Source organism: Xylocopa sonorina, chromosome 4 (genome assembly GCF_050948175.1).
Source record: "Xylocopa sonorina isolate GNS202 chromosome 4, iyXylSono1_principal, whole genome shotgun sequence".
Classification (NCBI taxonomy): Eukaryota; Metazoa; Arthropoda; class Insecta; order Hymenoptera; family Apidae; genus Xylocopa; species Xylocopa sonorina.
The window spans coordinates 10,277,117-10,421,295 of NC_135196.1; the positions used below are offsets into that span (position 1 = coordinate 10,277,117).

The following is a 144,179-nucleotide window of genomic DNA, read 5'->3' on the forward strand; positions in this document are numbered from 1 at the left end:
AAGCCGCGAGCAGTTTGTCAGACCGAAATGAGATTGAAGGATGGATGTACAGGATGCACTTTGACTCGTGAGAAAAAATGTATTGCTGCTCACTTGGAATAACGTCGAACAATTCGAGACAACTGAACACTGTGCAAAAATGTCACGATGGGACTAAAGTCAATTTTCACATCACATTATCGCACCGTGGCCATCTATATTTAGCTTTTAATAATATCTTGATGCATCTAATTTGCGAGGTTTACCTGTAGTTTTGTCAAGGTTGCTCTCGTTTCGTGGTCATGGACACTGACTACGGTTGATGGCAGCTTCTCCCTCTGTCACGTTACACGAATTTGTTGGCTGGACACGTAGTGAACTCATTGAAGAATATTGAAGTACAGATTACTATCTTTTGTTAGTTTCCATATGTAATATTGTTTAACTCGTGCATATTTTTGCATATACATCTGTCGTTCGTAAAAATAAATTTGATTAACCGCACGATCAACTGCAGACACAACCGATAAGTACAACCGAAAATAAGCTTCCTCTTGCGCCACTTTTTCAGATCGCCAAACACGCAGACGTATCTTCGCGAGCACAACTCATTACAGCTTAATGAGTATCATTAAGACGTCATCTCCAACCCGATCTACCACAGCGGCAGAAACGAATCACTTGGTACAGGTTTTTAATTAAATTTTTAATGCGGATATTAGTCTTCCGCCACGATGGATGACGCTTGGATCCACAAGGCGCAGAAGAGAAGGAGGCTGGCCAAATGAAAATGGCGATAAAACGAATGGAACAATGCGGTGATTTAGTTTCATTTCTTCCACTCCCTTTTATTAAATTTTCAAATCAGCGACCGCGAAATATCGTAATTAGCTTAGCCAAATCCACCATTTATCTGCGTTCATCTCTCGACTCGTCGTCTATATGTACGTTACTAGTTTAGCGTTAAAAGTGGACGACGAACAAAATGAAATAGCGATATTTATATCCATAATCAGTTTTCTGCGGCCACGACCAGTGATTCTGTCGGACACCGTTGCTGCGATTTAATTTAATCGACATAATTTGATATCAAGCAGTGTGTATCAAACTTGTAACAATTCCGAGTGAACGTCGCGCGATCCTGAAGCTAAATTCGTTACCTCTATTCTTCGTATCTGAAACCCGACCGCGGGCTTCACGTCTGACACCGCAATTAATGCAATTTATTAATTCCAGGCATTTAACAAGAAAACTTGGGGCTTTCAATTAGCGTGGAACGCAAGGATCCAACGGAACTCCGTGGCGCGCGCCTAAAATATGGTAAAAGCATATACGTGTAATATTTCGAACTCGTGAAACCACTTCCTGGCCCGTGTATATGGCGCGAAATAACGATTGCCGCGAAAAGGAAAGTTCCACGGAGTTCCAGCGACTAATCGTGAAAATCGTTCCCTGGAAAGGAAAACACACGTCCGCCGTCCCTGGCGTGAGCGAGCTGAATTTACGAGGCCCCAAAACGTTAGGGCGTCTGTCATAAATTTTGGAACAAGCACGAAAGAGCCGGCCCGCTATATCAGCGTCTCGGTTCCCGACGAAAATACTGTCTCGAGGCGATGATACGCCTATAGGTTATAGTTGGCTGGGTTACTCGCCCAGATCCGGTAATATTCCGCCGGAGGAAACTGTTCACCGTAACCAAAATGGTGGGTAGCGTCCTTTGGATGAAAAGAACGAATAGAAAATCGATGTAAAAGATAATAACATCATAAGTGATTAAATTTTTATTTTAAAATCCTGTAAAAATACATCAGTTTCGCACAGTATTGAGTTCCTCAATCGTTCAGTTCGTGTTCATACTAATTGTAAATGTCCGACTTCTTTATTACGTTACTTAAACTTTTACTTTTTTGCTACATGTGTTGATGATAGTTCGTAACTGAAGTTACCAGTTATTATACTTTAGTTTCGAAAAAGTAGCGAGACCTTTGAACTAGATTTTATGGGTGGCGAAGAATTTAACATTTACGAAGAATTTTATTGGCTAACGGGAATACCTCTATTGATCGAGAGTTAACATTCCATCGGATGAAATTCTTCGGCTTGGCGCATTGTTTAAAGCAACGCAAGTATCGAAGATAATTTAACGCGAATTATTCTTTAGAAGTTGAGGTATAAACAACGCGCGATCATGATTTTTAATATAATTTAGAAGCTAAGAGGAGAGAAAATTGGAGACAATTATTTTTCTACCAGAAGAGGCACGAACGAAGTGAACAAAATGAAGGGGAATAATGACAAACATCCTCGAGGGGAAACGTAGACTGTGCCGATTCTACGCACGACTACATCGCTGTAAAATTATTGTGTATCCACTGTTTTATGAAATTAATTAATACCATCCCCTTTACGTAAACAGTGCTCTTCCACTGCACTTGAAACGTCAACAAAACTTTTAATTACAACGCTGAATGAGTTTGTAATAAAGTTTTCGCAACAGTCTGAATTGATAACATCTCGGATCAAACAATGAAGTTGCTAAATAACATTCCAGTTCCGTTGATCACTGCTTGACTTCGTAAAATGGAGGTTTGCAGGTGTATTAAAAGTTTTAAAGAAGTTACGTTTCTTCATTCAAGCACATCTGAATAATAATGATATTCAAGAAACAAAATGGTATTCCATATTTGACTACTTTCCTCCAATAATTACCTCTTCGATATTATCATAATCAGAAAACTCCCGGAAGAATTTCAGGACACGGGAAAAGAAAAAGCTTCTACCGGATGTTACCATCAATATTAAACATAAAACCCGCCTTGCTAATCCGCGCTTGTGAGATTAATGGTAGAAATGTGTTTTGAATTCTGAACGAACAAACGAGTTAAGTAAAAGTAAAACGGAAGATTAAAACTAATCCGCTGTAACTCCTATCCCTCTCTCATATTGTAATTATGAAAGTTTTCATTCATTACACTTCGAACTGGCTGGAAAATATTTTACAACCCCTCTAGACGTTACACCTGTAAATTGATACTTCAATTTCTAAGTTGTAATCGTTGCAATTACGATAAATTTCATCTTTAATTACCTCAAACGCGGCGTAACGGCGGAAAACTACCCCTACGACGAACGAACCGGCAAATTCAGCGCGCCGACTTCCACTCGACGAAGAGAATAGATCGCTGGTAGTTTATTTCCACCGTTGGTCGAAACGAGATTCACTGTACGAACGTTGTTCCAACGACATGATTTATCGTCGGCCATCACCTTCTGGGTCTCTGCTGGAACGTCAAACCGCGTGCAGACTGAAATCTGGCCGACGCGGTGGGTGCATACGCGTCGCCGCTGTCCGTTGAACGCACTGCACACACAGACGGCCACATCCATCGCACAGAAATCTGTAGATCCGCGGCGAGGGATAAGCGGCTTACTGAAATATCTATCGGTCCGGCAAATCGCCGTCGATGCGTCCAGAATCAGTCAACAACGCCCCGAAACGTCGAAGAGTTAATGGAAGAGAAACAGTCCCCTGTCAAGCGGTGGCTGCAATTGAAATTTATGTAAAGTCCTGTTTACAGTGATCACCCGGAGGACTTCAGTGTCTTTGGCGTTAAGAGGCTTACGGACAGGATTTTAAATATTGCCCCTCGAGACGTGTTCTTTTTCAAGGGTAGTTTAACAATATATCGGTATTTTACACAAGATTTTGCCGACGATACTCGAGCTTCGTTTAGATAGGAAATTAGGAGTATGATGAAGTTAAATGATCAGTTATATATAGGGGTGTTCGAAAATTCAGCTGCGTTTCTTCGAGCACGAACGCGAGAACTCAAATGTTGACGCAACTGTATGTTGGAATTTCGCGGCGATCGATATGGAAGGTTGGCATCGTTCGCCGTGAAACATTCAAAATGATAAGGAAGGCTAGTAATAATACTTGAACTGGTTTCGAAATGTTCTAGAATCGATTGAAAATCGATCGACAAATCGTCTCAAATGATGTGAGATGTCACTAATTCCTCAAATGCTATTTTGACAAATCGTCTAATCTTATGGGATTATCTCGCGATGACTGTGAATGTATATTGTCGAAAGAAAGAGCACATCTCCAATTGGATGTTTCATCGTGATACGTAACGCGAAAGCACACGTCGCCTTCGTCGCGCAGCATTTTTGGAGCAGAAACAACACGACAGCTGCTCCTTATCCATCACCCTCGCCCGACTTAGTTTCACGCGACTTCTTTCTCCTTCGTGGGATGAAAATCAAGCCGAAACGGCGAAAATTTCGCACAACAGAGGCGGCTGAAGCTGCATCGCGGCTGTGCTAAACGTATCCGGTGAAATGGAGTACCGGGATGCATTTCATTTGTGGCAGAAACGTTGGGATCGGTACGTTCGCTTCCAAGAGAACCGCGAAGGTAACAGCGGTGAATAAGATGCAATTTTATTTATTCATGAATTTCACGAACTTTTCGGTAGCGCCTCATATACTTTTACATGAATACGATTTGGCAGGGGGATAATCGAAAACCTGAAAAAGGGAAACTACTTTTTTAAATTGTAATAAGGGACATGCGTTTGCGTACAGTGTTTCTCTTCTTTTTTTTTCCATTCAACGCATATTTTAGTACTCGTCAGAAATATAAACTTCGCCAATCGTGGAATTGCTAAATTTCTGGGGAAAAGAAGATATCAAACCGTACAGACGCTATTACTCACCTATATTCCATCGTCGCGCACCTAAGGAACCAGCAAATTTCGTTCCAAGTTATTAAACAACGAAGTTTATTATCCATATATACAAACGTTTACATGCTCGTTAAAAGGTTCGATCGATCGATCGAACAAGCGTCTACGCGGCCGTAAACGAGACGCGGTCATCCTCTCACAGTTACACCAAGTATTCCGACGAAACAATGTTCAACACGAAACCACAGTACCGACGATGTGATCGGGAGTACAGGAAGCTTCCGGCTGGGAGACGAACATTCAAGGAAGGACATTTATTGTCTATGTACAATTGCCACGGCGACCGTGAACGCTCCGCATCGTCCCTATCCATCCCTTTTCACATTCATATTTACGATTAATTATAGTCTAGGTGAAAAATAAGAGCAAGACTTCGACTGTTAGGGCAGGAATCTTAACGATACTTATTGTCTATTTACAAACGTCATTTATCATATTCCGACGCTTTTGGCATGAATCGACAGTAGTTTCGCGATGGCACGCTAAACCGAGGCGCATCCATCCGTTAACACCGTTACTGGAACGGAGAACCAACAAGATCTCATCCAACAGTTCGCATTGTACTCTTCGAAATCTCAGACACATCATGATCACCTCCCGAATCGTTACCAAACGCATCGAAAACGATTCGAGAAGCTAGCTGAACAATCAGGATCCAACAAACAACCACCAACCGACCATCATCCAATCGGCGTTAAATCTAACACGTTCGCGCGACCAGTTCCGATGAACGAGTAGCCGAGGATCGACTTTAACCAAGGTGAATCGCCGTAGCACTGGTCGCCAGGGGACCACCACGAGCGTCTATATACAGCTTTCTTGGACGCGCGAACTTCTCGTGTAAATATCGTGGCTACGGTGGACCGGAAGCGTGCTAGGTCTTAGCGGGCTCAGGCTTTTCTCCACCTTCTCGACGTAGCCGTTCGGATAGATCCACGAGTCCTTTGTGTGCAGCTTCGGAGACGGTGACGGATAATCGAGTTCCTCGAGATGACTGAGATCCTTCGTCCTCTCGGACTTGACGGTCTCGTATTTCGGCTCGAAGATATCCGGCCTGTTCTCCATCTTGCTTGGGATCACGTCCGGGTCGTCGTCCGCCGTATCGTTCGCCATTTGTCCCTTGATCTCGGCCCTCGACTCTTTGTTCAACGGCGCTATCGCCACTCTGTCGTCTTTGTTCCCGTACTGGACCACTTTCGTGTGCGCCTTCAACGGTTGCATCGGATGGCTGCGACGGTAGAGGGTCACCGTTATCCCGAATATCAGAATGCAGACGGCCGTGACGCTGCCGGCGAAACAGGCGACCAGCAGGCTGTAGTCCATGCCGTCGTCGGACGTACCGCGATCTAAGGACAAAAGGAAACGTGACCGACGCGAAGACAATCGTTACCGGGATCTCGACGGTCCGAGGTTTTCCCCCGTTCGAGGGGCCACGTGCTGGCACTCGTTATCAGCGGCTCGGTTCTAACGAGCCTTTTAAAATTGCTGACGGCCGTTAACGTGCGCCGCGTGGAACCGACGGGGCTGTCCCCGGTGTCCCCGTTTTCGCTGCCCGATCGCTGGCCCCGCGTATAACCGTGGCTTTTAAGTTCGCGCGGTAATTGAATTTTCGTTATTGAACAGTCGCGAAATTTCATCGCGACGTGCCGCGGCTACGCTCGCGCAATTAGAAACGTAATTAAGACTCGTTTCACCGGCCCCCGGTGAATTTTGTAATGGAACCACGATGATTTAATTAACCGTGGAGCTCGTCCGAAGGGCTCGTCGATTCGAATTGAAACGATACGAGGATTGTCTTTATTTTTTTTTTTTTCTTTTTTTCGATGATAGTTTGTAGCGATAGAAGAAAGTATATTGCAAATGGATACGAAATTTATTGAATAGATCTACGTATTCTAATTGATCTCGTCTCTACTAGTGTGTTATCTGTAATGTTGATAAAATGATATCCATGGAAATAATAGAAATGAACTTGCAACGACAAAGTACACGGAAATCATGCATGCTATTTAATCTGTCGCTGTATTAAGCGCATCGCATACCTTCGCGTCTTTGCGGTAAAAATAGCAACATGCCAATTTGTCTGCGTCTCGGCCAGTCTTGATTCGAGGCGAACATTCGAATCGGGAACGATAACGTCGTCTGGAGGAAGGCGTTCCAGACGTGTCCGGCAAACGAGATCCTCGTCTGCCTCTATTTATTGGATCACGAAGGAAACGTAAAGAACTTCCGGCAGCAAAGATTAAGAACGAAAGGGGCTAGAGCAGACCACTGACGACGATGGCCAAGCTCTTTGGCATTCAGAAAGCGCTTTGGTTCGTTAGCCAACGAACGTTTCGCATGTACACGCCCCGCTCCTTCGGTCTACACCGACGCGGATGGCTACGTATCCATTCCGAGGCAAACATATACCTGGATAATTCGATTCCTCTACAGCTTACGTTTACAGCCAATTTGTAATCAGGGTAAATACTTCCTGATACAACGGACCAACTTTAAACATAATTATGGAAGAAACGGGCGACGTTGGAGGATAAGATCGTTTCTACGTTCCTCCAGAGGAATTGTTTCAGAACGTGTACCCACGCGTACCACGTACAGTTCCTCGCGGGCACAACCTTATCAATGAAAAGCTGAATTTATAAAAATCCTGAAAACCGGACGATTAAATCCAATTTCGACGACGCCTTTCTAATGAAAAAATAAAAGAAAAAGAATTGAAACGAAGTAATGGGATAAATTTAGTTGATCGAAGGCAATCGTTTATAAAATTGTAATCCCACGGTCCTTATAGGGACGCGTTAGCAGGAAATGACAGGGACTCGGAGGAACCGGTTGAAACGGATTCGAAGAGGTTCGCGTAGGTTGGGGTTGGGAGGGTTGGAGGTGGTCCAGGACAGCTCCGCATTATCAGTGGAACGTATACAACCGAGATCCAAGATGAGCCCGTGTTGCGAACGTGCCCGGGACAAGGGCGCGTGTACGTGCACGCGAGCCAGGCGGTGGTGGCGCGCGAACGTTCCCACACAGAGGCGAAATCGTCCACAGACCGGCATGAATAAAGCATGAGGATGGAAATTAAAGGCGATAAATGCGCCCCGAATGAGACAGCAGCGAGGAAAGGGACTCGCTCTTTATGGGATTTTAATTCAGCCTCCGCGGAAAAGGAGGATACGAAGAAACGTGCCCAACCGAAGGAGTAAAGCGGCACGGGGAAAGAGAGCTTGAAATTATCGCGAATACGGGTATAATTGCGTCCATGAACGCGGGCACCAAGGCGCTGTGTCATGGGTCGTTGAACTCGCGATACAATTCCGGGTAATCGAGACGCGTAACGAATGTCGAGAACGCGTTACCCTTTGGCCAAAGGACCTCGATCATGCCCAGCCGCCCCGTTTCCGCCTCGAGTATGACTGTGGCGTCGGTTCTTTGGGGCTTTGCGATCGCTTTAACGACCGAGAGAGAGAGAGAGTATTACTCTCGAATTGACGAGAAACGAAATAATTAGACACCAAACGTTGCTCTATCTGACTAGTTGCGAATTGTAAATTATTAATTAGCGTGCGTCTAAATGTTTCGAAAGGTGTGCTAATTGTATGCAAAGTAAAGCGTGCAACGAACAAGTTCCCATGCTTCAAGAACTCGACGATATCCCCGTCGATAGGTACGAAGTATATTCGTAGAACTCACCGGTGGTATACATAGCGACTGCTTTGAGCGTGACCGGTTCAAGGACGACAGGATCGCTCCGTCCCTTAGCATTGACAGCGTACAAATGGAGCCTGTATTTACGACCCGGCTCCAAACCGGGAACCTCAAAAACCGGGCCGAACGAACTGGATCTCTCTGTGTGGTTCAGGTAGATGGTATTGACGTGATAAACATTCTCCTCGCTATACACCTCGAGTTCGTAATTAGTTAAGGGCAAACCGCCGTCAAATCCTTCGGCGCATCTGACGATCAGCCAGTCCGCGTCCCTCGAGTCGGTGGCTTTAAAGTCCTCGTGACCTGTTTCGTGGCAGAACGCGGGGACAAATTATTGGATGACGCTGTCCATTTCACGGAGGAACGGATGGAATTTCATAGAAAGAGAACGTTCGTGACGAAAGAAAAGAGGGACGAAAATACACGGACAGAGAAACGCTAGAGAACGTAATTTAACGGACAGCAGGTTAACAACGTTCGACGCGCATCGAGCGGGTGAACGGCGAGGAAACAGCGTCGAACATCCCATCTCCGGTGTCGCTTTTCGGTAACGAAAAACCGGGGGCTCCTCGAAGCGTGCGACGATCGATCCCCAAAGGGGTCGCGTAATTTCACGATCGTTTTCACGCACGAGCGAACGCCTTGTCTGCCGCCGAGGGAGGACGCTGGGAAAGAAGCTGTTGAACTCGCCGCGAGGCTGTCGAACGTGATCCGGTATCGTTCGTACGCGACAGCCGATCGTGATGGCGCAGCCGCCGGTATTTAAATGCGAAGGTGGGCGTGCCGATCTCACTTACCCAATCGATACGCGTACGGGCCAGTCGATTGGACGGCCGTGCAGTTCTGCAGGGGATACGGTTTCCCGGCGATGATGATCTGGAAGAGGCACGGCGTCTTCTGGACGCCTATCCGGTTCTTCGCCCAGCAGGCGACCGTCCCGTAGTCCATATCGGTCGCAGGCGTGTAATTCAGCCTGGACCCGTGCCAATGATTGGTGATCAGGCTGAGGGGCTTCACCTGCGTGAATCTGTCAGCAGGCACGTTCATCAGCTCGCCGGAATTGTTGAACGTCCAGTGGAAAGTGATGGGCGGCGGTTTCGATTGTACACCGCAGACCAGCGAGATCGTCTCGTGCTTCAAGGCGCCTACCACTTGGGTGGAGGAGCCGTCCTTGCAGATCGGCGCGTCTGAAAGTGCGACAAGGCACGGCTCGAGCGTCCCATCTAAACGCGACCCCTTTTCTTTTCGATTATGAGTGCGATCTTGCGATTCCGCGAGAGGAATAGGAAATTCTCGTGAAACATTCGAATTTGTCGTTCGCCACGGGTATCAATTCAGTCCTTCCAGCTTTACAACCGAACGCGGTAGGTTAAAAATTGCGTATAATTTTACTCACACATTATATCCAACATTACCGGTCTACTGGTGGATTTCCCCTCGACATTGGCTGCCATGCAAGAATATTCGCCCGCAGAATTTCTGGTCACGCTTCGCAAAACCAGAGATTGCCCGCTTGGGAGAAAAATTCGAGCAGTCGCGTTCTGATGCAGCTCCTTGCCGTCTTTGTACCATACCAGTTTGTACGCCTCCGGATTCGCATGAACGTTGCATTCGAAATAGACGTCGTCGCCCTCGTTTATGTCGTCCGCTTTCAGACTCGAGCCTAGCTTGATGCTCACTATAGGCGCGTCTGCGAATTTTACGTCCGATAAATCAATGCGAGGCTAACCGTGGAAGTAATTTAAGCGAATGCGCCGGAATCGGTATTGCCGCCATTATTGGAGAACGGGGATGGGAACGCCGATAAAATGTAGAAATAATTTAAGCGAATGCAATAGACTCGGTATTACCGCCATTAGAGAGGCAGAGCTACCACCAATATTTGAATAATTTAACTTCCACTCTCCCTCTGATTCATTTCTCTATATATTTTAAAAGATATTTTAAAAGACGCCCGATTCGAAAGCAAGCGAGAAGCGTTTATCACCTAAAATTATCCGTAAACAATTTTGAAGCTTCCAGTTGACGGATAATTTCTTTTTACATTTTGTAAGCAGAATTAACAGGAAAAGAACGTGAAATCTATTCGAAGAAAAATTTCACTTCGCTCACAGTAAATCAGAAGCTGCCATCTGTCCTCCAGAGCGCTATCGCGCACCACTGGGTTCTCCGCCCGGCAGGTCAGACTCTTCCCGTTGTCCTCCATGATCGCCACGTAACTAAGCACGCTTCTTGTGATGTTTGGACTATCTACAAACTACGAAGAACTCAAAATCGAAACTCGCGTTTGCCCACCGCGTGCCAGTCGCGAACGAACGTGACGAGCGTACATTCAAAAATGTTATACTCACATTTCTAGCCATGTGTATGACCTGGTGGCTCCCCTTCCACCAGGTGATCACAGCTTCCGGTCTCGAGCCAGAACTGACGCACTCGATCTCGTACGTCCTTAGCGCCGACAAGTGCGACCGTTTGTTCGTTACGTTCACCACCAACGGTTTCACTGAAACCCGGAGGAAGTCGTTCAATCGATACGGAAACGATGTTTATCACAGTTCAATTTCGGCCGAAGAATATGCTTCTTATTCGATTCCGATGGAATTGCCGTTTCGATAAGCTGTATAGCTTATTTCGAAACAGTCTCGCGAGCAATAAAATGTTACGGCATCGGTGTATTTATCTAAGTATAAACGTGCTACGCTGTAACAGTATTTCTGAATAATTAAATTGTCCTCGTTATTTAAACGAGAGAGGTCACATACACTCGATTCTCCGAAATGAAATAATGTTTACGTATGCGAATATTCATTGCCCCAGCGCCATCGTCTTTTAATCTCACGCTACATAAACTTCGTTGCAACTTTCCTCCCGAAAACTTTACCCAGAATCATCTAACCAAGGACCTTATCTTCGGAAACGATTTTTTCCTCCTCATAAAACAACCGATTCGTTCTCGTTCGAATAAATTTCTCAGCGCATCGTTACGCGACTACCCTAATTCGGAACATCTCACCCGAGCTGTTGGGAAGACCGTCCGCGGCGCTAGCAACCTCGACTTTACCACGCGCGCACCCGATATATTTGTCTTTCCGTATCGCCATGTTTACGTAAACGTGTCAGTTTATTAATGCCCGGTGAAAACGACCAACGGCTTCGCAAAATGAACATATAGTCCTTAACGAGAAGCAAACATTCGGCGCGGCAATTAACAAGTTCGTGAACAGTTTCTTACTTACGATTAACATCCAAAATAATGTCGGAGCCGAGAGGAGGCACAAGATGCGTGTTCTTCGCCCGGCAAATTAGCCTGGCGCGGAGGAACTCCCTGGTGACGTTCGAAATATCGAGACGATTTATCGTGATGTCCCCGTGCTCCAGCGTGTACGTGTCGTCTAACAATTTCCCCTCGAAATGCCACGTGACCCTCGGCGGTGGCGAACCACCGATCACCTCGCATAATAAGGACAACTGGCTGCCCTCGTTGAAAGGCTGCGACACCTTCTCCAAACTCCTGCCGTCGCTGGTGTAAATCACTGGCTTGTTCGGTGGCACTGCCGTAACAGTGGATTCGTACATGTAAATCGTGCAAGGTGGACGCGTTCTTTTTCAAATCTATTCAATAATTTCGCTGACGTGCGTTTACAGATCTCCAATTGTGAATATCTCAATGAACACAGTACGAAATCGAATAAGAATGAGGGAAAGCAATTAATCACCGCAGTTGATCATCGCAGCGAGAAAGAGGAAGAGGAAGAGGAAGAAAACGAAGATACACACACTCACCTATCACCGTGAGGTTAACCTTCTGATTCCTTGTCGGGCTATTCCTGTAATCCACCCTGCACCTGTACACCCCCGCGTCGGCCGCCTCCAAGGGATCGATCACCAATTTCGCGGGTTCCACGTTTATCCTCATAGTCGCCCTTTTCCCGAATACGTACGGATCTGACCAAAGGGACGCCTCGGCTATCGATTTCCCGCGAGCGTCCAGGCTATATATCGGCTCGCCGTCCTTCTCGCCTTTGTACCAAAAAACCATGCTCACCACCTCGCCGGCGTTCGCTGGATCGATGTCGCAAGGTATTTGAGCTTTGAAACCGGCCACCGCCGACACTTTCAGCATCGGGACTGAAAAATGCCGTGAAACAACAGGGTTATCAGCCACCCCACGGAGTGCACATGGAGAATGGCCACTTCAAAGGCCTCGAGCGCCGTCTGAATGTCTGACGGATCCTTTGCGACGGCACCGTCTCAACGCCTCCGCGCTATGACCACGCGTTCAGACCAGCCACGGTTCTTTCTGGTTTACTTTAATCCCTGCCTTGGTACACTATCAGATTTTCGCGACCCTCTTTCATTCATTCCCTTTCCTTCCATCGTTCTCTGTCTGCCGGCAATTTTCTACTTGACACCGCGAGGGGCTTCAACAAGGGATCTTCTCATAATATTGTTCTTACCGAAATTAAAAGACAATTTGACTTTTCTCGTTTATCGTCCGTTACACCAAGAGGGATACGGAAAGGGACGACGTTTCTCGTTACAATTAAAATTCTTTTTACGCTTGGATCATGCGATATCGAGACGTGACGTATCACGACCCACGTAACCCACTTTACCTCCGACGGAGGAAAAACAGACGAGCAATTGAAGCTATCTTCCGGTCGCGTCCGGTGGTAGCGCGCCAGCCATTACCGCTACATAGATTTTCTTCCTAATTCCGGTCCCGAACAGGAGGCGCGGTGTACCTGAGGCCCGGGCCACCGCAACTCGCCCGGATCCCGTATATTTTCTTTCCCGCAACCGCAAATTTCCAGTTTAGTCAGTCACTGGCCGTGGTAGCCGAGTTACTGCAAATTGGCCGAAGCGCAGGGAACAAAAGTTCGTAGCAGCGACGCGTACGATGGCGCAACGGTCCGACGATGGGACGGGCGCAGAAGCAAGGCGGTGGTCAATTAATCGGTCTACTTGCCGATTTATGACCATGGTCCACGGCCAGTAGCCGCGCGGCGTCGCGATTTTATTGGCTTTCATAGCCACCTCATCAATCGTCCTGCCACCTGACCGCCCGTGCCCCCCTCGCGACCAGCCGCACTCTAACCTCGTTATCCTTTTTCTCCTCGACCTTAGATACAACGGCAGCTCGGGAAATTGCCCTTCGCTGCTCGCGCCGGAGATTAATCACGCGCGACCCTATCGATTTGCCGCATGAATGTCCGTCGCTTTTTCTCGTTACTCGTTTACTCCGATTCGCGGAACCGAGCACGATGCGCGACACCCGGGGATAGAGTAAGAAAGCGGACATCGTCGAGTGATACTCGAGGTGGAGTTGAACTTATGGCATAGACGGAGTATACCCTGGATTCGCTGCTGGGAAGAATAGAACGATGAAACGAAGCGAATCTCGCGTGTAAAGACACAGGAGGAGCTTCGACGAATCGAACTGATCGATATACAGCTCGAATTATTCCCGGACTAACTATAAGGAGGTCTATAAAGCTTCACGATCGATTGGAATTCCAATCTCCCCTCGACAAACACCAGGCCATCCCGTATTCCGTTCCCGGGCAAGGATTCCCGCGGGCATAGCGTAAACGATAAAAGTTTCGCAAAAATTCACCGGCCACCGGAATACCGCGTATCGCGGGACGTGCCCCGGAAGTCATCAAATTTACGGACGATGAAACGTTGGAACGCGTACCATGGGAGCCCTCTGGCGAGAATTTAAACGGTAGGCATCGGTTTCGATCAAAAATCGCGTCATAAAGGACCGCGCTACGGGAAACGGGATCGTCTCGTCAACCAAATTGCGATACTACGCGATAGCCTCTTCCTTGACGATATTGTCAGACAGTTATCACTTGTTAAATGGCTTTTAACGCGTAATCAATTACTCGAGTTCGATTAAACTTCCCTCTTGAGGGGCGTAAAAACCGTAGGAAATCGATTGGAATTTGTAAATCTTGTTTAGACCGTTCCACCTTCGATGGGGAAGATATGAATGAACTCTTTTGCTAATTAACTTTCTAGTTTATGTCTTGAAATTAATTTATCACGCGGACAATAAGCATCGCGTCGAAATACTCGAACATTAATCAAACGTCATGCCAATTGTTCCACGAGCCTCTCGAATACCAGCCTTTGAATCAAGCGTCACTATAATGCGCCCCTCTGAATGATTAGAACCGTTTATTACCGGCGAACTGTCACGGCCGCTTATGAATTACAGCTTGTTACATTTATATCTCGAATCGGCCTTTAACAAACTCGGCAAACTAGAATATCATCTGCAGACAACACGGAACGCAAGATATCCAATTATTGGATCCAGTATAATCCTCGCTCGAACAAAACAAACACCTGTTAGCCACGCTACCGCGTAATATTGTCTGCTCGAATATATAACATCGCCGAATGCTAAATAATTCCTAACGCTGTCGACCAATCCAATCGGATCGATAAACTAAATTATCTATGTTCAAAAATAATCATCGTGCCGAGATTGCTTTTTATCAATCAATTTACTCGTAATTCGTTCAAAGAGGGATGAAAAATGTGCGAGGCTTCTTCGAAGAAGTGTAAACTGAAGGATACTCGATGCCAAAAAGGGGTTCGATCACGCAGGAACGTGTAAACCTGTACAAAGTAACATAGAAACTATTTCAACTTTCTTTCTTCCGCGCTAACTTTAGAATAGAGAATTTTCGGAAATTTCAAAACCATTCGTAGATATGTTGTACGTAGACAGTGAAACGACAAGTGTATATCATTCTGAATAACTTAACTAATTCCGCTCAACGTTTCCATGGTTCCAATAAGATTGATTAGCATTTGCATAAGATCCACCCGCATTGACTGTTCGCGTTTTCGCGCATATCTCGCGAGCGACCCGTTCATATCCATACACGTCGGCTTGTTTATGCACGCGTTAATACAGGCACGCAAGGAGGCTGGTAACGCGATGCATTGTCGATCCGCGACGCGAGCTCGCGTTTGCATTGAATAATTTTACCCGGGGAATTACCCGGGGATCGACGCGCGGTCGGATACTGCTCCGCCATCAGGGAACGACTCTGCGCAACCCCCTTAAGTAAACGTTGCTACCCAACCAAATACGCATGACGAATTCGTAAACGCTCGGTCGGCGCGTTTGCCTGCGCTCGTGCGTTTGTCACATCGATAACTCGATCGTCGAGCCGCTGATTTACCAGACATTAACCATTTATTCGAACGGCAGGAGTTCTCCGGAATGGGGGTTGCCGTTGGCGAAAAACCGGTAATTTGACAGGAAGAGAAACTGTCTCCACGGGAGCTTCTAAAAATCGAGATCGCAATAACTGTCACGCTTCGCGTTGCTATATTCGAAGGCGTTCGCGTAATAGGCCACATCGAACGATACCTCAGGAACAAGAGCCCCTCGTATCCAGCTGGTAACGAGCGGTTCTCGCGAGAATTCCCGTAACCACGTTTCCGCGAGCCAAGCCCCGACTCTCCTGTACTCTCGCGATTGTTATCGTTCACCCGACAACACCTATTCCGAGACTTGGTCGCGTAAACAGCGCGATTCGCGCAAAATAGTGACACCCCAATCCCGGGGATACAGCGGAAAACAACGTAGACGCGAGAAACACCGTACCCCCTGGCTGCGGTCGAAACCAGCGGCAGCTACGACGGCGGTTACCCGGTGGTAGACGTTCGAAGAACTCGAAGCGGATTGCTCGTGTTCAGGCTCCTCTCACATGACGAACGCTATTACTTTGGTCACATACAAATTACTTTTAATGCGAATAACGTAGAAACGCCGCGATAATATGGTAATCGCTTATGAATCATTTATACTGTATCGAGGGTATATAAGATGAAACGTAAGATACGGTAGCAGAGCGTGCACGCTGTAAGTAGAGCAAAAGTATAAAGCACGTTCTATACTGCGTATCTCGTCTGTGCTCGAACAGAATCGCTGTAAATAACGTTTTCATCCAGTTGAACGTTAATGTACTTTTACTTCGAAAACAAAGGTTCATCCTTTATTAATATTTCCAAGCAACATTGGTGATGGAACCGTTTTTATGCGAATTTCGACATTACTTTTGATTACGTTTTCCAGCGAATGTTAAGACGCTCCGCGTTTGGTAAATCAGTACTAATCCATAGGTTAGTAAGACATTACTAGAACGTTGACGTCGCTTGTCATACATTATCAGGTTTGTCATCTGCCGGCGAAGTTAGACAGGCATCAAATTCAGCGGATGCGGCGCATGTGGCCATTTGTAGCGCCGCGTTATTTATTCCTCCCCATTTGAACCGCGCGGATTTATTCCTCCTCAGGGTCGTAAATCCTGAGTGCACTATCGTAGTGCGCGATTCTGACGCGAACTTTCCCCGCCAAACTAATCCTGGGCAATGGAAATGACTGAATAGAGGATAGCGGCCACGAACGGTGGACCCTTCCTCCGACCGTCTCGAATTGAACGATAAAATATGTTGTTCCGAACGATGGACGTTCCGCGTGATCCTCTCGAACGCTGGCTTCGATTTGGCGAGGCTCCTGTCGAAACTTCTCGAGGCTACTCCGTGGACAGCACGGATGCGCGCTGATTAGTTCCTGACGAGAAGTTATGTTTATTCGATCATTATATCGATGCACTCTGTTTCAGTCGATAATTAATTAAAAAGCAGCCTTGTCATTGCCGCGATATATAAGCGAAATTTGAACAACCCCTGAGGTTGAAGAGAATTTTAGGGGTTGCAGCGGTGCTCGACTCAAACCTCTCTTGAATTATTATTTCTTAACATTCTGTTTCGAAATTGTTAGTCTTTCTTAGTTTCACGTAGATTAGTATGGAATTTTCTGCTACGCTTCAAAGATTAATTTAACAAGGCAGGGCAAAGTAACTTCGATGATAGATACTGATATCGTTTATGCGTCTGGCTACTATAAGAGGAATTTTAAATAAAAAATTGAATTTTACAGACTTTCTCGCACGAATTTCCTTCGAAGTAGAGTTGCCAGTTATTTTGTACGTAACCTGCATTATATAAATGGATCGCGTTTAAAGCTACAGCTTCATGACATACTTTCTCATAAAACTTGCAATATCGCGTGTGTGATACGAACGAAAATTCAAGCTAAAGGAGAGCCAGGCGTTCTTAGCAGTGCACTCTGAATACGGATCATTAAAAGAAAAGCTATGTCCAGAATATATAAATGGTTCGGTTATTGAGAATCCAAATAAGATTCCACGAGTTCAAAAGATACTTCCACTGTAATATCTCAAGATAACATCTAGAAAATCCCATATCGTATCCTCAAAATTTCTACCACCTCGATACAACGAAAAACACATCTTCGCAAACAACAAGAAATCTTCTTTTTCTCGCCTTTCTGTTCCTTAATTATTACAGTAGATGCAGCGTTCACTCCAGAAACATGTCCCCACCTTCTCACCTTAAAAGCTTCGTTCAGAGTGACGGACTTAACGTGGAATATCGGATAATAATAAAATGGATTCGAAAATTTTAAGAGCGAACCCCGCACCGGAAGCGCAAGAAGAGGCAATGCCTGAAAGTAGGAGCCGTTGCAGCGAAGTGCACGAACGAATAACCACCGTTGGTCAATATCCCTCGATGGCGAAAGCGAACAAATAAATTTCGTAGCTTAATTTTAAGGCATGGGAGACGGTAAAAAAGAAAAGGAGATGGGAGGGTGGGACCTGGTCAGCCCGCGCCCCGAGGTATGAAACATTTTTTTTATCGACGCGTACGTTCCGCGGATAACGCCTGGGCAGCCCGTTCTTCCGGTCCCGGGCGTCGCAATTGGATTTTACGGCGTATCAAGCGCATCGGTTCTTTCTCGCGTTACACGCGGCCGTTATGCGCGTGCCGTGTACACCGTTTCCAACTTTCGGTCGAGGGACTTGCCGTGCGTCTTTATAGGGTATCGCGATACACAATTTCATATTACCCTCTTACCGACCAGGGCAATTTTACCCTCCTCGACTTTCGCCCGTACGTTCCACCTAGCCCGAAGGAAGTATAAACATGCATAAAACGTTGATGGGAGAAAAATACGAAGAACCGTCGTGCTGTTGCCATGTTGTTCCCGGGGATTTTTCAGCAGCGCGTGTTCCGCGCCCGAGTTCGAGTTCGGCTTGTAAAAAATTCCGCGGCTCTTCGTAAAACGTTACGAGAGGAGCTAACGTGGAATAAAACTCAATCGTTCCAGAACGATTCTCGATGCGAGAAATTGTTTATGTATAGGGTAGAACGTAGAAACTGATAATGTATAGTTTGGCGAGAGTCGTAGAGAGGAGGGCTGGATACGTTGATTTAATGTATGATTGAATTCGAAGTAAATTGAATTCCGTTGTAGGGCGTATTTGAAATAGAGTCTATGGTAACGTGCTATGTAAGATAATATTAATTATAACGTCGAATTTTAAGACGTATTTAATTAATTTTATGCGAGTCACGTTTTGGAAACTGTTTGGCAGGAATTAATTGGAATTCCTCCCGTGCAAATAGCGTAGAAGATAGTGCAAGAAACTATAACGCGTTATGTGATATACGAAGATGATTATGAAACTGAATTAAATAGCAGTGGGTGCTTTATTGCTAAAGTTGCAATTATAATAATTTTAAATGAGTAACGTTGTGAAAATCGGAATTTAAATATCAGCGAGAATCGCTAAACATACGCGACAGGACTTTCGAAACGAAACTTATCGAACAAGTAATCGGATAAAAGAGGTTTAGGCGTTACACGTGTAATAAACAACGTTACGACGTAGACTACGAGACAATTGGCTGCTAGGGGAGAAACCGGATAAGGGTGGCGAAGACGACCTGCCTCTTTCAGATCATGATCACTTGGAAATATTATCCCTTGTAGAATCCCACGGGCCCCCAGTCGACCGATCCGCATACGTGTCGAATGAGTGAGCAAGACTGGGACCCTACTTCGAGTCTAAATGTCGCAAACTACCCCATTACGCTCGCCTGTCATGTAGAGCGATACAACTTTATGGGGCAGCGTGAGCCAGCTTCTTCGTGTTTGATCGCGCGTAAAATTAGTCGATTTCTTTGGGGATCGGTTAACGCACACTTGGAAGTGACCTGACTTCATCGTCGAGATGGAATGTTTCCGGCTATTTGCTCTGGGTTCGTTAGGGTTGCGTATTAAACGCTGTCGAGCTGGTCCTGGTCACGGGTTAGAATTAGCCGAGTAAGAAACACGTGAGAAACTTTCCGTTAGTTTGTGAAATGTTCACGAGGCGCCAAAAGAAAGTCGATAACGTGTAGACACGCCACCCTAATGCGACAGACAAATGACGCGTAAACGCAGGACGACCACGTCCCTGCGTGTAAACGCTCCTACTGTGTACCTGGATACGTCTACGATTGGCTGTACTATACAACAGTGTCTACAATCGAGGGAACCCTAAGGGATGAACGCGATGGTGGTTGCTCGGTAAACAACGCGTGACCAAAGACCAAGAGGATAGTGTATAATGTGTAGTGACCAATTCAATTTAGCGGTAAGTGACCACTGCCCGTGAAACAAGCGTGAGAAATATTGTTCACGTGAGTTAGAATAGTACGAACAATACCTACATCGTAAAAAACTGCATTCAATTATATTTCGTTCGAATCCATCGAATCTCCTCGACTCTTAAACTCATCCCACGTTCTACATCGATCAATCAGCTTCTTCTAAACCATTTTTAAGCGTTCGAATTTCTCGATTGCTTTGATATGCGATGCACTCGAATGTCCAGGCACCAAGGACCCCGCCCTCGTTGCGGTCCTGGTGAAATTACGCCTAAGTAAATAACCGGTATCCCCTTTGTCGCGGATAAACGTCGCGTGTTCCCGTGCTAAAGCTACGGGGGATGATATAAGGGGCTCGAATTGTCAATTTGAGCCATACGGTCCCCCTTATTCCGGGACATTACACGTTGCACGTATTTGCGCCCGTTTGTCTAATGCAATAGCCATAGTACTTACGATACGTGAAACCATGTTTGCCCGTGCATACGCTACACCCACTGGCGGGTCGCGCCAATGCTCGGCTATACCACTGGAATATGCGCCAGTTCACGAGACCGGGTAACAAACGCCGGTGGCAGCGTGGCGAACGGGGGATGGGGGATGGGGAATGGGCAACACGTAAGGCAGACGAAACGGAGAGGGTGGTGTTGATGCGCATGGATAGAAGGAACGAACGAGTCGGATCAAAATGGTAAAATGTTACGAATAGGCGGTAAAAAGGAGAATAAAAGAAGGGGAAGAACAGAGATACGCAAAAAAAATGGGAAAATTGAGAGAGAAATTTGTTTAATTCGAGTGAAAGATGAAGGGGTTGTAGAGAACAGCTGGTGGGGAAGAATAAGGGAAAGAAATAAAAAATAATGGCAAATATGAAGAGAAATATGAGATATATATTGTAAGGGGAGAAAGCAAGCGTGAGGGAAAGTGAGAGATTGCGGAGAAAAGTTGAGAAGTAAAAAAGGGATATCGGACGGGGGAAATGAAATAACCGGAGGGAAACAGAGTGGAAGCGAAAGGACAATAAAGGGAAATAAAAGAAGAAAGGAGAAAGCGGTGCGAAGGGAGTGAGGCACGAATAAGAAAAGTGAGAAAATCGCAGGAATAAAAAATGTTTGCCGAAAATGGAAAGAAGTAAAAAGCAAAAGGAAGGGAAGAGAGTGATGAAAAGGAGGAATTATGTGAGCAGCAAGCCGGAGAAAAGCTGATAGGATAGCGGTAAAAATAAGCAATAAACGCGAAACAAAAACGAAATAGGGTTCACGACGTAAACTAGAATAAGGATGTTATATAGGAAGATAAGAAACAGAACAAATAGGTGCTCCATTATGATGGCTACTTAGAACTCTACGTGTTATTCCCGTATTCCCTATCATACTCTACACTTAATTGTAAAAATATATTACAATTTTACAGTTAATTCGAAGAGCAAAATGGACGATGTAAATACGAAACGAGTCACTTTATAGAAAAGACGAATTTAATTTCCGATCATTCATACATCACTCATTCCGACAGTGTAAATCAAATTCATATCCTTTGTGCGCAAAATGAATTAAATCATCTTCAACGCAGTGCTTCCCGTGCGAAACTTTTTCCTGGATGTAAAATTATCGCGTTAATAAATTAAATGATCGCACACTAGAGATATACCACGGAACCGTAGCCATAAGGAAGTTGAAGGTAGAAACCAGAATTTCCCAAAAGGGAAGACGCGCGAAGAAAAAAAGTAATTCCAGATGAAATAACGAATACGTTCGTGGCGATGCAATCCGGTGCCTTTAATATATAATAGAAAAGAAATTTCGCAAGATCGAACGGACTTTACGAATGGCGGCTCCCTTTTCACGGTAGACACCACGACAAAGGGCCACACCGTAGATCATTGTTTCGAAGATCTCACGGGCCCCGTGGTTTGGTCAGCCGTTTCATCGGGGAAAATCACACTCGTTCTTCAGGATTGATGCCGGCCATGTTTCTTCCTGAACGTTCGAGGCCAAGAAGCGTATAAAAGTCCGAACGTTATAGGAAGTCGATGGCTAGCCGTCTGACCAGCAGAATGAATCCGGGTCTAAAGGATAAAACGAAGAAAGAGATTTTCCTCTTCCTTCCAATTTACCATTTCCCCCGCGTCACGCACCCTTCTTGCTTTTATCCTTCATTGTGGCCGATCTTTATTGCATTCGTTACACGAGAGCCACGGGATAAAATGATCACTGTCACGTTCCCGACTTGTAATTAATACAGATTGGAAAAACAGAATTTCCGTTCGCTACGAAACGGTAGATCCTTTGGTCTGAGTTTTATCTACGTTTACTTTTACTGTAAACAAGGGATTTATTAGAGTAAATAATTCTTTTTATTTATTTGCAAGCTGCACAATGCTGTGTTGCGTAAAAACAAAAACAGAAGTGATAACGGAACTACGATTTCACGGAAATCTATTGTGTAAAATTTCAACCAAATGTATTGTCATTCGATCCGTTCCCTTTTCCGGGAAGCAAAGCTTTGGTTCATGAAAATTTAACAGAAATTGCTATTAAATAATTTTTGGTACTCGTCGAAGCTACCTGATAGAAGAATAAACGAATACACCGAAGTATGCGTAATAAGGTCGTCCGTTAAATAGAGTGACAGAAAATAGAAATCGCGAATCGCTCGCAGGGCACGTCGAGGAAATACCAAAAAGCTAATTCCCCCGGAGAACCCCGAGCCAGCCGTTCCGTTCGTCGCGGACAGCGTCAGCGATCGATAGCTCAAAAGTGCACGATCGCAGCGTAATTGTTTCAAGAAGCCCACGGATTCAGCCGGTGAATCGAGTCACGCGATTGATATCGACAGCGCTTTTACCGAGCGTTGACCCCAGGGGAAACGCGCGAAGATCCGGGGCGTCAGATGCGTTCGAATGAATCCGGCTACGAGGGACGGGACGTAGAAAAGAAGCGGTCTTCCACGTCCCCCTGCCCCGTCCGTTCGACATCCACCATCGACGACCGTTCCTTTTTTTTCCAGCTACGTCCTTTTCCCGTCCGCTGCTCCCTTCTTTTTTAAGAAACGCGCTCTTTGACGTCCCTCCCCGGCGAATTTCTTTGCCTGGTCCCTCGGTGCCCCGGAGACAATCGCGGGCCACGAACAATCGCGCAAACCAATCAGTCGCGTATTGAGCTCGGTGGTCCTCCTCGTTCGCCTTGGTTGGAACAGGACGAACGGTCCGATCGTGGCTGCGGATAAGAAGGAGCGCACCTAGCGCAGGGGGGAAAGAAAGAGGGGCAGAAAAACGGGGTGGAACGAGGGCGGCGCAGGACGATCCTCGTGCGGCGACCGAAAATCAGCTTTATCGGGTCACGGCTGACGCGCTCCGGTGGAAATCTGCCCGTTCCGATCGGACGACGGGTCCTGGCCACGGTTTAACCATAAACGGCTTAAGCGAGCAACTGTGCCACGATCGTATATACGGCTAATAAAAAGGGACCGGGATTAAGCGGGGGGATGTATAAATAATGGCCGTGAGAAAGGAGAGTCCTAGATTAGGGGTAGATGGAATTGATGATTAAGGCAAATTGCCGGTGGTACCTGAGTTATGGCGAGTACTTCCGGTGGATCTATCGGAATCTATCGAAATTGTTGAATCGATTCTGGTTATTGTACCTTGGTAACGAAGGTAAAGCTTGCGCTGCGTCGCGGTACCAGGGGGTAGGTAGAGGAGTGTAAAGGGGTGTTTGGCTGTTGTTGCCGTAAACGAAAGGGGATTAGGAACGACGAAACTCGTTGTCATTCTAGAGAGTTAATTTAAAGGGTCCGTTTTTATATGATTTATCAATATTCAGTGAACTATAGCAGCTCGCGCTTGTTTTTTTTCTATTGAGGCAGCCAACGTAATATAATATTAATTTTAGGCGATTCGAATTGGAAAGATCACTTTTCAGTTTAGCTGTTAACTAAATAGAAATTTTCATACTCGCGTTATTCATCAATATCGTATGAAAATATGTATTTAAGCGTTCACTTTTATATCGGTTTTAACGGCAATATTAAATGTTCGAATATATGCAGTCTTCGCTATTTTCTCTTCCAGCCAGCTGAATATTTATCGCATTCTACTCAAACGCACGCAAAGTAGCGACTTGAATCCGACGCGGTCAGTTTATCGTCCCGAACATTATTCGCTTTTAAAATGCCGAATTCCTTTCCCCGAGATACTCCCTCGTATTATTCGCCACAATTACCGCGGAAGAAAGCATGCGATACCTGGAGGAGCTTAACAACCGCTAAACATTATTCAGAAGGCAGAATTTTCACGTGCGACGTCCGGTTGAAACGAGAACAAAACACATTACTGGTCAGAGTCGCGTGGAATGTATAAATAATTAGGGTAATTGTGAGTGTCACTACGGCGATCATTAAGGTTACGGCGTATGCTGCCTAACAAATAGGAAGCACCCCACCCACTTGTTAGGTTGCGGTTTCAGTTTGACGCGTGTCCTGGCAAATCATCCTTCTCGTGAATACGCGTCAACTATTCTTCTGAAAATTGTCGCGTTTATTCCGAACTGCGTTCATTTAAACCGCGGCATTAATATCGCCGCACGCCAACATTTTTCATTCGTACCATTTATCCACGCCAATCACGCCATCGTTGCATTCACGGTATCTCGTTCGCGAACGACTCGTTCGCTGTCCTAATGTCGGCTTAACCGTGGAGGTACTTGAAAACCAGTCGGCGACTCCCGGAAATCCGTCTACCAAACGCGAGAGACAGAATTCGCGGACACTCCAGGCTGTTTTCCATTCGTATATTTGTGTTACCGCTCGGCCACGTTCACCCGCGTATAACGTTCAAATGAAATGTAAATTCCATCGAGCGCTGTTCTCCTTTCGCCGTCGACCACAGATCAAGTTAACGAATTATTTAACGAGGACAAATTACGAATTCCACCGGGGTTGATTTCATCGGCGACGGACCCCACGTTTTCGCGAGTGTCTCACGATGCTCTGCACATGAGCCGAGCTTCGCGAGGCGACGAAAGTCGCTGGCTAATCGAATATTAACGAACCTGGTAACGCGGTGTCATTCTACCCGCCGAAAATTTATTCAAATTGCATTGTCCCTCTGAATTATCAATGATAACTATCAAATTTTCCTCCTGTATTCACAGACATAAATAAACGAGCATCTAACTCTCTTAGCTCATTCCTTAGCTAGTAACAAAAATTATTGACAAACTTTGATCATCTCCAATCTCAATTTTGATGACCTATTCTATTATACACGTTCAGTGACTATCCTTCTTCAAATTTCATTCGCTTAATTCGTCAACTTCAAGTACAGAAGTTATCTGTTAACCGCCAAATGGCTCATACACAGAGATACGTCGCCAGCAATCCTGGCTTTGAACTTTCCTCTCTCTCTCTCTCTCTCTCTCTCTCTCTCTCTCTCTCTCTCTCTCTCTTCCTCTTTGAGGACGTTGTTTCTATTCGCGGTTAGACTTTGAGTCCTGATCACTTTCGTCGGTCACTGAGTATCAGGGCGCTGCGATCCGTGACGCACACGAATTATCCACGGACTTCTCGCAACGGTTCCTATACGAATCGAGGATACCGTCAGATCTCCGCCATTTACGGAGATCGGCCGGGAAATTATTCGCATCTGCAGATACTCCTCGCGATAACCGTCGAACCGGACACGTGAGATTACAGCGAGACCTCTCGCGTGTGTGGCGATCGACACACCGAGACGCTGCGCGCACGTGGCAATCGGCAACCCTCGGAGGAATCTACCCTCGAAATAGCTCCGTGGCTCGCAACTTTCCACTTACACGGGTTTTCATGCCGTAGAAGTGGGACGTTCTCAGGTCGAACCATTAATCTACTCGCACAATAATTGCTAAATCGCCGGTGGTTGTTCTTGCCACGTGCATGATTGCATTTCATTAAAATCGTTCTTTCACTGATACATCGCGGCCACTCGCACGCGACCACGTCCCCTCGATAAGCTCGAGCCCATCAATATGCACATGTATTACGAGTTGACGCCGAAAAGGGAGACGAATAACGATCTGTCAATTGAGTTGATCAGCAAATCATCGTTTGACGTTCGCCGTCTGAGAGCTTGTTCTTTAACTCATAGGATAGAGCGAGGAACGATGGTATCAATGGTCACAAGAATAGACAGCAGTCGAAAGACACGAAAGATTAACGTGCTCGTTGTGTCGAGGATGCGATGCGATCGGTTCATGGCATACGCAAACCATTTACGCGTGTGACGGAATACTCGAAATTATAGCCACCGATAACGCAATGGCGTTAATGTTACTGCCTTTGATGTCGAGATCAGCGAACGTGTGGCGGTGACTGATCGACACGCCGTTAACATACTATCGACACATGGTACATCGGAAACCTCATGTGATACGCCATTAATTAATGTATATTCGTTTAATTGAAATTTACTTAATTCCAGTGGAAGAGCGAGCGAAATTTTTGTGACCGCATCTTCAAAGTCTCATAAAATAAGTTAAACGAGAACACCCATCTCGAATGAGATTGCGCAGTCAGCAAAAGTCGAATCGAGAGAAGAAGGAAAAAAAATAAATCGAAATTACATTAACAGCTCGAAATAGCAGAGGTTCGATCACGATTTTATCGCGCATGGAAACTATTCTGCCGGGCGATTTAACGATGACGAAGCGATAGGAAGCTGAAAGAGAAACACAGTGTGTCAGAGATAGAACAGTCAGAGACCAAAAGCGAACCATGAGGAACGATCTCGATATCTAAGATCGCTTTTCCGATAGTTCGGACACTGAAATATAACTGACCCATAAAAAAAGATAAAGGAAAAACGTGCCGTCCACGAGTCCACTCACGGCGATCGTTTAACAATCCTATCTCCCAGGATTCATCTTCCCAAAAAACTCTGCGGCCAAACTCTAACTGGTTTTAGAAAGCGTTCGGAATTTCTGGAAAATTCAGTCCCGCGATTGAAGAAGTGTCGACACGTAACAAAATTGCTTAGGAAAATAAAAAGAAATAGACGAAGTGCAAGAAAAATTTGTTAATTTGTTGAAATCTACTTGACCAGTTTGCAAAACCAGAAACCTAGAAGAGACACAAAAGTGTAATTGATATACCCATTCACCAAAATACATTCGTGTAAGGACATAAATTTTCAAATTAATTTTTTCCACATTTTGCATCAATGTTGTAAATTACAATTTTAGTAAAATTTCTATGTTTTCAGGGAAAGTTATTTTTATTCGAGTGAAAAGCAGATTTTACAAGACGAATTCATTCTCATATAGAACCCAATTCATTAATATCTGTGCACATTTTATGAACCATTACAGATATTAAGATATGGATGTCGTTATTTTAAAAAATTCATGCATCTTTTTGTAAGTTGTATTTCTACCCACTGTTACTTCGAAACTAATATTCTCTTTGACCAGCTGTACACATACTACACGTAAATCCTATTTCCATAACAGCTTACTTGTTGGAGACAATTTTCGCTGCTTGTATTTTTCAATTTTGCTTTCCACTGTCGCCCTTGTATTTTTTTATGGATTTTACGGGACCACAACGTTATGGTTTATGAATTTTTCTACAAACTTCGCGTGCTCGTAGCGCATCATAAAAGGCTTGACATTTTATACAAGAAAATATTGAAATAACAGAGGATAATAAAAATATTGGATAGAGACGTCGCTCGTAAATTCATGCCGTGTTTTCTCATTTTCGGAATCGACTTCAAAAATCACAAAAGTTAAATGCACGATGCTTTTATAAACCAGTGTCGCTTACACAAGCGTACAACAACAGCGTATGAATTCGAGAGCACCGGTAACAATTTTTGGTGCTGACCATTACGTCGTTCATCCCTTTCAACAAAAGATTCTCTTGCGTTCACCGAAAATTCCGACTATTTACCAGAAGACTCTTAATTCCCAAAAACAGCCGGCACGCTTAATCCACATTCGCGTGGCCAAGACCCTAAATGTGCATTCAAAGAGAACGACCCAGATTCCCGTCAACACTGTTCGTCCTGCAGGCGACGCTCGCCTGCCAAGAGAACAAGAGCGGATGGGGGGTGGGAAAAAGAAACCCCAGAAGAGCGACGCTATAAATGCAAAGCAATAATGACGCTCAGCCGGGACTTTCTGACGGAGCCGAGCATCGGAGGAGGACGTTTACCGGTTGAAGGACTTTCCGCATTCCATCTTCCACCCGTGATTGTCGAGCCGCTCGTCTTGAGCACGGCATTCCTGGCTGCGCGCTATCTTTTACCCTGCGCCGTCCATATTGCATTTTTCCATCCCGTCTACCAGAAACCCGGGTATCCCACGGCTCCTTTTGTCGCGATCCATTTTGCTCGCGCCTCCTCTCGCTCCTGGCGCACGCACAATAGTCGACCGCGTGCGATATTTGGATGCGCGATTTTCCATATTCGCGAGAAACATTCAACGACCTACTTTTCCCCGGTGGTACGGGACGCAGCTTTTACGTACCACGTACAACGTCCCCGTGGTAGTCGCCTCGTCGAGTCTCGCGTCGGTTCCCCGCGCTGGATCCGGGGGATGAAATTTTTCGCCTCCCGCGGCGCGCGCGGACGATAAACACATTTCCGTGCGACGCTTGCGTTTGATGGAAAACTAATTTTGTTATTCAAGGTAATACGGCTGCCAGGGTGCAGCAGCTTTATTCGACGGAAACGGGACAAATTTGCCGCCTCGATTACTACCACCAGCTAATTTGCACTGGTTCAATCCCATGCGATCGACGTTTCATAAGTAATATTCGACGATCGTTACTTAGAGTTCCTATTATCATGCAAGATCTTCTTCGTTATACTTCTTCGTACACGTAATCGACGTGTATTGTAGATTCGTTAGCAGCCCTCCCTCCGGTTTAAATCCTTATTTGGGCATCGGCAAAAACGAATAGCGCGCGACTATTCCCTCTAGCACGGATTATTGAGATTAATAACGGGTTCGAACGCAACGAATGGAAACGGGGAATTAAGCTGGCCGCGGGAAAATAGTACGTGGATCGAGTGCATAACTCGAAATCGGGATTCGGCCGGAAGTTGCGAACGGATACTTTTACCGTGGGGGATGAATCGGATCTCTTGAAACGAAACGAAACGAATTGGTTCCGTGGGATGGGGTGTCGAAGTTAAGTCTGGCTTTCAGCGGGCCTGGCCCGTAAAAGTGGAATAAGCAGAAAGCAGATTAAGAATGAGGAGAACCGTGTTTCACAGTTTGTTGCAGCCACGAGCGAGAGTAAAGGGCGAGCGCGGAACGTTCCTGATACATTCCATTTCTACGGTCTCGTTGCCCTGGCCAATCCCTTTTCAACGAACGTTCATTCAACGGCTATAAATTTTCGTCGATACCAAAAAATCACTCGAGAAAATTGCGCGAGAAAAACCGCCAGACGCTCGCCCTACGAATTACATTCGCTGTCGAGACAATGGATACATTTGATCAAATATATCGTTAACTGGACAGGGAAATGTTATACCTTGTAACGATCCATGTGATTCGAAGGGTGATTTGCGTAGAATTTCAACTTTTTGATAAAAAATTTCTGCGTCGTCCTTCAGCCAACGTAATGGTAATAATCTTGACGGGAATTTTTATTTTTACGTTGCTTTATACGAATACCACTGCTCTTAAATAATATTTCTGCGTGTTAAGAATGTCGCCTTTTTTTCCCTCGCGAAATTTCTATTCTAGCTTCACGGATATTAAAAGCAAGTAAAATGTTACGTTTCGTTTCCTTCTTTTTACCGCGGCGTGCACGAATCGCACATTTTACAGCAACACGGGAACGGCACAGTTGTGTTACAACAAGCGCCCCGAATTAATGAGAATTTGTATTTTCATTCGTTTCTAGCATTTTCTGGTAAATGTTTGCATTTCAGCCTAACAACGTAGCTTATTTTAGTAATATATTTCCGAATTCGATTAGAAGCGCATCCCATCTTTTTCGATACGCATCGAAGACGGGAGAAGCATTAAATTCTACAAATTTTTTCAACATCGGATCCTAGATGGAACAAGATCTTGACCCATTTAGTCGTGCCGTTCCCCGAGCGAATCACTTTTGAACTCGATATCTGGAACTCCATTGAAATCGAAATGTATTCCAATCCTTATAAAAGCAAGATGTAAATCATCGATTTGTTAGCTTACTTTCTGCGCACACAACACGACAAGTATTAAAAGTACTTTTCTCTCATGAATTCTGGTCAGTTTCTCAATCCCTCCTGCGAAAGCTCGCCTTTCGTATCTTTTTACTTGGCGAAAGTTCTGAAACTGTAAACAGAGAGCAGATCGACGTAAATCAGCTAACTCTAAGTAGATTCGACCAGCGTAACAGACTACAATCGTAATGACTGACAGACACGCGTTCAACTGGATCCGGCTCGAAGCCAATCTCGACTTTGAAAGGGGCCGGAAAATTCAAGTGGCGCGATTAATCCGAACGAAGTATTAATCGCGGCGATATCGCGATATGAAATTAAATATCGAGGGCGACACATCGTACGGCGTACAGTGTCCCATCCATTAGCCCCAACGGTTAATAGCCGCGCCCGGAATTGCCATGCGTTTCCACCGTATAATCAAAGCAAATTCCCGATAACCGGTATAACGATGTAAAACGAACACAAGGCGACCGCTTTATTCCATTATCCTTCAAAGCAGGAGTAATGGCTCTCCACTCGCGTGCCATGGTAACGGAGTAAATTGCTTGTTTTATATGCAAATCTCTTTACTCTCTTCGCCGTGGACGGAATTATAGCCACGCGATAAACACACCCCCCCAGTAATCCGTCCGATAATCGGCACCCAGCACCGATCACTGGGCGAGACGAGCGCTGAACGTGTCGCGCCGTTTCGAAAGGGGTGTGCTGCGCGTGTACCCGCGTGTTCTCGATGTTTTTGCAGCAATTCGTCAAAGTTCAATTCTCCGATCATTTTTTGTTTCTCTCCTCCGTAGTATTTTTTCCCAATTGAAGCATTCAAATCTAAGAATTGGATCGAAAGTTGTAGCTCGCCACGACGTGTGTACACGCGTGAAGAGTAATTTGTATAATATGTTCGCACGGTTACAGAGGGCAAAGTGATCAAAGAGTTTAATTAGCCAGCGATCGGTAACGCGCCGCGTCCAAGACAACGTGTGACGACTTTCCGAGGATATGGAGCAGAAAAGATACCGACTTGTTAGGGGGACGTTAAGGGTAAGAGCACGTATAAAGTCTCGACTGACCTCGTGTATGTACACTGTGTCTCCAGAAGGGTGTACACATGTTTACGAAAGACGGGACAGGGAGGAACGGCAAAGGAGCTGGCGATTATCAAAGCGTGTGTACGTTCAGCTGATACGGTTTTTGTTTGAGGTATCTTAAAGCCTGTAAAGGGAGACGCCGTACTTTTGTCGTTGCAGCGGCGGTCAGTTACGCGGATGAAAGTAATTCTGTTGATACGTAAACTAACGCGTTGTCGGATTAAATAAGACTGGATTTAATAGAAAGTTCTCGCTCCGATTAAAAAAAACCTTTGGACTTTATTTGCACGGCGAAACAAATCGTTTTCATTAAAAGTTACCGTACCATCGCCTACAGGTTACGCACGTTTGTTGTACGAATTTTATTTCACCTCCCATGCACCGTGCCAGCCGATATGTTTACGTGAAAACAGTAAAAAAGTTTATTTTAAAACAGTTTATACCTGAAACCGCGTTCGCACTTAATGATGAGGAATAGTGTGAAACAAAATTCTCGAAGATTACCATCGCGCTACCTACGGCGGTAGTTAAACGTAATGGAGTTAATGCTCGCATTACCAACCTAATCACTCGAAACCACGATACATTGCATATAACATTTCTCACGCCACATAAGAGTATAGCGGATTCCCGTTGCGGCTAATGGGCCGCCATTTTTAAAGGTACCACCGCACGAACGCGCTAGCTACCTTTCAGTTCCCATTTTCCATGGGTGCCATTGATAATGAAACTCGAGATGGTTGCTCTGTAGTTCATCTAAATCCATTACTGGTTAGACCAGACCGCCAACAGCTGCAAAGATCGATCCATGGCTACCTGCGCGAATCTACATTTCGTTTGAACCACCGTTTCAGAATAAACGACTGAGCTACGTACACCAGAACCACTCTAAAAGATGATGCACAGGTTGTGGCTGTACGAACGACTTCCTTTACCTCATATATATGTATATATCAAGTACGAATTGTGCGCCATTCGTAGATACACCAAGGGTGGAATACAATCCATGAGGGAGAAATGGTGAAAGACAACTGGGTGATTCTAATAGTGGCGAGGGTAAATTTATGCGAATGTAGTATCGCCACACGCTTCTTTATGTGTCACAGGAGAATTAGAGTCGTCGATCCGTCCTGGATAGCTTTAATTGTTTAATCCAGGCTCGAATCTCATAACCATCTTTTACTAACGATACGTATCAAGACGGTTGACTTGAGAGGCGTCCATTAAGGAAAGAATAGATCGAAGTCGATACGAATAGCAGTATATAGTCGTTTACTTTAACGAGACTGAGTGATACGTATAAATTAGTCTGAACCCGTTAGCTGCACGGGTTAATTATAAATCCGGGTGGAACGGGATTGCTAATCGAGGCGGAAACATCGTTGGGAACGGTCATGGAGTGACGTACGACCGGTGAAAATCCTACGGACCAGCTGAACCGACACATTACTCACAATTCAGCGGCAGTTTGCGGGAAATTTTCAGCCGGTGGTTTACTCGAAAGAGTTCGGCAGCAGCACTTGCCCCGTTCGTTTAAACCGCGCTGAACTTTCGAACTGGCCGAGTTTCGTGTTTTTCTCGCGCCTCTCATCGCTTTCCGGCGAATAGTTTCGCCATTTTTTCGTCGCTTTCTGACCGGTCATACTCGTTTACCCGGATCGCTCTGTTCCTCTTAAACGGATCCCGTACCTTCCCCGCGTTTCCCGTCGTTTCCCGCTTTTATTTTATCCCGTCGCACTTTTTCCCGGTCGCGAGGCCACCGACTATTCCCGTGAAGATGCCCGATAATAAATCCTGCCGAGTGATTTACGAAGCGCACCCCAGAGCCACGCGTTTCCGACACCCCCGCCGCGCACAGCGAATTAATAACGCCGACAACGATGGGTGCTGTTACAAGACTCTTATATCTAGACGATTAGAAAATAAAATACGCTGGACTACGATCACTGATTATCGAGAATGTTGCGACTCTGTTCAACACATTTTCTAAATTCCTGAGAACTGTAATATGACAGTGGACAAATACGAAGGTAAATTTGGAAGATAGTATACGAAACGATCGGGTGAAGACGAATCCCATAAATCACGTAACGACGATCGACCACACCATTCGCGCATCCCCTGAATTTCACGAATCAGATAACCGTGGTAGCTCGAAAAATCAAGCGACGCTAGGCGAAATGTCCCCTTTTGCGCGTATGACTACCGTGCCAAAATTGCAGGCACGTAGCGTGTCCTCGAAATAGATCGTGCGCGATGAATTACTTAAGAGCACCGTTTTCGTATGCATTGGTATTATTTTCTGGGAAAAAAGAACGAGGCTAACGAAGCTTGTGCAGCTTTGAGTGGAGCGACATTGGTATCAGAAAATTAATTTTGTCCAAGACTTTTTTACGAGCTACACTTGTTACGTACTACGCTGGTAAAACGTTAAATATAATTCTTCCGAAATGAAAAAAGCGAAATCAATATCGGCGATGTTTTTCAATGTACAATTTACCGAATAATACCAGCGACGAAAATAAAAATCTTCATTACGATTTTATTAAATTCCTCTTTACGGTCATCCAGAACGTCATTTATTTACAAAACGCAGGAGAGTTTCCATCGAAAATGAGTTTCGTTCGAAAACTTTCCTGTTTTTATTTGAAAATAATGTATCATAGTTCCTGGTTAACTCTCGGCTAAAAATGCATTTTACTATGTTGCACTGACCGATACGATTAATTGTAACGTCCCTCTGGCAACTACCCCTGTCAAATTATTCAAGAGCCATGTACCTCCATACAAATGTTTAATTTTAACATTCTCGTGTCAAAAAGCGTATAAATATGCGTAGAAATGAAATGGTTGAAAGGATCGTAGGACTGTCACCTTCAAAACTGAACTGACGTGTAATGATTTCAGCAAACGTGTCATTATTAAAACGAAATATTCTAATGAGCCGCGTATACGAGGCTCGCGTGCCGAAAATTATTCGATATCGAGGTTCTCAGGGAAAAGAACGGGCCGCGGAATATTTCGTGGAATACGTACACTGACCTTCTCGACTATATCGCGCGATCAAAGTGTATTAACAGCGAATTTTTGCGCGATTATGCCTTATTTACGAAGACCCACGGTGTCGTAATATCGTGGATTTATCGCGATCTTGCGTCCACAGGTAGAAAAGGCAAACAGGAGTCTTAGCCTCACGGGTCTTATGCTGCTACAGGATATAACAGAAGCATATGTATATACTACGAATTATACAGGTTATTTAATGAATCTCCAGTTTCATAAAATTATGCTTTAAAAAAATGCAACAAAATATGCTGAAGGCGTACTAATTACAGACGAGAGGAGGTGAGTTAAAAATTACTTGGCGCTGTGGAACTTAATTCCACTTTATAATATTACCAATAAATCGGATAAAAATAGTTTGAAACTTTGATGCATAATTAAAACTTGTAATACCATCTTTCATACTTAACTCGGTATAAAGGCGGTAATGATATCTATGGAAATGCTGGTCCAGAACGTGTAGTAATTTGATTTATGAACGAAGTATATCCGACAATTGTTTGACTAAATAACAAGCACACGATACGTATTTTACCAGAAACTGTACACGGGAGATTAGTAAATAAGCAATATGTTAGACACAATTACAGGCATGAATTGCCATGTGCATTCAATTATTAACAAGATTATCCACCGCGTAATACATCAATTTACCTACAATTTATGTTGGAATGCTTGCATAATAGTAGGCTCAAAATCCCTCAACGTACGAGGCACTAATTATTACGTTTATCACGTGTGCAGTTTAATGACTGCGTATGCATAACATTAAATAATAATCACTTATGCCGTAAGTGCAATATCTAGTTCACTTGTTATGCGTCTTCATTATCTGGGCTAATTAAACATTTCCGACACGCCGATTAATTTTCGACGAAAATGATGAAACTTTCTCGCGTAATCTTTTTCTTGTACACGATTATCATCGGGTGTTGTCATCGCTCTTACATTATCGAAACGTTTACTAACAGAAGAAACGCAATTGACAGCAATATTTATCTTTTTTACATCATCCACTCATAGATAACCACCTATAGAATGTCGGTAGATCTATAGATAGTAATATCAGTAATATAAGTACCTCAGATATCATACGGAAATACAAACGAAAGTATCAGAAAGCAAAGATAAAGATTTTCTATTATTTTCCCAGTCTTTTATTACATATCACTGTCAACTTTTACAGTCTTATTGTACTTAGTTCCCTTGCTTTCCCATAATATTGAAACCTCTTCGTATCTCAGGAGCCGTAATTATTCTACAGGGCGTACACGCAGGATCATGTATAACGTTGATATTTATCCTCTCATATTCATATCCTTATAATCGCTACTAAATGAAGAATATCGTAAAAAACATTCGTATCGTCAATACTATCGGCGAAGTATCATTTCACGTTCACGTAGGCGTAGGTACGTTCACATTTGCGGCTAGCTGTAGCCACGAAAACATCCTTTGAAATGCATTTCTATGCCAGCCGCCGCATTTGTCATTCGTTTGTTTTCCATTCTCCGTTTCACCTTCACAAACGAAAGTTTCAAAATGCGCGATACTTTCTAGGACACGCCGATATGGAGGGTTCGCGACCGCCTTGACCCGTGCGTGAGGCCTGCTTTTCCCGTCTGCGTTTCCTAGATTTCTTCTCGAAAGATACAAACGATAACGTTAAACAATTTCCCCTCGGCAGCGGCGATTCGACAAGCGAATGGAAACCATCGGAGACTTTATCTAAAAGAAACAATCGCCCCGGGGCGTTGTAACTTACCCACCGCATCCCCATCAAGCGTAATGGCCGCGTGTACTGCCGCTGCGTTTGCGTGTCCTGAGGTACGAACGGGAAGTTCAGTAGCTTTGATTTTGTAGCCGCAGCACGCTATTGCCAATTATTCAACGTACACATTGTCCCATTGAGAATCAGTCGGGAGATGGTGGTCGATTACTGCATCCGAAGTGGAGCCGTTATGTCAATTTGCATAATGCATCGATTAAATAAACGGGTTGCGGTCCCGTCCAATGTCGTAGAGCACGGAAACCGAGGCTGCCGCGGCCGCAAAACAACTATTGACAGCCAAATTCTCCACACTGTCCACGTATATCGTCCAAACACGGGACACGTTGAAATTAATGCGCGGCCGCCCCCCTCCCGTCTTCTTTTCCACCCTTTGCCCATCCGGCCAGGCAACGATTTCTAGGCACGCGCGCCCTCGTCGCGGCCCATAAATGCTTCACAACGATTATGAGCCTGTCGACAGCGTTATTACGGATAACTGACGCGGCGGCCAGTTGTCTTTCGGCATTAATTGGATGCGTAATTGCAACGATCGGTGCGTTCCGCGTAACGTTTTGACGGGCCGCGTTTACCCGTCACGTTCAATGAGAATTCCGGCGGCCACGTTCGCCAACGGGGTGGCGATTACCAGCAAAGTAACCGTGCATTGTTCCCGTTCAACGCCCCGGATGAATTTTAATTCCGTACAGCTGGACCCTCGTCTACCATCGTCGAGACGATTAATGTCGAGTGTACGGGTTTTCGCAGCGATTCCACAGAGCCCACCTAAGGATCCTTGCGAACCGGTGGATACATTGTTTCAGAATGAATAACGCGTGTCACCGGTTTTATATATTCTTTAGCGACCGATGTAACGTTCAACCGTTCGTCGATCCGCGATATCGCGTTCCCCGCGTATATAATAAATCACCACTCTGTCATACCCGGGTAATTCATTATAGAAACGCATTTACTCTTCTGGCAGGAGAGAGTCCTGCGCGGTGATAAAACTTTTACCCGTACATACCAACTTTATACCGCGCGTGAATAATTCACCCGATCGATAATATTTTCTATGACTGCAATTAGTGCGCCTCTACATTATGCATGATTTTATGACCCGTGATCATAAAATATAACAGTAATACAGATAATATTGGAATAGAATAACTAGAGGTGAAATGCAGTCGCGCAAAATGACTTTGTTACGGTATTTAATGTACGTATCGACGTAAATGAGCACGAACCACTTTAGAATTCCTCTCGAAACTGATCGCGATCCCTAAATATATTTGCGTCTTACTGATGTTACCGAATTTTTGCTCTGAAAGCGTGGCAGATGCATGCAACGTGACGTAGACATTCACTTGGAACATTTCCCAAGATACCTTAACGAATACCAGTAGAAACTGGAAAGAGTTCTCAAGCAAAAATCTCGTGGAATTATTTTCGAACGGTGGAGACGAACCAGCCGAGGATGACTGCGGATGGTGCCGTTTAGCGACGCCGTTTAATCGCAAATAGAATTACTCTTACGTCTTAATTGAACGTCTCTGTGAGCGTGGTTGAACGTGGAATCAGAAGTTTCGATCACTTACTCGGCTCGTCAACGTCGCCGAGGAAAACTTCCGCCGTGACAAACCAAGCCATCGTGCTCATCAGCAAAAGCATCCCCTTCATCCTGGGAGTTTGTGCGTCCGAGCGGCTCTCCTCCGGATATCCACCTCCTTAACTCCGGGAGATAGGAAGTTGCCCGAGATAGCTGATAAGTTTCAATGAATCTAGTCCTCTGATGGCTCGGAACTCCGTTTCCGAACCGATTCGCCGCGTCTTCTGGGAATCCAACAGCTATCCGTCGTGGCACGTCGTCGCGCGAACTTCACGGCGCACTCCTTTCTCTGGAACTTCACACCGCGGATTCGTACCCGTTCCAGCGACTCGTCCACGAGAGCACGGCCAAGCAAAGTGTTTACGTTCTCGCTCTAAACGCCACAGCTATTGGAGAACCGATGGCTGATCGGTTTCTTCGGTAATTTCATTCGTGATCCTCGTCGCTGGTTGATAACTCCAACAGGAAGCTAGGAAGCTAACAGAGCGAGAACGAACGCGCTTTCCCTGGCCCTCTTCTGGCCGAACGAGCTATACCTCCACCTCTTTTGGTCCACCTGATTACAAGCTGTAACGTACGACACTGGCGACGGAACTGTTAACAGCTAATCGACTCGATGCCGATTAATTTCGTAAACGAGCGGGTCGTCAATCGGGTTACGGGGTGACCGCGAACGATCGCGTACACACACGCGCGTACACGCGATACGCGTCCGAACGGTACCATAGAACGCGGAGTCCATTCACGAAACGGTCGGGCGAGAATGAGCCGCGGCGAGGGTGCTCGTCCTTTTTTAAAGTAGCTCGGTCATGCCCCCCGCAAGCTATTGCGTGGACTCCCCTATAAAAGCGTCTTCGCGGTTATTAATGGAGCTACTCGATCGGCTAGTATTACGCTTCGCGCACGGTCCATTAAACGGCCGCTTCATACGCGGCTATACACTTCACGCAGCATTCCGTCATCGTTCGTCGATAATGACATAACGGTGCCCGTTTTTAACGCCACTCGTTCAGCGTGGGACGTGGAACTCGGGGGCGATGGAAATAGTCGCCCTCGGCGGCGATGACGATAACACCGAACCGGTGTTATTACGGTCCAGTAGGTCATTAACGGTCATTAGGGTACATCGGATGTTATCGCGTTGAAGGCCGTCGGGTGTTTGTCGTCAGAGTCGTTTCATGACGCGCGGCATATCGGGGCGCAACCGGCGAAAATTGTGATTCGAGCGGCACCTCGATCGACCGCGATCACCAGGACCAATAAACGGAGCACTCGGTTCTGTTCAAACAACCGGTTGAAGTCCCATCTTCGTGCACGATACGATTTGACAGCCACCAGCGTTGGGAACGTCGGTAACTCTTAGGAGGGGTAGGAAATTGGAAGCTTCAGGATCGCTTACTCATTGTCAGAGTCGACGAATTTCAATTGATGGAGACGGTGGGCTTGTCTCCAACGTCTCGAGGACACGTCGCAGAAACGAGGACGAACTTGTAGAAACGTAGACAGCTCCATCCGATTTATTTATGTTTACTTGGCCACTTGTTGTCGTTCGATGCACAGCAACTATCTTCTTGCAAACGCGAACCGTTCGTAACCGCGTCGAGAGCATTCACAAAGTGTCAACGATGGTAGCGGAAACGGTGAGTCACGAGGTCGAAGGCGAAAACTGTCCGCGTTACGATAGGTTCACTCGAGAACACAGAGGGGAATGGTGCGAATGGTGAATATCCTGAGGGAAAGTCGCGTAATCTCCACGCGTGATAGAAGGCGCGCTTACTGCTGCGTTGCGGCAGGCCTACTGACAGGGGCAACCGAGCTTTCAGTTCGGCTCGGTACGATTCGTGCGATTTCGCCACCCTCTGGCGGCAGCTTAAAGCATTCTCCTACCACTTTTCATACCCCCTCCCGCCGCGCTGTGATCACTACAGGCTACTCCCCTTGTTCAACCCCCGTTGGACAGATAAATGTTAGAAAACGGCCCGAGACGAGGTCGAACGTCGTATTTGCTATTCGTTCGTTATCCGACGGATTAACGAGAAACGTTTAAACTCGATTACAGATTATTTAGATGCTGCGCCGATACCCTGCGCGCGCTCGTATTGGCGGATCTGGGTGTAAAAATAACAGTAGGACGGTATGGATGGCGCAGATAACGATACCCGGTTGAATTATTAATTTCGTTCGAACTTCCGATGGTTTTAAATATTAATTTTAATAGCGACGCTATCGTCGATCTTTTAATCCTCGTACAGTTAATAGTGATCGTGATCTAATTAAAATTAGCATCGGAATCTTTAGCAGAGTCCCGGGAATCTTGTTCATTATGCTAATCATTTAATTAGTATATAAAGGGGCTTCTAAAATATATTAAACTACATCGCCTAAGTTACTAAATAACGGCTAATTTTATGATGCCATTTTTCAACTTGATGGTTCATGTGACGGAGAGTTGTAGCGGTAAATTTATGCGCGATATATTAAAGAACATGTTTTGTATTTATATGGAGGGAGAAAAATTTACACGAATGACAGTATTTTACTAGAAATACTTTTATAGATTACGTTACTGACTAATCCTATTTAAAGCAAACGTCTGTCAAAACAGGAAATGAAACTTCGATCACTCCTTGTTACTTATATTTTCTCTCGTTTGGTATACGATTTACTGCAGTGAACATTACTTGTTAATTAATTTATCGATCGAATTAATTAACAGATGTAGCTGGAAAATGTTCGCAGTATCTGAAACGGCCGGAAATGGCTACCCTACTACCCTCCATCGGCATGGCGACGAACTTAAACAGCCACTCGAGGCGCTCGACCGATTTTTACTAAATTTTCATCCCCGTTGGAACGCAAACACGGCCCGCGGAACCTATTAAAGCGCGCTGGAAAGGACAAAAATGGTTTCGTACGTACCGAAAATGTTGCAATATTTCCGTAGGAATAGTCGACCCAGCCGTTGTACGAACAGCGACCGGCTTTTTCCAGGCGATGCGCGGCACCGACGAAACAACTTTCCCCGCTTGCAATTGAAAACCGTTCCATTTGAATGTCGAACTTCCGAGTGTACATTTTCATAAATATATATCGCGGGCTGGTGCCGCCGCGCCCTTTGTCGCTTCCGGAGAACGCGAACCCGACAAACGGGGGCGACGTTCCTTTCCCTTACTTCCCGTTTCTCTTATTTCCTCGCGCTGAAACCGAAGTAAACGGCATGCAGCTCGAGAGGACCGTTAAAACTCGATTACTTAATTACTCAGGCAGGACACTTTATTTCCCGTTTGTCTCGATTAAGAAAATCGATCGTAGCGTCCACTCGCACCTCCACTCGCCACCATCGCGAAAGCGTATGCTGGCGTGAAATGTCGTATCTCGTCGCATGGGAGGGCGATTAATACTTTGAAATATCATTGACAGGAGTTTCAGGTATTGATCCTGACATAATTTTTAAACGAATGATTAATGAAATATGAGACAAGAAGATTGTCTAACTTACTAATTTTGGAAACTGAACACGTCAACATGAATTCTCGTTTAACTGGAAAGCTGTTTCGGTTAAAAGAGTAAGAAAAACCTAGTTCCAGAGCGCATTAATGTTTAGCGAGCCATTAATTCAAACATGAAACGAGCTTTTCGAACGTACCAACCGAGTTAAGAGGTCGAACTGACCGAAGTGTAACGGCTAGCCAACCGCGTAAGAGCTTTTACTTACAATTAGTTAGTTCCACTACGTGTTTAACATTGTTAAATGCCATACTTCAAGTATGATACTACTTTAATAATACAAAGTGGCGTACCAGCTACGACGGTAAACTTCAATTTACGGTACCCAATCTCTCTCCTCGAGCGAATTAAATTATTAGCACACCCCGTGTCCCTAATGTGAAATACGAGAAGGATATGTTAATCGCGCTAATTAAATTAAAACAGATCGGAAACGTTCGATTGGCCAAATACACTCGGCCCCTGCGAAAGCTTTTATCGTTTAGAAAACGCAACCTGAGAACGTATCGCTCGGAAGCTCGAAAAGTGGGAGACACGACTATCGATCGCGAAGGGCTCCTTATCCCCCGATTATGATCTCTCGAGTCGGTTACAAAAGGGTTCGGTGAATGAGATAGGAGGTGGCACGTTCGTCACAATTACGACGGGGTTACTAAAAGCCTGGGAAGGTCGACAATGGGCTGCTCGAGGAGGAAGTTTATTGCTTCCGCAATAAGTTTCTGGGGCGCACCCTAAGAAAGGGGTTAAGTTCAAAATACACAGTGCCAAGACGATGCTTGGAATTCGAAAATGTCTTCGCGATACATGTAATACGGTTATTGCTGCCCTTTCCATCATTTCCTGCGATCTGATCACCGTTCAACGTTAAAACGATTATATTTTCGTTCAATTTGAACGATTGAAACTACCGAACCACGTGAGATTCATTGCTTCAGCTGTTATAGGACACAGTACCGATTGAGGAGTTAAGTACTTGCGTTCTTCCTTACGCGTAATCATACGATTACAGTATATTGTTTACATGTTGCTCATAATGGCATACTACTCGTTAAGTTACTCTTCATGCCATTACAGATGTTTGTAGCATTTCAGTCGCAAAAACAATCATAATTAAATCGTATCGTAGAGGGGTGTACGTTTATTTATACCGTCTCAGTTAATTAAATTAATATTTCAATATAGAACCACGAAGATTTCTCTATAGACGCAATAAGAAATATTTCACGACGTTACCAATTCAGTTCTTAGAACTGTTTCCAAAGCAGTTAAGTGGGGCATCGGATTCGCTGACTTGAAATCCTCGTTCTTGAACTGAACCTCTTCAGATCGAGCGGACTGGACTCAGAGTAAATATTGGGATCACGATGAATCGTGTAGATCCCGTTCCGCTCGTCTAACCTCTTCCTGCCACGATCATTGTTCTTGTAAAAGTACAGCGATTTAAAAGCGATTTAGTCTGAAGTGGTATCGCGCGCCATGGACTTGGCCGATTTATGTGTGGAATAAAAGTAACCTGCTATGATGCTTCACTGCTCCGAGATTAGTTCCTCGAACAGAAACCGACGCGATTGCGACAGGCTTCAGTTTACAAAACTTCATTTACCACTGATTCTGCGTTAAATACTATAACTACGCTAAGTGGATTACTTTTCAACCAAATGGATCAACGTCTTTTAAAGAATAATAAAAGAACGCGTTCGCTTCGCGTTGTTACGTCTTTCGTCTCACTGAAACGAGGGAATAATTTATGTCGTTATACCGGCTAATGATGAATCGACTTAACTTAAGCACCATTATTAAATGCAACGTGCAAACGTATTGTGCAACATTGATTTTCTCTAATTATCCCTTGTTCCTGAAACATCCGTGGATAATCCTCTGTAATAGGCAGAGGGAGAGGGTTATATAATATGCATTGTCATTTAATCCGTGCTTACTGTTGGTTCGCGGATAGAACAAGGAAACGAAAAGGAAAAACCTGAGCTGTTCCACTGAAGAAGATGAGATGAGTATCATGGCTGAGAGTGGAGTTTGTGGAGCAAGTGATAACCGTCCTTGTACGTTGTTGCTGAAGAACGTTAATTGTTTAAATATATTTACAATATTGCATTACGAATACATTAACATCGACTGCATCGACTATCCTGAAATCGATTGACAAGCTGTTCCGCTAGACAATAAGAAATATATTTGATACCGACAAAGTGACAGAAATGGAAAAGGAATCTTCAACGCTAGTACCCTATTTGGGCAAAATACTGGCACGTATAACAAGTAGAAAATATTTCACAGAATTTATTTCAGCCAATTGCACCGGGTTGTAATAAAGTATCATACACGTAATAAAGTAAACAAATCCATAGGACGGCGCGTAGATGTAAGTGCGTAGATGTAATTCTTGATAACATCCGTATCACTACCGTACGACCGACTTTTACGCTCTCTTTATCCATCTAGACTAAAATCTCCGACTTTAAACTTTCTGCACCACTCGCGAACTGTCTGAGTATGAACAGTATGAGCGCGTCACAAATTTCACCGGTACACCCCTCAGCGTGGCTCCTTTTCTTAAAGCAGCGTGATATCACGTGCTGCGAGTGTCCTTTTTGGTTCTGCCTCTTAAATGTCGTACACAAGAAGTAAGAAATACGCTTTGCGAAATGATAAGTACACCGTTGCACAGCTGGGGAATAACTAAACAGCGCAACATCAGAAAGATATACGAGCCTACGTATGTACTTAAAGATCGCTTGCTAACACCAATCATAGAAATTATGAAGATAACTTTCAGCCAGTCAGGGCGTCTGTATCAATCTACTTACGATTACCAGCTCCTGACCGTAACTTCAGAGCATTTTAGGTACTAAAAAGTGGACTTTAAAGAAGAAAAATCACAGAATCTCTCTTCCTCTCACTCTCTCGATAAAAATTTATATATATACATATATCTACAATCTTATAATTGGAAAAACTTCAACGCATATAAATGCTTTTACGCCGCAAGCTTTGTCAACTTCACATATACACCGTGCGAAGGTTGCAACAGAAACAGTGCCTTCTTGTCTATAATATAGTCTTTACAAGTTTTCTCGCACACTTCAACTTTAAAATTGTTCAGGACCTTGATAAGTGCTACCTTCGACTGTATTTTAGCAAATCTGGCACCTAAAGAAGTAATTGAAATATTTAAAAGTCATTTTACAGTGTCTTCTTCTGTAGAAGAATATCTTACCGATACAATTTCTGGGGCCGTCTCCAAATGGTAAAAAGTGCATCGGATGTCTAGTTTTGGCATTATCCTCGTTGAACCTTTCAGGATCGAATACGTCTGGGTTTGGATAAATTTCTGGGTCTCTATGAATGGCGAAAAGTGGACAGAAAACAGGTTGACCCTTTGGGATGCTAACTTTTGTGCCCGGAAATGTGTAATCGGCTAACGCAATTCTGGATAACCACAATAACACTGGATATTTTCTCAATGTTTCTGTATAAAAGTAGAAAACAAATCTAGTTTGTTGTTTTTAGATACTTCAAAGGTGTATATCATATATAATTAGCAAAATTGTAGTCGGTTATAAAGTAATCGTACCGTTGAAACACGCATCCAGATATTTCATTTCTTTTATGCTGTCGTACGTGATCACGCCGTTAGTCTTTTCCAGGACTTCCTTAACATCAGCTCGAGCTTTCTCCTGGATCGATGGATTCAACGCGAACTCGTATAGAGCGTTGCAAATCGTCACCGAGGACGTTTCGAAACCGGCAATAAAGAAAACGAAAGCCTGCGCCGTTAGAAACATATCGTCGACTTCTGCACGCATAAAAAGGAAGTGCCTGTTCTATCCCTATTTTAAACACGTAACTGTTAACAAGAGGAGGAAATGTGATATTACCTAAAGTACCAAGCTTCTCCGGATGTTGCTTCAGGTCGACCAGAACGTCGACAAAATCGTGTCTAGACACATCGTGCTCGATTCTATGATCAATAGTGTCCTTGACGATTCTCCTGAAGTATTCGACGATTTCGTAATCAAGCACGAAGGGTGCAAAAATATTATAGATTCGCGGATAATTCCTTAGCCTGTCTCTGATCACGGTCCTCCAGTTCGTCTCGAGCGCTCGTCTGCTCATCGTGCGGAACTCGCTGTCCTCGGTTCCAAGCGTGTTCATATCGATACCAAAAGCGCAAGAGCCTATCACGTCGGTGGTGTACCGCCCCGCAATGTTGTGGCACTCGATCGGCTCGCCCTTCTCCACCATCTTCCCTAAATACTCCTCGAAACTGTCCGAACACTTCAGCAACAAGTGAAACATATTTTTCAGCTTGCCAGAGGTAAAGACCGGCGTAAGTCTCGACCTCAAGGGCCTCCATCTCTCCGAGTCTAGCCTGAACAGATGCACCGACAACGGCTCGACCTGGAGGAAGTATGCATTCGATACATTAAGGTGTAAACTTGCAAGCGTAATCTCGGTGCGCGAAACAACTTGACATCGCCAGATTGCTACTTGGTTGCACGCGAACTAACGACAGAACCCTTTTCGAGGAGTTACTTCAAGTTGCTCGCGTGTCGCATATTGCACGCGTGGAACCTTTAGTCCCATCCTCCTTCGTCCTCGAATCGAAAGTAAGTTTACGATTCTAGTTTTAATCTATTTTAAGAATTGCTTCAAAATTGTGCTAAATACATTAAAGCAGGCAATGTTTCGTACATCTTCTCTAACGCCAATTTTATAATTTCGGATTGTTTGTCGTTGCTCTAAAGTGGGAAACGCGAGTGCGCATTCGTGTGTCTACTATCATTTGGTAGAATTTATTTTGGCCACGAATAATAAACCGATAGTAAGGTCAGAGTTCATTACGAACAGCGTAATACTCTTGATTGTAAATATAACAAATTGAACAGATATAAGCAATTGAATTTGCGTTCTAAATAACTTTGTAACTAATCTTTCTGAATATTCAGAATCCTTTGTCAGTTGACTATTCTATTACGTTAGAACGGACCAAACAATTGTCTGAACCCACTATCTACAGTTGTACACCTGTTATGTGATGCGTAATAATAATTATAGGACCATGTACCTTTTCTGCAGGAGTAATCGTTCTGTCGGCAAACATGGGGAAATCTTTAATAAAAACGTACTTCAGCAATTCCGGGTCTCTCAAAACCAACAGCGGTAGGTGTCCTTGATATAAACCAACCATTGGCTCATCCTTGTACTCGTAATATACCTTTTCGAGGCAGTTACTAAATGAAACACGTCCCAGAAACATATCCTTGAAATTGCCGAAAAACGGAATTGGTTTCGGAGATTTGACACCTCGTTTCTCCCAGAATTTAAACTTCATCAATGAATATTGATAACATAAAAATAATAGACCGACAACTAGTCCGAATAGTTCTATCACTGACAAATTCATGGCGGTTTGCGAAATTTGATCTTCAAATGAAAAATTCTTCGTTAATTTAGACGAAACCGCGAAATATTCGATAGAGAAAATCTGTCACACTTATCGCTCACAGTCGTAATCCGAATGTTTGCCTACTTGCGCTTGTTACGGCTTCTATCAGTCGATTCAACTCCCTCCTTATATATACGTAAGAATTTATCTTATCTCAGAATGACTCGTAGGAACAAGCTTTTGTATAATTTCAATAAAACGGTATTAAATTGTGGACAGAGGAACTAGATATTTTCGGGGAGACAAGCTATTCCTGCAGCGGGTGCCGCGAATTCAATTTCAACCCCCAGTTGACCCGGACCAGTAATTCTTAATGGGCACTATTTTCGTGTAACCAACGGGATCGAAGACGTATAGTGAAAAGAGAGAATCGAACAATGTGCGATTGAAAATTACTTGAACGTAGAATCTATTTTTTGATAGTTTAATAGCGTTTCTTGGACGTTCGAAAATGTTGCATTGTAATATGAATTTTTGATGAGACATGTAAACTGATCTATTTTTTGCTGTGTATGCGAAATACGCAGTTATAGGTGGAACAGAAGTGCGGGTGCAAGCATAATACACGCATAATCTCGCTCTCAACTTTAATCCAAAGAAGACAGTAACAATAGCCATAACGACAATAGTGATAATGCTGATCAACGGGAGCGGCGCCACGGCTATAATTCTTCCGCTCTACTATTTGACTGCACCGTAGGCTCTAGACGAACTCAAAGCTCTAAACGAACCGACTGAAGATTCTAAACGAACTGACGCGAGGGCGAAAATATCGTTCTTTAAAAATGCGTATAGAAAAGAGTGGAACAGCCAAGGACGATGGATGCGCGGACGAGGAAAGCGAACGTTTCCAGGAAAGCGCAAGGAACGGAAATTGGTCCTAAATGAACTAAAGTTAAGGATACGTCGTATACGACTGCGAAAAGTAAATCGATTCGCTTAGAGATGCAGCTTCGATGAGCACTAGTTTAATTAGCCAGCTTTCATCTAAAAAATAATAATAGAATTATTAAAACGAGGTCGACTCTCATTAAAACGAGGGAATGTCATTACACTGGCTAATGGCGAATCGACTTAACATAAGCACCGTTATTAAATACAACATGCAAACGTGTTGTGCAACATCATTAATTTTCTCTAATTATCCCTTCTTCCTGAAACGTCCGTGGATAATCCTCTGTAATAGGCAGAGGGAGAGGGTTATATAATATGCATTGTCATTTAATCCGTGCTCATTGTTGATACGCGGATAGAACGAGAAAACGAAAGTATCATGGCTGAGAGTGGAGTTTGTGGAGCAAGTAATAACCGCCCTTGTACGTCGTTGCTAAACAACGACAATCGTTTAAATATGTTTACAATATTGCATTATGAATGCATCAACTATTTAGAAATCGATTAACAAGCTGTTCCGCTGGGCAATAAGAAATACATTTGATACCGACAAAATGACAGAAATGGAAAAGGAACTTCATCTTCAACGCTAGTACCCTATTTCGGTAGAATACTGGCACGTATAACAAGTAGAAAATATTTCACAGAATTTATTTCGACCAATTGCGCCCGGTTGTAATAAAGTATCATTTATTGCGCATAAACCGTGCCACTTTGGTAGAGATTATACCCGTTACCCCTGTAAATAATATTTTATCGAATCTTCTGCAATTGCGCGAAATAAATAAATCCGTAGGGCGGCGCGTAGGGATAAAATATATACTCTGCATGTTTAGCGAGTATTTCATATCAACCGTGATATAAATTGGCTTTAAAGCATCATTTACCGTCTATCTTCCTTTCCATAGATTATCAACTGCATGTCATTTTCTGCAATTTATAAGCAATTTAAAATTTTCGACCACCTTTAGACTTTTGAAACTACAATTGTTAACGATTGATAGAGCTTATACCAGTATAATGTAAACTGGAATAAAAAAGGAACAAAGGGGGAATATTCCCAACCGGTGCAGAAATAGATGGAAGAAAATAGCAGAAAAATCGTTTTCCTTCTTGTCCTCATAAAAGGGGAAATTACACTTTTCGGTTAGAATATTCTTCTTCGTGTTTACCATTTTCTGCCTCGTTGTACTTCACGTCGTAGGTCTGTTGCTGCTGGAAGCTCTTTCATCTTTGGTAACATTGTTTCGTTGATTTCGTGCGCTTGCTGATTCATTTTATGTAATCGGACGACTGCACTCGTTGAATATACATTACGTGTAGATATTCACAGTCATAAAAAGCAATTAATGGTCAACAGTTTATCGATTTTCTCCAATAATTGAAATATGAACAGCTGGAAAATAACAAATGAAAAATATCGAATTTTTTTAAGGTCAAAGATACCTCCAGAACAATTCCGGTTATCACTGATTTTTCTTACGTCCACCCGTGTAATCACAATGTATTTTCTAAGAAACGATACGGTTTGGATATCGGATAATTGCCGAAATACAAGATAAAAATCTTGTAATCACACGACACGCGAATAGATACAATGTTAAAGTCATATCTTGAAAATTTCTGCACATTTACAACAGCTTTTAATGTTACTTCGCCAATGTAGTCACGCAATAAGTACAAGAAATGTAAGTATGTATAATTTTGCTGAACAAATATTAAATGCACGCAAATCGGGTAGCTCCTCATAACTTTATCCCATCATTTTGTTTATTCTCAAATAAATTTTTAATGAAGCATTCTGTATACCTTGTAACCAAACTTTGTACATAATTAGTTAAATATACATGATTATGTTTCAAATAAATATGCAATATTTACGAAACAGACGATTTTACCTAGTATTATAAATCTTATTCAAATACTATGTATATTACTCTAAAAATTTTTTTAACATCATCGATACATATTCAACTTGGTATCATAAAATAAGTATTTATATTGCCATAACAATGTCACCCTTCCGCGTTATAAATACTGCATGATAACGTTATTACGAGTGCAGGAAGTGCTCAGACATTCAAATAGCGTAAATTTATTCATATCGCTCCTGGAAATGAGGTGCAGACCGAGATGTGAAGTTGAATGAAAGATTGTTGAATAACCCAAAACCCATTTTACCCGCTATTTGCCAGGTAATATCGAGATCAAATTAAAACTTTACTTATCGTGACCGATTCTGTATTACGCGGTCGAATCGTGCAATAATACGAGCACAGTTTATTCAACGCAACCACTGTTATTTTATTTCATCTTCGATCGTTAACATTTTAGGAGGAACGAAGCAAGGAACGCGCGTGATGAACCCGTTACTTTATGGCTTTTATTTATCTTCTCCCTTTTCTTCCCCATTACCATTTATCACTCTTCGGTCTGTCTAAATATTCTATTTTATAGCCAGCGATAATATCGCAGGGAATAAAGAAAAACATCGTTACGTATTGCCCTATTAAATTTTATTTCACTTTTCTCATGTAGAATGACATCGTGAAATTTATTTTATGCAATTTCTGCGTAGCTCAGAAGGAAGTACATGTACAGGTACAATGATTACGACACGTGATTTACGTAATTGAACGCGTTATACATGTACTTGGCAACTATTCTAAATCTTTGTTATCGAGACAAGTTTAATATACCCTCAGATAGGCGTCAAAGTGCATTATCGTAACATTATCGCATTCGAACTTGACACTTATTAAGTAATGACCACTGGGAAACGTTGTTGGTAAACCTTCTTTGCTATCAAGTACATAATTTTCTCGCTGATAGATACCCTGGAGAAAGAACGCATTAAGTACAAAAACAATAAAAACATTAATTAGCTTTCTTCAAAGCTGTATTCAATGTTTCATACGATTGATATATCTTAACGCGCGTTATGTACAAAACTGCTTACACACCGGTTTCAGAGGACATTCAGCATGATGTATATTGACAGCTCTTGCTATGGGAACTATGATAGAATCTTTATCCTGTAAAACTTGACACAAATATCCATCTGCGTGAAGTCCGAGAGGAACCGTGTATTCGCCCATTCGAGACGTAAATATGTCGCCTGTTAACTGCAAACGAATTTACCGATGAAAATATTCATTTTTAATATCTTTCATTCGATCGATCTAGTATAAAGCATAAAAGCCTAAGTTTTACATTAAAAAATACTTTTCTACGTACCTTCGCATTTTCAGGTATAGTTTTGATGAGCTCCACATACGAATTCAGACTACTCCCATATTCGCTATCGTATTCTACTTCGAAGTCGCATGCTTTTATATATTCCTCGTTAACATCAGAACATATAACATCTTCAAGCACTATATCGTAGTCTGCCTTGTATGAATAACGAACGATTAGAACAATACAAGATTGTTACGCACAATTCATCGAGTGACGTTACGCGAGAAGAACATTTAAATGTTTCTACACTCTTGTAACTCGTACAGAAAAAAATGGTTATTCAATTGCTTTATGCTCACCTGCACCGCACAAAATCGTAACGCAAAAATCGTAAACAACCAGAAGAGCATCCTGACAGGTGCAGCGAGGTGCTCCCTTTCGAATTTCGTAGTAAACCACTATTGAACGTTACTTTTTATTAATTTTTCTATTCTCCCAGAAAAGAAGAATCCTACGTGGTAACGTGGCACCTGCAGGATGTATGATTTTATCAAAACCCATTCTCTCTTATAGTTGGAAAACTTCCGCGTGCAACAATTATCTCGAGCATTTACACGACACGAAATTCGTAATTATTTCTATCACGTTATTGCTTACTATTGCATGCACAGAAATTGATTAACAACTAAAAGAGAAGCGCACCACGAACGTATCGTATTTATTTTCTTGTTTCACAATTATTCACAATTATCACAAATACGCTATAGCAGCGAAGATCGTATCTCTATCGTAACAGGCAACGTTAATGATAGCGGATCTAACATTCGTTGCCTTTATGCAATTTAAATTTATAGCTGGTCCGTCGATGGTATACACGTCCGAAATATTTCGCAGGGCGCGCGTTTAATTCGTAAACAATAATTATTCCCCGCAACGTAAACGTGAACCAAGTGGAACAGGTGTATACTTTGGCGAACGGTAGCGGTCGAACATGGCGTCGCTTCGATAATACCCGCGTGCCGTTGCAACGGTGAAAGCTTTACGAGCTTATTCCAATTCCGACTGGATGGACATACTGCTAAGTGGATTTCGTCAATTCATTTACCACTTGATCTAGCCGCGCATTTCAATTATATGTGTACTCTTTGTCCGTAGGTATCCGGCAGCCGTGGCATCGGTGTGCGCGCACGCGAGCCACACGGACGGCTTCTGATAAAGTCGTGGGAGCGGATGCGGTCCACGATACAATTAAATTAATCTCGATCGAACAACATCGTGCCCCGGGACGAAACAGGAAATAGCGTTGTCGCACGCAAAATCGAGCAAACGCGGCCACGTCGAATCTATTCCCCGTTATTAGCCGTTAGTTGTTTTCCAGAACGTTACCCGCTATTGGGCTCGACCGCGGTTTTTTTCTTTCCAACCTCGTCCGCATCGGTGTATCGTACTTCGTTCGAACAGTTTCGACGCGATCAAATCGCCGAACAGAGTGTAACAGAGACGTAATAAAAAATGTTACGTCTCTATCTAATTTGGTTACTCGACGCTCTCTCACTTGCTTGCTTACTGTTAACTGCTTTATGGTGTACTGCTTACTAATAAGAACGCAAGAACGCAAACATCAACGATGTTTAACGGTTCGATTCTACAAACAGTTACCAACGGTCACAGCTTGACGGTGTATCGAACGAAAAGTAACAAGTGAAAAGTGGATTATTGCATCATTTATTGATTATTTGCGTACACTTACATCGGTGACCACTGAACATTCTTGGAAGAGTAAGTGACCTCGTCTGATTTGTTATATAACGCGTCGATTCATCACGGACAAACAGTAACAAGAATCGTGTCTCATCCGCCAGACTCTAGAGTGAATCGTCCATGTTGAACTGAAGGTTCAAATTGCGTCTTCTCTCTAAATTCATTCGGTCGGAGATTCGTATTAAGTTAGCCTGCTCTTGGCGAAGGGCCTGTCTCAGCTCCTGCAGTTTCCACCCTGCCTCCATTTGCTTCTCCGCTATCTGTTTCTGCAGAGCAGCTATTCGGCTGTTCAAAATATTGTAATCCGTAGTTAAGGGATTCGCTTGCTCATAGACGCGATCGCATGTCACGGCTCTTGTGTCCTGTTGCACCATGTCCGACGTCAACGAACAAATTTTGTCGTGAAGCTCCGCCAACTGCGTCAACGTCAGCGACTGCGAACAAACGCGTTGCTTCGGTTAACAGGGCTTCCGGTGTGTCGCATTTTTACCTGGCTGAAATCGTTGACACGTGAATGATTCGTAGAACGAGTTAAATAATGGTATCTGAGAGAGAACATGTTGATCTGAAATTTGTTTCTCACGAAATCTTTTCTGGTATCGTCGAACTTGAAGAGATAAGAGACGCGCGAAACACTTTGAATAAGGTAAGGTTTCCCCTTAGTAAGAGCCACTAATGGAAGCCGCTCAATACCATCTTCTTTTGACGGGCTTTTGAGGCGCCGTGTGCTACGTCAATATACCGTGTGTGTGCAAACAAACACGCACATCTATTGTATACACCATCCTGTTGTACACTCCAGTCTGGTAGATGACACGTCAGAGCAAACTTCTCAAAAGCATGACAAAAGAAGGTGGCCTTGAGTGGCCTCAACTCGTGTGCCGGTATACTCGCTTCATTTATGTACTTTGCCCCACATCGTACTTCTAATATTAACAGAAGAAAATTGTAACCGTATTTCATGGGAGAGATAAATTTTTGGGGCGGTGAGAATGATAACAATCGATAATAACATTCCACTTGTTAATAGCTGGAGGAAATCATAAATATCGTTTATGTTTCAAGTCCCGTTTTGTTAAAATTTCAACCGAGTTAAAAGACAGATTCAGGTCTGATTTAGCCGAGTAAACGCATTTATTAATTCCCGGAGCATAGAATGATTTATTAGATCTATCAGGCTCGTTCACTTATTAAGCTACATCATTAATCTGCATCAAACATCGCCGTTCATACGGGATAGTCAACGTCCATAATACAATGCATCGATGATACATGAGTGAATAGCGTATCGATAGACATAATAGAAAGCGTTCGTTGAAAGCCAGATATCGAACATCTTCATTTGTTAGCAAAATGTTCCACGTGTTTCGATCAATTTTCTATTGTGCAAATTGTCTGGTGTTAATAAACCGTAAGGTACGGGTAAATTATTGCAGCGATTCGTATCGTTTCTTGGCAAACGAAAACATAGGAAAATAAGGATTATAATACTAACAGCGTAGATGGTTTTATACGTGCGGTTGGTGAATTTAATAAACATTATCTTTGGACTCACGCTTAGCCAAGAGTCAGGATCGAAGATTGGTCCTTTGCCAGAATCCTGTGAATCATATCAAATTTAATATAAGCGACGTACTGATGTAATAAAATCAAAAGTATGTATAAATATCATTTTTTATATCTTGTATTTCGGAGGAATGTGTCTAACGCGTATTATCTATTCGTTCGTGTTACACTTTGTACGTACCGTAGGCTTCTTCAGTAATTCAGCTAGATTTTGTATATCCTTTTCTGTTCGATGAAGATTTTTAGATAAAGCCTGTGATTTCTCAAACAAATCTGCAATATCCTTTCTTAATTCCGGATCAATCTCTGGCTCTTCTATCAACTCGTCCGCCATTTTGGGTTCTTCAGCCTTACCTTCCAAATAGGTGATATAATCTCGAACGCGTTGTACGCCTAAATTAAACAGTTACTATTTTTTTTTTAAATTCTTACTCTTTACTCTTTAAATCGCCCATAAATTCTATTCTCATCGTTAAACTTTTCAACTTTGTTCCCATTCTTAGCCTCCATGGTTGATGTCATCGTTTAATTAGTATAACATTACGTAAAATTAATCAGTATATAGTTACAATCAATCAACAGCACTTGATAAAGGTACGCGGGATAAAATTATTGAACTTTGAACTTTTCACGATCTCGTATATATAATTTACCACGAGGAAGTCTATTTATAAAATACGAGAAGATTTAAATACCACGATAATCAATTCTGTGACACATCAACGTCATTCAGTAACGTTAAACTGATGGAAATTATTCTTATCGTTCGAATCGCCACATATTTTCTTCGTTGGTATTTGCACTACTTGCACTTAGCATCATTGAAATTTTCCAAGACATATTACTAATTAAAAGTTCTGATATTCAGTGTTATTCACAAGCAACATTTACCAATTCTCGGTTAGGAAGGGTAATAAAACGAGCAGGAACTGTTTACGTGTTTTTCCTTCCTTTTACTTTAATTAGAAAAAAAATCTTTACACAATTTTTACCTTCGTTCTGCATTTCAAATCTTTTCCCCAATAATTCGTTCGCCTTAACGAAGTCGTCGCATTCATCCAGAATATCTTTGTCCATTTCCGTCTCCTTTGGCTCCAACCTTCTCACTGCATTCATTTCGTTGACAATGTGTAATTATCATGAAAAGTTATTGTGAAAAGGGAATGGTGCAGTAGCGTTTCAACGAGAGGCCCCGATGATTTAATGCGTGTACGTGAAAAGATCGAGCGAAACAATCTTGTTAATGCAACAATTGTTTTTCAGAACTCGCAGTAATCAGAAAATGTTACATTTTTTCGTGTTTTTCACATTTACTGATATTCAAGAGTAGTCGCATATGTTTTACTAAGAAAATTTTGTAAATTTGAAAATATTAATTCTGAATGAAATAGTATTTCACGGTTTTGCTATTATTTGATCTGATTTAATCTGGCTAATAGAGAACACGCTAGTTTAAATTAAAACGAACAGCACTGCGATATTAAGGCAAATAGTAATGCAGCTTGAAACAAATATTAAGTGCCGTCCATTAGTCGCCCTACTTGAATTTGCAAAGCGACTTCGACAAAGGACGAGGTCATTTACCCTCTCATTTGAATAACCAATTGTTCAAACAATTGAAACGCTACTGTGATAATTAGCAGACCTGTAGCCGCCTTCAATTTGGTATTTTCCATCTTCAAGTTTTCCAATTCCTTGCGCAGCCTTTCGTTCTCCGCCTGGCAATCGTATAATTCGCTTTTCAGCTTGCCGTTCCTATCCTTCAGCTCGCCATTTTCTCTCCTCGCTGTATCCAGCTCCTCTTCTAACGACGCGTCGCGATCTTTCTGTTTATCCTTCTCATCCCTGACTTTGGCCAAGTCGGACATCAAGTCGGAATAATCGTTCTTCAATTTATCCAATTCACCCCTCAACTGATTCGCGTCTTTATTCGCCTTGTTTAAATCATCTTCCAGCTTCGTGTTTTCCGATCTCAGTTTATCCAATTCTGGCCTTAACCTATTCAACTCCTTATTAGCATTTTCCAATTGCTTTCTCAAAGGTTCGAGCTCTTTTACTGCATCCTCAAGACCAGCGATTCTACTCTTCAGATCGTCGCTTTCTTTCATCAAATCGTTCATTCTCTTCTCTGCCTCCATCAGTTTATCCTTCGCTCTAGCTAATTCCTCTTTTAATTCCGAGTTCTCCATTTTCAGATTCGTGTTCTCGTTCTTCAGGCTAGCGTTCTCGATTCTCAATGCCTCCATCTGTTTATTCAAATTCGCCCAGTCTGCCTTCAGCGTCTCGTTCTCCGTCGACAACGTTTCGTTTTCAACGCGAGCCTTCTCCAACGCGGCCCTCAGCGAGGTCAATTTCTTCTTCAGGTCGGCCAGCTCCTCCACAGCCGCATCCTTGGCAGACTTTTGCTTCCCCAGCTCGTTTCTGAGATTGTTCAGCTCCTCGCGAAGGCGATAGAGTTCGTTGACCAACTCCTCTTTCTCAGTCAGCAGATCCGAAAGTTCACCTCCCAGAGACTTCACCTTTGCCTCCGCCGCTGCGAGCGCCTTCTCTAATTCATCGATACGACTTTTCAAACGATCATTCTCAGTTTTCAATTCGTCGAGCTCTCTCTTCATTTCAGTCAATTCCGTCTGCAATCTGTCGCTTTCGGCTTGGCACTTTTCAAGGACTGTCCGCAATTTTTCAGCTGCTGCTCTCTCGGATGCCAAGTCTGACTTAAGTCTGTCAATTTCTACCTTCTGTCCATCACCCTCCCCTCTCAGCTTGCCATACTCTTCTTCAAGCTTCTCCCTGTCTTCTAAGAGGCTTGCGTTCTCTGTTTTTACGGCATCCAACTCAGCCTTCAACTTATCGTATTCATTCTTTACATTTTTTAAGTTGTCCAAGTCGGACTTCAACGCGTTGTTGGCTTCCCTCAACGCAGACACCTCTTCTTTGCATCCATTTAACTCATTCTTCACTGTTGAGAGTTGCCTCCCCAATTCGTCAATTTCGTTCCTGTATTTGCCATTGTCCGCTCTTAGTTTTTCCAATTCCTTCTTCAGTGCTTCGAGTTCCGCATGCAAGCCATCGATTTCTGAGTCACCCTTGTCTTTGGCAGATTTCTCTGCTTCGAGAGCTTTCTTCTGCTGCTCAAGCTCTGATGCCAAGGCGGCTAGCTTTTTATCAAGATCTCCTTTCTCAGCCTGCAAACGGTTCAATTCTGCCTCTTGTGACTTTTTTAGAGCCTGTTGGAATTCAGAAGAATATTTCTTACGTAAGACATTGCATCATTGCATTGTTATTGTGAATTCTTTTACCTGACACTCGTTCAAATCCTCCAATGCCTTCTCCAGATCGCCTTTTAATTTGTCAATCTCAATTTGCAGCTTGCAATTCTCCATTTTCCAATGCTCTATATCCGCCTCGAGTCTGGCTATCTTTGCCTTTAATTCATCGATTGATTTCTTCAACTCGGCTATCTCCGTCTTCTGGTCAGCGCACTCAGCTCTCAAACTCGATAACTCTTGCTCCGTATCTGATAACTTTGCTTTCAGGTCCTGATTTTCCTGCTTCAAGGCATCGTTCTCTGCTCTAACATTGTCCAATTTTTGGCTCAAACCTTGCACCTGATCCTCCAACATTTTCAGGTCGTTCCGCATCCTTTGATTGTCTCCCATCTCTCTACTCATTTCTGCCTTTAAATCGTTTGCCTCTTTTTGCAAAACTCCTACATCATGTTTCAGCTTATCGTTCTCATTTTGCAACTTGTCGTTTTCGCTTTGCAAACGAGCAACCAACGATTCGAATGACCCAATTTTATCCTCAGCTTCGTTAAGCTGAGCACTCAATTTCTCCAATTCGTCGTTCAACGACTGCAATTGTCCCCGTAGTTTTTCAAGATCAGCCCTCAGTTTGTCGTTTTCTTCTTTACACGAATTTATTTCCTCTCTTAATGTCTTAGCTTCAGCTTCCAGTTGATCCTTCTCTCTTCTCAAGTTTTCGTTCTCCGCCTTCATCTCCCCCAGTGCTCTGTTCAAGTGGTCTCTCTCGTTTCTCAAGGTGGAATTTTCGTCCTTCAAATTCCTCACTTCCACAGTCAAACTGTCCCCTTCGCCTTTAATTCCCTGAATATCTGTTTTTAAAGTCTGATTCTCCGATTTCAGATCGTCGTTCTCGGTCCGCAACTTTTCCATCTCGCCCACGCAGTTGTCGAGTGCGTCTCTCAACGAACCCATCTCGGACTTCAATCGATCGATCTCGTTTCTAGCATTTTCCAAATCGCGCCCCAAACGATCCACCTCGGCTAGTAAATCGTCGTTTTGTAACTTCATTTTTTCCAACTCCTTCGTAGCGTCTTGCAGTTTCCGTTCCAATTCCGAATTCCTGGCGTTTAGATCATCGATTTCGTTCGCCAAGCGATCTCTTTCGGACTTCAGATTCTCCAAAACCTGTCCCAGCCGCTGAACCTCGAGTTGTCTGTCTTCGTCCGCTGATTTGAACGCGTCGCCAGCGGCTTTCAGCTCCTCCGCCTGCCTCCTCGATTCCTCAAGGTCGTCCCTTAACGCTCTCACGTCCCGTTTCAACGAATCGTTCTCCAGCTTCGTCGCGTCGAGGCTCCTCTGCAGCTCGTCCTTCTCCGATTTCAGTTTGTCGAGTTGTTCACCGACCTCGTTCAGCTCCGCTCTCAGGCTCTCGTTCTCCGTCAGCGCCCGTTCGAGCTGCTTCTTGACGCCGTTGTTCTCGTTCAACAACTCGTCACGCTCCCGCGCCATCTTATTCAACTGATCCTCCAGCCTGTCGATCTCTGCCTCCAGGCTACCCAACGCTTGTCTCATGTTGTCACAGTCGTCCTTTAACTGTTTATTTAAATTCTCCAGCTCGTCCGCCCTCTCCATCAGACGGCTGTTCTCCTTCCCTAACTGCTCGAGTTGCGCCTTCAACCAGTCGTTCTCCTCGGCCAGTTTCTTCGAAGTCTCCATCGCGTCGCGAAGTTTATCATTCTCCTCCTCGACTGCGTCGATCCGATCCTTCAGATTCAGATTCTCCACCCGCAACTTTTCTATTTCATTCTGGCTGCTCGCCAGCTCTTCCTCCAACGCGGCCCTGGCCACTCTTTCGCTCGCCAATTGTTCGGACAACGCCTCGATCTGTTCCTTCGCCTCGTCCAGCTCCCTCAACAGCCACTCCTTGTCGCCTCTGATCGTGTCCAGCTCCTTCTCGAGACCCGCTATTGTAGCCTCGGCGGACGCGAGCTTCCCTTCCAGGTCGCGCAACTCCATCGAGAGCGCGTCCTTGTCCTGGCAACACTCCTCCAGCTCCGCGTTTCGCCTGTCACGCCGATCCAACTCGTCCTCTAGATTGGCTATTTGCGCCCGCAGCTCGTCAATCTCGCGGTTCAAATCCGCTTCCCGAGCTAACGCCTCGTACAGGTCTCCTTGCAACGCTTCTATCTTGTCCTTGTAGTCTCCCTCCAGCGTACTCTGCTTCTCCAGTATGTCGATTATCTGATCGTTCCTGTCCTTCAGTGCCTCGCGCAGTTTATCCAGCTCGTCCATCAACTCGATCTTCTCCGTTTCGAGGTCACGCAATTGCGGCTTCAGACTTTCCATTTCGGATTTCAGATTGCTTAACCCAAGCAGATCTATTTCCGATTGTCTCAGGCTGTTCAGGAGACCCGTGATCTGTAATGAAGATCAGCGATCGATCCACGGAAATGTAAGGGAAATCTTTACTCGCATTACATTTATCTGCGACAATTACTTTTCCGTTCCTACTCACATTCTATCCTAACAGATCCTCTAAAGAACATTTCGTTATATTATACGAGGGGAAAAGCAATTTGCCAAAATGTTCAGGGATGAAGAAATCGATAGCATTAACCGGATTAAAAAAGTTTCCCAGGGTTAGTTCCGAACGGACTCCCGATACCTTGTCATCTTTTCGTTTAAGTTCCGTTTTCATGGCTTCTATCTGGTCCAGCAGACCTTTCTGGCTGACCATCGCCTCCAGTTCTTTATTCAGCCCGTCGATCATCTTGTCCCTCTCCTCCAGCTGTCTCCTCAGATCGGCCACGACGTCCTCGCAGTCGTTCAACCTTTGCAACAGATCCGAAATGTCCACGTACTCCGGCACCGTCGTTGTCTCGACCGTCTCGACCGTCCTCAATGGCGACACCGGCGTTGTCTCGACCGTCTCGACGGTCCTCAATGGCGACACCGGCGTTGTCTCGACCGTCTCGACCGTCCTCAATGGCGACACCGGCGTTTCCGTTACTTCCCTGCCCTCGAGGTCCGCCAACGCGCGACGCAGCTCAGCCACCTCCGCGAGGAGACGCTCGTTCTCCGAGCGTAGATCCTCGCAGCTTTTCGAGAGGTCCGCCAACGTCTCGATCGATCTCTCCACCACTTTCGCGACCTGCTGCTGCTCCACCGGTTGCCCTTTCATCAGTTCACGCAACTTTGCTCTCAGACGATATATCGCCGGGCAACTGACGTCCTCCTCGACCTGCGCCAGCTTCAGCTTCAAATGCGATATTATATCTCGCAATCTGCGAAAACAGAGACACTTTTATGCGCTCTCCGAAGAGATATGTATGAAATAAGAGATCTCACGTATGAGAATGTCTGATTATTATAGCGATCTCGATAACGGAAATGGTTCGATTGATTCTCCTGAGAGCAGATTTAATCGTGACGCGAGCAATCTATTTTTGAAACATTCTACATCTCTTATTTCTAACTAAATGGTTGTTTCGTTTCCGAAATTATTTCCTGTCTCCTTTTTCAAATGCGTCGAAAGGCGCGAATCGCGAATCTCCCGTCGATGATTCATTCTCGAGGAGAAGAAGCGAAACAATTAAATAGGGTGTAGGTTTACGAGGTAGGAAAAGTAGTGGAATAGTACTCTTTCTTTTCAAGCGCGAAACGCTCTCTGAGATATCTCGTCTTCTCTCTGAGGAAGTGAATCGTGGCACCAGGATCGTCACAGCAATCTCGTTCGGCGAGAGTTTCCTCCAGATCCCTCGCTTTATCTTCAAGCGCCGCGTTTGCATTTTGCAGCCTTTCGATTTCTTCCCGGGAGTGCACTAGCAGCGGATCGGGCCTCAATATCTCATCCGCATTTACACCTACACGAAAACATCTAATCTTTAGAAACATTCGGGGCGGTGCACGCGCGCGATACGGAAGGGTTCAAAGGAAGCGCTGTAAAATTTTAAAGAGAAATCCCTGAAACGAGAACACTCTTGTCAACGTTCGAAAACAGCGTTCACCGTGCGCATTATTATCGCAGAGTTCAGAGAGTATATATATATCATACAAATTTTTCTGTTCACAAATATGTAATTCAATTTCAAATGAATTTTATAATAACATAATCACAGAAGCCATAACGATTGTATTAATCGTACGCAATGCTGCTAACTTCGATCGAACAGCTAATTCGCAAGCAGAGGAGAGCATGAACGATACGGTCATCCGTGCAGAATTCCAATTAATCAATTTCGCGCGAGCCAATTGACAGGAGAGACAGTGAACGCGAGAAAGAGGGGCGGCACGCGAAGGGTGGTGCTACGAAATATCATACATCGATACCGAATGACTGGAGGGCTTGTTTCAGAGACCTATTTTCGCTCTCGAGCTGAAGCCTTTCCATTCGCCACTTCTTCATCTGACACTTCATTACGCTGAGCTTCCTCAGGGCAAACGAGAGGTCGTGGATCTCCGATTCTTTGGAATTGTCGCTGAAGGGATTGTAACTGCAGCAACAGCACGGCTCGTTCGGCGGATTGATCGATTCTCGCGAGGACGATGCATCGCATCCGCATCGGCAAACCTCCATTATCCGAGTAATCTTTTAACGTTTCCTGTAATTAAAAAGCGCTCGCCTCTCTGCGCGAGGCGAGAATTTTAAGGCCGTATTCTACATTTTTACCAAGGAAACGTAGGAGTCGAGCTTTGAGTTCGACGGGGAACGACTTAAGATGTCGAGAGGCTGAATAGCTACGAAATTTTTTAATTGCTAGTGTCCGTGGCATTTGACCTATGCATTTCTTTCTCCACCGATTACTTCTTCCTCATAAACGTAAAATATCAAACTAACTATTTCATCTCGCGTTTCATTTACTCAGTTTAGTTTCTAATAAGAATCCGGCACGTTTCAATTTCCGATAAACACGTAAACGCTTTAGAATCGCGCGTTTCATTATCGAACCACGCCGTGGGCTCCCTGTCGAATTGAAAATGATTGTCCCGCGGCAGGCAACGTTACTTCGATCACCTGAAGCTAAGAGCCAGGCAATGTTAAAAGCCGCGGGGGAAGAAAAACTAAACATTTCAATGAATAAAATACATCATTCATAAAGCCATTCAGAGAAGAATATAACGGCGACCGAGAAAGCTATGAATCCGCATCAGGGCCATTATCATTCTCGAGACTACAAGACTTGCTACTTTCAGGGGAATATCAATGCCACCGATACCATCCGATCGTAGCGTTCGCGATCGACGCCCTTATTCCGTTCCCGAGCCCTCCTCGATGCCTCTCCTCGCTATAAATCGGATCACATTTTACAGGTTATCCGAACGTAATTACTCTCCAGCTATGTATTCTTTCGCCGTCAAATAGCTCCAGTGTCACCGAATCACCGATGTAAGTGAGTTACGCCGCTAAACCGATTACAGACAATTCAGCGCATCTACGCGCGAAACTGCCATCGTGCGCCAGGTAAAACAGAACATTTAACCCCGGATATACGAGGTTAGGATGATGGATTACACCGAGGGCGGTCACAGTTTTACTGTCGCGCGACCGCCGGTCATCGATTGTTTGATTTAACGTCGGAATTGGTATCCGGTCGAGCGAGAGATTCGTATTTCGTTAAGGTGAATACGTAATTTTCTTCTGGATCGTTTTAAAGGGTCTGCGATCCACAGCGTTCCACCTTAGGGGATGATCTCGAAGAATACATCAATTCGAATCCCTCGTATTTGCCAAACGTAATTTCAGACGATCCATTTTTCTTTTTTTTTTTATTACTTCCTGCAAGATCGCATGACGGGGTTGTTGAAACGAATACCAGAAAGTGAGCGCGTCGGTGCTAGAAATGTTACGACCGTAAAACATTGGAATTCGAGTGCACGGTGTCAAAGGAACGACTCGAGTGACTGCCTCGTAATTGATTAATTTTCAGTATAAAACTATTTAATCGGAATTGTTCGCGAAACTGGATCGTCACCGTACTTCCGTTTCGGCGAAATCTAGGCTCGCCTTTGCCCCTAAACGCGACGCTTTCCAGGGGTGCAAGTCGTTCGTGCGCGGTGAAATATCTTTTTAATTAATTCGTGCTGGCCCGCGTAATCAATTTGCGCGGATTGCTTCAGGAATTCCTGCGAATCCTGCGGTAACCGTAGCATTAACGTGGCACACATTTCCGCGGGATCTAATTACAACCGCGTTATTAAAATACGCGTTTGGATGCAGCTCGTCGACGGGGCTCGTCTTTTGAAACACGAAAACTGAACGCGGCTCTGTTGCGCGCGACACAAAGGATCGGAATGCCGGTGTAATTAAAAGGAACAGTGCCGGTGCCTTCTTTCTAAATTAACGAGGAAATTGACTCGTTAAAGCGGATCGTTGGACCGCGCGGCTCTAATCAGCGGAACAAATGTGGGAAGCGTCTTTCCAGTTGATCATTGAATGACAAATTAATTTGAATTACGTTGCTAACGTTCTTACTAACAAGAGAGAGTAATTTCGCAGTTTTTAGCCGGAATTTACTCTCCAATTTGAATGAAACCTTGGTCGGTGTATGCCAGTCGTCGAAACCAGATTCGACACGTTTTCCGTTTCATCAACGACGGTCTGCGCTGAATATACGAAAAATTCATTGAAAGTTATTCGTAAAAGGCTAGGAACTAGGACATTTTTTCTCGACATTTGCGTACACGGTGAAATTTTTTATACAAATATATCAAATTCCTCGATACGCTCTTTTCATCTTCATCGGTTATCCTGATGGGCGCAAGCATATAAACCACCCCCCTATTTTAGAGGTGCTCTTTCAAGGGTTAACTCTCCTTCGTAGTGGTTTTGATTCCTTATTTTCTCCTGCTCATATTGATCCTCTCATCGACCATCTCCTCGAACCTATAAACTTTGACTTCTTAATTAATTTATCGCACTGTATTTCTTCCGACTACTTGGAACTACACTTGCAATCCAATTTGGCAAAAGCTTCCAATTGAGCCAGAACTTTCAATCATACCCCGGCCATAGAATTCTTCCACGCTCGTAATTAAATTACACGTAGCTCGGCCCCGAAGGCTACCACTAGAATTTTGTTATTGAACCCCGATATTAACTTCTACATATTTATTACGAAACTTCCGGGCAAAAACTTCGGCGCTGAACGAAACGTACGATACTGTTTGTCACGATTAGCGTTGCGCGGGCTCTGCATTCTGATCGTGAGCGGAAAATAACTGATTTTTACCGCCGATCCACGCGTGCGGGACAAAATAATTTCTATTTCGAATAGCACGTGAAATCGACTTGTAGTGTGTTAATATTAATTAAAATAATTTAAATATTGCATGAATGCTTTTCGTCATAACGCGTACGAAAATATGAAAATAAATAAGAATTTCCAATGAATAAATTTGTAAAAAAATCTACGTGTTCTTGTTTCGTACATTAATTTCCCTTTTATCGAAAATTAATTTTGTTAAGCGTTCGTTAACGAGTTCTCGGAGAACTATTCGCCAAAATGAACTATGGGCTGTGTTAGATTTTCGTTAAAAGTTAGCCCAAGTACAAAACTTTTGATTCAGGACCCGTTTTAATCAATTGCCATAATTGAATTACGGGCTCTCGTTAGGAACATTTTATCGAGTCCTCCAATTTTAAGAAACTTGTACAGCGATACCGAAATCTTGGAACACTTCAAGAGGACTTCATGCTCGGTTCAGTCGCGCTCGATCACTTATCGAGATCGCATCTTGTCAATTAAATCTTCATGGGAATTGAGTCTGGAAAATTCAGCAACGCGAACCAATAATACTTCAGACAATAATTAAATCTTCCCTTCACTCGACGACGTACCTATTTATCGATGCCTTCGTTTATTTTCCATTTTCACGTCGCGTCTGTAGTAAAAATAATAGTAAAATATAGTGCAAAATGAAAGTTCATCTGTGGTCAAGTTTATTATCTGGAAGGTTAATTTATTCTAAATAAATAACACGCACACAAGTGCAATCGTTTCGATGACAAGCGCAGGAATATCTGTCAAATGAATTACCAATGGCATAACCATAACTAATCACCAACCTAGAAATGTGAGATATGGGTTTCGGAAAAATAGAAATTCTATATTACAGAATGAAATTACAAGTAGAAATTCGTGCAAACATTCTCTTAAAAAGATGAAGAATATACATTGTGCAATTAGAAACGCTAAGGTATTCATAAACATCCAAATATCATTTAAATCCAGCTACAATTCTTAGCACAAAATCTTAGAAATTGAAAGAACACAATTTAAACACATTGAATACACCAATGTAAAAGCCCAGCTAATTAATCCAAAAGTTACTAAAAAAGAAAACAAGGAGCATTTAATTAAATTAATTAAACTATACTCGCGCGATAACTGGAACACACGGCGCATAAATGTGCACGCACATCTGTAACTTCCAGCATCGCCAGTTTTAACCAATTAAAAGCTCAACCGGCAGGAGTAAAGCTCATCCAGCAGTTTTTCCGACCCGGAGGATTCCTGGTAAAACTAACGGAACGTTCGGTCCCGTTTACCCGATCCGTACCAAAAATCTGACAATGGAGAGCGATTACGTCGAGGACTCGCTGTCGATCGAGATGAACGACGGCGACGCGTACAAGGAGAAGACCAGGATAGCGAAAGCGGCGGCCACCACGTTGTGCAGGTTGAACGGTATAATGAGGCAGATGAAGGATTGGCGGGACGATCGCGTGAAATTGCGATCAAACGTTTGGCGGCTGAAACTGGCGCTACGCGTAGCCGCGAGGGAAACGGACGACGCTCTGAACGCTGACCCATTGATCGAGCATCAGAGGGCGGAGGTCGAACGACTGGAGACCAGTAATAAGGAGCTGAAGAAGGAGATGGCCGACATTAAAGCCGCCCTCCTCGACGGGGGTTACGTTACGCGGGTAGTCTCTTGGAAATCCGACGACAAGCTCGAGGAAGTTAAGCGGGAGTACTTGGCGGAGAACGAGCGTTTGAACAACGAAATTCAGTACCTGAAAAGTCGGCTGAGCGAGGCTGAGGATGGCCACGAGCACAGCTCCGAATCGGAACACTTGAAATGCAAGCTGAAACACTTCATGATGGTCGACCACACCGTGGAGATTATATTTACCGATATAGTTAACAAAGTCGCGGAGACAATAGCGAATCTGTCGGAGGAGTTGGTGAACGCGAACGAACGGTTGCACAGGGCGCGAGCGAAGAACGACAGTATGTACGTGGAGATCGATCAGCTGAGAGCCATGCTGCGCTTCAAGAACGGCGACGTTACGGATTACCAGAGGAGGATCGTCGAATTGGAGAACCTGACGAGACGTTTGAACCTGGAGCTGAGCAAGTTGAAGAGTAGCTACGAGTCGCGGGGCGCGGATACGAATTATCAGGGCAATCTCAGTAACGTCGAGCGATTGGCGAACGACTTGAGGGATAAACTGAGGAACGACCACGAGGCGTTGCTCGCAGCGGGTGATCCGTGTCGTTTGAAGTACCTGCGAAAGATCGTCGAGCTTCGTGCAAGTTTGAGACAGCTGCAGGTCGAACTGGGGAGAACCGGTGGTGGCCGTCGTCTCTCGCGTTCGGACAAAATGGCAGCGTCGAGCGTGTACTCGAAGCAGCTGCCGATGTTAGACGGCACGCTGCAGGAGATCGACGCGGAGATTGACAGATTAAGAAACAATCACGCGAAGAGGTACTGCAGAATCGGCGGCATCGAAGGTCTCGAGTACTTGAATAAAATAGAGGAGCTCGGGACGATCGTTGAAGAGGCACGAGCGACGATGAATGGATTGAATTGTCGTACGGGCGGAGATTCGCGCGAGTGGAAGGGCATTGAAAAATTGGAGGGTTTCGTCGGTAAAGTCTGTTACGGGATCAAGCAGTTGGAAGTGATCGTCGCATCCGGCGATCGTTCTGGGACGATCGAGAGAATCGAGCAATTGGAGGAGACGGTCGTCCGATTGAAATCGGAGTCGAACGAGAAGGATGAACGCGCGGACGGGCTTCGCAGGGAATTGCTCGATATGGAAAGTTTGCTTGGGCAGAGGGGCAAGGAGGTGGAAAACGCGCAGAGAAAAATTACCGCGCTAATGGAAGAAAACAGAGATTTGAGAGGAAGGGTTAAGAAGGCGGAGGAGAAGGCGTCGGCGATCCAGCGCGAACAGGAAGGCTCGAGGATCGAGCTGGAGCAACTGCAACAGGTGAAACGGGAGGCAAGTGTAACGAGAAAGAGATTGCAAACTGTTCAGGCCGATAAGGAAGGGTTGTTAAAGGAAACGGGGAAAATTCGCGGCGCGCTTCAAAAGAAGAACGAAGAAATTAAGACCGTCCTTGCCGAGAGGGAGGCAATGGCGAAGGCATTGAACGGGAAGATTACGGACTTGATAAAGAACCTTCAGATTGCCTCGAAGGAGAACGAGAAGCTGCGAAGTAAGGTTAATGAATCTGAACGAGTTAAACGCGAAACGGATGAAACCATAAGTGTCGAAAAAGAAAAGGAGAACGCGAGACGCAAGCGGGAGGAGTCGAAGAGGACGAGCGTCGAGCTTGGGCGACTGAAAACGAAGTTAGCTGCGGCGGAGGACAGTTTAGATAAAGCGAATCGTGAAGTAACCGATCTTGGAGCCCAACTGAAACACTTAGCCGACGACAAGGCGAGGCTCGAAGCGAAAATCCTCCAGTTGGAATCGCAGAAAGAAATGCTCGCGTATCAATTAGACGTCGAGAAGAGCATGGCGGAGGAGAGGTTAAAAGAGCTCGCCAACTTGAAATCGAATCGCGACGAATCGGATACCGAGAAAGCGAGGTTGACGAACGAGAATGAACAGTTAAGGGTAGAATTGACGAATTCGAAATTTGAAAAGGAGCTGCTGGAGAAATCTCTGAAACACACTCACGCAAAGTGCTCCGAGCTTGAAAATGAGACTGATAAGCACAAATCTGAGTTGGAGTGTTTACGCGACCAGATGAGTAACTACAAGATGGCCGAGGAAAATTTGATTAACAGATTGAAGGAAACGCGTACAGAATTGCTTGGTGCTGAGGATAAAGTGAAACAATTGGAATTAGAAAATTCGAGGCTACGCGACGACGTGAACGGATTGGCATCGAAGAATGCCGACTTCGATGGCCGCGTGGGCACGCTGTTGTCCGAAAAGAACGAGCTCGTGAGGCGTATTAACGAACTAGCCGAGAAGAACGTCGCGTTGAGGGATCAGCTGAACAAAATTGAAACGGCGAACGAATATTCCTCTGTCGAGTTGAAGAAATTGAGAACGGAGTGCGACGAAACGAAATCGGAGAACGGCGCTCTGCAGATGGCGCTCGACGAGGCGAGGAAGAGCAATGAGACGCTGAGGGAAGCGAGCGATGAGATGAAGCTGAAGTTGAATGAAATCTACAACGAATACAGGATATTGGAGAACCAGCTGAGAATTTTAGAGATGATGAACGCCACGTTGAAGAAGGAGAAAGAGTTGTTGGAGCAGGAATATGTCAACAGTTTACGATCGAAAGTTACGAAGAAAGGGGAGAAGGAACTGGTAGCGTACGGTGAAGGAAATGTTCAAATTATCGAGAAATCGATGATGAGCGGGACGAAACGGAACGGGAAACCTGGGAAACGCGCGAACGGCAGAATGGAAGCAACGGAGGAGAGGGAAATCCTGAAGAAACTGACAATGGAGAACGAATCGTTGAGATTCGAGGTACTAAACTTGAGGAATCAGAATTTCGATGATAAGATGCAATTGGTACACGTGAAAGACGAGCTTCGGAGACGAGAGAGCGAGTTAACAAAGAGCAAGGAAGGTGAAGTTGCAATTAAACCCATCTCGAACAAGCTAGAGATTATGAGTCTTTATTGCAAGGAGATTAATAACTACTCGGATCCCTGTCGCGATCGATCGAGTGTGCGCCCTTACGTGAATTCGATGGTGGAACAGGGGACTGGATTAGAAATCGAAAGATTACTGGATATCATGAACAAGCTGAAACTGGAGAACATTGCACTGAAGATGGAAATGGACACTCTGAGGTACAACTTGTTCGATAATTTCACGGTAGACGAGAAGTGGAGAAACGAGCTACGAAACGCGACGGAAGAAATTCAAGCACTGAGGATTGAATTGACGAAATTGAGAGACGAGAAGGAATCACTGTGGATCCGATTGGGCACAGCTGGGACGAAGTTGGATCAGTTAGAGTCCGAGAAGGCTGCTTTGAAGGACGAGCTTTCTACATTGAGGAAAGTGAATTCTGATCTGAAACACAAAACGAACGAATTACGGTACAATTATCAAGAGCTGAAGGAGAGGAGCGTAGGTTTCGAAGGGTGTATCGTGAGAGCGATTAGGAAGATGAAAAAATACACCGTAAGTACAGAGAATCGGGACAACATAGGCGACGAGTTAAAGCTGTTTCTAAAGAAATATATTTCGAACGAAGAAGTTTTGCGTTCGATCGAGCAAGAAATAGACGTAGAACTTTGAACTAACACTCACTGAAATTAGTAAGAAACATTGAAATTAATTCAATCAATTCGATTATTTCGACAAAAGACCGAAGCTCGTTTTGAAATATAGTTCCTGATCATCCATCATCCAACAGTGGAAGTGCCATAAGTTTCACCATGATGTAGGGTGCACGTGGGTGGACGGTTTTCGTACCCTTCTCAGGCTTTCTTCCGCCTAAATGTTCACCCGTCGACTTCGTATGTCCAACGGGTTGCCTGCCCCTGGCAGCTATTTATCGTTAATGTAAATTTTAGTTTATAAGAATAATCTGTAGCGACCAAATTATTAAAAAATTTCAATAATTATTCGATCATCGTTAATATCATCAAAAGCTCGAAAATTTTTAATGAAGAAATCATTTTTTTAAAAGGTTTACCGACGATTCTATTTACCTAGCGAACAGATGACTATGTAAAAACTGTAGTAACTCACTTTTTTAAAAGGATTACCGACGATTCGACTTACTATGTGAACAGATGACTATGGAAAAACTATTTCTTATATAATCTAGTATTTTGCTTAAATATCTTCTAATATTAACCAAGCTGCATCGAATCGGTAACATTGCAAGTGATATTAAAATGATACGAGGGTTTTACCCTCTCAGTAGAAGGAGATAAAAATGAATCGAGTGAGTGGTCTATTCTATGTCTTGTCTATGCTTGTACCTCATCTAGAAATATTTCATCTATGATACTCATTTTTCATGGTCTTTCTCTTTACGAACAGGTAAAATAAAAAAAAAGCTAACACTATTCTTATTTTCTTTACATTAATTTGTACTTCTTCATTGTAAAAGTATACGTTTCACAAGTTATTCATTCGTAATGTTGAAGACAAAACTTTTACATAACAATTTGTAGTAGATATTTCGTCGATTCCAAGTCTCTCTTCAAACAGAACAGATAGTTTCCACGAAATTGCTTTTAATTGTTTTCGACAAATCATAAATTTAGATTTAATTACCCGACGATTTATCACAAACTAGACGCTAGATTGTAAAGTTGGCGGTAACTATATAAGAATATTTTAGGAATTTAGGTTGGTAATATCAATTGACGATCAACTCTTGGGAGTGTGCGCTGTAGCTTCATTCGTTCGGCGACAATGGCGGCAGACCTTGATCAGTTTCAACAGCTTTTAAACACACTCCTTAGCACGGATAATAATGCCAGAACGCAAGCAGAGGTGTGTATACATATTCTAATTTTTCCATACATATCTTATGTATAATATTTTATAAAAGAACGCGTACGGTATAAAACGAGACACACCGTTCCCCGAGCACGTTGCCAACGTGTTGTCAGAATTCGCATGTGGGTACCGTTCATTGTTAATTCCTGTACAACCACGGTTTTCATTTTAATTTCGCTATTCAATATTTTTATCTAACGTCGCTACAGGCAATTTCGTGGTAAATATAATTAGTAATTAGAGTGAATACTGACAAGTGTTTAGAACAACCTAATAAAATCCAAAATGGTGTCGCGCGGTAGCACGCACCCCGCCAATCTTTTACTAGTGATCGGTATCACGTTTAATACGTGATAAATGTGCATTCTACTCAAATCTTTCCTACCGTTACTTACACCGTTTACGTAATTCTATTGTTGCACTGAAGACCAAAGTAGTTTAATTTTGTATTAAGTAACGTGTAATATATAGCGTGACTGACTACTTAGCAAGATTGAACGTTTCTGTATTTCGCTTTCCCGCCTACACACAACCTTGTTCAGTAAGGTTTTCGGCATTTCTGAATACCTTCATTCGCGTGGAAGTTTTTAATACTTTATTCTTTAATATTTTAGTATCTTCTCCTTTTATGGCATTAGCATTGTCATTAAAATTGTACATATTCGAGTTATTTACGCATTTCGGTTCTGATACGAGCGTGAAGAAACGCTACGAAAACGTGTGACCATGTGTCATTGCCTGGCACCATGTGGCTTCTTTTTTCTTTTCAGTTCTGCCGTGGCATCGGTTGAAATGTAAGTTATAGGTCACATTTTCTATGATTTCATGTTACTTATTGGCATGTTGCCTTCAGTTTACGAGATTAAGTTTTAAATATATATGTGTAACTGCAATAATTACAGAATAATGAATATTCCTTTTGTTTAAAACAAATAAGTTTGTTCACCATAAATTTTCTCATATAATGCATATCTTAGAACGCATAGTTACAAATTAAACATATATATATATAAAATTTGACATATTTTAGGAGGCATACAACAATCTCCCTGTGGATAGCAGGGTGACATTCCTTTTAACTTCTTTATGCAATGCCACCCTTGCTGAAGAGATGCGAGCTACAGCTGCCGTCTTGCTACGTCGACTTTTCTCTTCCGAGTTCATGGATTTCTATCCTAAAGTAATTATAACTTTATCATATTTATTCCATATATTTCCATAGGTGTAAAAAAGTAAAGAAAAGCTTGAAACATGCAAAATAACAAAAATGAAATTTATATGTTTACATAATAGAGATACCATTCAACTCTTAGTACTAATATGCTCTGCACTTTATGCCAACAACTGTTGCCAATGATTGAACGATCTATTGTAGTTCATGGTCTATAAATCTACATCTATGTCAAATCAGTATTGTGCATATATGCATACTTGTTTTTATGCCAATATATTTTTATGAAAAATCAAAAGAACAATGATAGTTTGACCAAGTTTTGTAATATGCTAATGGTATATTCTAATAGTTCTTGAGATGTATTAGCATGTTATTCATTTATCGAAAGATAACAAAATCATACATAAATTAAATATATATATTAAGTCTACATAATAATCTAGTTTCATTACACACACATATATATATTGAAACTTGAAATGAGATTATTGGATAGAACTTACTGGTAGACCTAATATATAAAATATACTGCTTATAATTATTCAAATAATAAAGTTTGTTTGAACAACATTTTGGCTTGGTTTTATTGTAAATGACGAGAGAATTGGTATACTATTTTTAGCACAAACCATTCTCTATCTGAATATCTGAGGCTTTCTACTATCCATTGGTTATTGTAATATATTTTCAATGTAAGTTATTGAAGTAATACACATTCATCATATGATATAGTTGAAATAATTATTAGTAGTATATTACTATAAAAATAATAGTAAACTAGTTTAGAAATTTTAATAAAAATACATTTGCATCTTTAGATTCCAGCTGAAGCACAAGCTCAACTAAAAGAACAAATTTTATTATCAGTTCAAAATGAACAAACACAGACTATTCGACGTAAGATTTGCGAGGTTGCAGCTGAAGTCGCACGAAATTTAATTGATGAAGATGGTAACAATCAGTGGCCCGAATTTCTGCAGTTCCTATTCCAATGTGCAAATAGTCCTGTACCAGCATTGAAAGAAAGTGCTCTTCAAATGTTCACGTGAGCATCTTTATCTTGATTGTACATATTTTTCACAATACAATACAACACAAATACAAACAATGATACATTTTATTTTGCATATAAATATATAGATCCGTCCCAGGTGTATTTGGAAATCAGCAAGCAAATTATCTTGATCTTATTAAACAAATGTTGCAACAATCTGTCATGGATTCTGCAAATTATGAGGTAATGTAAGATATCTATATACTTTTTATATAGTTAATGTAAAATATTGCAATGTCTTCTTTTATGAATATGCAGTTTATTAGTTAGAGAAATGTTTCATAACATTTGTTTTCAACTAAATAAATCAAATCATAATTAATTACTTTATAATACTTAATCAAGCAACATGTTTGATTGAAAAATGTCCCAGTTGAAAAGTTAATATGGAAGAATGATACACGAGATCCAAATAGTTTTAACTTCTCGTCACAATTTCTTCCTATAATAAAAAAGAACTGCCTTCTGATGACTGTGACTTGTGAAGTTTTAATTTACAGACAGATACGGGGCATACAGAAGTCTATTTATACCTGCTATTTATTACTAATTTACATTTTAATATAAAATTAAACATATTTGCTTCTTATAAATATTTTAATGAAATTAAATAATGGTAACAATTTTTACTATAGGTTAGATTTCAAGCGGTAAGAGCAATCGGAGCCTTTATCATTTTACATGATAAAGAAGAAAATATACAGAAACACTTTTCGGAATTACTACCAGCGATTGTTCAAGTAATTGCTCAATCAGTAGAAAAACAAGAAGATGATGCTCTTTTAAAAGTTTTAATTGATCTGGCAGAGTCAACACCGAAATTTTTGAGGTTACAATTAGAAACTATAATGGACATGTGTATGAAAATATTTTCCAACGAAGATATGGCTGATTCATGGAGACAATTAGCATTAGAAGTATTAGTAACGCTAGCAGAAACCGCCCCTGCAATGGTACGTAAAGTTGGTGGCAAATACATTGTATCCTTGGTACCGTTGGTGCTTAAAATGATGACAGACATAGAGGAAGATGAAAAATGGAGTTTCTCTGATGAAATTATTGATGACGACAATGACAGTAACAACGTTGTGGCTGAAAGTGCTTTAGATAGATTAGCATGTGGTTTAGGTGGTAAAACTATGTTACCACAAATTGTTCAGAATATTCCTTCAATGTTGAATAACAGCGATTGGAAATATAGGTAAATAATTTTGATATACTTTCCTTTTATAATAGTGATATATTTTCACAGAGTTGTCAGCAGTTATATGTTTTATGCAAATAACTGCGTTACATCTGTGATAGAGTAATTATTGAGATTTTCTCTGTTCTACCTATCGTTCTGATAGTTAGAAATTTGAGATGCTCAATGAATGTTCTATATGGAGAGAGTTGACAAAAATATCATAATATTTATTGTCATAGTTTTAGAACAAACATTTATACTTTTGCAAAACTATTAAAGTTAACATTCCGTCAACTTTAGTATCTAATGTTTTTAAAACATTTGTGATATAGACATGCTGCTCTAATGGCGATATCAGCTGTTGGTGAAGGTTGCCATAAACAAATGGAAGCAATATTACCTCAAATTATGGATGGAGTTATACAATATTTACAAGACCCTGTAAGTTCAATTACAATTTGACTAAAATGCCATAAATGGAGTCAGTCAGAAAATACAGAGAATAATAATGATTTAGTATGTATTCATATTGCTCTAACAATATTTAAAATCTACTTTTTTCAGCATCCTCGTGTAAGATATGCAGCTTGTAATGCAGTGGGTCAAATGTCAACCGATTTTGCACCTATATTCGAAAAAAAATTTCATGACAAAGTTATTCCTGGATTACTTATGGTTTTGGATGATAATGCAAACCCAAGAGTTCAAGCTCACGCTGGTGCAGCGCTCGTGAACTTTAGCGAAGATTGCCCGAAAAATATACTAACACCATATTTGGGTGCTATTATGGCTAAACTAGAGATGATACTGAAAATTAAATTTCAAGAATTGGTCGAGAAGGGTACTAAACTTGTTCTTGAACAAGTAAGTACATTGATTACCTATTCATTTGAAAATAATATAATTTCAGTTATAAACTATTATTACCTTATTTATAGGTTGTCACAACCATAGCATCTGTTGCTGATACATGCGAAGAACAATTTGTAAGATATTATGATAAATTAATGCCATATTTAAAATATATTATTCTAAATGCTAATCAAGAAGAACACAAAATGTTACGTGGTAAAACAATTGAATGTGTGAGTCTCATAGGACTTGCGGTAGGGCCAGAAAAGGTATAATAATATTAAATAGCTAGCAAATAATAATAAATGGCAAAGTACTTAAATATTTTACTTATATATATATTACACAACTAAGGTTTTTATGGTTATACAGTTCATTGCAGATGCAAGTGAAGTTATGGATATGTTACTAAAAACTCATTCAGAAGGAGATCTTCCAGATGATGACCCACAGACAAGCTATCTTATATCTGCATGGGCTCGAATTTGCAAAATTCTTGGTATGTTTGTTCTTCACTGGAATATCAATTAAAAGGACACATCTTTTTCAATTTCATTAAAATTGTTTTGTGCAACCATATATAGATGAAATATTTAAGTATGTCCATTTAAATGTTTCACACTGTATATTGACATACATTTTAATAGCAATAATTAAACTTTTTAGGTAAACAATTTGAACAATACTTACCATTGGTAATGGGTCCAGTTTTACGTACAGCAGCTATGAAACCTGAAGTTGCTTTATTGGATAACGAAGACATGGAAGGTATAGAAGACGTTGACTGGGAGTTTATTTCTCTCGGGGAACAACAGAATTTTGGAATCAAAACAGCCGGCTTAGAAGACAAAGCTTCTGCCTGTGAAATGTTAGTTTGCTACGCGCGTGAATTAAAAGAAGGTTTCGCAGATTATGCAGAAGAAGTAGTACGGCTGATGGTTCCTATGTTGAAATTTTACTTCCATGATGGTGTCAGGACAGCAGCTGCTGCAAGTTTACCATATCTTCTTGATTGCGCAAAAATAAAAGGTTATCTATCAAATTTGCATAGAATATTATTTCATTTCGTTATGATTGACTTAGTGTATTCACAAATAATTATTGAATTACAGGTCCACAATATCTTGAAGGTATGTGGGCATACATTTGTCCCGATTTGTTAAAAGGCATGGATACAGAACCAGAGTCTGAAGTTTTGTTAGAATTATTGTATTCGTTGGCTAAATGCATCGAAACCCTCGGTGCAGGCTGTTTAGAAGCGCAATCCATGGCTGAAGTGCTACGTATATTAGATAAATTACTTGTTAAACACTTTGAAAGGGCCGTAGCTAGATTGGAGAAACGTAAAGATGAAGATTATGATGAGGTAAAATTTTGCATAAAACTTTCTTATAAAATCACGTTACAAATATCGGTAACTTACTAATTTTAATAAATATCGTATTTAGGTTGTTGAAGAGAAACTCGCAGATGAAGACAATGAAGATGTATATACTCTAAGCAAAATAGCAGATATTTTACATGCTTTATTTACTACCCATAAATCTTCGTTCTTTCCTTATTTCGATCAAATTTGTGGACATTTTGTTAAATTGTTAAGTCCTGAAAGATCTTGGTCGGATCATCAATGGGCTTTATGTGTTTTTGATGATGTAATAGAATTCGGCGGGCCTGAATGTGCACAATATCAAGAATACTTTTTACGACCAATGATACAGTACGTATCAGATAAATCAGCAGAAGTTAGACAAGCGGCAGCGTATGGTTGCGGGGTATTAGGACAATATGGAGGAGAAGCATTTGCTCAAGCATGCGCCGAAGCTCTACCTAGGTTAATGGAAGTTATAAATGATCCCGAATCTAGATCGCCTGAAAACGTCAATCCTACTGAAAACGCTATTTCTGCAGTAACAAAAATTCTTAAATATAACAACAAAGCAATTAATGTTGATGAAATACTTCCTCATTGGTAAGTTTACGATCCATCATTTTTTTATGTGATAGAGAACAGTTCAGAAAGACTAACTGTATTAATTTTAATATATGAAATGAATCTTGCAAAATATCTTGCATCGTAATTAACATCTTGTATATATACATATATACACGCCATTTTGGTTTATTGTTAAGAATTAGTACTATAAAAATAGGATTCTGAAGAAGTAATTTTAATACAAATCCGTTATACAAATATAGGCTCTCTTGGCTACCAGTGGTAGAAGATGAAGATGAAGCACCTTATGTTTATGGATATTTGTGTGATTTGATTGAAGCAAATCATGTAGCAGTTTTAGGACCAAACAATGGAAACCTACCTCGGTTAATAAGTTTCTTTGCAGAAGCTCTTTATAAAGATGCAGTACCCACAAGTAATCCTGTCATGGGTAGAATTCTTAGCATCGTTAGACAAATACAGGTACAGGCGAATATGATATACAAAAGAATATACAATATACATATAGCTACATGTATTCTGAGGAAATGATAATACTGATAATATATTTTTCTGTTTCAGAATAACGAGTCTATGTTTCAGGCATGCATAAATGCATTAACAGCGGATCAACAACAAGCATTGCATGAGGCACTTCGTGCGCAGCCTACTAATTAGCCATGTGCTTTTACACCCTCGAATTTTAACACTTTAATATAAAATTAAAAAAACACATTTGCTTTAATAAAATTTATGAAGAAATCAGATTTTAGGTAGCTACATTATACCTATGGTACATTTGCGCAGGCTTAATTGCAGGAAGATACAGCTGTATGTAACTATCTGATATAATTCATATATTTGTTGATTGTATTTCATCGGTAGATGCAATAGTCGTCCGTTTTTTATTATTTGGAATTGTTGCAAATTACATACGATAAAACTTGTGCTTGTCATTAATTGATCAAGCGTGATGTTACACATAAATCTAGCAATATAAAATCAATTAAAATCTTGTGAGTTCGCACTGACGAAATTTGTACAATTCATTGTTTTTCTTTTATTGATAAAAATAATACAATAAAGTAATGTATATACATGAATTCCTTCTTAACGTAGCAAAATTAGAACAAGACTACATTTCCCGCCATTGCGAGCCGAACGATGTTAAATTGAATTTTTTTTCAATATAGCTTTGTAAATTGCGTAGCATTTCTAAATATTAATTGTAGCTTTGTTTTATGAATATCCAAAATCTTATACTTTTGTCACTGCGATCTCTTCGTCCTAATTATCTGCGTTTAAAAAAACTTTTTGGCAGAATAATAAAACTGCGAAAAATAGACTGGAAAAACATCAACTCATTGCTATCAGATGATGGCATAACATATTGTGATTTAGGTATTTTTATTATTAAATTTAGGTACAGTAAATGTTATTTAATAATAATATCGATAATATTACAGCGTTGAAGTTGGACGAAACTGTATACGAATGCCTTTTAAATGAAACGTAATGAACTGCTCCAGAACGTTGTGCATTTTAAGGAATCTAACACAGCGATGTATTAAATTCTTTGCTAATTCCAATTCAACGAATTATATTAAAACTGAAAGTGTATATGTTCAGTTGGTTCTAAAATATACACAATCTTGTAATTTTACAGCTAATTTACATCAAATTGTTACGCTTATTTAGCTGTAATTTTGCACTTTAGTATTGAGTCATCTAAAACTAAAAGATGACAATAAAATCAATATATATTGCTGAATTATGGTGAGAAAATGACAATGCTGGGCATTACGTTTCTTCCAATTGTCATGTAATAACAATATGAATTAAGAACAGTGATGTTAGAAAATGACTGAGTGAAGTAGCGTTACAACTTCCTGTTCTTGTTGCTATTTATTTGTACACAGTGATTGTCGTATTTCCTATTGCATGAAAACTTGCAATAGAAAATATATGCCACGTAAGATTTTCGGCTGGTTTCAACAAAAACCTTCAAAAAAATTTTTTTGTTACAACATATGAAGGCATTAAAAACTAATGATCCGATATTTATTTATGTACCTATATGTAAATTTATGTAATTAGTTTTAGTATGCGTATATATTAAAACTAACTACGTAACGACGAATTACATAAATTTAATTATCATTGATCATTAGGATATATTGTCTCATTAATTATTCCATGAAGACCAATATAAAGATATTATGTGAAATGAATACATGTGCGACTGTAAACATTTCATTACAGATTATCGAAGAACTGTTTGTGCGATATATTGTGACAAAAAAGAAAAAAAAATGTGGAAACAAAATCAATATAAGAAAAGTAAAATTATAATTCTTATAACTATATAGAGATTATTTTAAAGTTATTATTAATTAAAATAAATCTCAGCTTTTTAACTGATTGTTTTGCATTACCTTCAAAATCATATATTTTGTACCTGACGGAAATAAAATTTCTGCAATTTGAAAAATACTATTGAAGAAGAATGATTAATTATAATTAACGTTATGTTGCATGTATTTTTGTTAATGAAGTACATTTTATATACATGTTATTTATGTTCAAATTGATGAGATTTCTGTTACTAATTTTACATTACAAAAAATTAAGTTGGGATTTCAATATATATCACATATATATATATATATACTATGTATAGATATGTCATGAAAATACAAAAAGCGGTGATAGCATTAGTTTGTTTATTTTTCCATTTAAAAAAATCACAATTTCATTGGATTCAACATTTATTTTTTGTTACATGTGTATATCATAGATAAATTAGAAAACAACTTTTTTTAAACAAATCATTGTGTTACATAGTACATAATAATTAATATAATACATGTATATAAAATTAAGTGCGAACTTTAAATAATACGTCTGTTTGATAAATTTTATCAAGTGTAAGAAAAATTATATAAGAGTAAAACGAGTGATTTAAGTGTTGGCTAATTTTTTTCTCATATATTTAACGAAACTTAGTTCATCAAAAACTTCAACAATTCATTATTGATATTATTTTTGTAATTATATGAATGATTTATTTATAACATTTCATATCTGTAGATAATGATGAATATATTGGATCTTCAGCATGTACATATCTAATTGATGCGCGTTTGTGAATTGAAATATATTAAAAATAAGATGTTTCTAGCGATAATGCATATCGCTGCCTAAAATAGATAACTTTATTGTCACAAAATTAATGATTTTAAACAGTTTGAAAGCTTAATTTATAGATATAAGCAAATATCGGTACATTTAATGTTCATTATATAATCTTGTCTGATAATTACGCTTTTTGCTTAACTAACATTTTTGTGTGATGAAGATACGTTAATTATATATTAAAATATTTTCCTATTCCAATACTTGATAATACAATAATAATATTACTGTTACGTTTATAAATTCATTTTTACTGTACAAGCAAATATTTTACCAATAAGTGCTAACTGACATACATTGATAAGTGCTCATTGTTAGATCATCATCAAGTAACAAAACTGAGGCAATTAAGATCATGAAAACTGAAGCCATTTCTTTACTTATTACAGCACACGAAAAACGAAAGCAAAAATCACAATATCATAAAAAATCAAAAGAATTCTTAATCCTGAGCAACAAAAAGAGCTTGAAAGCCTCATATAGTTTCTAAAGACCATAAGCCTTCTATAATTAAAATCTAAGTGTAATGCATACAAAAAGGTCAATCACATATTATATCATTATATTTAATGTATGTATATATTTTATAGTATAGCAAATGTATTGTGTATGTCAAATATTTAATTTATAATATATATCTATAAGCATAATATATAAATAGTACTATATAAGAAATCTAATGTAATGCAGACAGCTTAATATAGTAGTCACTAATAACCACACATGAGGTATATATATATATGCATGCGACTTTAAACAAAGAAAATAGCATATAAATATGATTTCAAAAGTCGCGTGATTCCTTTTTTGTTTCTGTGATGTGAATATTCACTCTGTTTTTCCAATACAGCAACGAAATAAAGGTGGCTACAATGAATTTGTAAAGAAACATATGTACTGGAATGTGGAAGTTTTCGTCATTCTAATTCATATTACTTCATATTGTGACTGCGAGATGATATGATTATGTAAATTAGAAAGTGCATTCATTATTACTTGGGACAAGAGGTGCATGACTTTTTTAGGTATTTTATAATACGCAATTTATATATTTTAAATTCTACATAATTTTTATCTTAGCGGACACGTATTGATATATAATTTTATCTTATATGTTAAATTTATCAAGGATAACATTTTGAAGCTGGGAGCACATTTACGCTCACGTGGTAGTGTAGGTATCTGACACTTCTGATCATCCGATATTACGTCATCGCTTTTTCCCCCTCTTTTACGATCGATTCATATTTTGTCGTGACACAATGATATGCTACACGTATACCGGTTATTTTAATCACTTTTTACTTTGGAAAATTACCTAAAATTAATACATATTAATACCTGGAGGCAATACATATTTATATCGCGAAGTCAATATATAATTAATTGTGCTGTATGCAAATGCATACAATTTAATTGTCACTCTATTAACACGAAATTTTTCCATGGTACTTTTGATTTAAAAATATCTTCATATATCAACCTTTTTCTTGTCACGGTAATTCAATATCGGAAGAAATTTTCGATAGCATCGACTATCCAAGTAAAAACCAGCATACCTTTCTAAACGATGCTATCAACAACTAATCGAACTAACCGATCTTAGTAATTATATTTAATAAGAGTATGTAATTTCCGTAGATTCGATAGTGGAAACTTTTGTATTTAGAATAAAGATAAAAAAAAACGAAGGAATTCCGTTTGAAAATAATCTAGAGTACGATATTTTGGTGGTTTTATTTTTGGTAGTTGTGTGGAATCAACTAAATTTAAATAAAGGCATTAAGTACGGCTTCTTGTCCTCGTTCGTAATTCCTGTGCTCGTCTAATATGGGACTCACCTATACCGTTACACATTCATGCACACTTTCCCGTTTATTAGTTGGGGTTCATAGTGCTGTTATTCCGCCCCTGACTGCATATTGAAACGCGTGCAGTGCGCAGAATATTCACAAGTGTTGTGGCGGGCGTCTGCTGTGTCAGCCGTTTAGTAGTATGTAACACTAACACGGAATGTGAAATTCCATTAAACCTATCTACAGATCTGTTTCGTAAATTCCATTGTAAAGGTATCGTGTGAACGTTCGGCAAACCTGACGAGTTCAATAAACCTGTAACGGAACTCTTCGATTTTTCGTCATATCCTATTACTTATCTGTGTAGTCAGTCACCGTGCATATAGAAATTAGGGCGTGAAAAGGTTCGTTCAGTTCAATTGGAATTTCCTAATGTTTGAAAAGAAAACGCGTGTAAGGTTAGACAACGCATGTAACACCAGATTATAGAAAGCCGGGTGTCGAATACTTGAGATTTCACAAATTTCTTCTATACTGATATTGTTATTAATGTTGTAAATGTTGTATCTTTCCGGTCTGCGATTTCTCGATACATTTTGTTTCTTACGTTCTTCTTTTCTTTTTTTTAACTTTAGAATTCACGTATGATATTTTAACAACGTATATCAGTGTTGTGTTCTTCGGATGGATTTAAACGCATCTATTAAATTTTATCAACTAATCATGTCTAACAATACTAAACGTGACTGGTTTGCAAACAATTTAGAATATCATTAATCGTTGCCTGGAGATTACAATAATATCAGAATATTCGTGAATAATATATAAATACAATGATTTCTAATTCGAAAACTATAGTAATGACATTGATCAGTAATTGTAAGATAACTTATGAAAGCCAGGTAAACTATTGTTAATTTCTGTATAGATTAAACTGTATAAAGAACAATGTTCTGTTAGAAATAATTGAAATAGTATCGATGATAAGCTATTTGAATAGTGCTACTCTTATCTTATATATTAGTCATTCTATAAAATTCTCTGATAAGTATTTGTAATCTTACTTTTATTTCTATCAAACGATTGCAACTATTCTTAATGCTTGCACATATTATTTATAGTCGAACCGAAACATTATATATAAATACTTTCTACACTTCACGTTATTTGAGTTAGTGTTGAGACGTTCGTGTAGCATAAGCAATTATAATAAGGTAAACTGAAAGGTAAACTGATTTTACATTTTGTTTGATAGGACTTTTATGGACTTAACATTGAAACATTAAAAAATGTCTAGAAAGCGGGCTAGGGAAGAAACTATGTTGAATTCTACATCATATTCAAATATTCAGAATGGGGAGAATGCCTCTTGTTCTAAGGAAGGCTCACCGGCACATCCAGTAAGTACTATTGCTTGATGTGAAAATATTTGTGATGAGTTGTATATGATTATTAAAGAAAAAAGTATAACTCATTGTACTTTTCATATCAAGTAGAATAAAGGGTTGTTTAATAACCATGTACTTTAAATTTTACACTAATACATATTTAGAAGATCTACTAATATTTTTTAATTATCTAATTTAGTTTAATTAGCCAGTCATATTAAAATTTACATATACAAATTATTCTGCAATATACTACAAGATTATCTGTAATCATTCTGAGATAATGCGTCTTTAATTCCATAGCTATATGTAAAAGCAAAGTTTTTAGTGATAATGGTATGATATGATGCAAGATCATCAGTATATCAAAATTGATATAATATTGTAGACATTTCATTATTTAAATAGTCTTGTGTTGAAATGTTTCATGGATGGACATGAACGAAAGTTAAATGTTTGCTTTGAATAAAGTGACATAATTTAATCTATTGAACTCTACTAAAAGAAAATTTAAAAGCTTAATAGAAGGTTGAATTTAAAGACATTTGATAAAAAAATTTTTGGAAAAGAAATTTTGTATGTTTTTTTTTTAAGTAAAAAGTATACATAATTTGGTAACATTAACAGCTAATGACAATGACTTGGGGGACCAACAGGAATTCAAATGAGTCAGCTCAAATTTCAATGAAAATGTATAATAGCAAAATTTCGCGTTACCACAAAGAACTTCCAGTGAGTCTGATTTTTTTTTTTAATATTTTTATTATTTATGTTTATGCAATCAAGTGTTTTTACTTAATAATGTGTTAAAAGAATATGGTCAAAGAAATTATTGTTGTACATTATATGTGTTTAAGTTCTTGAAGATAATATTTTCAAATTAATCATATTCAATACTTGTCATTTGCTTATATTCTGGCTCATATTCATATTTATTAAATTCATTGTGCAGTCAATTTGTAAAGAAGCTCCGTTTAGTGATGATCCAGAAGCACTCGCTGAAAGACATGCATGCGATTATAATATTCGCATTACGTTAAAAATGGCAAAAACTGGCAAAGGTTGGTTTGAATACAAATTAATTTAATATTTGAAGAGTAATGGGGAAAGATAAGAGAGTTTATTTCTTTACACATTTCAATAATAAATGTGTTTTTACCTTAGAATTTATTATATGTGAGATAAGTAAAACAGGAGATAAGAATGTTAACATATAGATAATACTTATGTATACAATGTTGCTAACAAGCAATTTTATATGAACTTTTGTTTAATTATAGTGAAATGCACATATACATATACAAGAGTTTTGGAATTGAATGACACTTGTTTAAATATACATATGTGTGAACATAATATATTTTTTACTTTTTGCAAAAAGTAGCAAAGCCTGTAATAACTTTAGTATCTTTTCCTAGACTCTTTGTTTGTCTGGCCAATAGCGACTAAAAATTCGTTAATATTAATTATAATGTTAATAACTTACATAACATTTCAGCTCCTAGAAAAATCAGAGTATATGCAGATGGTATTTATGACTTGTTTCATCAAGGGCATGCACGCCAACTTTTACAAGCAAAAAACATTTTTCCTAATGTATACCTTATTGTAGGAGGTAAGAAGGGATAAACAATATTATTATATATGCAATGTTAATAACCAATTATCTTTTATAAAAGAAATGTATTTTTTATGTATTATTGCAGTTTGTAATGATGAGTTAACACACAGTAAAAAGGGAAGAACTGTTATGACAGATGTTGAAAGATATGATGCAGTAAGACATTGTCGTTATGTAGATGAAGTAGTTAGAGATGCGCCTTGGGAACTGGATGATGAATTTCTGACAAAGCATAAAGTAAAATTATTCTCATTCTAGAAATATTTATTTTGTTTCATTTACGCTTAATGCATTGTTATATTAATGTTTAATTTTTCAGATCGACTTTGTTGCGCATGATGATATACCTTATATGACTGATGATAGTACAGATGTTTATGCAGACCTAAAAGCTAAAGGTATGTTTGTAGCTACACAGAGAACTGAAGGTGTATCAACATCAGATATTGTGGCACGGATAGTTAAAGATTATGATATTTATGTACGGAGAAACCTTGCACGAGGCTACAGTGCCAAAGAACTTAATGTTTCTTTCCTTAATGTAAGTTCATTTTTTTCTTTTCTCTTTTATATAGTATAAACAGTGTGATATTTTATGTTATGCAATATGATATTATAGGAAAAGAAGTTCCGTTTACAAAATAAATTTGATGATTTAAAAGACAAGGGCAAACGAGTAATGGAGAATATTGGTGAAAAACGTATGGATATGATAAGCAAATGGGAAGAAAAATCTCGAGATTTTATTGATGCTTTCTTATTGTTATTTGGCAGAGAAGGCAGATTGGTGGGTAGAATTTATAGAGGAATTATTTTGTTAATTATTTTGTACTCAATATTAATAGTGCATTGCAAAATATGCTTTACAAAAGAATAAATATATTTCAATTATTCAGTATATAGATACTCTTTTTAACCTGAATCATTAACATTTTAAGGCTTTCTCGTAAATGTACATATATCTGTAGGGGAAGGGTACAAAGTGTTTTATAGTTTTAATACATTTATCATTTTTTATTAAAGTATAAAAATATAACTTTAAAATTTAAACTTTAAATAATTTCTTGTTTGTACTCACAGTCAACAATTTGGAATGAAAGTAAAGGTCGTTTGATGCAAGCGCTATCTCCTCCCGCAAGTCCAAAAAGAGATGGCAGTCCGAATGGCAGTAATAGCAGCAATAATGATGAAGATCAAACAAGGTACATCACAGCATTCGAGTCAATTGACTAACATGCAACACCACTTCATTCTGTACTGCTTCTATATGAAAACCTTGAATACTTCACACCATCCATTTGCAGCATGTTATGTTAGTATACATTTCCACTGTTAAATACATTAGATAAATTTTAAGCTATAATACACAATATAACTAATGCTTGTTGTAAAAGTTGTATTTTCTGTTCATTCTTTCTTGTTTGTGTACATAATATATGTATAATGTATAAGCTGTATACGCTATTGTTACTAACATTTTTGTTTATAGATTGCAACTATGAAATGTGGATATGTTATTTATTTCACATCCATTCAAATTGGCATATTTAATGTACATGATTTATGTTACAGTCCACCACCGAAGAAGACTGGCCGTTTTGAGTGTTCGCAGAGTAATTATTATTTAAGCGATGATTACAGTGATGACGAAGAGGAACATCTACATTCTAAATGATAATTCGTTTTTTCAAGATATCATTTCTTCGTTTTGACCAAAAATATTGTGCAATCTCTTTAAAAATGTTTAAGAGATATTTTTATGCAACTATGTGATTTGCTAAAATTATATAGAAAATTATCTGTTATATGATATAGAAGTTCAACATAATTATGAATTATTATATACTAATTAGTATAAATGTGCACAAACATTATGTACTAAAGTCGTACAGATTGCTTAAAACATTCGTTGCAACTATTCTTTAGAGTTTCATCTCGCTAATGGTGGTATTATTAATAATAAGTTCCTATGTTCTGAATGATACTTCATTAATTACAAATTTCATAATTTACTATATGAACTTCCAATAGTTTAAAAAGACATGTTATTACCTTATACAGAAGAATCTGCAGTTCAAATGTTCAATTAATGATTCTTAATTATTTTCAAATTCTTTTATAATTAATTTTACATAACTTTTTTACTAGTTACCGCATAATTAATTACTTAAATAATATATATAATATATATATTTGCTATAAATATTTTCACTCTGATTTATATTAAATTATAATTTCAGTTTTAAGTAAATTATTTTAACATCAATATCATCTACTTCACACATACTATTGAATATACTCAGTGTTGTTTATGAAAAGCTAGTGTTTATGAGAAAGTAATATTTGTTTATAATTTATTAAAAACTTATTAGTTAGAGTAAAAGTGAAATTTATCGAATATTATACGAACTTTATTTGATATGTATTAAAAATATTAAAAAAGCTTGAATGGCATTAAAAGAATTTATATATATATATTATTTTACAAATATTTCTCTTTCAAAATCAAAAAATATTCATAAAAAATTTGCAATTTATTTTTACTATTTAGAAATAAGATTCGATAAAATTCAAAATAAGAATTAATCAAAATGAATGTAGGCAATTTTAATTTAGATATGTCTACATTGAAGACATGTTTTAAAAATGGTGCTTTTATTTAAATAATATGCAAAATAATAACTTTAGAATCGTACAACCGTTTTTACAGGTAAACTATACATAGTTTTGTAATATCCTTGTATTTATGAAATATTGGAATGAAATATTTTTTTAATACCCAAATGAAATGTATGATAAAGATATTTATTCTTACTTTCAATATGTACCATCCAGAATCATATGATTCTTAACTTCAATTAGTACTCTGTTAATAGCATATAGTTCCAAAGGTAACATGTATTAGATGAATTTTAGAAATTTAATATATGATACAGTCAGGGAACCATTCAGATACAAAAATAATTCTAACTTCTAAGCTCTACAGATGTTAAAATTGTACTGGTCTCTGAATATTTCCATGACTGATCATGTATGAAAGATCTGTAAAAAAAAGAAAATAAGGAATGTATATAAATTTGTACGCAATGAAGTGTAAGTTTTTCAGTTTCTTAAGATGTACCAATGGTGCCTCAGTTTTAATTCGTTTGTTTTAATATATATAAAATAATATATTTGTTTAAAGCTTGCAAAAACAACCTTTTAAGTACATTAATGTTTGCTTCCAATACAAGTGGTATATAAAGTAATAGGTGTACATGATTAAGTATGATACTTTGTATCATTTTAACTTATGCATCTAATAATGATTAGACACGCACAGTCTTATAAGTAGTAGGACAAGTTTAAGTAACTTTAACATAGCTTTTTGGAGGGAAGAAACAATTATGGTTTAGGTTTTAAAGAAGAAGAGGTCAGCAACCTTTGATACCAGAAATTATTAGTTTTTTATATGGATGTAAACCATATGTTCTATGTTATTTGTAAAAAAGTAAAGCAAGGCTCGAGATTAATGAAATTTTTCAAAATTTATGCATTAAATCAGATAAATTATAATATATTAGTTTGAAATTTTCTATATTAATGTATGTATTTATAAATTACTAGTATAGTTCACAAAATTGATGTCCTTTCGGTACTTGTATCTCTCCCTTTACATAAATAATTGCTGATACGTCTATTTGTAAAAAAAATTATCGTATTGTCAACTATACGCGCGTATTTGTAACGCGTAATGTGTTTATATTTAGAACAAAAATAAAAATTAATAAAGTTATCGTCTATTTTAGCCACGCAATACTATACTGTAATTTAAACTCGAATGATCACAAAAAATAGTATCACTTTTTTTACACGCAACATTATTTACTTCATCGATCGTTGATCATACTGTTTCCGAAGTTTAAATTGCACATACATGCGAAATAATGGTGTAGATTGGTCACTGTTACCACATCTTGAAATAGAAATTTTTTACTTTAGACAATTTGGGTTGTTTAATGTTGAAAAAATTGCTCTACTCGGCTTCAATAAATTTGAAGATTACATTGTACTCTCATCCCTCGCAAGAGTGATATCATTGCAAAACTATTATCGTTCATATGGAATCGAAATATGTGACAGCAAGAAAAAAAAATATGTAATTGGTATTGCGGGATACAAAGTGATATGCAGACATCCGAAAATAACGATAACTTCACGTCAATACTGGTATTAACGGCGCGTGTAGCCTTTGCCAGTCGTTTATTGTTAGTTTTCAATATTTCAGATCTGCGAAGAAATATTATCACGTCACATTACCCCCCTCGTCGATTGTTCTCTGCGCGCACCTCTTTCCCTCAAGTTCCACGGAAACTGAAGTTCTTGCCTCGTGTAATTGAATTTCAACATCAACCGATTAGAACTCTTTGTGAACGATAATGCGAATTTGACAATACCGATATGAAGTAAGTGAAATTCATTGTGCGTGCGCGCGCTAGAGATAGAAAAAAAAAAGAAGCGGACTCTCGGCAATCAGTGAGTAATAGATAGATACATAAGGAGGCTGGTATCATCGAGATCACAGTACTATTCATGATTGCGTTTAAGTGCAACTTCATGACACTCGCGTCGAATTTAGCAGAAGAATCGTGGATCACGTCGCTGTCATATTCATAATGGATTTTAAATAAATGTCGATGGTAAAAAGTGTCGTTTAGTGCCAATATCCAAGTATACATATATACATATATATACACATATATACACACACAGAGGGAGAGAGAAAGAGAGAGACACAGAGAGATACATTGACGACGTGTACATGTGTACGTATACACATATATATCTGAGGAATCTCATGCACTGTAGAAACGGTAAGAAAAATATACCTCGGGGACTTGGTTCAGGATTCGAACTTGGGTTTTGTCTATTCTGTAGAACTCAAGGGCGTCATACGCTGCGCCATCAAGCCCCACTGTTCTCTCTTATTTTTCCGGGTCCTTTCTCTCGCTGGATTCGTTCATAGGAGGCGCTCCCAATAATCAGTACGAAGAAGAGCGTACTAGAAGAACGATGTTGTAACTAACGGCCAAAATGGAAGAGCAAAGCGTTCACAGCAGTATCAGTGACATAAATAGTGAAGAGGCAGTTAAAAGTGAACGTAAGTCCTGCGATATCATCGGTTCTAGTATTATGTTCTTCTGCTGGCGTACATAATTAATTGTTGCGTACACAGTAAGCATCTGTACGGACTAACCCTACCTCACGCTTTATCAAAACTCACGCGACAATGCTCGTGTCTTATATCTGTCATTCATAGGTAAATCAAGATATCGTTCTCGTTGCTTGACGTTACATTCTTGTTATTGTACTTTTCAGTTTCACCCGAGAGTTTCACGTTGTTAGTGATCTCTCATAAGTTTAGCCTTGATCGAATCTATTGGAATTATATCAGAAATCAACGATTTGTTAACTCGAAATGCCTTTCTTGTATTTCGTTGCATGCTTGTTTTGAACGTACAGCATCCTCGATATTTATGATCGTGTCACTTTAAGGTTAATCACACGTGTGAATAAAATATTATCATCCGAGAGAGCATTATTTATTATGCACTATTTTATACGAAATGTTGCGCAATCTTATATTTTATAATTTTATGTACTTGCTAAATATGTTCTTTACAATAACAGTATGCTCGTCCATTGTTTATTAATAGTATAGTTTTACAAGTATTTCAAAGCAATATAACTTTTAAGTGATCACATCACTTTTTTATTCGTTATTATTCAATAATAACGAATATAACGTTTTCGTTATTATTCAATAAATAATTAATAATTGCATTAACGGTTTAGTTATTAAACATTTTACTCTTATTCAATAAGAAATCTATTGTTAAATATAAAATTTTTAATTCTAATGTACCACCAGATGACATAAAATGGTATGTGGAAGGTTGTTTCCAAAAAGATTCATTAGTGAATTATTTTCATGAAATGTTTGTTTAACAAATGGTTAAAAAAATACATAATAAACTCTATTTCAGTTTTTTCCATTCATGTATCTTTATTTTGTGTTAGTCACTGTTTGTAGATAGTTATTTATGAGGTATTTGAAATGTGGCAATAAAAGAAATGAGGGGGCACTCTGGTATCTATTATATGAAATGAGATTAGACATGGAACAATAGGTGTTTACTGACCCTTTGTCCATGGTTAATAAAGGGCTTATATTTATTGCCAATTCAATGCATTTACGATGTTTGTGATTCGTCTGTCAAAACTGAGTCATTCATAAATATCTTTGCTACTTGAATTTCAGATATTTTGAAAATTGATAATAGTTTGACTACTTCTTTTATTTAACATATTGCGTGCTTCTTTTGGTTATACATATTTTTTATTTATAATTTATATATGTTTAAAAAAAATGGAGAGATTTTTAGGACATTTGTTATATACATAGCTAAATATGTAATAACAATTCTGTCCTATATGTTATTAATATACAGAAGTGAAAACATGTAATTTTTTATTTAAGTTTCAGCTGTGATCATACCACGCAAGAGAAGGATATGTTTAGTTGGGATAACTGGTGATGATCCTGCACTTGGTGCTGCTGCCCAGCAGTTCAGCGTACCTGTTCTCAAATCTGAGACTGGTTTAGAATATGTTGCGGATACAACCTATTGTACTTATTTTATACTGCAACAGTTTGAGGGACCTGAATATGACGCTCTTCATAAAACTGCACATAGGTTTGTCACATTTGATATTGTGTATTTTCCAATACTTAAAAAATTACTCAAAAGAACCTGACTTTTGGTTGGTTTTATGTAACATATTGTAGAATATTGGGACCGACTGCACTTCTGCAGTTGGCAGAAAGGAAGGACTCGCTACCTAGTATTAATAGACCAATGTATACACAAGCCATGGTAGGGACAGTGGTAGTGTTTACAGGGTTTAGGAAAAAGGATGAATTGGTTAGTTTTGATTTACAAATTGGTATAATGTATATTATAAAATTAATGAATTGGAAGCAACTTTATAATGTTAATTTTTAATATTTATAGACCAAATTGATCAATATGATTCACAATATGGGTGGAAGTATTAGGAAGGAAATGGGTGCAAAAGTGACGCATCTTATTGCCAATTGTTGCGGCGGAGATAAGTACAGGTATGCCGTTACATTTCGGGTCCCTATTATGTCGATGGACTGGGTGACAGCTCTGTGGAATGCCAAAGACGATATTTCCAGTTATGGAAATAATGAACAATTGGTAATAATTGTATTAATAACAATTGTTCTCTAATATTCTATTGTCTTAAGTTTTATTGTCAATTATTACTAAGATAGTTGAGCGAAACCCTTTATAAGCTATTGATTGTGATATCTGAAGGTGGAAAGAAATTAATTTAGTTAAGAATAGATTTTAGAACATGAGAAATTAATTTTGTCTAACGATCAATAAATTAAAATTGTTCAAGTTAATATTCCAACATTGCTTACTTTAACATGACAGTTAGGTTAGAGTAGTATTGTTAATAGTATCAGTGATATTTGAATTTCTCTTAATGATGAAGTCTTAGCATGCAATGGGTTAACAAAGATATACAATTAATATACTGAGACAGTTGTTCTTTTATACAGATTACAACCTATAAACTAAAACCATTTTTTGGCGCAAAAGTATGTTTCTTTGGTTTCCCTGAAGAAGAAAAACGTCATATGTGTGAAGTTTTACAACAACAGGGTGGAGAACCTACAGAAATTGATGATCCAAATTGCACACATGTGGTAAGTTCATATAATAAAAATTATTTTATAAAATATTAATCTGTACCATTCAGCATACAACCACAAACATATCTATATAAACATTTTTGTACTGGATTCTTTAGGTAACAGATTTAGGAAGTCGTCAGTACAAGAAATTGAACAATACTATTAACATGCTACCACATACTAAAAATCCTAATTACATACCAAGTTATTACACGAAAGTAAAACCATTTTCCTTTACTTTTTACAACCCCTACACTAACACTATTCCCAATTCCAAAAAAGAAAATTTTTTTAATACTTGCAATATTAATCAGACGAATTTGTCAAAGAAACTAGATGCTAATAAGTGCTTTCCCTATTATTTTTGTTTCTGTGCCCCACAGTCTTTTGAATGTAAAGAAACTAAATGCAATTATTCTGTCTTAAATGATATTAGTCAAGATTCAGCAATTTGCATGCATGATAATTTGTATGATTCTTCAAGTTTACCAGATGAATCTTGCAATACATCTGAATTTTCTATAGAACAAACTGATTCTGGTATTGATATGTCTTTATCAAAATTGCCTTCTGATATAGTACAAACAAACGGTGCAAGGGCAGTACAGCAAAGTAATTTTCTTGCTACATCTACTATGTTGAACATGCATTCTATATCTTCATCTTCATTGCTGTACGATGATAAAAAAATTAGTACTAGTCTATTTAATTCTATTTCAAGTTTTAACACTGATGATGAAAATGTGTGCACTTCAGAATTATGTAATTTTAAATCCTCTACACTATGTAAAAAGAAAGTTACACGACATGTAAATAAACAGTGTTCTAATAGAAAAACTCATTTATTAAAATTTTGCAAAAACACACAGTGTACACAAAATCCTTTCTTTTTTAACAAAAAAATTGTAATTCCTAAACGATATATTAAATGGCGGAGGGCTAAATCTTGCATCACAATTCATAAAGTTAATTCTCCACATAAATTTAAATTTAAGAGAGTACGTTCACATCCCAGTCTATTAAGACAGAGTGACCCAGAACTCAGAGATTCAATTTTTTATGATTCAGCTACACCAGTGATAAGAAATAAAAGTTTAAATTCATCCATTTTAACAAAACTTAGTCATTTTTCACCGATATTTAAACAATACATTCTCAATCCATGCAACCAAATTCCAGAAACATATCAAAGACAAAAATATACTCCTTTACCGAGTCCGCTTCCCATTCCTGCCAAGGTAGCAAAATTATCAAATTCTGAACATGACTCAAGAAGTACTTTTACATCGAATGAAAGTTATTCAAATATTTCTTCTAAAAATTATATAACCAAAGGTGATCAGACAAAATCGGATAAACAGAAGGACAAAGCATTAACTTTGGTACTTTCTCTTTTCTTTTGAATGGGCTATTATATTAGGTTGTGGAGTATTAAAGATTAATTTATAATTTACTCTATTATGTTACATATTGTAGAGAAGTAGAAATATGGTGTACAGAGATAAGAATGTTAAGATATTTTAACCATAAATATAGACATTATAAATTGTTTAGTTATGTAATCTTAGAACATAGTTAATTTATGTTTAGGAAATTGTTATGTTTGTATTATTTTCGTGATGTCTGTAGTAGTAATAATGAACAAAATAACTATATATATATATATATATATATAAAGTACCAATAGAATTTGTATATTATATATTTCAGTATGTGTATGTACTTTATTTGTGTCTAAATTTTAAACGTTGAAAGAATCTGAATTATAATAAGTTGCTATTGTTTTAGGTTGTCGATGAATCAAATGTAAATGCGTTACCAGATTTAGCTTCTGTAAGGGCACATATTGTAAAGGCAGAGTGGTTTTGGACATCTGTGCAAAATGAAGGTGCAGCTGACGAGAAGGAATATCTGTTTGAAGATGTGAGTTTATTAAGATCATTTAGTAAAGTCTACAGCATAAGTTTAATTATTCATTTTATATGTAGTATTTAGAATCCGTTCTGTCACCAAACATATCAGCTAGACGTGACAGTCAGCAAGCTGCTACTCCAAGTACAGCATCTACTAGACGAAAACGTAAACGTTTAGCAGATACTATATCTAGTCTGGTACAAAATGGTGCAGATTCTCCAGCATTACATAAGAGACGATCCAGCATCAGTGATGCAGGACATTTAAGTGTTAGTGGAAGTTTCCTTGACTGTACAACAAGTCCAGACAAGCCACTACTCGATGGTTAGTTACTTATTCCCTTTCCAATTATTATTATGTTATGCGTATTGTGCTTTAAGAATACCTTATAATTATTATTTAATTGTCTTTTGTAAAACATTTTAATGTCTTTCTAATAACCCTACTACATCTTCCCTTCGTTTGTGGTTCATTTGTTTGTCGAGTAAAGTGTCGTATATTTCTTATTTATTTTACTATATCTTTTCGTTTTATTTAGCTTGGTTACATACTAACAGCATAGATAATTAAAATTTTCCAATTTAATGCTGTTAATTATTAATAACGCTTAATATGAACCATATGAAGGGAGATTAATCTAAAATTGAATTATTAATAACTATTAGATATTCCAGAAGTGGAAGCTGTCAATACGGACAGCTCTAGGAAAAATTTGTCTCCGCGTCATCAAGTTTTCTTAGAATTAGTACAAACAGAGTCGAATTATGTTGGTATTCTCAGTACAATTATGACGGTAAGACACGTTTCACTTTATGTTGAAACTAGCTAATTAACATACTTCTATAATGATTTATCTTTCTAGTTGTTTAAATCCCCATTAGAAGATCTCATAGATACAACCGGCGAATTATTAAACGGTACAGAAGCTAAAATTATATTTGGTAATTTTCCACCAATTTATGAAGTTCATAAAAAAATGTTAGAAGAATTGAGATACAGTGCTACTCACTGGATGGAGGACGTTAGCATAGGTAATATATTTCTGAAGTTCGCACCTAGCCTACTCAAGGCGTATCCACCGTATGTCAACTTCTTCGAAAATACAAAGGAGATGCTCGACCAGTGTGATCAAAATAAACCACGGTTTCACGCTTTTCTGAAGGTTTGTCAGACGAAACCTGAATGCGGCAGACAAAGCTTAAAGGAGCTATTAATTAAACCAGTACAAAGGTTACCCAGTATTAGCTTATTATTGAATGGTGAGTACATTACATCTACTTAATAAATCCTCAAACGGCCGACGCACACCCGTGAAAAATTCAATAAAACTGATAAAAGTTTTAGAGATAAATGGTTTTAAAAACTAGGTTTTTGTGCAAAAAAAAATATTTATGTGGGTCTTTTGATATTTTTCACTAACGTGCAGCACTTTTAGCGGCCGAAGACGGCCGTGACTGGGTCAATTTAGATCCACGCGTCCATCTTTTTCTCTATTTCTATCCCATAGAATTATGACTCTTCTTTTATAGTAATTTACTATAGAAGATATACTTTCAAAATCTAAAGATCGTCTTGTTCTTTTATAATGTAAGTAAATAATAAATTATAAAAGAAATGTAAATGCGCAACAAAATGACAAATAAAAGGAATGAAATAACACATGTATAATTGATAGCGATAGTGGCATATTTAATGTGCAATTATTCATAAATCTGTACATGATTTATATCGTAAAACTATATCGCTCATGTGCTAATCTAAATTTACATTATGTATGCGTGGAATGTTTTGGGCGATTTAGATTGAAACAAATATTGGGAAAGAGTTAATAAAATATATGTGTTCTATCATGGGAAAGAATGTCTAAGCTATCATACTTTGCAATATACGCAAACTGAATATAATCGCAGCCTATGAATAAAAAGTATTAATTAAATTTATTACAAGTAGAAGAAAGTTCATCTATATTTCCAAAATGAACGAATGCGTTTCTCTTTTTATGATGTAAAACTGAAGACTGATCCAAGAATGTACCGATGGTCTAATTAGCTTCTTAGCAATCAACTATTTTATAGAAAGTATTAAAAAAGAACATAATATTTATTTTTTTCAGATTTTTAAACGCGTAATATATATCGAGCCGAGTTTTGCAAAATAAAAAGATCGATCCTCGATTAAAGTAAAATTTAACCACGTAGAATAAATAATTCCTGAAATAGAAATTCAAACGTAGAATTTATATTTTCGAAAATACGTAGAAATTGTGATATTCAAAATTCAGTATTTTTTTAAACATATTCGAAATTAGTAAAATAATAATTTGGTCAGTACTACTACTCCATAATTGCACGTGGACTACTACATTTAATTTTATATTAAACGACACATTGGACGTCGTGGATAAAGTAATTAATTTAGCATGAAATGATCCATAAGCAATTATCTGTTTAAACTAATCATCGTAAGTTGAGAAGTTGGGCGAGGCTCTTGAGAACGTGGGTCAAAGTAAACCTAGGCACGGCCGATCGAAGATTAATCAGCACATTATTAACAAACATTATCCAATATTTATTACATATTTACGTATTCTAGATATTCTTAAACATACGAATAAAAATAATCCAGATCATAGCGCATTGGAGTTGTCAATTAGCAGTATTAAAGAAGTTATGACTTATATAAATGAGGATAAAAGAAAAACTGAAGGCCAATTAGTTATGTTCGATATTTTCAATGAAATTGACAATTGTCCACCGCATTTAGTTTCTTCACACCGATCATTTATCGGTAAATGTGATGTGATGGAACTCAGCGAAGGTTTAAGTGGACGTGGTGATCATTTAGTCTTGTTTTTATTTACTGATACTCTTGAAATATGTAAAAAGAGGTCGAAGGCTTTCAACTCGTTAAAAAGTCCAAATACGACAAATGGATTGCATACGACTAAATTAAGTCAAGGGAAACCGTATAAACATATCAAAATGTTATCACTTAGCACGATAAAGAAGGTTGTGGATATACGAGAAACTGATGGTAAGTCAACGATGTTACAACATGTTTCATTGCAAAATGTATCTAATGATTTTAACCATGAAAGATATTTTCAAGATATTTCTAAAAAATTTGTATATGTACGAGATTTAACGTCTATATCGTATGTTAAATGAAATATGACTTTATTTCTCAATTTTTTCATACTTATAGAATGTCAAAAAGTTTTTGCTTTAATGGTGAGAAGTAATCAAGAGTTAAAAGAGAAATTATATTCATTTACAATTACCGATGAAGAAGTAAATAAAACAAACTATTTACGGACTTTGTGCAGACAAATGGCTAATACAGTGTGTAAAGCTGATGCAGTAAGTCTATTCATAAAAAATTTAGTCTGGACAAACCTTAATTTTTATTTAATTAGTATGTGTTATTATTATTTGCAGCTTGTTAGCAATAGTATTTCCGTTTTCTTTTTTATTATTTGTAGGATACGTTCCTGATAAGTCTCGATTCGGATCAACTTGAAATTGACACAAGCGATGTAGCGTTAGGAACATTAAGTAAAGCATTTAAGTAAGTAAACGAAACTTAATATTCGTATCTATCGTATAAATTTTATTATATCCCAAAATTATATTTCTCACATAACTGTAAGTTTAGCCTTTTATATTAAATGTGATTCATAAGTATAACTCTATTTTTGTTGCAGAACTAGAAAAAAACGCTTACAGTTTTGTAGAGAAACATTCTTTAAAATACGATCTTCTTAAAAACACAAATGAATTGAAAAGTTTATTGTACATAAAAGATGACGTACAGTTCATTAGTATTATTCTCTTAGAATTACTTAGCTTACAATACACTTTCCTGCATTACTACTAAGTTTTGCTGATCTGTAGCCTCTTTAGTTTATTCATATTTAGAATGTACTAAAAATGAGATCATCGTGTTTTTGAGTTTTAATTCGACAATGTAGAAATTTTTACGAAAAGAAAAACATGCACATTCGTAAAGGTGTTCTAAACTGTTTTTCTCCTGTATTGCATGTTAACAAAAAATAATGGGGCGACGACTCATTTGGTTGCAGGAGCCTATTTCATAATTTTTACCTGGAGTATATGGACCCGTATGTGTTCCTACTCAATAGCATGTGTGAAACCACGTTACATGTCCCACTACCGTCAGTTTTCGCACCAGGCTGATTATCTTTTTTTTTTACTTGCTTTGGTCCTTTATTCCCCGCTTGTTTTAAATCAATTAGTCTCGTTTTCTGATGGTAAAATATAGAAAATTGAATTGTTTTACAACAAAAATTTGACCAGTTCAAGCGTAATATTGATAATATCAGCCTGTTTAAGATCATTGATATTCTGCGATTGAAATATTTAATATATGTATCTATTGAACTCTTTGACGATTATACCGTCACTAATTTATGTGATGGATTGCTTACGTCCATTAGTATTTTATTGTTAGCTAGATTATCATTTTTTACAACGAGTAATAAACAAAATAACTTGCGTTTGTACAGTGCCGTTTTCATTTAATTAGATCGTCAAAGGGTTAAACTTTCTAGCACTACTTACTACTATGCATCACTAATGCACTTCAATTACTTGTATTTTTATTTTTGACTATTTTTTTTTATAAAAGAAAGTATTACGAATTAATTTATGAAAATCTTTAATCTCGGAATTAAACCCTGTTTATACATTCTTATGTTTGTAATGTAGGTTTGCAGTTCTGGAGTAACTTTTCCTTGCGGTCTAGCATGAACAAAATTTCAGATATCTGATTAACTATAACTCGACTTTTGCATGTATATTGAAAGATAATTATTAGGGTGTAATATTTACTTGAACTGGTTTATTAAGGTTTGGGGTTTTATTTAAGTTTGCTAATTCCTTTGTTTGCCAAAATTTTATTTTCCTCAGTTTAATAACATATCAAAACTGTTATAGTTGAAAAAAATATTCCGATTTACATAGTGTTTTGAGAGTAAATAGTATCGTATTATTGGAGGAAAATAAAATTTCAATACTGCTTACGTTTTTTCGTCAAGGTACTTTAATTTAAATAAATTTGCAATAATCGGTTTTCTTCAGGTTTGCGTCTCGAACAAGGATGAAAGTCGGGAGAGCGTTCAGTTTTAATAAAACTCCGAGTAAATTAAAAAGGGCAATGTCAACGATGATGTCACCGTTTGGTTCAACCAACAGTCTTACCCCAGCAAGTCAACAACTTGCGCAGATGCGGCTCGCTAGTTGCAACAATATTAACGTTAGTTGACAGTTTCTTATGGCATGTAACTTTCTTCTTTACTATACGCTTATGCTTTTCCTTATTGCTCCTTGCTTACTTTCATTTCACGACAGGAGATTGTTATTTTTAGTAATACCGATCACAATGAGACATTTAATATTTTTAATGAATTCTTTCTTCTATAATCTTCGTATAGATTTGAATCACGCGTACATAATTCTTATTTCTATAATTTTTGTTGAAGCTTGCTTCAGTGCATGACTGTAAAAACTATCCTGCTGCTCATAATTTTTTCCTTGTACATATTTTGATAACATTATATAAACATTTAGTTCTTTGTAATATTAAAAACGTTATTTCTTTTCTTTGCTTTTCATTTTTTTTATTTCAAATGTTTAAAAAGATTAATTTATTGTATATTATAATATATTATTCTCTTAAGTTATAATTTCACTATTCTATGAAGTACACTAATTTATCTATAGCGGTTGTCTTTTTTACTTTATTTATTCTGTTAAAAGATTTATCATATAACTCATATTAATGAATAAATTTATATTTTTTGTCACGTAAGTATATTGTAGCGCGTTTGCCTTATTAACTATTTACTAAATAATGTAATGTAGAAATGTCTAATAGTATTCTCTGTATGATACATGAGATATTTCTAAATTGGTGGTATAATCTGAAAAGGGATGAATTTGCATGTTCAGTGTAGATCCACTTGCTAGGTATTCTCGTATCATATTATCTACGGATATCATCGATATTCAAATTATCATCTCCTTTCATGTTATATCACTAGTTATTAGACATTATAGAAAACTAATTATGGGAAACATTAATGTAACTTAATATTTCCTCTCGTGAAAGGGAGTAGAGAGGAGAGTTAATAGAACTCAATTTTTCAACAGACGAAATTCGTTTTAGGAATGTGATGTGGTACAGTGTTTCGACTGGATCAAAATACTTCGCGTCACGAAATAACGAATCTTAAATTTGTTTTGTTTACGATTAAGGCTCACAGAACGGATTCTACTGATGTTAAAGATTTATAGTTTTATGAAGTTAAGTTGCTCTCATAGAGGCATTTTGTATCGACAAGTTTATCTTTATTTTTTATGGTTTGCAATAAACAGTTTATTGAAAGCAGAGACCATAATTGTTATAACCTTAATACAAAAGAAGTTATAGTATAACAATTATTTTCTCAAGTTAGATCTTTTTGCTTACATATAATAAATATAAATGATTTCATTTTTTGGTTACTGATAATCATTATTAGCGAGAAAAATATTTATTCGTTACTGTAATTATAATATCCACTGTACCCATACAACATCTGGGATAGCTGAGAAGAAAAGGGTAATGATCAGGAAGAAAAGTCAAGATAGGCGTTCTGTCACGGGAGAATCTATGCTAGATGTTCAATAAATCTTTTCACAGACGATCTTTAACTCAGGCACGTGGAGCGTGTAAGGATTTGGAAACTTTTATAGCATGATATAATGAAGTAATGCGGTCATAAAATTGGTCACCCAGCGGGGGCCTAGCTTAATAGAACCGTAATTAGGGCTTGAACTATTTTCACGTAGATTCAAACGCCCATGGGCGTGAAACGCATAAACGTTGAAATTGTAAAGATCACCTGTGAATTGATATTTAAATCTATTGAATCTATTCAACTTTTCATTTTCTTTATTGATAATAATTATCAGTAACGAAAAAGTTTTAATTATTTATATCAATTGTATGTAACCAAAATGCTTAAAAATTGGTATTTTTTAATCATATATATATATGTGTATTTTTTTATGGGTAATTTTAAAATTTGTTTAAAAAACAAATACATTTTGAAAGTGAAACGAAAATTTGCAATGGGTATGCCTGATGAGCAAGCAAATAAACCTTTGGCTAGGGAAAGCCATGCACCCTATTTCATAGTATAACTTTTGTGGCTGTGGAGTCACAGGATTGCAGTGTACTGTTGAAGAGATATGCTGAACATATCTCTCTCTGTCAACATTTGCATAGAATCAATATACAACATATGCAATATATTTTGTCTATGAAAAGTAGACATTTAAATACTTTTCTTCCAGTTACAAGTCTCACATACAAGTTGGATTATTTTGGATTGGTAACTTTCTAGAAACATAGATTGTCTTCTTGCTAAACCATATTTGAAAAGAATTACAGTTAATCTTAAATTTCTTTCTTGACAATAATTTGAATTTAACCCTTGCATTCCTATCCCAGTTATCAGGACATCCACAGATTTAAGAATAATAATGTAAATGCTGATAGGAATGCTTGTTTGTGTTGAAGTCACAAAGTAATGGATGAACTGGCTCTTTTATATTGTTCTATTGGTGTTGGTCTCATATGAGTTATTCAAGGGTTAATATTTTGTTCTTGTTTTGTGTTATATTGTACAATTTGTGCAAATTCTTGCTTATTTTTTTATTTTAATGAATTACTATATACCTCCAAAATGATCTGATTTTGGAAAAATTTGTGTTTTCATTTTTGTGAGTTTGCATGATATATTATTACTCACATTTTGTATTATAGTGTAATGTATATATATATATATATATATATAAATTTTATGGTTTAAATAGTTTGATTAACATAATTAGTACTATTTTAATTTCTTCTAGTGTCTCCTCCCTAGTTGTGAATATGAATAGTACAAATGGATGTTCGTGTATCTTTCCAGGAGCTGGGTAATGGTGGTTCAGGCTCGCCATCTAGAGATGATGTTCTAGTAGCACCTATGTCGGTTCAGCCGACGCGAAAGGCCAAATGCAGTTCCCTCAGTATGGCTTCTTTAAGAAGGTTGTAATTAGTATGTCAGAAGCAATGCAATTTTTCGTTTTGCTACTATTAAATAACTATATTTGGTCGATTTGTCCATTGTTTATGTGCCTTAGACTTTTCTCGTGTTGTGCTTATCTCGCTAGTGAAAAACAATATTTACAAATATATATGAGAGTCATATACGTAAATACTATTTTTCATATATTGGTATACTCATATTTGTCTTAATATGTGTATACGTGAAATTAGATAAATTTTAATTATCAATATAAAGACTGGTTTCAAATTTCTAATTGTATGTATGTTTAAAACAATGTAAAGTTTATCCACTACTAAATAGGATCTATGTAAATGTGTTGTAGAAAGTTGTTTCGTTTCAAAAAGTTTTGAATTGATACTTTTTTGAGACTTTACATACTTGATTGAAATAGTCATATCTATACTGCGGATATTCATACAGATGTAATATTTCAAATTACGCAAAATGCAATTAAATTATATGCTCAGATCAGTTAAGATATGTTGAAAACATTAGTCCATGTATGTACATAACTAATGTACATATGCATGGAGGAAACAAATTTCTGTATTAAGATTCCATTTGTTATATGTTCTGTAGAATATAGATTTTGCATAAATATTCACAGCTTACTCACGTTGGTTAAAGAGAGAGCTTACCATAACACATTGCAAAACTAGTGCCGTATACATGATTACTTTTGGTTATAGATGTATTGTTCTTTGCTAATACCAGTGTCTGTATGTATATACGTTTTTAAGAAAAGAACTCGTTTATATTGTTCCATACAGTTTATGTTGTATCAATTGCTTGCGATTATTTTGCTTCTTAAGGCCAAAATCATTTATATGTACCTAATTTTGTTCTAGAATACTGTGTTAAAATGATATTAATAACTGTGCCTATTTAGTGCCTATAACATAATTAAGAGATTAACAATTCATAACAATTAATTTAATATCTAGCTTGACTAATGCATATTTATTTAATAACTTTAGAATTTTATCCTCCATGGTTTACTGTTGAACAACATTGCTTATTACCCATTTCTGATTTAACATAACAAATTACTTTTTCACGTATTGTTTATTATGAATATTTTTTTTTATAAATTTCTTCATCAACTCAGTTGATGTTATTCGAAATATCCATAATTTTACTTGCTGCTTTAAATTACTTGGAATATCGAAAATGTTGAATTTTTTGCGAGAAAGAGTTGGTGCAATTGCCTTTATTTTCAATATTTCGATAGTTTTCTTGACATTACTTTATTTGTCCTCCAGAAATTGTTCAGACGAAGTCATGCAGGAGAAATCCGATCTTTGAAGTGCAAGGCATGAGTAGCGCGCAACTATACCATATATTTTGGCAATATAATCTAAGTATTGATACTCAAAATTGAAGGAATTGTAAAATGTTAGTGTAAAGAGCAAAAGGAGGAAGAAAGTACATTACAGAATTTAACAAACGAATGCAAAAATTTGTCTCGCACACCGTGAAGAGGGTAGATGTAGGAAATACATAGCTACAAATTTCGATAAGCAGATTGAAAATTTGTCTTGTCATGTGCCAATAGAATCATATAGGATTTTATTAAAGAAGTGTACATTGCCAGTTATTCTTTAAGCGGTTTTACAACCATACATTAATGATATACCGTATTTAATACTGTCTCGATCTATCGATCTTCAATTGTTATGTATAATGCTTAAATAATTCAAGCTCTTGTCTCAGGGAGACAAATAGAATTGGATGTAAAGTGAGGGAAAGGACATTACATTTCCAGTGCTATATTATGGTATACATTTTGTAAGAGGTGAAAGTATGACTACTAAATTTGTGCCATTTAGTTCTGTCCTATAAAATGTATTTAGAACTTACTGTAGCGTCTTGAAATAATCTTTTGCTTCTCATAAATGAAAAGAGCAGCAATTGTATAATGTTAATTCATTAAATTAACATTAACTACACATTTCTTATGCAAGCTTTAACTCAACTGCCATGTTTTATATCATTGCAGTTTTTTACTTATAAAGATGAATTGCAATAGTGAACTATGGCCACATAGTGTCTTTATTTTATTGTATTTACTCTTATCCATCTTTGGTTCTTGTAATTTCGATTCTTTTTCTAAAAATGATTTGTAACATATCGAAAGTGTATAGAACTGCACACATGATGTAATATCACTGGAAATTGAAGATTGATTTAAAAATGAAGGTACATTGTAATGTTTTGATTTTTTTACCGATATAACAACATTCTAGTGAGATTGAAGAAGCGTGATTAGATGAAGATGAGGTAAAAGGAAAGTAACGAAACTTATATATGTATATTGATATCTTTTCTTTAAAAACAGTAGAGTAGATAGTATATCTATAAATAGCCATAATTTGCTACTATTACATTACTATTACTTTTTTATATCTTCTATTATACGCTTAATGCAACTGCTGATCTTCTAAAGATTAGCTTCAAAACACATAATTGGCCGTTCAGATTACAGAATATTTTATTATGCGAACTACATAAATATTTATATTTTCGTCATGTGCGAAATTTATTATTGCATTAGTTCCAAATGTGAAGCGATATTCGTATATTCGATTGTACATATTTTCAATTACGACAATCTTATATTGTGATCTGTATCACACAGGAAAATTCTAAAAATACTTAACTTTTAAATATCATAAACTGTCTATAAGGTTTATTGTACATCTTATGAAAGAGTAGTAGTATATTGATTCAATTCAAAATCACTTTTTTATGTTACATCTCTTGAACTTTAGGTTGTGTTTAAGAAGTGTATTGGTAATAGTATGCCTAGCGTTATAGACACTATTCATATTATGCTAAATATATTTATAAATATTCCAGCTCTGTGCGCAATTTATCGAATGAACGGATCACAAGATTAGGAAGATATTTATTGTATTAATTAAAAATAACAAATCGATCTTGTCTGTTTGATTACTTATTGAATAAGAAATAAGGATTGTGGTATGATATATTATTTGTATTACTTTGTAATATTCTTACAAAACAACTGGAACTCGAAACGAAATTTTGCAACTTCAATTTCATAAATCTAGGAGACACAACTGTTTTACGCCTACTTTGCGCAAAAAGTATTATCGATAAATAGATATAATAACAAGTAACTGTATATCTAGACAATGAACTGAAGGAGAAGGATATAGTTATAAAAACACAAATTAACTACTTTTCCGTTTATGTATTTATATATCTATTTCTCACTACTAAGTGTATATGTTTAAAAAATCTTTATTTTCGCACTTTTTTTACATATAATCGATACATTATCCGTGCATTGTATGATTCGTAATATTGCTTTTAATCAATTTTACATCCCTTAAGCCGCTAAATACTCAATTAAAATTCTTGTACATATCTTTAATCGAACTTTGGTCGATTTATTTCTGAAAAGATATAAACAGTTTTTGAAAATTGCTGCTACTTTAAGCCAACATTAAAATTCAGACAGTGCCTTTGTGAGAATGTATTCGATTAGATGAGAAAAAAGGTGGAAGAAAATTTGTTTAAATATATGCATTTGATACTAAGAAAAGTAAACATAAACTGGAATGTAGTTCTCGCATCTTCAAAAATATACCTGTACCACATGTTGATACATTAAAGAGTGGAACACAGTTTCAAAACACGAACGTCAATTATATTTTTAATGTCCTTGTGGTTGTAACAATGTACCGTACTCCTTGTAATTTTTCTTCTCGCGATGTTGAAACAGAAACGAACGATATATCAACGATTAAAGGATAAATCAACGAATGAAATCTTCCAATCTGGAGTGAAAAGTTACAAGGAAACGAAACAGAAAGTTCGTTAGTTCTCTGCAAGGATTTGTTTGACAAACTTTTGTGCCTCGTTAATTCGTGCCTTCACGGTGAAAGAACCACTAAGTCCAAATATTCGAATATTTTGGCGTGGACTAAGGAAAAGAATCCATGAATTATATTTTTGTAACTGATCGTTAGGCACTCGAAGTGCATTCAGCTGAATAATTACGAAGGCTCTGGTAGCACTTCGTACGTCGATTCTTAATTTATATTAGGTTTGTAGGATTTTAGCGTCGCCCGTTTCAATTCTTGACTTTTATGAAAGAAATTTTCTACGAGATGAGCAACTCTTAATAGCATGGTACATGGACGGATGAAAGAAACAAAGTATCAAATGAATTAAAACGTTATTACGTTACAGGAAGGTAATTAAGAGGAGTTTTAATTAGACCATTGGGACTCTACAAATCAATTTGATCTAATTATCGATATATTTTTCATAAATGCCTGTGGACCGTGCTGGATATTCTAATCCTTTGTTAATTAACGCACATCGGATAGAATTAGTTAATGTCTCGATACTTTATGGTTGTAGAATGGTTCCATGGAACATTTTCGGCTCGTTGTGTTCTTGCGAACGTTAATGTTCAGTGTTTCCTCCGATAAGAATGAAGCAAATTCCGCTCATCACGGAGCATTGTAAATATTACCGATAAGTACCGTATAAGTGTAGTATAATGCAGATAGTGTTTTTTACTACACCTGTAAGAATATTGTAATACGTTTAATGTTGCGTATAGTCGTTACTATTTATATGATAACTGTAATTGATTGTATAAATTTACTCTTTATTATATAAACAAAAAATCGCAGCGTGTCCTTTCTTCCCTTCTTCCCTCATCTTTACCCTTTTGCACAATGTTCATTGAGTTTCAGAAGTCGAATTGACATTTGTCTAACATTTGTTTGATTAAAATGATTCGATTTTATTGATTACTTTCGAAACTAATCGCAGGAAATGAAGTCAGTCTTGAATAATGCATACGCAGCCTGTGTCTGACTGTACACGACGTAATCTATTGCGGCTTTGGATCATTACTGGCGAGACTGCCATCGTTGATTAATGAGAGATCTTATCAGTATGTTCATCAAATTTTTCTTACTCTAACGCCAAGAATAAAAAGAATTATCCTACCGGTATCTTCTTTAATATCCACCTAAATACTTGAGGTAATTAAGCCGCATGCAATGCTGGTCTCGTTGCTATTGAGGATTCCCTGTAACAAGAATTAATTTAACAAGAATAACATTTTTCTGTTCGTTTCTAGCTTTTGCACCTCGGCTATATCTTCTGCGTGTCAAGAAACATTAATTTGCCTTTCAAGCGAAAGGAGTTAACAGCAACATTCAGCGAAAATTCCTCCGTAGAAGATCAACGCTTCTGGCATGACTCTCGGCGACTTTAATTAAGGACTTCATTCGAAACGTTTCGACCGTCTCGCTATTTCGCACTATTTTATGTTCGCAATTTTATTTCCATTGCCTTCGCGCCTTCTCGCGAAGCTCGCGAGCTTCTTCCGTTTCCGCGTTCGCCGTCATCCCCTCGCGTCGTTGACCTTATTCTATGTCGCGTCACGAACCAATTAAAAGTTCTCGATTTTTAACGATACAAATGCCAAAGCGACGGAACGCTCGTTCCCTCGTTTCTTAGAGGAAAGACTACGCAAGAGTGGATTTTTACACCTTTCAACTTCGGTCGTTGTAGACGATTCATCGATAAAGATCGTGCAAAGCGAACGAAACCTGAGAAACTACGACAAAGAATAAATAATAAAATGTTTCATTTCATCGTTTGGTAATTGCAAACTTAATTTTACCTTGCAATAATGGCCACTTGAGAGGACACATAAAATCAATAGCCACAGGCTAGCGGAAGAAAGAGGGCTGAAAGAAAAGCTTAAGCAAAACCATTGGATGGTTTCGATGTAAAAGGAGCTGAGGCAACCTTCTTATACGATCCTGCTAATTACTTGGCACAGTTTAAATTGCAACTGTTCGACGGATACTCGCATACTCTGTTACAATTCATTCCTTTATTAACTTTGCGAATTACTTCCTTCGGTTTCTCATAACTAAAATTCACCGCTGCTAGGAAAAGAAACGCAAACATTAATAAATTAAATACAATTTACAACAACAATTACTACGTTCCGATAATATATTTAGAAGCTACCTGATGCGTGGAGTATGAAAATAAAATATGCATATAAAAATTCCTCTCTCGATCCTCTAATTGTATAAACAATTCTTTCCATCATATTTTCAACAATTTATTCTCAAAATACTTTCGTAACATTTTTTGTTTATTTTCGTTTCAGGAAACAGTGAGAAACATTTAATCGATACTCTGCCCGGAAGGCGTCGTGGCATCGCAGCTACTTTGAGCCGCTCGAGCGTACCCCCATGTATCGCCCCTATTTTCGCCAATTGTTGCTCGATGTCTCTCCGCGTGGCGCGCAAATGGTGTACGTTAACGTATGCTAAAACGGAACCAGACGTAAGTAGAAGAATTAAGTGCAACGACGCCTCCCGACGCGGATATTACGTTTTATGCTCGAGTCACGTCGCGTCGCGCCGCGGCTGGCTCTATTGTGACAGGCAAAGTGCACCACTCGGCGTTCTAGCGTCCTGGCTATTGAAAATTCATGTCAACTACGAGCTGCGTAAAAATTTTAACATCCCAGCCGCCGGAAAAACGAAGACGCGGCCAATTTTTCCCGAATCCTCTTGAATCGCGACGCAGACGTGGCTGAACGCGCGTTCACGAGCCCAGCGGATGGTCACCGATGGAAATGCACGCGTCCAGTAACGGGTAAGCAGGTTAAACAATTTCCATTTGCTTCGAACAATTTGTCCATACTCCATTAACCAGGCAAGCGTGAAAAATTTCAGGCAAGGGAACGTCTTCATCCATCGACTCAACGACCCCAACGGCTTCCTTCGAGAACGGGGGACGGTTTCATTAATAATTCACGATCTGAATTTCCGACGATGATAAATAATGAAATGGAAGAGAGTCATGGCAAGAAGTCATCGGTGTAACGCGTGGGCGGATGAAATTGAACGAGCGAGGGGCGAGAAACAAGGGTTGCCCCTCGCGTTTAAATGGCCAGGCAGTCGCTGGTCCCCGTCGAACTGGTATATCCGGACGGGAAACGCTGGCGACGACGGTAACTGATTTAGTCACCGGAAACGTGCGCCCTGTCGCGGTGCCAAGAATGTCCCGCTGGCTGGTAACGAGGTTGATGCGTATTGCGGTTGACGAACGGTCGACGTCTCGTTGACGGTCGGCACCGGTTATTGGGGATTCCACGATGTGCATCGCGACGCGTTTATCTCTGCTTCGAGTCTTGCGCGGGATAGAACCAACGGAACTTATTTCTGAATGCACAGCAGACGCTGACCACTTGGTTTTGAGCCAACGTTTACCGATGTCTTCAATTATACGTATCCTGCGAGAACCAGGTGCGATATCAAACACGTGCGAAATTAATTTGAAACCGACAGAGCAGTTAACTGAAATCTTATCCTAATATTTCCTATTTCTGTTGCAGGAAACTTGTGGACCCGCGTTTGATATTTTACGGACGGGTATCTCGTGCGTTTAAATAGTGCGAATAAACGCCTCGTATATTCCCCCTTATCCCCTGCGAACAGTGACGCGCGTTAAAAACGCACGAAAGGTGTCATTATACAATAAAGCCTGCAGGGTGATTCGTCGACAGGATTCATCCGGCAGACATTGGCTTTAATTTCTCCCATTGTACGCGAAATCACCGGTACACCCTAGCGCTTCAAACTCTTCTCGTTCTGTTCGGCCTCGGTTGCGTAAAGTCTGTTCTCCCGCTGCTCGTCGGTTATTTTCTGGAACGATGAATTTCACGGTGCGCGTCCTTTCATTCCGTTGGATAACTGCCATCAATTTAATACCGTTCGCGAAAGCATCGCGGGTTCATGCCACTTCTCGCACGCTGCTTCCCACCCCTCGACGATCTGCAATGGTAGACCTTTTTTCTTTTTCATCTCGAACACCGCACGAGATCACGAATCGAAACACACGCTGCGCATTCGTGAAATCGGGCATAAAGGAACGTCTCGTTTCGAGGCTGGTTTCGTCGATCAGTCAGCTGATCTTTGAGCCGTGAGTAATCGAATCGTTCTGTTCCGTATCTCGAACGAGGGTGGAATGTCTCGCTCTACCGTTGCTTTAAAATTAGAATACTTAGCAAATTTTTTCATTTGATTCGCGATTTCTTTCGTCAGGATTTTAGGTTCGTTATCCAAGTTTATTTGTCACGCGTTTACGTCTTATTCTCGAAGCAGGCTGGGGAGAATTTATGCGGTGCGGTTCTCGCGAAGTGAGACCGACGGTGTTCGCGGTGGCATCAATTAACAAAAGTCCATCTATAAATTACACCGGGAACGCCGGTAAACAAACGCAACGAGGCATGATTGAAAGCGAAACAGCGACGATTTGCAATCCTCGTTTGTAATTGCGCAACAATTTTCGATCGTTATTGTCCCTGCGATCGAGTTAATTGAGTGACGATAAAGGCGGACAGCTTTCTGCCGTGAAGTTTTATTACACGTTACGTTCTGTAAACATTGTTTCTGTCGCTTCTATCTCGAGGTAATGGATCTTGTTAATTGCCGCTGGAACTCGCGGAGGAACAACATTATGAAGCACGGAAACGCTTTTGAGTTGTCCGCGGATTTATCTCTCGATAAGTTCCAGGCAAAAGCTGCGAAGAATAATGTCATTGCCTGTAATAAATTATTATCTGAACGGAAATGGTGTAGATTTACAGTAGAAGTACTCTCGTGATATTATTCTCCGTGTGTTTGGGTATATTTACACATTTCGAACGACGTCACACAGAAATTACACGATTGCGACTGTTCGTGGCGAATGGCGAGCGAGAGGTGACAGTCTCTGTTTATGCTGAATTTCGTTATCTCCAGTTGATAGAAGCGAAGTATTGGTTCGTGAATAGGTCCCTTAGACTGTTTATGTCTTCGATTGGAAAGTGACATTGTGACGTAAAATGGGGATTAAGATAAAAGTCTTCTACGACTGTAGTCGCATATTCAGCGTTAGTACAGCTTCGACGATCGTAGTGAACACACGTATCGTGACGTTTTGCGTCACTTGTTTGAAAGTTTTCGGGTGTGAGAAATAGAAATATTAGAGTAATAGACAGTGAATCGGGAAGTAGCAGCGATGACCCACAAGATCCTGGCAATTCAGAATGCTTTGGTAAGTGTTTTGTAAAATATCACACTAAACGCGTCTACAGAACTTGAATTCCGATAATTATGTTCTTCGAAATGTTAATTTTTATATAAATTCATTTACGCGTGAAATCGTCTCGAGTTGCAGCGTCGTTCGACCGAAAAAGTCGTCGAGCGCAAAGGGTTAATACTGGTAACCGCAGAAAAGTGATTATCGTGAACGAGACCGCAGGTAAACTATAGGGAGCTACTAGGAAGAATGATATTCGCGAACATCCCTGCAGAGAGCCACTAGGAAGTTAAAACTTGTAGACGAATCTACCGAAACACCAGTGGGAACTGTGTTAGCATGGCTGCGTAACGCTTGATACATTTTGAGCCGCAAATCTTATTCCTTTTTTATTAACGCTCTCCTCTATTTGAAAATTGAATATGAATTCAGTTTTAGAATTCGAATTATTTGAGATATGAAATCAAATTTTCGTAGAAACGAGAGTAGCCTTGAAGAGAGGGTGGAAACGAAGAAAAAGAGAAACGTTTCGTTTTTTGGGGTTGAACAGTGGAGGGAGCATAACTCGTGCGCATCTTTAGCAAATTTATGAACCGAATATTGGCTCCAAGAGGCCACTTTGTAAATTACTCTATAGAATTTCCTAATTTCCGAAGCCAGCCTTTTCGTTATCACCGGTTCTTCTATCTGCCCTTCGTTTACTCAACGCGGAAGGTGCGCCGGTGCTTTAGAAGCGCAAACATTACTCATAGGCCCCGGTGTATACCTTAGGAATTAGATTTTTGTTTCTCCCTCGCGGTCTTTGAGAAACGATTTCTCCCGTGTACCTACTTTTACTCTTTTTCATTTACCTTGAACGCTTTGCCATTGTATTTAACGCGGAAGTTTCTTCAGTTATTTTCTCCCTACGTTGAATTAAAATATCCGCGAGATCGATTTCTCACTTTTCACGAGTGCTGATTAAATGCTGCGATTTCTCGCGAGGCGATGTAACAGCTTGGTGGTGCGCGACGCAACCTGTCTGCTGGCGGTACGCGTCGCGACGCGGCTAAGGGAGGGTAAACAAAACCGAGGAAAGACGGCGAAAGAGAAGGAAACACGTTATCGGAATGGTTAGTAGCAGAACCGCAGCGGCTCGCATTGATTTTCACCGGTGGGTTGGGGGTTTTTGAAGGCCACGGCTCGGGGATGGAAGCCGCGGCCCTCAATTCCCTCTCATTCACTCCTTTCGATCCTTTCCATTCTGGCTTCGAGCCGTTTCCCGTGTTCCACCCTCTAGCCGCCATCCCAGCCCTCTCACCCTCGCGCGGGCAACGAACTGTGTCAACAGAGAGCCCCATTCAACGTTTCTACCACCCCCTACCACCATCGCGATCAATCCTCCGTATTGTCGCGGCGATGATAAAAAGGCGTGTAGTTTTTAATGAAAACGCGGCGGGATCTATCATTAGAAAAATATTGGCCGAGCGGAAACCTTCTGTCCCCCTTTATATAATAGATATCGAGGGCGTAAGTTGGAATTGCCTCGAGCCTCCGCTCGACGGTTCTCCTCGCGGCGAGTGATCTATATTTTTATTGGACCGCGTTTTTTCGAACGCACCAAGCGATAAAAATATACGGTTCGATAGTTAAGAATCGTGATCAGGAGGCGTTGCTCGAGTTCTTTTATCATTAAGTGCCGCGAAGGGTGTAACTTTAACAAACGCTCGGTTGAAATAGAATTTGGTTTCGATCAGCAGGGGAGCCTGAATCGAGTAGTAACTCGCAAAGCAGCCCTGCCTCGCAAAATTGAAGGATCGTTTAATTTTAAGGGTCGAAGTCTCCACTTTTACACCTCTGGTCGTTGCCATTCTCGCGTCGGAACCGTTGGAACAATGAAATGGCCGAATTTTTTGACAAGAACCGCGGACGAGCGTAACAGGAGCGCGTGATAGCAGCGTTTGACGAATCTCACGGTGAATCAATCGAATGATGGCATTGTGCCTGGCAGCAAAGGCCGACAACCGATGCATCGTCACGGATCGTTCGTGCGCGTTGCATTGTACGTTGCGTTCCGCGTTGCATACACGCGTCGAACGTGCTCTTACGTTAATCGCCTCGCCGGATCCAAGGGTGGAATCTTGTAGCAGCGGGGATAAAACGCACTTCGCATACTTTGTAAAGATCATTCCTTGGATCTGGTAAATATTTACCGTACGCTTCTACGAGTTCTCGATACGTTTCTTCTTTCGCGCGTTGTCTGCTCTATTTTCTGAAGATACGTAATGCATTGTAATACCTTGAATAAAGGATGCAAGACGTGGCAGGATAACATCGACGATATGATAAGTGCACGCGTGTGTGTTCAGGAGAGAAGATCGATGAGATTTCTGTTAATAAAATTGACACTATTGAAATTTGTTCGAAACCATCGCTTGGGTGGAAGGAATTATTTAATCGTTGCGAAGACATTTTTGAGCTCGCGTCGACGCGACGAGCAACGCCGATTTCACAAATTAATGCTCGTTTAATTTGCCCAGGTCGTTAATGTAGGTCTATTCTTTATACGCTGCACGTCCGCTCCATTAGCAAACAGCACGTCGAATCTCCTGTTGTACTCGTTCATCCGGCCGTCAACTACATCATCCCGTTTTACGAATTTCGCGCGATACGTTCTCGCGAGGAAACACGTCAACGCACTTTAATTTATTGCTTTCGAGGACCATTATTGCCAGAACGTTTATTTGCGTTCGATCCCCGGACTGAAGCCAGTACCAAGGGGAGGGAGGGGAGTTAATACGTTTTGACTTGTACCTTAACACGTCCGCGGTTTCGAGGATCAATAATCGCGCCCAATATCTATATTAGTTCGATAGTTTGCGAAACTTATTCGAAATCTGTCGATACGCGCACACGTGCAATACCGCTCGTATTATACGAAAGACCTCGAGAGTTGCCGCGGACGTTAAATAAATAATTTAGTCGCGTGTCAAAGGATCTTTTGAAAACCATAAACACAGCGCTCAGTGGGATTCGGAATACCAAGCGGAATAATATATTATTTAATAATAAGACTAAAGCGTGCTTGTTATGAAATTGTTCACCGCGCGGCGGCCACAGCACAGCTACGATCGAATCAGTTTAAACTTGCCCCAAACCGAAAGCAACGCATCGACGTTGGAATTTTATTTAATCGACGCGGAGGCAACGTGTGCGTCGCCTTCGAACCAATATCCATTACCCCGTTTAATACACGGGCGCAAATTGTCCTTCGTCCAACGTTCGCGTCCAAGTAACCTCTATTTAGCGAAATTAATCCTATAATCGCTGCAGGCATTATCGCGCCGACGTTATCATTCTCAGCGGTAACTTTCGAATAATTATGCAGACGTCCCTTTAAACGGTGGATCGCGAGCGTGGTTAATCGATTGGCATTTAACCACGATCAGAGCAGAGGAATACGAGTGCTGGCTTTCCGACGAGAGGGATCCTCCACTTTCGTTTGGAGGATATTGGGAGTACGATATTTCCTGCCTCTTCCGGTTTGCTATTTATTTTTGAACAATCGATTGCTGCGCAATGATAACGCTTAAAAGGAACCATGAAAGATAAATAAAGTTACTCTAAGATCGTTCGAAACCCTCTAAGTAACTCTATGTTTTATTCAAACAAAAGAGAGGCAGCAGGGCGAGCGTATTGTCTCGATACATTTAAAGCCAGTAATTATGAAATATGAATTCTGCCCGAGCAGAATTTGCGGGCTTTACATATTTCAGTTTTAAGTACTGGCGGAAGAGTTTCGAGGTTTATTATATAAGAGAATATAAAAAATTCCGCGGCATTAATAATAAAGTACTAAGATGGTACCGAATTCCTTTTTCATTCAAACTACGTCGAAAAAAACCTAAAAGAAGTAACCATTCTCGTCGAATAACTCGAGTGAAACGATTTTTCATCGCAATTTTTTTAAATACCTTTTAAACGTTGCTCGTCTATCGTTGCTGTTTAATTTAGAACCGAAAAAATTCCAAAGTCGATGGTAGACCTAGCTTTCACGTTTTAACGTCGAATTTGTTAAACGTTAACATAACGGAGATGCTCGTAATCGATATTACAGAATCGATTTTCGTTGGAAAATTCTGTTCTACGAATAGAACGAGCCTTATAACGGAATCGATGGGGTGAAACTTGCAGTGATATTGAATAGTAAGTGGAACAAGTTGTCCTGGCCAGACAGCGGACGGCGAGCGTGATAACCAATGCTAGCGTTTATGCTGATAAATAACATTCGCGATGAACGATAAGCAGATATTGTCCGTTTTATGATTAACTAATTCAGAACGACGCGATATACCTCGGATTCTTTCCATCCGGCGTGTCCCACGAGCTCCAACAATTATTGATATTAATCCTCTTTGTGGTTCGCGATTGCAAAGTTAATATTAGTTATATCTGCGCACGGTTATCGATGCTTTATCGACTTTCATGGCTATCTAATAACGCGAGTATCCGATGAATATTCATCAAATCGAGTACGGGACGAAAATATATTTGCCAACATAACGCGATCGGAAATGAAGTTCGCTCCGCGGTTCTTCCCGGTGAAAAATCGTGCGAACGTCACTTAAATCTTTGAAAACTTGTACACGGTAAGAACATTGAAGATTCACGAGGTAAGAGCAGAATTAAGGGGCTTTATTTTGCACCGTTGATTTTATTCATAGAGGAGGTCGGAAGCCGTTCGTCGGATGGCACGATTTAAAAGGGAATTTATTAATATTTTTAATATCACCGAGCAGGTACGAATGGAATATTTAATTCTGCGATATATTCGCGGGTGATTTTCTGAAACTCTGCAGTGCTGATGACGCCCACCGCCTTGCACCTAACGGCACGAAATTTGTCCTACAAATTATACCGGCGGGACAGTGGAAAAAGTGGTAAATGGTCAGACCTCGCGCGCAGCCGTAGCTGGGTGTTGCACAGTAGAAAAATCGCGCGGGTCAGCCGGCATGCAAACGACTCGCGAGAAGTCAGTGCGTGCTGGTCGTTCATTTTCTACAAAGAGCACTACCCCTTGCCGACGAGACGGTGTCGCGTCTACTAATGAATTACAATCGTGCTTTTACAACCTGGCTGGTCATTAGCTTTTACATTAACTCCCGTACAGTCTTGGTTTCCGACGACGCAGCGGGTTTTCGCCGGCTATTCCCGCGGCTTTGTCATATTTATTCGCGCAGTTAATTTACAGGTACATTGTGCGCAAAGTAATTGAAGAACGACAATACGTACTAATAATAATTTATCATAGCGCAGTTAAAACAGCAAAATCACTTTAATGGTGTCCTTATTTAAACGAAAACATTTTATTTGTCGCATCGATGGGGGTGAATAAATAGCGTTTACTCTATTATCGAGCGGGTATTTGTAATTCAAATCGTTTTCCACTGGTCGAGCAGGTGATTCACCGTCGTATTACCGTGTAGAACCGTAACGCCGCGATCGCACCCCTCATTGCGCCATTACGAGCGCGTTAATAAAATCTACAAAACTCATTTAACGTCGAATCAACGTATCCGTCGCATGAAACGAACGAGAAATCGGCAGGAAGTGGAATGATTCGGGCAAACTCGAGCGCAACGATCGATTCGAGGTTGAAACAAAAGTGAATGCCCGTGGGACTCACGTGGCAGTTGTTCTAAACGGTTTCGAGAAGTTCGATAAGGTAATATCCATCGCAACTTTGCGTTATAACTAGGATATTTGGTAGAAATGTTCGTTCTCTTCATATTTTCAAATCCTGCGTGCACGTAGGTTATCGGAGATTTTATTTACGCGAAAACTTGGGATGAGGGGATGTTTGGAAGAAAACAAATAGAGTGATTGTGTGCGAACCAGTTCGAGAGGCTGAGTTGCGAAAGAAGAGTGCTTGGAACCGAGCGACAGAATCCTGTGACTGAGAATGAATGACAAGAGTAACGTGGACGTGACCGCGAGCTTCGTGAAACAGATGCACGAGGAATGCACGGGGAACAGGGTGAATCTTCAGGATGAATGAGTTCAGTCGACAGTGACCAGCGAGAGAGTTAAGAGCGAACAGCCAGAGAGTGCAGAGTGACCAGCGATGGAGTTTAGTAGCGATTGTGGTTCAATAAAGTATTCAGAAGTATACATATTATTGGACGTGCAAGTATTTGTTCTCCTGAATAACATTTCCTACAATAGGAAGATTTAAGTACGTGCTGAATTCGGAAAATGTGTCGAGCGAGCACATTTTCATCCGCTGTGTATCGGGGAGACTCGGATCCTCAACAGTTCTTCCCTCGAAGACACGTTCAGTTGTAATATGAGAGTTTCCATGCAGTTCTCAAAGTCTAGACATTCCGTTCGATATTTAATATCGAATTTCATACAACCAGGTGTTTCCACGGGCATTCTTGATTTCACATTATTGCATCTCAATGGAATTTTCATTACGGAAGCCGTTACTTTTAATCGATATCGATCGATGTTACTCCATATTATTATTAACATTGATCTGTTATAGTGACCTGGTGGCACTATATGGCGTAGGGTAATATCTGGAGTCGAAACACCCGATAAGCATACGTACATAAATCTATCGTCCACCATGGCTTCATACTTTAATCCCTGTTATCAATTTATTGATTATTCATGGCGTGCAGCGGCTGTCAGCTTGTTGATGGTTATTTTTATTCGTTTACCGCGCGACACTCTTCGATACGGGGATATTCAGTGTCACCTCAAAACGGTATTTATGAATTGGCCACCATTTCTTTATGCGAAGAACGATGCGTTGTGCAAAGAAAATTACTGGATATTTTCTGGATTTTGTCGCATCATCTCGACCCGATTCACGTCGCAAATTTCAAATGAGAAATTGGTTTCCTACCTCGTACGCGTACAAAACAATAATTAGTCTATCTTAACCACCTAAGTCTACCTTGGAGGCAACGCGTCTAAGCTCAGCTCGAACAATTTTTTCGGAATAACGAATAATTCGGAGGGGATGATTACACGTGAAGCTCTAAATGGGACGCTCCGCGGGTGTCTGTGTGTGTATCGTGATATAAGTCCGTGTATATACACGGAAGCCGGATCCGCGAATTCATTGTTGGCGAAAAGTTCCTCAGGGACGCCTCTTTCTCTGGCAGTAATCATCACGGAGGAGCTCCACGGCCTCGTAGCCAGAGGCTGATGCCCATCGCGACTCTTCCAGGATGTCCCCGTAATTGGAACTTTGGAAGAGATCTTTCCTTGACGGACGAACTGATCCAGCCGGATTTCGCGGCAACGGGCGACGTTGTTTCCTACCCCGGATCTCGTTCGAGGGTGAAAGACTCCGGCGAAACGAAGGAGGCCGAAGGCACCTGGATAAATGTTGCATCGGGAGTGATGAAGCGTCCTCTAAACCCGGGACGGATCCTTAATTTCAACCAAGTTATGAAACTCGAGTGACCTGGCTCGCCTACTGGGATCGTCTGCGCGATTGCTTCTTCGAGTGGAGGATCATGCGATCAAGGCGTTCTCGACGAATCCTCCTCCTCGATCCCTCCTCTCGATACTCTCAACCTGCTCTATTCACCGTGCTCTGAATTATTTTCTGATACAGCATTCGTTTATTTTCAGGTTCTCCACGATCGTCTCTGCTCGTTGTTATCCGAGGTCGCAGCGAGGAAGGGGACGATTAATTTAGTCTCGTCGAGAAAGTCATCCGAACGACGTCCGGCAGAGTTCAAGGTTATCACACGCTTCTCTCTAATCTTGTCTGTAATTAAGCCGAGGTATACTAGATTACGCTAATAGCAAATAACCGACGGTAAATTTCATTTTCATCGCGAGCCACAAATCAGATGACACGATAACGAGTGGCGGGGCGAGCCAGGAAATTGCTGACAACAATGGAAGACCGTGGGCCAGGATAAAGGGAGGGCCATCCAGCCACTTTACCATGGCGAACCAAGACGAGTAACTGGCCCCTTGTTGCGCGCTGATAAAACTGTCACGGTATCCCAGACAATCGATCTCTGACGGTGGCGTTATCAATGGATATTCAAACTCGATCGAGCATGATCCTCGCGCGAGGACGTAGACTGCAACCCCCTTTATCGGATGACCATTGCGCGTTGCGACGAACGCGAGAAAATCACTGTGCGCACGACGAGAGTCAAACGTGAGTATAGAGACCTCGCAGAAATAAAATCCGTTTGACGCTCGCGTTGCCTTTTACTGGCGAGAGGATCGAAATAATAATGTAATCGTATATGTACGATATCTCTGACATTCGAAACATATTTCGTGTCTTCCCAATCAGTTTCCGTTTGTGCAACAGATACGCGGAGGAATATCCGAACGAATTTCACGCTATTAAGGCGGGCATCCTCGATTTCGATTTTTATTGCACGGATTTTTGTTCCTCCTATACGTGACAGAATGTTGTCAAGAATTTCTTGCACCCCCCGCGCTGCATTATAGATACAACCACGGAGTGTGGGAGACTGGAGTGCCTTGTGGTAACAAAAATACGAAGAGCGTATGAAATTTATGTACAGTCGATGAACCAGATATAGCGTGATCGTAAAATGGGTCAGCTGCCAAAGTAGGTATGTTTCAAGTGCTTTGGCATGGGAATTGACAGAAATACGAGAAGGTAAGGGGACCCAGAGCCACCGGATGGAGACGTACCGCGCTCTCGTCGCGTCTACGGGGATTTAATTGGCCACGGTTAACATACGCACGAATGTTTCAAACGCGTCGATAATCGGCGCAATAAGAGATCGCGAATGTCCAAGGTAATCATTTCACTGAAAGAAGGCAAAACTTTTCATTTCTACAGAATAATATCTCGAAACGGTGAAATAAAGTTCCTCCTCTCTTTCCTAGCCGTCACATCTCAAGTTTTTCAATTTATTCGAGAACAGTTTTAATAAATACAAAGTTCCATCCTGACCTTCCCTCGATACGAAACGGTAATAGAGAGGAGAGCTCCAATCGTTTTCTATTCTGCAGAATCTCTTTCATCCTTCGGGACAATTTCTAGACGTTGGCTTACTCCTTTGATTACACGACGTCGCGATGAACCGGCTGCATCGAAGCAAAATAATTCTATGAAACGTAAACTAAGTTGAAACACTCCGTTATTTTAGTATACTTCGTCCCAGCGTATTATTAAAATAACCAGCGTATTCATCATTTGCGATTTTCTAATTGGTAATAACATCTTCATCGATACAGCAGGAGTCTAACACTCGACTCGAACATTCAGTAGCCTAAGCGTTAAATTGTTACAATAAAATTTTCTAAATTTTTACAGGTAAAGTAAAATCCTACGTGCATGCAGAGGGATTTCGATCGAAAATCTGAAACCTGATATCAACAGCTCTTACAGGAACTTCGCTTTTGAGATGGCATGTTCGACGTCGAGACGCGAGCGACAAATTGCAGCGATGCTGTTCTTTTATTAACTGTACATTTTACAGACACACGGATCAGGTATTGCCTGATCACCGCAGCTCGGATACGAGATTATGCTCCCGAAAGGAACCGCTCGTTGCAATTTTTCTAACACGGGGATGGAAGAACTTAAAGCTCGCGGGCTTCAAGTTCGAAAGTACCAAGTCCCTCTTAGATATGTTTACCTTGGTTTACGTCCACAGCCACGAGGTTTCCGCGGCCGTTCGATTGAACGTGAACACCTTTAAAGACAAACTCCTGCACGAGCCATGCTTCGTCGCGGAGTTTTGCCGTGATTGAAATTTTGATAGAGTTGAACGCAGAAGGCGGTTCGAGTTCGTCACGTACATATGATGCTTATGCTAGCGGTGCAGTTTCGGACTTCTTAATTGCTCGTAACCGTGAATTAGAAACGAATAAAGTGCGGCGATAAAGTGTTTCGCGACGCCAGACATTGCGAGAGAAACTAAGAAGAGAATTGGCTTGTCTCATAAAATGTCATAAATGCAGCAAGTTCTCGTCTGACATTTGAAACACTTTTTCTAGACCAAGCTGTGAACGATCGAAATCATTCTTCCTATACAACGGCAGTGACGATGGCGGAGAAGAAGAACGATTTAAAAAAGAAGAAGGTACTAACAAGTCAAGGAAGCTCGAAGAGATAAAACGTCTGTTATCTCGCTGATCAATGGAACTCTTAACGACGAAACTTTCTTTGCTGGCAGCAATTTATTGATAAAAAAAGTTTCATTAATGCGCTGCTACGATTTTTCTGATCGACACGATCGCGTGCAATAATTCGCACATTTATTTATTTAATATGTAACCTATCTTTCCAGTATGCTCTGCTATGTTTTAATTTCCAGGTAAACATCGCGGAAAATTCGTTAGAACGTACGAACGCGAATAATATCGAGAATATCAGCCCTTGAATATGTAACAGCGATCTGATTTCCTCATTTACTTAAAAATTTGTTGGAGCTACGGCGCATGTAAATGTAGAAAACCAATGTCTGCCAGCGATCGTACCATGCGTACGTTTCGTATGGAAAGATGCGCAGAAATGGAAGGGAATTTTTCATTACTTTTTTTCGTTCAACAATCGTGCGCGCCCATAGGTTATTGCCTCCAGATAAATTTGAAGTAAAAATGGAACCACGATTTAGTTACGAGAAACGATAAGAATTGTTTGTAAGATTTATACAGGTGGATCGAAACGAAAGGGGCGATATTCCGGGGGTTGAGATAACACGCAAATCATGAATATTAAAATTGTTAGATGCTTTATATCCCACGGAAACGAATTTCAATATTTATTAAGCACGCTTGTGTGCATTAATTGCGCTAAAAATTCATAAGATAATTTCGAGTATTTCCAAGAAAAGCGACTGCACGTTGTAACAGCAAGAGCAGGTATAGCAAGATGCAACCGAACGGTTGACGAATCGTCGACCAGAGCGTGTCAAAATCGTGTACCGAAAATTCGTCAAATATGTCGCAACGCGTGGGTGAAGTTTCTAATTAAATAATTCCAGATTGTAGACGTAGGACGACCGTGAACGCGGTTCTTACCTTTCGTAAACGCGGTATCGTTAATGGGAGTCCCCACTGAGTGCTCAATTTTGCGACCACGCTATTTCACTGTGAATGCCCAGGGATTTTGGGTCATCAACAGCTCTAACGTAAACATGTCTCTCTAAATGCTTCCTTACAGAGATACGACGTTCGAGAAAGTTTTTGTTTAAATAAATAGCGAAGTGAAATGGCAGAGCACGTAAATGCAATGATAATGGCAGCTATAAAATGCGAATACAAATAGGGGTATTAATTTGTAGCGACACGTGTAACGGCGGATCGTTTTATCATTCGACGGTCGAAATTAATAGGGACCATTAAAATTTTCTTCCGCGCGTTCATTATTTCTGGGGACTTGAAAAAGTTTACGGGGAACGAAACTAAAACTACAACGGGTGGACCACGCATTGTGTATTCACGACTAATCGAAAGTTTCGCGAGCCGGTCCCGTTCACTGTGGAAAGGTTTTATAAAAATTTCAGAGTCTTGTAAAACGTCGCGCCTTCGAAGCTGCAAAGCGTTCATCGAGATGTGGATGAGATGGAAATCACGAATAATCGAATACAGAACGGGTATTGCGTTGACGTGGCTAATGTGCTCATCATTTTGAGAAGAAGTCTCTACCGGAATTTAAAGAGAACGATAGTTCAATTTCGAAATATAGATTCATTTATTGCCGTTTCTCATTTGAACAGGTGAACGCCGTGGTTGCTCGGACGTGAACTGTTTGACGGCTGGTGTCAAAATGATACAGGCACAATCTATCTTCCACAGACTGCCGCAGACAATTTCGGATTGTTCTCCGAGTTTGTATTAGTACACCAGGATTCATATATAGTGCACGATTACATTGTCGGATAGTAGTTGGCGATTGGCTCCGAGTTGCAAGTCTGTATCGAATATTTACTGTGCACTGTGACGAAATGGTAGGACAGTTCAGAATTTTAGTTGCTCTCGAAGTTGGCGCTTCCTTCGACATTATTTCTAGGAATTTTACGAATAAATCATAGATTGCATCGTGTTGCTATAAATTATTTTGTCGATCAGTGCGAAGGGTTGGTGCACGATTCAGTAGCTTAGCTACCAGTTCGGTTTTCATTACAGATAAATTTCTCAAACGAGATTTCCTTCGCTAGATGTCTCGATTTTATTTGCATTATATCGAGCTGCCTTCGTTCCTGATCTCCTCCTCTCTCGTTTTTTGATTAAGCGTAACCAAATGTTGAAATAAGCGTTTCGCGTGATAATCAGATCAAGGTTTCCCTGACAGCTTCCCGATGATACGGCGGATCGGTGGGAAACTCGGATAAAGACATTCGGAAATCTCACTTTCACCTGCGGTAATCTGCTGTCAGATCCATTTGCCACGGTTCAGTTGCCACCTGCTCTTTTATCGGGTCAGAGATTTTCAAACGGAGAATGATTGCGATGCGATATCGAATACACAAACAGGGCCCGTCTTGGGCTGAATAACAGTGTTTTCTTTTTTATTTCACGAAAGTGTATGCAGAAATGTGCTTAACAAGAAACGTTCATCTTAATTTAGCAGGTTCCAGATTTTCCTCTCAAGTTTCGATCGATTATTTCCACTTATCGATACATTTAAAACAAAATGGTCAAGCTTTAAGCTGTTTCAACTGCTTTCTCGTTTGCTCCTGCGGAAATATTAGTTTACTCGTTTCTTTTTCTAGAGAAGAAGATTAGCCTTACTTAGAACATGATATAAAGCAAAGTCTTCATTTCAAGCTTAATTACACTTCTTAGCAGGAAGTGAAAACACGAATCCGAAGCTTCAATTTTTTTTAAAAAAGGAAAATGCGTTCCTCGAAACTCTGTTTCATGTAACTTGCGTTCCATTTTTCACAGACGATTTACATCATTTCATCGCGTCCGTTTAATTCATCTTCATTTCAGCTGGCTAAAAAATGTTATCAACCGATAACCATCTGACTCGGGCAAAAACTTTTCTGCGAACTAACTCGTGTTTAATTAGCAACATTTTCTATTGTTCCTTCCGCATAATTGAGCTAATGAAACATTGGGAAACTCTCGACGAATAAAAATGTTCACCGTTCTGATACAGCTATATTTCAATACAATATTTAACTTCCATTAAGTAATAAAAAAATCTATTATTCCCTCCTACAGAGAAATAGAAGGTACAGTTAGAATGTTCCGAGCACTGATAATTAATTAACAAAGTAAACGCATGCACGATGAAACAATTATTGACAAAAAATTATGCTCCACCGTATAATTAATAAAACGTTGAAATCGCGGAGAATCATACAATGTATTCATTATGAGGAGCCAGGCTTCTATGAAAAATTAGTCGAGTATTTTATTAAATTGCAGTTATCCTTTTAAGAAAACTTAACGAGGATGTTATTCAATTGATCATTCGTTAAATTTTCACAATCGTACCGAATAGAAGGGCAGGAGATACTACTGTATTTATAAACGGACGATCAATGGAATATTTTTACTTGTCGACAAAATGACCAGAGGAAAACTCGGTTCAAACGGTCCACGGAATTTTTCAACTATCCAGCCTCTCTTTCGATCCATTAGTGGGAAGCACACTTTTATTGATTGTCCGGAACGTCCTTGATGTCCGTTAGACATCAGGGACTGACGTTGCGCAGCGTATCGGGCGGAATAGCAAGGGTCCAATCGTTTGCTTTTCCACTGATTTGCCAGGCGCAAGTAGCGCGAGTCAATGGATCCTCGGACGCTTCGTCTATCTTCCACTACCTGCTGACTTACCAGTCGTATTCGCTCGCGATTTCGTTAATCGTCAATCGTGCTTGCTGATCGACAACCGCGCGTCGAAAATTCTCGTACCACCACGAAATATACCATAAAATTTGGAACGCATCGAAATCGGTACGCGATTTTATTTATACCGCGAATTTTCCGCTACATTAATTTATACCGCGAAAGTGCAACGCGGCTCTGGTCACTTTGCGCACATAAATCTTGCATATCGAAGCACGAAGCGACGCACAGAGTCGACAAAACCTCCGTTCGCGGATCGAGCCAACGGTAAGCGGTCTCGTAATCGGTGGCGAACGAGAGTTTTCGAAGCTTCAACTCGGAACGAATAATTGATAAATTTTCCAGTTAACGACAAGTTCGCGAGCACAGTCACGACGGCGTGGATACTCCCGGAACCACTTGCAATTAGCCATGTATTTCCCGTCGAAGACAATTCCGCCTCTCCCCATCAGCTATCATGATATCTGTAATTATATTACCGCTAACTTTGTTAATTGCACAAGATAGAATCCGCGCCGCCGTCCCTCTAGTTAAGCAAGTTTTCATCATCGTTGTTGTTTCGATCGTTGTTGTTGCTGTTGATAGTGCCCGACAGCCTGGCTATCGAGCCGACATGGCGCGATATCGAGTCGAGTTTACCAGTCGATATCTACAGATTGCTCGATTCGTGCGATTCTAAAGTGACGTATGACCGTGACGTTTCTCGCCAATGTTCATTATTGTCGAACTTGGACGGATTTGTAACGGATCCCGTTCTAGGGTGCTTCACGTCGGGACAATTTTTGACATCGCCTCTATCGCTCGACGGAGGTGCACCTCTGTTTAAAAGCATCGGGACGCTCGTTAAACGTTTCGCTGGAATAGAACAGAAACGTAGGAAGTGGGGATTCCAGTCAGCGACCCAGGATTCGTTTGTGTCATATAAACGAGCGTTGTTCTTGCCGCGCTTGAAATTAGTTGTTCCCCAAGTTTGCCCCGAATCCTTGATTACCGCCAGTTAATTGGGATTCGCGATGCAATTTAGTCAAATAACGAGAGAATGGTACGCGAGCCCAGGGAAGCAAGAAACGAAAAGGTTGAATGCCTATTTTATAAGTTATGCAGAGGGAAAAACAATTTTTCCGTAACAACCCTCCATCGCGAGCGTCTACTCGCGATATTTCCAAGAAATCGATTCACCTGACAAACTGATAGCTAGCCAGCGCATCAACCGAATCTCATATCTTGCCATTAATCGTGCCGATCGCTCGCTATTATACCCCTCATTATACCTCTATCGCGCTCAGGAGGTTCGAAGTTAACAGTGTCGGAAGGTTGCTTCCACACACGTCTAAAGTCCGACGCGTTTAGGCGCACGTAGACACGTGTACCCGGCGCACCTGGAACCGATCATAAGCGTGACTTAACGTATGCAACATTAGGTTTATTGACCCGGCGTGTTTCGGGGTGCGGTGGTACGCGAGCGTTCGCACCCCCGCGGGGCCACTCGCTTTGATCTCGAGCATAAGGGATTTTATGCGATAAATGGCCTTGCATTTTTTACGCGCTCCCATCCCCGCTAAGTACACAACTCGGGTAACCTACGTCCCTCGGTTTACTTAGTAATAGCAAGGCGTGGAATGAAAATTGGTCTGGAAGGAGCAGTAGGTGAACCTCGCGCCAAGCACACGTGATGTCGGAATTAAGTTTGCTCGTGTGGCGGAGTTACGCGCACCGCGGCGATGCGATTTCTTTCCGAGGGTCGCTTCGGGTGTCGAGACGACTATTTTATTCGTCGCGAATCGGAATCGTAGGTGGTACGGTTGTTGCGTTAAACAAGCGTGATATTTCAGTATCACACTATAGTGGCATAGTTAACGGTGCGCTTAACGCGAACTACAGTTAACATCGCCGCAAGAAAAAATAAATTCACCGCTCTCTTTTCTCGCCTCTTCTCCCGCCAACCTTATGTTCCGATTATTTCTGTCTCTCCTTATCGTCGATCCTCCTTTCCCGCATTGTTTTTCGTCCTTCACCTCATTCTTCCCATTCCTTAATCCACACCTATTTCTTTTACCGCCTCACACTTCCTCTCGTCATCCCTCTTCAATCGTAGCTACCCCCCAGCCATTTCTCCTTCTTCAATCCGCAGCCTCCTCTCCTCTCCATCCCACCGACGACCTTCTCTCAGTCCGACGAACACCCGTCTATTCCAACATTCTCCGGCTCGCGTACCTACATACCACTCTTTCCCTACCCCTAACCGTCATCCTTCTTCAACCAGCGAGCTCCATCCGAACCCTCGTACCTCTTCTCCCACCGCTGTCTCGTTTCAACCCTCTTTACCCGTCTCCGTTCTACTTTCCGCCCCGTTTCCCTGTCCAGTTCTCTCTCTTTCTCTCTCCCCCTCTCTCTCTCTCTCTCTCTCTCTCTCTGTCTCTCGTCTACGACTGGCTCCTGTCGCTTTCGCAACCAGCCTCTTCCCTTTCAAACCCCCGCTGCGTGCTGCGGATGTCTCTGTTTAACCAGCGCCCTCTTTCATCCACTCCGTTAGCCCTGCTCGCGTCTCCGTTCCACGTAGCCGTTGCGTCGCACCGGCTGGTCCTGCGCGATGGGGATGCTGCGAGATAATCGTTCCCCCTTCAGCCCGCCAGCAGCCGACCCCTTTCGGCCACCCCCGCACCAAGGGAAGCAGCAGTAAGAGCCAGGCCGCCGCCATAGCCGCTCCCCGGGCAACGAAGGAAGAGAAACCGGTGTACTATTCTCTTTTCCTCTTTTTCTTTCTCTTTTTCTATTTTTCACTCTCTCTCTCTCTCTCTCGCGCGCGCTGTTTCTCTCTCTCTCTTACTCTCTCTCGTTCTCTTGCTCTAACTCTCGCTTTTTCACTCTCCGTCTCTATCTCTCTCTATCTCTCTCGCTCTCTTTTGATCCGCGAAACGGCCGATACGCATTCCCCCGGCGACGTTCTAACCTCTACCAGCCACCGAGTCGTCCGCCCGTTCGACGAACGCCGTTTTCTAAGTGCCAACCGAGGGCATCCGTTCAACGGATCATGTGTGCCGAGCAACGGAGCGCACTCGACGTTCCCGTTTAACGCGTGCTCGATGACAGCGGACGAACGGTGTTACCGACGACGTCGCCCGTGCAACGTCTTCGATTCGCTGCGTGGAACGTGGACGACCGCCGGTGGACGTTGATGCCTCGAGGGCTAACCTCGATTCGTACGGTGGCATCCGGTAGCGAGAGCTAACGGGATCGCGTCCGCGGCGATGCGATCTTAATTAGTGATGCCAGTGCCCGGTTGGCCCTCGATAGTCGCGGTGTGGTGCGTCGGGGCGAATAGAAATAGGGAGGAATTTTTAGAGCTGGCCGGGTGCAGCGATACCGGTCCTCGTCGTCGTCGTGGGACTACAGCCTCGCATTAGTCGACGATTAGCGGCTGACGGAACCGTTTCGAACGCTCGGAAGTGGGGACCGGAACGTGGTCCGCGATGGTGATCAATTATCACTGCCGAACGTGCATACCTCTGTGTAAGTGACTTAAAGCGAATCGAGTGTCGTCGCCAGCGAACTACCACTGCTCGTGGTTCTTCCAGTGACGTTATTCCGGGACGAGCGTCGTTCGTGAGGGTCGTTAGCTTCGCCGCTGTTTCAACGGATGAAACGCGAAGACGTACGTTCGTGCCGACGAGTTTACCGATTTCTACCATTGCACGTAAGCCTCGCCACGGGCTAGGGACGAGGATGTCACGGTCTGCTGTTCAGTAACGTAGCGAGGGACGTCAAGGGGATGATATCGACGAGGAGTCGCGCGGATTAAAACGGAGAAGTGTTCGAATATCAACCCTTGAAGAAACTGCGAAGGAGATACACGTATACACACACACGCAGGGACACATACACACACAGAGACACACACACACACGTGTTGCTTGAACGTGAAACACTCGTTTACACACGTCGACCCCTTTCTCGTCTCGTACCGTTTTCGGCTGGCCCGCTAAAAAGTTACGCAAAATTGTGCAACGTGCGAATCGATATTATTCGGGGGAGCATTTAAGGGATCTGAGAGCGTGCCGGAGATCTGGTACGTGTTCGGTGCGCCGCTAGATGATCTGACCTTAACCTTTCACATTTCAGAGGGAAAAAAAGAGCTGGTTTCGAGGGATTCGATATCAAGCAGCCAGCGTGGACGAGTGTGAAAGTTCGAGAAAGGATCCCCCACCTACAACGTGACGGATATAATTGAACGTATAACTGCTCGCTCTCTCACCCACGCGCGCACGGGAAACCTCGTAAAACTAAGTGATCGAGGACGCGACAAGAAAAACGGAGGCCCGCTCGTGTCCGGCTGCTGCGTGAACGACCTCCGCGTACATTTGCCATCGGGACCGCTAACCCCGATCGCGTACGTTTAGCACCTTAAATTTCATCGATCAACACACGCGCCGACAAATCGTAATGCAATTACCAAGTGTCTTTTAAACTGTAAGCTGTCAACCACTAACATCGAAGGAATTTATTAAGAAGAATCGCCGCGTACGAACGAGCATTTCTATTGAATATTTAAAAATAAGCCATTCTTCGGTCAAATGCGACTAGCAAAAATTTTCGATACTGTACAAACATGGCCCAGCAAGTAATTCCCTCGTCGAGCCGAGCCGCTCTGCAATCACACGCGTGAACGGCTACGCCGGATACGTTCCCCAGCGACAAAAAACGATTCCAGCGGACAAACCGGATCGTCCAGGCTTCGCAAACAACAATCGACTTATTTCGCGGCTGAATCGAAAGGGTGCCGCCACGGTGCGAAACAGTTCGTATCCACGTAGAAACGCGTGCAAGTACCAGCGAGAATCAAGCCACCCTCGCCGCTTCATCCGCAGGATCGACAAGCTCGCGGCTCCAGCAACTGTCGTTCCTCGGACAAGGGGCAAAAGCTGGGGTGTCCATCGTCGCGTCGCACGTTCGTTGGGTTCCTCGATGAGTTCGATTCAAGGGTAAACTCAACTTGTTGCGAGACAGCACACACGTATACAAAGCGGGCGAGGGTAGGGAGGGGACTGGTGCGCCAAAGTGTGTCTTCGCCTCAGTCGCGGGTCGCCCGTGTGAATGTGTGTCGGTCGTTGCTGTCGTCGTTGCCGGTTGTGTCGTTCGCAGCCGCCAAGGAATACACTCTTTTCCGCGCGTGTGTCATGCCGTGACGGGGTGTCGTTGCACGCCGGAACGGCGTCCGTTCCCTTCGATGATCGATCGACGACGCGGCACCCACCGTTTCTTTCGATCGATCTCGCGACGATGCGTCCAGGGGGCTGCTCGCATTCAACCGTCCGCATTTTGGCCACCGTTTGAACGCGAGATGGACGGGATCAGCAACGTGCTCGGACGTCACCCTTGGTACGTATCGCAGGATACACGGTGCTAGCGTCTGACTGTGCAGTCGTGTGCATTCGCGTGTGTTTACTTGTTGTTCGTTCGCCCTGCCGCGGGCGACGAACTGTCATCGAGCTAGCGTGATCCAATGACGTCAGTGGATGCTGTATTAATATACTAGTAGTGGGGTGGAATTAATCCTTTTGGCAGAAATGCTGCTACGAGTTAGAAAACTAGTGCCTTGCTTTATCGTATTGCGCGCGACGATCGGCAATTTGTAGATTTTTTTGTTTTGTTTTGTTTAATTTGTATGTGTTGAGAGAAGGTCTCACGTGCGCACACGACTGCTGTACCTGTTGGTGGTACGTGAAATTCGGTATTCTTGTGAAAGTAGCATGAATAAGAACTTGAAGAATTTCATGTGAAACACGATGCATGGTATTTAGAATTGTGGTGATGTTTGTAGAGTTTTATGTGATATATGATTATATCGATTGTTCAGCTTCCGGTAATCCTTTTCTCGCGTGCAATTTTTCAGGATCGATGAGAATCGAGCTAAAAATGAAAACCGCGTGGTTTATTTAGCTCTCGTAATAGTTACTTTGAAATATATATCCTCGAATTTACGAGGGAACTATTATTTTCGAGAGAAGGTTACACTCGTGCAGGTTTCTTCCTCTCTAGCTGAGTAAATGTAATTTCACGTATAATAACAGAGACAATATATTCCACTTAAATACTTAAGGATTACGTAAATTGTGCTTAAGAGATTCAACTCATCCCTGTTTTATAAGAAGCTTACGTTGCAAGCTTTTAATTTTTCAAACTTGGTACACGATACCGCTTTTAATAGATTTTACATTTTCAATTTCGCCCGGATCGCGTATCCCTACGCGGATCCGTGCCTTTTTACCTATCGATCGAACGGGGCCTCGCAAATATCCTCCATCAATTCTCATTTCGAAGTCCTCTGATATCGCGCACATTTCACTGTGAAATTACCATTATCTCGAGTTATTGCAATCCGTAAGACGTATCCGTCATCCCGCCGTTGATCGAATTCACCCAGTTACGAACGAATTCAGTCTAGCCAATTTTTCTCGAGCAAGCTTTATGCCGGACAGAAAAGCCTCGTCTACGTAGGTTCCAGTGATGCATAAGGTATCATTTACGTGGCATAATTTCACGCGGATCTCACGATCGGAGAACGAATGCGCCCGTGGAGTGAAATCAAGTGGCTTGTTAATCTCGCATAGGGCGCGGCAGCGGAATCGATGATCCAACCGGAAGGAAACTCGATCAACGGAAGCGGAAGCTCCCGGCGTGGAACCTGCTCTTTAGTCCCAGCTGCATTTCATCCGTGAAGAATCGCGAGATTATCGCTTCTGAATCGCTTATTGCGAGATCTTAAACTGTCGGATGGCGTGCGTCGACGGAACGTGGCAACGGACGCGATAAAAATTCGAGCGAAATCAATTCGGAATAGTCGCGCGGATCTGGAAATAAATAACTGGGTTTCAAGAATTCCGCGCGAATATAATAAACGTGATCGCATTTAATCTCCATCTTAACTTGGAATTTGAAGACCATTTTTGTGAAAAAAGGGGAACAACGTTGGATTCATTATTTTGGTATATGTATATTGAAACGAGTAACGACCCGAAAATATTTCGAGCTGGTATGTTACGGGAAACTAGAATAATTTCTGTGAATATATTTTTATGCTCCTCGTTTCCTTATTTCGCGTTGAATTATACTTGCAACGTAAGAAATGTAAAATGATCATCGTCTACACGAAGTAACGATTGCGCTCTTGGTATCGATTGCGTCCCCTCCGCGTTAAATCTACACATATAAAAAGCGGTAAAATTTACTACCATGGCGAGAAGAATAAAGCTCAGCTATCATCGCATTGAACCTAGACCGTTCAAGCAAAAAAGGAATATTTCTCACCGTTTCGTTCAATATGGTTGCACATGGCACCCGCACTTTTTCGCTCCATCCGTCTCACCTGGATCCCCTGCACGCTCGACTCGATCCGTACACCATTACACCGATTTATTTATAAGTTAACCCGCTGGCATTCAAACTTTATTCGAAAATTTTACAACTACTTTGCCAGTTCTTGAGCATCGATAAAAGTGCGAACGCGAGTCCGCGCAGCCACGTTTTCCCTCGGTATGATAAGTTGGTCCGGCAGAGGATGGCAATGAACGAAAGAAGGCGGTCATGAGGGTGCGAAACGTTTGGACTTCTATCGAAATTTACTGCACTTTATACGATGCTCGTAAAGCACGAGGAGGATCGAGCTTTTGCAACAACCGATTCTTCTACGAATCTCCTATTTCTACCTCTGCTTTTTCGAACTTCTACCCTCCCCAATTTTTTCAACCCGCACGAATCCTCGTTCGCTTTTTTCTTTTAATGCCCCCGACGTCGCTTCATCCCTTTTTCTCTTCCACCATCACGTCGGCGAATTTACGCGTCATCCAACGGCGTGATAAATCAACCAGTCACTGATTTCAGTGGCGCGACAAAATTACAAAATCGCTCTTTCCACCGCGTCGCAGCAGGCGTCCGTTCACCCCTCGCTGAGGCGAGGCGTTCGATCCGCGAGACTCGATCGCGAATTTAAAAGACACACCGCTCATTGCACTCGCTATCAGCGCGCGTAACGTTTTTTTCATTTTGATTTCGCGTCGTTTTATAGCTGCGCGACTCCTTTAGCGGAACTTCGATTTTATTTACGACGAGGCAAGCACAGAGCTGTCGATTTTTCGAAGATCGGTGAGAAAATCGACGAAGAATGCAACTTGGTTATTCTGAAGTTGTTGCACAAAATTGATTCAGAGAACAGATAGATTCAAATCCTTACCAGTGTACAACGCACTTCCATATGCAATTCTATTTTCATGAAGAAAAAAAGGAAGCTCTTCGCGAAAAATCATTTGCTTTCACGTTGCACCACGTCTCGCGGCTTCGTCCAGGTTTCGCGCACTCGTTTCAGATTTCCCGTTCGGTGCGGTCACGTACGAATTCGAATGCGTCTCGCTTGTTCGAAGCAGAGTTCCTAGACGCGTTCGCAAATAACGCGCGGGTATTTACCGAAATCGGTGCGGCCGCCACGAACGAGCCAACGCACAGCTTGCGTCTCCGACCGTTGTTTCCTATCGGAATTTTCATCCGCTTTTATTCGAAGCAACAGTGCACGGGCGAGCGCGCACGTTGCACCTGTCTGCTGTTCCTACCGTTTATCGACTGCCTTTGTGATGCTGCAGTGGAACTAGTTTATCACGAAAAGCTCGCACAAAACGGCGCCCGCCCGATCGGAGAATTTGAATTTCATTCGGGTTTTGTTTCGCGAAGACAATGAGCCATCTTCCAGTTGGCAATTTGCAACCCTTCAGTCTGAAAAGACTGCTGATTTCGTCTGCCTTCGACAACGTCTGTATCGATTAAAAAACGATATCTACGCTAAAATTACTTTCATACTTCCCCTCTTATACCCGTATCTTCCACATCGAAGTGAAAGTAATCAGAAATGGATTCTTCTGAAAGAACCAGGTCGATTCTCATGGAAAGTCTGCCCGTCGCGTTCGTTCGGATATCTCGCTTTTTATCGCAGACCCTGTTGCTGATCGCAATTCCCAAGTCCTTCCGTTTCGTCCTTCTACCCTCGTTCTACTTTACAGCAAGATGTTTCAGGGGGTTGCGGGTCAATCGCGCCATAGGTTACGCAGGTGTCGAGGCTCCCAACACACCGTGTCTAATTACTTCAGTCCCTGGTGTTTCTAAGCCCCTGCGCGAGCCAAGCAACACGTATCCGGGTACGTGTACCAGGAACCGCAGCAACGTCTCTGGGAAAACAGAATCTTCTATCCGGGAACTTGTGCCTGGGCTACTCTGGCGACTCGGTAGACCGAAACGCGGGGTGTATAGTTCAAACAACACGCGTCCAGGAAGGGGTAACATCTCCCCCTGAGATGGAGCACTGACTTCTCGGGAAGAGGACACGACACGTTGGAGGCAATTCAGCCGAACTGTTCGCCAACGTTAGCGTTAAAGGTCGTTAACAGTGTCTCACGATTCACGCTTCGAATTGGAGGCATCGCGGAGAGTCTGCGGAAACTTCGCTACGTGGTCAAACGAAAGGATCCCGTGTAGATCATGCGAGGGAAAGCATCGTGTCGCTGCGAATTTGCTCGTTCAAATTTGTATACTTTGAGGAAACAAATAATCGTTGCAGACGATCCTGAACGTCTGGAACGTACGGTGTTTAGAAGTTGTATAACATAGAGATGAGGATACGATTAATCAGGATAGAAGCTGAGTGCATAGAGAATTGAGAAATTAACTGGTCTGGCGTCGAGACTCCAGCAATCATCAGCGTCAATTGTATTATTTTCGTTTTATCTTTTAAACGCGAAGATGTGAACGAGGAACCATTCAGTTCGAAGCGCGGTGCACCAGCTGCGAATGGAAATCACGGTGTACGTCCAGTGGATTGAAGGGGTTAATTTGAATCATCCGCGTATCGCATGCTTGACTGTTCGCGTGGGTATGCGTGTGTCGAATAACAGTATACACAGGACACCTCCTGGTTCGCTGACTGTCATTTGCATGCGGTAGTTGCCCCGTGATTAGGATCACGGTACTACGGTTGTTATCGAACAGGAATCGACAAACACCCAAACGCTCGTTTCAACGCCTTAAAATTAAGGTTTGACCACGACTCTAGAATTGCGATCTTTAATCCCCAAGAATAATTCGTTTCTCTCAGTCCTCGACGAGAAAAGATGACGAAAAATGGAAGCCTGAAGAAACTCGATTTCCTAACTTTCGCGAGTAACGTCTAATTGCTCTTTCAAGTGGTACCGTTGAGATACCTGCTGAATTATTGGCCAAACGTGTTCACCGATGATATAAAAACTCAGAGTACACAGCGATCGTCGAAATTTATTACCGACATCGCGACTCCCTCCAAGCATCCGTCGCAATTAAGAAAATGCCCTGACAGGCTAATTTTGGAGAGTATTACTGGGCGTGTACGTGTGTACTCGCATATGGCGACTGCAAACTTACCCACCCGGCTAACAGAACACGTGGCGTGGCCATTCAATTGGAAGTGGGCTCTATCCATTGCCATTATTTTTCATTGGACGACCGTGGCCTCGTGTTTGTGTTGGGATGGCGAATACGAGCGGAATCACTGGTATGCAAGCATATGTGTGGCGAAGGGTATCTAAGCACCGAGAAGACACTGGATACCCCAACGTTATTCTTTATTAACTTCGCTCTTTCCCTTTCCGGATGACAAATTTGCATAGCTGAGCGTTCAACAGTTTTAAGCGTTTCGTTGACTAATGGAATTATACCTCGGTCACGCTTGCATATACCACGCTATTTTCGTAGTTGGCGCAGAGGGTGTATTGACTTTGCAACAACAGCAACCGCGCCATCGTCGAGGCGCCAAGCGCTCAAGGAACGAACAAATGTGCTTTCTATATTCTTCCGCTTAACAAGTTTTTCCGTTATCGCGGCGCGTCGTATTACACCGCTCCCTTTCGGTTATTTAATAACGCAAAAGTCGGAAAATCAACAGCACACGGGCCAGCCCACGTTCCTCTGCGGTCTTCGTATGTAAAATTAATTTCCCTGGAGCACGTGCGCGAGATCTGAAACGTCTCGCGTATAACCAGGCGCTCGCGTTACCCCCTTAACCGAGCTGGGATACGTTACACGTGAAACCGGTTACGTTTTTGCGCCGTTTCGCAGCGAATTAATCGTGGTTCACGCGCGGAACGCGGACCAGCCCATTAAAATGCAGTTTCGAGTAATCATCAAAAACTTATTAAGCGGTGATCCCCTTTGTCGCCTTAATTCTCCCGTTAACTGAAATACAATTTCTCGGCGCAACGACGCCGCCATTATGCCGTAAAGAACACGCAACTTTTGTTCCGGCTGGAGCACCGAGCAGAGCCACGGTCGGATCAAGGCGGCCCGATGAAAAACCCATTTAATGCCAGCTAATTTTCCGTAAAAGCCCCCATCAGGTTTCGAACCCACCGCTCGCGTCCTTTACCCCGGATTTTACAACCGTAATGAATGTTACGCACGATGGCCCTGCTCGTGGACGAAGCCTCATCAACCTGCGACTATAAACGGTTTCCACTCGCGTGTCTTCGTTCGAAACCACTTGGGACACTTGTCTAATTACGTATCGCGGGTTTTCATTGCACAGCCACGGAAGAAACGTATCGCGAGGTCCGCCACAAAGTTACAAAATTCCACTGAGAGAAATGGTAATCCAGCGGGTCGAAAAGTTACGTTCGTTGGCGTGCTACAAAAATTAGAAGAAAACGGATGAGAATCGCAGGGGTAGGTTACGCGACGGGGAAAGGGTCGCGTCGGTTTTCGTTGCGGAACTGTTTACCCGTAAGCGGCTGGGAAGAGCAACGTGGCCGGGGACACTGGAAAATCACAGAAAAAGCGTTCTAACGCAACCGTGGCCGGGGGATCGACTTAAATTTAATGGAGTGTACTGGCACTTGCTCCCGCTCGGCGCTGTTCCATGCGATTCGTAACACGAGGACACCGCCGCGTTCCATATTTTTCAAGCATAGAGGCGTCCGGCTTCACGCGCCGTGGCTCCGCTAAAAAATATTACTCGAGAGACTAAGGTTCCACCGTATATTTCACCGGGATAAATTCTATTGTAAGCTTTGGATAACGTTTTATGTAAATAACGCTGGGGACCTCTGCACACCGAACACTCGGATCCTGGTTAAACGGGTTGACTCTGTCGCGAGTAAAGAGCAGCGAAATTGTATTTAAGGGTTCGTTTATTAGTTATTTGCGCCTGACAGCGAGATTGGGGCAGGCGAGGCTGCGTGACATTTCACAATCCTCAAATATTTTTATACATTCTATAGCTGATGGACGAAGAGCACGTCGATGGTCATCCTGCGAGACTTTCGAGTAGAGGAAGATTAATACTCTCGCTAATACACAAATCTGCAAGCATTAACGCCACACTGTAAATATCCATAGAAAAGTTTCACGCATAGTGCGAAAGGTCATAAAAAAAGTTGCCACGTGCTATAAATATCCGCGTAAAAGTATACGTCCTCGCGAATGGCTTCAGAAAAATTCACGCCCGTCGTAGAAGGGGGAACGTTCATGGAAAAATATGTATATAGAAACGTTCATAGAATAAATCATAGAAATATGAATATCTGAAGGAAAAAAGAAGGAACGTGACAGACGTATCGCAGACAATCGAAATGCTTATCAGCTCCAGTGAATATCTGTACAGATTCGTACGCGTTAAACCTTTCATGGAGATTCGTGCCGCTCGTGCGGATTTTTACGATGTTTGGGTTAATGGATTACTTACGTGGACAGGCTTGCGCATTGAAAGAAACGGTAATCCTCTTCGCTCGAAAATCCCACTTGATGTGTCTTTGTGAACTGTGTCGACCGGCTAAGTAGGTTTAGTGTTTGTTTTACGATTCCCTTTTAGACGAGTCCCAGCCACTTTCAAATTTGCGAATCGTTGGAGCTGTTTCGCGGTACACTGCATCCGAGACTTAAGATTAACTTATTATAAAATCAATTCTACTTTGTACCGGCTACTTTCAATGTAGTATGTCTACCATCTAAAATTACGGATAACTTATTATTCTTATTATTTGATTAGCCATCTCCATGCGCGCGCGCGCGAACGTCACCCCAAAGAGGCACCCTCTTTTTAAAACCCCGTTATTTACCGTCGTTGTTGCTGCATACACTTCACGTTTAATCTCGAAAAACTCACAAGCCACTTGTGTCACGAAGCACCACTCAACCTGATGAAAAATGGTCTGTTTCTCTTCTTTTTAATTTTTTTGTTTTTTTTTATCTTTCCTTTCAATTCCCTCTTTTTTTTTAATATAAAGATACTCGATCCCCATTGGTGCGCGGCTCGTATTCAGTCTAAGTGTCCTTTGAAACATCAGCTCCACTCTTTTCACGGTAAATTACTTGGGATCGAAGACTAATTTAAAGATCACTTTTGTTCAGCCGTGTTGCAACTTCATCCCTCGTCGCCGCCACCCCCGTCGATCGCTCGCTTCAATCCGCAGCCTCGCTTTTCTCCTCCTTCCTTCCCCGTCATTTATCTTCCTCGTTCCTTGCACGTATCCTTCGGTTTCCCTTCGACACCAGGTAGTTCCTTGGTAATTATTGAGCTTGGTAGATCACTTAGATGATTAAAGAACGAAATGGATGACCTTTCATTTTCTTTCTACCTGTAATTGAAAGGGAAACCGGTGATGTAACGGTTGGTGCGCGTCTAAAGGAAGCTCTGCGCCGCTGAAATCCAGTGTAACCGACTGAAATGATCAAAAATTAGAGACGTTGTTACGCAGATTTTGCATTTCCTTTCATTTTCCTCTACGCTTGCTTCCAACGGGTAGCTAAGAGTTTCGAAGGTATCCGTAAAATGGCTACAACATCGCACAGATCCCTTCGTCGATAACAGCCCCGACTGGGCAGCTATGGAAAATCGTCGATCCGGCCTTCTTCTTTCGTTCCACTCTAACGAACTTCCCGAGGAACTCCTTCCTGGATTTTATATCGCGACACGCTAGTTCCCTCGCTAATTTAATTCTGTCGGTACAGTGATTTAAATGCCCTGTCAAATTTAACAAGCCAGATAATTGAATAAACTTCTTCTCCTTGACCTGATAGAAGTTATCGGCCCCAGGCGAGTTTTTTTCAGCCCGGCGAATTGGTTCGACGGAGCCTCCGGTTCTTCCATCGACCAGGCATTCTCTCACTTCACGATCGCCGTTTCGAATATGCGCGAGTATTATCAAGAACTGTATGAAACGCGAACTTTTCCAGGCCCAATTAGTTGCGTCGTGAAATCTTTCGAACAGCACGATAAGAAATGCTAATAATATGGTATCAGAGGTTGGCTCGCGAAGTAGAATGTACATTTGTAAAGAAAGCCATGAAAGGGGTTGTTTGACGAAAGCCAGGTTCAAAGGCTGGCGAGTACTTTCTCGGACAATTTGTTAGAGAGGATGAGTGTGTTATGGTAGAAGGTTTGAGATACCACAGTGATTATTTTTTATTTTTCTGTTACGTATTTTCTGCCAAGTTTTGTAACCCAGGTAACGCAGACGGTTATCACCTTCCGTTTCCTTAAAACGACGTTCGAGGCCATTTGAAATGGTGCGAGTTTCCTATGCAAGGGTAGAAGGAGGAGCAAACAAAGCTTACGGTATCTTACGTACGTTTATAGTTTATAGTATGCCTATTTTGCACCTTTGCATCGTCACTGACAAGCGATAACTTGGGGTGAGTGCGATCCAGCGTCAAGTAGCCTCATGGACGGCACGTATCGTGTAATCCCAATGAGATCCCGTCAACCGTGTCATCGTACTTGAAATCGTACCGATAGCGCACTTATTTACGTTGGTCGTGAACGAGGATATTTTGCGATTCGAGTTGACCGTTCGAGTGGCGGATTTTCCGTCGTAATGAGTTTTAAAGCGGGCACGTGCTATCGCACACAATATTCTCTGAAGGGCCCCGATCATTAATGTCCACTCGACATCGTTTTAACGGATCATAGACGTTAATTGGTTAAACGAAAATTTCGATGCCAACGTCGAGACGTCGATCGAAATGGACTTAATTGTATTTGAATTCTCGAAGGAAACGAATCTCTGTTTATCTTCGCGTGCGATATCGCGAAAATTTGAAATGATTTATACACTTTACGCTGGCGGGCTATTTTCGTGGATAATGAGCAAGAAGGTGAACGTGAGATATCGGTCCAATAATCGCGTTTATTTCGCGCAGCTCTAATTAGAGCGTAGCGAAAATATCCGGGTTGTTTTATTATTTTATTAGCTATTTCGTCCCCCGTTGCCTTCGATGGAATGTTCAAGTATAAAGTCCGATCGTTTTTTGCTATTTAAAGTACGTAAAAACAGTTCCGCTCGCTTGGATTTACGATGGTGTACACTTTGCTACGGAAATTACTTTCATACGGAAACATGTACACACCGTCGAGCGGTACAGGCAGAGCCGTGGACGATTATTGATCGGAAGTTCGAAAGATTCAACGTTTAAAACGGAGAGGATACCTTCTCCTACGACGAGTGTCTTCGTTCACTCTTTTTTTTTTATAAACAATGATTAATAACATACATTAAATTGTTGGATTTTCCGTACTTGCTCGAACGTATTGATTATTTATTAATAAATGCCGCGCGGTGGTTCATTAAACGTGTACGTAGTTAGTAACTAAAGTGTAGAAATAATGAATGCGATTCCTTTTGTACTTAAAAATACAGAACGAAAATAATTGGAGACTGGCAAGCACTTTCGACGTCCCTCTCTGTACGAAGATATTATCATATCATTAAAATAAAAATTTTCATCTCGCCGTTAACTTCAAGATGCATAATAACGTCCTGCATTTATTATCCGTACCAGGCATTTAAAGCAACGCACAGTTAACAACCACTCGCTAATTAATCACTTACGTCAAAGCTATGTTAAATAATAAGCGGCTAACTAGATCAGCATTTTATTAAAAATGCCTGCGTCTCGAGTGATTTATGCATTTAATGAAATAATTACTAACTGCTCGCGTTTAATTATAAAATCCGCTGGTTTAATGATTAATGATTTTTTGCCCCGGGAAGTTTCGGTTCTTAAGTTAATCTTCGCCGCGCAGATCGTTATTTCAAGCGGATAATCCGATCAGCCGGACTTTAAATAGCTCGTAGGGCTATCGGCGAGGGGATTATACAATTTAATTTTTCTACACAGCCTTTGAGAAATCTGATACTCGTACGGGGGGCCCTGATTAAAGTAACCTTGTAACCGCTCGAGTTACTCGTTATCGATTATAAAATTGAAATTTCTTGCACGCGACGCGCACGATAGGGTTTAAATTTATCGGATACTTATATACCCTCTTTTAATTATACCGAACGTGACGTTGTACAGGTCGCCGCGCGTAAAACGCGATGGTACATCGTTGAGGCCATTTGTGGCGTAAAGAAAAAAAAAACTGTACATTCGACAGTGACTTTCACTGGTCCAGTTTAAGAAAAATGTAACCGCTTGTACGTCTTTAAATTCGTTTATCGATGGAATCCGAGAATAAGAGCGATCCGACGAAATCTTGGGGGATTCGGGGGTGAAACGACGCAAGAAAAGTCCCTCTTATTTCGTGGACTCAGATGCTAAAGCTATGCTTCTTTGGCTAACCGAAGTTAACTGTCTGTTTCTCCCAAGAATGGTCGTTTTATGTCACTCCTGGGACTAGCTGCCGCCCAATCGGCGTTTCCCTCCGTCGTACATGGAACTTTATTACGTTTCGTGTCCGCCCTCCCTTCAGTATGCGGCTTCCTTGTTACACCGTTCACGTGTCATGTGAAATATTTAATAAGACCATAAACTAAAGAATATTCCGCCCTTATTCGATTACACTCTGGTGAAATCAGTCCTATGAAGGAACCTATACGCTGTACGAGGAATATACTTCGTAAAGAACGCGCGCGTGTGCGTCTGTATACTGCAGAGAAGGACGTATAACTCTAGGGGATACCCTTTTTACAATTTTTATAGCAAAGAATTCTCGCGAAGAGATCCCAAGATCGTCTCTATTTTCTTAAACAACACACTTCTCCGTTGGTGGCGCAGGAGGAAAACAATTCTTGCGTCAGAAAGGATGTTCGAAGGGGTGATAATGGCAGCGTTGCATCACGTCGATGCAAACGAACACCGTTTCGAGCGCCCCTTATGACGTAAGAACCGTTGTTTCACTCCTTTATTTAACATGTCGAGTAATCTCGTAACATATGTAGGTAGTCGAATGCGTTTAAGCATCCGTTGTTCTGCTGCGGACAAAGAGGTATAGCGCGCCATTTAAGAAGATAACCAGATCCTGGAATATTCGCAGAACATTCGCCAAAACCTTTACTTGCGCCAAAATTAAACTGGTGCTGGTTGAAAGCAAATATTAATTGCTACATCGCTCGAATATCGCAAATTTTTCTTCATTTCTAGACAGTAGAATTCGATTTCGCAACGATCCACGTTACGTTACCACTCATCGCTGGGCGACAGCGTATTCGTACGTAAATCCACGGGATACCCTCTCAGTTCTAGCTCCCGTTGGGGTTTCCAACTTACGTATGCTTTCCATAATGTTACCATTTCAGGGACGCGTCTGCTTCTCCCTATAGAACCGGGAGGCGAAACGTAGCTAGGTAAACATCCGTGGAATGGAACTCAAAGGACGCCGTCTTCATCTTTTACCTTTAACGAGCGAGTGAGCGAGACCAATGAAAAAAGAGACAGGATAAATACCAAGCCAGAGACGAGACGGACGAATCTCTTCAGGATATCCGAGAGATTATTTAAGAAAATTCAGAGAGTCGTCGTCATTAGTAATAGGAAGGCTGTAATAACTAATCGAGGATAAGTTTAATGGCAAAAAAGATTCGAGCTCTAGAAATTCTTCAGCCACAAAACTAGATAAAGCGTGCCAAAACGAAATATGCAAGGAATTATATTTAATGGTCAATCGAAAATCTGAAGACTCGTGAATTATAATTTTTGCTTTACCAGTTAACAAACTTTATAGCTGGAAATTTCATATTCCTCTCTGGGTAACTCACATTTCGATGCGGTTGCATCGTATTAATTTGTGGCGGATGCAGCGTGGTCGCTGCACCGCAGCTACGCTGCAACCACGGCCGAAATCTTGCGATCATCGTCGCAAACAGATTGTACAATGTTTCGAGATAGTACAGACTGTATTTAACTCAGGTTTTATCGTCGCGATTGATTT

General features: G+C 40.7%; 9 protein-coding genes and 1 non-coding gene across 26 annotated transcripts; 6 read left to right on the forward strand and 4 right to left on the reverse strand.

The window, feature by feature from the left end:
* Positions 1-5,495: 5,495 nt before the first annotated feature.
* On the reverse strand, positions 5,496-40,785 carry LOC143423151 (neural cell adhesion molecule 2). Of its 5 annotated transcripts, XM_076894258.1 has the most exons (10): positions 37,701-37,836; positions 12,219-12,563; positions 11,672-11,986; positions 10,787-10,938; positions 10,548-10,692; positions 9,832-10,125; positions 9,233-9,622; positions 8,661-8,738; positions 8,421-8,576; positions 5,496-6,076 (listed from the first exon to the last, which is right to left on the reverse strand). In XM_076894258.1, exons 1-10 carry the CDS (start codon positions 37,780-37,782, stop codon positions 5,535-5,537), a joined length of 2,499 nt encoding a protein of 832 aa, XP_076750373.1. In that variant the 5' UTR covers positions 37,783-37,836; the 3' UTR covers positions 5,496-5,534. The 5 variants fall into 5 exon arrangements, with proteins under 5 accessions (XP_076750373.1, XP_076750376.1, XP_076750372.1 ...); XM_076894261.1 differs by lacking the exon at positions 37,701-37,836 and adding an exon at positions 40,631-40,785 and having other exon boundaries at positions 8,421-8,738; XM_076894257.1 differs by having other exon boundaries at positions 8,421-8,738.
* A 3,405-nt stretch (positions 40,786-44,190) lies between these two features.
* On the reverse strand, positions 44,191-46,640 carry LOC143423156 (putative cytochrome P450 6a14). Its single transcript, XM_076894272.1, has 5 exons — positions 46,302-46,640; positions 45,112-45,634; positions 44,808-45,029; positions 44,451-44,702; positions 44,191-44,383 (listed from the first exon to the last, which is right to left on the reverse strand). Exons 1-5 carry the CDS (start codon positions 46,638-46,640, stop codon positions 44,211-44,213), a joined length of 1,509 nt encoding a protein of 502 aa, XP_076750387.1. The 3' UTR covers positions 44,191-44,210.
* A 3,602-nt stretch (positions 46,641-50,242) lies between these two features.
* On the reverse strand, positions 50,243-51,455 carry LOC143423163 (uncharacterized). The gene is made up of 4 exons (XM_076894286.1): positions 51,116-51,455; positions 50,814-50,969; positions 50,540-50,701; positions 50,243-50,413 (listed from the first exon to the last, which is right to left on the reverse strand). The coding sequence occupies exons 1-4, from the start codon at positions 51,164-51,166 to the stop codon at positions 50,267-50,269; spliced, it is 516 nt and encodes a 171-aa protein (XP_076750401.1). The 5' UTR covers positions 51,167-51,455; the 3' UTR covers positions 50,243-50,266.
* Positions 51,456-52,621: 1,166 nt separating this feature from the next.
* Positions 52,622-61,904, reverse strand: LOC143422658 (uncharacterized). Its single transcript, XM_076893459.1, has 11 exons — positions 61,658-61,904; positions 60,969-61,191; positions 60,322-60,612; positions 59,994-60,225; positions 59,313-59,746; positions 57,383-59,177; positions 55,729-57,310; positions 55,076-55,189; positions 54,261-54,476; positions 54,073-54,104; positions 52,622-52,951 (listed from the first exon to the last, which is right to left on the reverse strand). The coding sequence occupies exons 1-11, from the start codon at positions 61,902-61,904 to the stop codon at positions 52,622-52,624; spliced, it is 5,496 nt and encodes a 1,831-aa protein (XP_076749574.1).
* Positions 61,905-65,900: 3,996 nt separating this feature from the next.
* LOC143422659 (uncharacterized) lies at positions 65,901-69,864 on the forward strand. The gene has a single exon (XM_076893460.1). The coding sequence runs from the start codon at positions 65,901-65,903 to the stop codon at positions 69,834-69,836; it is 3,936 nt and encodes a 1,311-aa protein (XP_076749575.1). The 3' UTR covers positions 69,837-69,864.
* A 1,032-nt stretch (positions 69,865-70,896) lies between these two features.
* Karybeta3 (karyopherin beta 3) lies at positions 70,897-78,356 on the forward strand. 2 transcript variants are annotated; one of them, XM_076894247.1, is made up of 14 exons: positions 70,897-71,048; positions 72,085-72,234; positions 73,047-73,273; positions 73,369-73,465; positions 73,918-74,483; positions 74,801-74,909; positions 75,033-75,332; positions 75,407-75,589; positions 75,693-75,819; positions 75,987-76,349; positions 76,433-76,686; positions 76,769-77,289; positions 77,517-77,736; positions 77,836-78,356. In XM_076894247.1, the coding sequence occupies exons 1-14, from the start codon at positions 70,968-70,970 to the stop codon at positions 77,929-77,931; spliced, it is 3,294 nt and encodes a 1,097-aa protein (XP_076750362.1). In that variant the 5' UTR covers positions 70,897-70,967; the 3' UTR covers positions 77,932-78,356. The 2 variants fall into 2 exon arrangements, with proteins under 2 accessions (XP_076750362.1, XP_076750363.1); XM_076894248.1 differs by lacking the exon at positions 70,897-71,048 and adding an exon at positions 72,851-72,920 and having other exon boundaries at positions 72,093-72,234.
* LOC143423345 (small Cajal body-specific RNA 8) lies at positions 73,670-73,803 on the forward strand. The gene has a single exon (XR_013101818.1).
* A 3,965-nt stretch (positions 78,357-82,321) lies between the features above and the next one.
* Positions 82,322-87,058, forward strand: LOC143423159 (choline-phosphate cytidylyltransferase A). Of its 8 annotated transcripts, none has more exons than XM_076894278.1 (10): positions 82,322-82,441; positions 83,500-83,644; positions 84,260-84,364; positions 84,585-84,693; positions 85,131-85,247; positions 85,339-85,490; positions 85,573-85,794; positions 85,873-86,040; positions 86,334-86,455; positions 86,826-87,058. In XM_076894278.1, the coding sequence occupies exons 2-10, from the start codon at positions 83,534-83,536 to the stop codon at positions 86,926-86,928; spliced, it is 1,209 nt and encodes a 402-aa protein (XP_076750393.1). In that variant the 5' UTR covers positions 82,322-82,441; positions 83,500-83,533; the 3' UTR covers positions 86,929-87,058. The 8 variants fall into 8 exon arrangements, 7 of the variants coding, with proteins under 7 accessions (XP_076750393.1, XP_076750392.1, XP_076750391.1 ...); XR_013101794.1 differs by lacking the exon at positions 82,322-82,441 and adding an exon at positions 82,448-82,648 and having other exon boundaries at positions 86,334-86,565; XM_076894277.1 differs by lacking the exon at positions 82,322-82,441 and adding an exon at positions 82,448-82,702.
* Positions 87,059-89,628: 2,570 nt separating this feature from the next.
* On the forward strand, positions 89,629-106,719 carry LOC143423147 (protein ECT2-like). Of its 5 annotated transcripts, none has more exons than XM_076894249.1 (17): positions 89,629-89,932; positions 90,102-90,393; positions 91,774-91,990; positions 92,083-92,218; positions 92,309-92,518; positions 92,890-93,036; positions 94,813-94,947; positions 95,013-95,262; positions 95,604-95,731; positions 95,801-96,197; positions 97,531-97,971; positions 98,143-98,297; positions 98,420-98,505; positions 99,020-99,112; positions 100,038-100,212; positions 102,917-103,035; positions 104,320-106,719. In XM_076894249.1, the coding sequence occupies exons 2-17, from the start codon at positions 90,327-90,329 to the stop codon at positions 104,360-104,362; spliced, it is 2,799 nt and encodes a 932-aa protein (XP_076750364.1). In that variant the 5' UTR covers positions 89,629-89,932; positions 90,102-90,326; the 3' UTR covers positions 104,363-106,719. The 5 variants fall into 5 exon arrangements, with proteins under 5 accessions (XP_076750364.1, XP_076750367.1, XP_076750366.1 ...); XM_076894252.1 differs by having other exon boundaries at positions 99,020-99,058; XM_076894251.1 differs by having other exon boundaries at positions 95,613-95,731.
* LOC143423158 (uncharacterized) lies at positions 93,148-94,607 on the forward strand. Its single transcript, XM_076894275.1, has one exon. The coding sequence runs from the start codon at positions 93,192-93,194 to the stop codon at positions 94,425-94,427; it is 1,236 nt and encodes a 411-aa protein (XP_076750390.1). The 5' UTR covers positions 93,148-93,191; the 3' UTR covers positions 94,428-94,607.
* Positions 106,720-144,179: the final 37,460 nt, after the last annotated feature.

Coding starts and splice junctions, on each gene's coding strand:
- LOC143423163 (XM_076894286.1), bottom strand. CDS start 51,166: ATGCTCTTCTGGTTGTTTACGATTTTTGCGTTACGATTTTGTGCGGTG. Junction 50,702..50,813: donor CTATACCTGAAAATGCGAAG/GTACGTAGAAAA, acceptor ATTCGTTTGCAG/TTAACAGGCGACATATTTAC. Junction 50,414..50,539: donor CTGAATGTCCTCTGAAACCG/GTGTGTAAGCAG, acceptor TTCTTTCTCCAG/GGTATCTATCAGCGAGAAAA.
- LOC143423156 (XM_076894272.1), bottom strand. CDS start 46,640: ATGAATTTGTCAGTGATAGAACTATTCGGACTAGTTGTCGGTCTATTA. Junction 45,635..46,301: donor CGATTACTCCTGCAGAAAAG/GTACATGGTCCT, acceptor TACTTCCTCCAG/GTCGAGCCGTTGTCGGTGCA. Junction 45,030..45,111: donor GGAGAAGCTTGGTACTTTAG/GTAATATCACAT, acceptor TTATGCGTGCAG/AAGTCGACGATATGTTTCTA.
- LOC143423151 (XM_076894257.1), bottom strand. CDS start 37,782: ATGAAGGGGATGCTTTTGCTGATGAGCACGATGGCTTGGTTTGTCACG. Junction 11,987..12,218: donor GGTTAACCTCACGGTGATAG/GTGAGTGTGTGT, acceptor CTGTTACGGCAG/TGCCACCGAACAAGCCAGTG. Junction 9,623..9,831: donor GGTAATGTTGGATATAATGT/GTGAGTAAAATT, acceptor TCGCACTTTCAG/ACGCGCCGATCTGCAAGGAC.
- LOC143423147 (XM_076894249.1), top strand. CDS start 90,327: ATGGAAGAGCAAAGCGTTCACAGCAGTATCAGTGACATAAATAGTGAA. Junction 91,991..92,082: donor CTTCATAAAACTGCACATAG/GTTTGTCACATT, acceptor AACATATTGTAG/AATATTGGGACCGACTGCAC. Junction 94,948..95,012: donor AGGAATATCTGTTTGAAGAT/GTGAGTTTATTA, acceptor TTTTATATGTAG/TATTTAGAATCCGTTCTGTC.
- LOC143422658 (XM_076893459.1), bottom strand. CDS start 61,904: ATGGAGGTTTGCCGATGCGGATGCGATGCATCGTCCTCGCGAGAATCG. Junction 60,226..60,321: donor GAAGTAACGGAAACGCCGGT/GTCGCCATTGAG, acceptor GTCGCCATTGAG/GACGGTCGAGACGGTCGAGA. Junction 55,190..55,728: donor CAAATTGAAGGCGGCTACAG/GTCTGCTAATTA, acceptor AAATGAATGCAG/TGAGAAGGTTGGAGCCAAAG.
- LOC143423158 (XM_076894275.1), top strand. CDS start 93,192: ATGCTACCACATACTAAAAATCCTAATTACATACCAAGTTATTACACG.
- Karybeta3 (XM_076894247.1), top strand. CDS start 70,968: ATGGCGGCAGACCTTGATCAGTTTCAACAGCTTTTAAACACACTCCTT. Junction 73,274..73,368: donor AGTGCTCTTCAAATGTTCAC/GTGAGCATCTTT, acceptor ATAAATATATAG/ATCCGTCCCAGGTGTATTTG. Junction 77,737..77,835: donor GCATCGTTAGACAAATACAG/GTACAGGCGAAT, acceptor TTTCTGTTTCAG/AATAACGAGTCTATGTTTCA.
- LOC143423159 (XM_076894278.1), top strand. CDS start 83,534: ATGTCTAGAAAGCGGGCTAGGGAAGAAACTATGTTGAATTCTACATCA. Junction 85,248..85,338: donor TGTATACCTTATTGTAGGAG/GTAAGAAGGGAT, acceptor GTATTATTGCAG/TTTGTAATGATGAGTTAACA. Junction 86,041..86,333: donor TTGGCAGAGAAGGCAGATTG/GTGGGTAGAATT, acceptor TTGTACTCACAG/TCAACAATTTGGAATGAAAG.
- LOC143422659 (XM_076893460.1), top strand. CDS start 65,901: ATGGAGAGCGATTACGTCGAGGACTCGCTGTCGATCGAGATGAACGAC.